The sequence below is a fragment of the Bidens hawaiensis genome, unplaced genomic scaffold (assembly GCF_021521415.1).
Source record: "Bidens hawaiensis isolate Kalapana, Puna unplaced genomic scaffold, B.hawaiensis_p1.1 tig00014352_1, whole genome shotgun sequence".
Lineage (NCBI taxonomy): Eukaryota > Viridiplantae > Streptophyta > Magnoliopsida > Asterales > Asteraceae > Bidens > Bidens hawaiensis.
The window spans coordinates 318,610-462,788 of NW_027492240.1; the positions used below are offsets into that span (position 1 = coordinate 318,610).

General features: G+C 36.3%; 8 protein-coding genes, 1 non-coding gene and 1 pseudogene across 14 annotated transcripts; 6 read left to right on the forward strand and 4 right to left on the reverse strand.

Moving 5' to 3' along the window:
* Positions 1 to 20,755: 20,755 nt before the first annotated feature.
* TRNAQ-UUG (transfer RNA glutamine (anticodon UUG)) lies at positions 20,756 to 20,827 on the reverse strand. The gene has a single exon. It is a non-coding gene; the product is annotated as a tRNA-Gln (tRNA).
* A 676-nt stretch (positions 20,828 to 21,503) lies between these two features.
* On the reverse strand, positions 21,504 to 27,196 carry LOC143546453 (uncharacterized). 2 transcript variants are annotated; one of them, XM_077038117.1, is made up of 9 exons: positions 27,014 to 27,196; positions 24,338 to 24,421; positions 23,955 to 24,257; positions 23,751 to 23,886; positions 23,473 to 23,638; positions 23,271 to 23,399; positions 22,993 to 23,187; positions 22,229 to 22,351; positions 21,504 to 21,696 (listed from the first exon to the last, which is right to left on the reverse strand). In XM_077038117.1, exons 1-9 carry the CDS (start codon positions 27,144 to 27,146, stop codon positions 21,592 to 21,594), a joined length of 1,374 nt encoding a protein of 457 aa, XP_076894232.1. In that variant the 5' UTR covers positions 27,147 to 27,196; the 3' UTR covers positions 21,504 to 21,591. The 2 variants fall into 2 exon arrangements, with proteins under 2 accessions (XP_076894232.1, XP_076894231.1); XM_077038116.1 differs by having other exon boundaries at positions 24,338 to 24,424.
* Positions 27,197 to 28,329: 1,133 nt separating this feature from the next.
* On the forward strand, positions 28,330 to 33,933 carry LOC143546472 (aluminum-activated malate transporter 4-like; annotated as a pseudogene).
* Positions 33,934 to 48,603: 14,670 nt separating this feature from the next.
* LOC143546484 (phospholipid-transporting ATPase 3-like) lies at positions 48,604 to 58,583 on the forward strand. The gene is made up of 26 exons (XM_077038147.1): positions 48,604 to 48,856; positions 50,818 to 50,883; positions 51,459 to 51,520; positions 52,102 to 52,183; positions 52,263 to 52,373; positions 52,668 to 52,745; positions 52,867 to 52,963; positions 53,052 to 53,158; positions 53,239 to 53,304; positions 53,370 to 53,491; positions 53,560 to 53,797; positions 53,871 to 53,987; positions 54,060 to 54,194; positions 54,274 to 54,378; positions 54,468 to 54,610; positions 54,692 to 54,793; positions 54,882 to 54,945; positions 55,026 to 55,238; positions 55,351 to 55,516; positions 55,600 to 55,679; positions 55,757 to 55,996; positions 56,073 to 56,294; positions 56,377 to 56,544; positions 56,720 to 57,073; positions 57,170 to 57,273; positions 58,036 to 58,583. Exons 1-26 carry the CDS (start codon positions 48,677 to 48,679, stop codon positions 58,343 to 58,345), a joined length of 3,732 nt encoding a protein of 1,243 aa, XP_076894262.1. The 5' UTR covers positions 48,604 to 48,676; the 3' UTR covers positions 58,346 to 58,583.
* A 1,577-nt stretch (positions 58,584 to 60,160) lies between these two features.
* Positions 60,161 to 67,005, forward strand: LOC143546486 (serine/threonine-protein phosphatase PP2A-2 catalytic subunit-like). Its single transcript, XM_077038149.1, has 6 exons — positions 60,161 to 60,586; positions 61,980 to 62,094; positions 64,257 to 64,365; positions 65,030 to 65,107; positions 65,274 to 65,465; positions 66,682 to 67,005. The coding sequence occupies exons 1-6, from the start codon at positions 60,340 to 60,342 to the stop codon at positions 66,853 to 66,855; spliced, it is 915 nt and encodes a 304-aa protein (XP_076894264.1). The 5' UTR covers positions 60,161 to 60,339; the 3' UTR covers positions 66,856 to 67,005.
* A 2,051-nt stretch (positions 67,006 to 69,056) lies between these two features.
* On the forward strand, positions 69,057 to 72,466 carry LOC143546485 (putative inactive receptor kinase At1g27190). Its single transcript, XM_077038148.1, has 2 exons — positions 69,057 to 69,306; positions 70,708 to 72,466. The coding sequence occupies exons 1-2, from the start codon at positions 69,117 to 69,119 to the stop codon at positions 72,300 to 72,302; spliced, it is 1,785 nt and encodes a 594-aa protein (XP_076894263.1). The 5' UTR covers positions 69,057 to 69,116; the 3' UTR covers positions 72,303 to 72,466.
* Positions 72,467 to 84,909: 12,443 nt separating this feature from the next.
* Positions 84,910 to 86,621, reverse strand: LOC143546473 (putative serine/threonine-protein kinase PBL7). Its single transcript, XM_077038140.1, has 4 exons — positions 85,674 to 86,621; positions 85,438 to 85,557; positions 85,223 to 85,306; positions 84,910 to 85,098 (listed from the first exon to the last, which is right to left on the reverse strand). The coding sequence occupies exons 1-4, from the start codon at positions 86,571 to 86,573 to the stop codon at positions 84,910 to 84,912; spliced, it is 1,293 nt and encodes a 430-aa protein (XP_076894255.1). The 5' UTR covers positions 86,574 to 86,621.
* Positions 86,622 to 94,079: 7,458 nt separating this feature from the next.
* Positions 94,080 to 95,227, forward strand: LOC143546454 (uncharacterized). Its single transcript, XM_077038118.1, has 4 exons — positions 94,080 to 94,343; positions 94,436 to 94,753; positions 94,845 to 94,914; positions 94,997 to 95,227. The coding sequence occupies exons 1-3, from the start codon at positions 94,120 to 94,122 to the stop codon at positions 94,885 to 94,887; spliced, it is 585 nt and encodes a 194-aa protein (XP_076894233.1). The 5' UTR covers positions 94,080 to 94,119; the 3' UTR covers positions 94,888 to 94,914; positions 94,997 to 95,227.
* Positions 95,228 to 97,675: 2,448 nt separating this feature from the next.
* LOC143546455 (putative serine/threonine-protein kinase PBL23) lies at positions 97,676 to 100,219 on the reverse strand. Its single transcript, XM_077038119.1, has 5 exons — positions 98,654 to 100,219; positions 98,490 to 98,575; positions 98,274 to 98,421; positions 98,071 to 98,184; positions 97,676 to 97,910 (listed from the first exon to the last, which is right to left on the reverse strand). Exons 1-5 carry the CDS (start codon positions 99,557 to 99,559, stop codon positions 97,722 to 97,724), a joined length of 1,443 nt encoding a protein of 480 aa, XP_076894234.1. The 5' UTR covers positions 99,560 to 100,219; the 3' UTR covers positions 97,676 to 97,721.
* A 38,035-nt stretch (positions 100,220 to 138,254) lies between these two features.
* LOC143546457 (SWR1 complex subunit 6-like) lies at positions 138,255 to 142,215 on the forward strand. Of its 5 annotated transcripts, XM_077038120.1 has the most exons (6): positions 138,271 to 138,313; positions 138,360 to 138,375; positions 139,589 to 139,750; positions 139,836 to 139,941; positions 141,826 to 141,932; positions 142,012 to 142,215. In XM_077038120.1, the coding sequence occupies exons 3-6, from the start codon at positions 139,655 to 139,657 to the stop codon at positions 142,213 to 142,215; spliced, it is 513 nt and encodes a 170-aa protein (XP_076894235.1). In that variant the 5' UTR covers positions 138,271 to 138,313; positions 138,360 to 138,375; positions 139,589 to 139,654. The 5 variants fall into 5 exon arrangements, with proteins under 5 accessions (XP_076894237.1, XP_076894236.1, XP_076894235.1 ...); XM_077038122.1 differs by having other exon boundaries at positions 138,255 to 138,377; positions 139,591 to 139,750; XM_077038121.1 differs by having other exon boundaries at positions 138,262 to 138,403; positions 139,591 to 139,750.
* The last annotated feature ends 1,964 nt before the right edge of the window (positions 142,216 to 144,179 follow it).

The window sequence follows — 144,179 nt, forward strand, 5'->3', positions numbered from 1 at the left end:
ATCTTAAAGAAATACAATTTTGAGATTGTTGTGACACTCTCTGTTTAATGCACTTAATACAGACATTATATCTCATTAGTATCACATTCATTATAGAGTCGATTTCTGTTGGAATATCGTATGCCCGAGACACATAATTAGGTTAATGTGGCTAGTCATGTTTGATCCAAGTCGGGTCATACCCAATAACGAGTTAGACACACACCAATTATGTATTTGTTAAGATAAGATCTATAAGACAAATACAGAACACGATACATTCAGAAAATCGGGTTTCTGAATACTTACTTGAAAGTGTTAAATAAATTAATTGGTTAATTTATTTATTCAAATAATTATTATTGGAATGATTATTTAACTATATTTTCTTTTGTAAAATGGTTTATAAAAGATGGGGTGTTTATATATTTATTTTATACTTTATAAAATAAATAAAATAAAAATAAAAATAAAAAATAAAAAAATTATGATAATTGGGGCCGGTTTTGGGTGGGCCCCACACCCCATGTCTTGGTCAATGTCTTGTCATGAAAAGGTTGAGTGTGGTTCACTTAACCAAATACCTAACACATTATATGTATGGGTTTGTGAAAGACTTCATGATAACATTATTAAAACACTTTCAAGAAAACAAAAAACAAACAACTCTTTCCTTTCTTCTTGTTTTCGGCCAAGACAAAAGGAAGAGATCGGGTCTCGGTTTTTTTTGGTGTTCAAGCTCCCTAACATAGCTCGGTGTGTGTTGGAGGCTCGGGGTACATTCCGTTTGAGGATTTTCCTTTGAAAATCTAGCATCATCATCATCATCTTCTTCAACCATCTACTAAACTCTTAAAGGGTTAAGAATGTAAGTGTTTATAGCTTTGATAGTTTAGCTTTTCCGTATCATTTGATCCTTGCTTCGGGTTTCTAATAAATAGATTATTGGTAATCTTATAACATGAATAAATTAGGTTGTTCATGTACACATTTTATATAAACTTGTAACATATATAAACACATGGATACATATGTTTAGTTTGTAAATATCACGCTTCCGCCTTTATTGTGACTAGTTAAATGGTTAACTAAGTTTATAAATTCCATAGAATCCCAACAAATGGTATCAGAGCCGGGATACGGGAAACTAAGCTTCGGGTTTTCGGTTTTATATTTTCCCCTTGAAAGATTTTATACAAAAAAAAAATTAACATGCATAATTTTTTTTTTGTATTTAATCTTGTTATATTTTGGCTTTTTTTTTCAAAAAAAAAAAAATATATAAAACCGATTATATGGGCCAAAGCCCAAATCGGGTGATTTTGGGCCGAAGCCCACTTGGATATGGTTATTGGGCTAACCGGAAATAAAAGGGAAAAAGCTATATGGGCCGAAGCCCATTTTTGGTTAAATGGGCCGAAGCCCGTGAGTTTTTTAATTGGGCCGAAGCCCATAATCATGTTATTGGGTCAAGCCCAAATTGGGTTGGGCTAGGCCCGATAAAGTCAAGGGGTTTTTGGAACGGGTTCCTAAAACATAACGGGTTATGTTTGTTAAAACTAGACCGAGCCGTAGACCAAAGTGGATGTTTGTTTGTGGTTGATGTTGTGATTGTAGTTAATTATTCAAGTTTCGGTTTGTAATAATTAATTAGGGGCAATTTTGTAATTTTGTAATTATTTATTCATATGGGTATGTAATAAATAGGTTATTTGTAATATCTTTATTTTATAGAAAAAATGTATTAGGACATTTGATTTTGTAAAATTAAAGAAGATTGCAAAATTGGAAGTTTGGGCCTAATTGGGCCGGGTATGGTGATAATGGGTCTCACAAGCCCATTAAATGGATTCAAGCCCAAAAGGACCTAAGCCCACCAATTGAGCCCAAATGGAAGCTTATGGAAGCTAAGGCCCAAGTTCAAGCCCAATCGATCACAACGGGGTTGAATAAGATGCTCGAAGCATTTGGATGCGGGATCGAGTGGGAGCTACAACATCCATGTGTCATGTGTCCCTTAGGATTGGACCTAAGACACACACTTGTTTCGGCTAACAAGTGTGGTCTAACTTAGTGGCTCGTGTCTAGTATAATTGTGTATGCTTGTTAATTGATTATTTGATTATGTGGTTGCTAGATATTAGGATATCAACTTCGTCACATAGAATTAATTAACAAAGCATAAAACGGGTTCTAATAATTATCGGTAATTACGTGACACATAGTTTAATAAAATGGATTTATTAACTAGCCGTCTCACGCCCATAATAAAATGGTTTTATTATAAATTAGATTTTTGAAAATGGTTTCAAAATATCATGTTACTAAATGCATGTTAGTACATGATTTAAAGTTTTACAACAAGAATTATTAAAACTAAAAATTCCCTTTTAAAATTAAGGATAATAAGTTAAACACCATCCTTTTGTATAACGCTTAACATATTAGTAAGCTCTTAGTGGGAAAAAGGTCACCTAACCGCGTAGAGTAAATTAATATGTTGAGGTAATATTGGCATATAAATGGGAAAAAGGTCACCTAACCGTTTGTATGTTAATATTACAAGTTGATACAAGTAGGACGACTTAAATTAGAACCATGTGAAGAGGGTCACCCAAGCATGGGGTCTAACAGGTGTTGATGGGATAAACATGCCGACACGAAATATGATTTCGAACCGGTCCCATAAACTCTAGAAGTTGTAAAAGGGTTTGCAATTGTTATGAATAACTACCTTGATAAACCGACAATGGGAAAAAGGTCACCTAACCGGAGTCGGGTTTATCGTTGGATTCTAGATTTTAATTATTAATTATATTTGGTATATATATAAAAGGGTATTAATAATTAAAAGGTAAAACACTAAAATGAACTTAATTAAAATTCTGCAGATGGCCGCACACGTCGACGACAACATAATCCCTAACGTCCAAAACGTATCTCTCCGATCTATTCTCGCTAAAGACCGTCTTAACCACAATAACTTTTCGGATTGGTTCCGAAATTTAAGGATTGTTCTAAAACAAGAAAAATTATATCATGTTTTGGAAACACCTATCCCCGAAGAACCGGAAGAGGGAAGTGAGGTCGAATATATGAATTGGGTCAAACTTACGGAAGATTCCATTCAAGTGTCATGCCTCATGTTGGCGACTATGGTTCCCGAAATCCAAAAAGATTTCGAAAACCATAATGCGTACGACATGATTACTCAACTTAAGGAAATGTTCCTTAAGCAATCAAGAGTTGAAAGGTTCGAAACGGTTCGAGCCTTGCATGCATGTAGAATGGATGATAATCAACCAGTTTCAACTTATGTACTTAAGATGAAAAGTTACATTGATCGACTCGCCAAGCTCAATTGTCCCATCTCAAAAGAGTTAGCAACGGATTTGATCCTTAACTCTTTGTCGAAAAGGTTCGACACTTTTGTGTTAAATTATAACATGAACGGGTGGGACAAAAACATTGGAGAACTTCACTCAATGCTTAAAACAGCCGAGGCGAGCATGGGTAAAAGGGTTTTACCCGTGTTTGCGATCAATGAAGGTAAATCCAAGAATCGATCTCAACCCAATTCTAAGGCTAAGGTAGCAAAAAGAAAGGGTCCTCCTGTGCATCTTAAGGGTAAGGGCAAATCACCGGTTATGGCAAAGAAACAAAAGGTTGTGGAACCAAGGGGTCATAAGGATGATCCTTGTTTTGGTTGTGGGGAGACCGGACATTGGAAACGCAATTGCCCGGTCTACCTAAAAGAGCTAAGAGACAAGAGGAATGCGGCGCATACCTCGGGTAATGTCTTTATGATTAATATTGAGCTAAATCTTATTTCTTCTAACACATGGGTATTGGATACCGGATGTGGAACTCACATTTGCAATTGGTTGCAGGGGTTCAAAAGGAATGAAGACTTAAAGAAGGGCGAAGTGAGTCTTTTCATGGGCAACGGTGCAAGGGTGCACGTGGTCGCTAGAGGAGACTTCACTTTATCGCTTCCAAGTGGTTTGGAAGTTGTTTTGAAAAACGTTTTGTATGCTCCTAGTTTGACTAGGAACATTATTTCTGTGCACCTTCTTAGACAATGTAACTTTGACTTTAAATTTGTAAGATCAGAAGTGCATGTATCATCTAATGGTATCTTTTATTTTAAAGCTGTACCAAACAACGGTATTTATGAATTGGTTCATGATAATACCTCAAATAGCTCATTATATCAAACTTCTACTAAAAGACTCAAAAAGGGTTTGAGTGATTCCTACATTTGGCATTGTCGCCTTGGACACATAAACAAGAATCGTATAAATACTCTCCAAAAGAATGGTCTTTTGAAAACAAACGAGTTAGGTTCGTTTGATGAGTGTGAATCTTGTATTCAAGGCAAGATGACCAAAGAGCCTTTCAAAGGTACAAATGAAAGGGCTAAGGACTTGTTAGGTATCATACATACGGATGTATGCGGACCTTTCAAGCCAACTAGTAGGAATAGTGAAAGGTACTTCATTACCTTTACCGACGATTTTAGTCGATATGGGTATGTATATCTAATGAAACACAAACATGAAGCCTTTGAAATGTTCAAGGAATTTCAAAATGAAGTACAAAATCAGCTCGACCGAACAATCAAGGTACTCCGCTCCGATAGAGGAGGCGAATACCTAAGTGATGCTTTTCAATGTCATCTTAGAGATTGTGGAATTATTTCACAGCTCACTCCTCCTGGAACTCCTCAACATAACGGAGTGTCCGAGAGGAGAAATAGAACACTGTTGGACATGGTTCGATCAATGATGGCACGAAGCTCACTACCGCCATCATTTTGGGGATATGCGCTACTTACAGCGGCTCGTATTTTGAATATGGCCCCGACCAAAAAGGTGGATCGAATACCCTATGAAGTGTGGCATGGAAAGGTTCCATCCTTTTCATATTTAAGGGTATGGGGATGCATAGTTTATGTTAAACGTGACACCCCAAATAAGCTTGAGGCTCGATCCATCAGGTGTATCTTCATAGGATACCCAAAGGATGATATAGGATATATATTCTATGATCCTAGTGAACAAAAAGTGTTTGTTTCACGCAAAGGATACTTCTTAGAAACTAGGTTCCTTATGGAAGGACCTAGTGAAAAGAGAGTGGAACTTGAAGAGGTTCAAGAATCACTGGATGATACACAGTTGGTCGATACTAGCTTTCAACACGAGGATGTTGAAGATGATCAAATGGTTGATCATACACACGTTGCTCGCAGATCTAATAGGATTAGTCGACCTCCCAAGAAATATGGATTTCTTGTGGATGATTGTTACTTGGTCGATTCGGATGAACCGATCTCCTACAAAGATGCTATGTCACAACCTGATTGTGACAAGTGGCTTGAAGCCATGAGCGCCGAGATGCAATCCATGCACGATAACCAAGTTTGGGAATTGGTTGATCGTCCACTTAACTCCAAACTGGTTGGATGTAAGTGGGTCTTCAAAAGGAAGACCGACATGCATGGAAATTTAGATACTTACAAAGCACGACTTGTAGCAAAAGGTTTCACGCAAACTCAAGGGATTGATTATGATGAAACCTTCTCGCCGGTCGCGATGCTTAAGTCGATCAGGATATTATTTGCCATTGCAGCTCATTTTGATTATGAGATATGGCAAATGGATGTCAAGACCGCTTTTCTTAATGGATATCTTGAGGAAGATGTCCATATGGTTCAGCCTGAAGGTTTTGTCGATCCATCTAATCCTGATAAAGTTTGTAAGTTAAGGAAATCAATCTACGGGTTGAAACAAGCATCACGGATGTGGAATCATCGTTTTAATGAAGAAATCAAAGCGTTTGGTTTCGTCCAAAACGGTGATGAGGCGTGTGTGTATAAATGGGCTAGTGGGAATATTATCATGTTTCTTATTTTGTATGTCGATGATATACTTTTATTTGGAAATGATATACCAAGTATGGAAAACGTTAAAGCGTGGTTAAGTAGTCGTTTCTCAATTAAGGATCTTGGAGAAGCGACATATATCTTGGGAATAAAGGTCTATAGGGATAGACAAAGGAAATTGATCGGACTCAATCAAAGTGCGTACATTGATAAAATCCTGAAAAGGTTCAGGATGGAAAACTCTAAGAAAGGTTTGGTACCTATTCCTAGAGGAACCGTGTTAAGCTCATCCCAAAGTCCTAGCTCTAAGGAAGAGCAGGATAGGATGAAGCATGTTCCTTATGCTTCGGCAATAGGATCTATTATGTATGCAATGATGTGCACCAGACCGGACGTCTCGTATGCTTTAAGCATAACGAGTAGATACCAGCACAACCCAGGTGACAGTCATTGGATGGCTGTCAAGAATATATTAAAATACCTTAGAAGGACTAAGGATATGTTTTTAATATATGGGTCTGGTGAGGAGGAACTCGTCGTAAAGGGTTACGTGGATGCGAGTTTCCAAACTGATCGAGATGATTCTCGGTCACAGTCGGGATATGTCTTCATTTTGAATGGAGGCGCTGTCTCTTGGAAGAGTTCGAAGCAGGATGTTGTCGCGTTATCCACTACAGAATCTGAGTACATCGCCGCTTCAATGGCAGCCCAAGAGGCTGCATGGATGAAAAAGTTCATCATGGATCTAGGGATTATCTCTACCATTCAGGAGCCCCTAGAAATATTCTGTGACAATGAAGGTGCTATTGCACAGATCAAGGAGCCTCGTGCTCATCAGAAAACGAGGCACATTGAGCGCAGATTCAACTACATAAGGGATGAAGTTGAAAAGAGAAAGATATGTATTCATAAAGTTCATACCGATCAAAATATTGCGGACCCACTCACGAAGCTCCTCGATAGGCCAAAGCATGAGGGTCATGTTTGTGCATTAGGACTTCGGTATTCTAGTGAGTGGATTTAATCTGTGTTTAGTGTTTGTATAAGAACAAATGTAATGGGTATCTCATGATAATTAATTATGTTTTAATTTTTCAATAAGTTATGTTCTATATTTGCATGTTTAATCCATGAATGACTTATGTTGTTCTAAACGTCCGTAGTCGATCATGCTTGTGGGAACAAGTATGAAGGTAAGACTATTATGAACCCGGATTGGTTGATATTCATGTGATGAATATAGGGCATAGGTTTGCCACCAAGGTTCATAGATATTTGTGGGATACAAATATTGGACATGATCCGCTCTCAAGGATCACTGCATGGAGTTAGTGCAACTGATCATAAGTAATCCTTGAGTAAAGGCGAGTATCATTGTGTCCTTTGACCTGAGATGCATATTGGATCTGGTTTTTCATCAAGTCTGATAACTTGACTCTCTTCTTTGTTATTTCGGTAACACGATGACGTAAAAGAAAGAGCTCAGATATCATACGAGATGTCAACAAGGATGTATGCAGTCAAGATGGGATTTGTTCCTCTTATGTGTTGAGAGTTTAGATGTCTAAGGCCTGTTAAGTTAAATCGTTGAGAGAATGATCACTCTGTGTCTCTTCGTTTTGACAGGACATCTAGTGACAAAGGGATGTAGTGATAAGACTTACCTATATCATATCAAGTATGGACTTGAAGGGGATGATGTTATTGAATGGCACTTAGTCAAACACACTAGGGATGGTGAACTGTTGTTAGGCGGTATTCACCATTAGCGTTAACTACCTATGAGTCTCGTGCAAGTGGGAGATTGTTGGAATATCGTATGCCCGAGACACATAATTAGGTTAATGTGGCTAGTCATGTTTGATCCAAGTCGGGTCATACCCAATAACGAGTTAGACACACACCAATTATGTATTTGTTAAGATAAGATCTATAAGACAAATACAGAACACGATACATTCAGAAAATCGGGTTTCTGAATACTTACTTGAAAGTGTTAAATAAATTAATTGGTTAATTTATTTATTCAAATAATTATTATTGGAATGATTATTTAACTATATTTTCTTTTGTAAAATGGTTTATAAAAGATGGGGTGTTTATATATTTATTTTATACTTTATAAAATAAATAAAATAAAAATAAAAAAATAAAAAATAAAAAAATTATGATAATTGGGGCCGGTTTTGGGTGGGCCCCACACCCCATGTCTTGGTCAATGTCTTGTCATGAAAAGGTTGAGTGTGGTTCACTTAACCAAATACCTAACACATTATATGTATGGGTTTGTGAAAGACTTCATGATAACATTATTAAAACACTTTCAAGAAAACAAAAAACAAGCAACTCTTTCCTTTCTTCTTGTTTTCGGCCAAGACAAAAGGAAGAGATCGGGTCTCGGTTTTTTTTGGTGTTCAAGCTCCCTAACATAGCTCGGTGTGTGTTGGAGGCTCGGGGTACATTCCGTTTGAGGATTTTCCTTTGAAAATCTAGCATCATCATCATCATCTTCTTCAACCATCTACTAAACTCTTAAAGGGTTAAGAATGTAAGTGTTTATAGCTTTGATAGTTTAGCTTTTCCGTATCATTTGATCCTTGCTTCGGGTTTCTAATAAATAGATTATTGGTAATCTTATAACATGAATAAATTAGGTTGTTCATGTACACATTTTATATAAACTTGTAACATATATAAACACATGGATACATATGTTTAGTTTGTAAATATCACGCTTCCGCCTTTATTGTGACTAGTTAAATGGTTAACTAAGTTTATAAATTCCATAGAATCCCAACAATTTCAATCTCTATGTCTACTATGTACATGTATCTTGTAATGGTTATATGTACACATGAATAACATGTCTTTCACCTATCTAATATCCCTAGATTATAACACGTTATCAACGCGTTTGCTCTACAAAGAGCATTCAAATTTCTATCAACTCATATATATATATATATATTGGTAAAAGGGTATACCCTGGTGATTGTATTACTATCAAACATAAACACAAGTAGAGGGCTCAGTACCACTCTAGTTCATTGGTGTGCATACCACAACCAATGCAAAAACAAGCTAAAAAGCAAAGCACAAACATAGAACACGACACCCTGAAATCTATACCAAAACGAAAACAGTCATAACATCAAGCTATTATGAATCCACCAAAACATCATCTGATATATGTAATCTTCCAATCTTCCAAAATTCTTCTAACCCAGACAGTTTTCAGCTGAATAGTATTATCAATCATTTCTTCAATTATTTCAGGCGGCCTTAGTTGATTATCGAAAAATCTAGCATTCCTCTCTTGCCAAATGTAATAAGCAATAGCAGCAATTAGCAATTTCCCAGTGACCACAATTGTTGATTTCGACTTAGCTCTAGGAGTCATCCAATTAACAACGTCAATCCATTTACCTTGAATATTATCCTCGCCACCTTTCTTTTAAGAGAACACAAAATCTGATCAGAATAAGAACACTCAAAGAAAAGATGGTTATGAGTTTCAAGATCCTTCTTGCAAAGGAGTCAACTTATATTGTTTGGTTAACAATGGCCTCCTTGTTTTCTCTTGTGATGAAGGACCCTTGGTGCCAACAAAAACCATTTAATCTTCATCTTTAGTTTCTTTATCGAGGGAGAACAACATAATACAAGACGGCAACAAGAACATGCCTCTTGGAACCAATCACTGTTATTCACAAAGGCTAGGTTCATATCCCAAGGCGCCATCGAGTTATAATCATCGTTAAATGTCGTTCAAAATCCATAGGTAAGCTTATAACCTTTTGCATGTTTCTTTTCTATACACTATCGAAATCGCAAACCAAGTTCCAAATGAAAATAAAATCAACCACGAAAATGCGGACAGCCGATGGCGTAACCGTTGTTGCGTTATCAGGTATCTATAAACATTTTCACACATGTGGATTAGACCAATTAACTAATTGTTTTAAAATGCCTTTAAGGTAAAACATTTTCATTCAAATACGTTTACATAGTGCTACTAGATTTATATGACTTTAAAGCTAGTCTAGTAGATTAATAAGAGTTTCAATAATTAGGCAATTATCTTTTGTGTTTAAAATTAAGCCTTCAGTTTTATATAATAAAAGAGAGAATGCCGGCTTTCTTACTCAGTGCTTTCATGTATGCATTTTATCCCTCTATTTATGCAATTTAATAACCATTCATGCATTTTGACATCCCTTTATGCGTTTTAGTCTCTATTTATGCGTTTCGGACTCCGTTTATGCGTTTTGACCTCCATTTATGCATTTTGACATCTGCTAATACGTTTTGACTTCCATTTATGCGGTTCGCCTCTATTTGTGCGTTTGGGCCACTGGTTATGTATTATGACATCTACTTATGTGTTTTAGCCACCATTTATGTTCTTTGACATCCATTTGTGTGTTTTGGCCTCCATTTATGCATTTTTATATCCATTCGTTAAACAATCCGTTCGATAAAATGTTGGGGTAAGCCATTAGCTCGATTACTTAAAACAGAAAATTACAGGTAAGGACACGATATGATACAATGCGATGCGATGTGATATGATATGATCATATGCTATCATATCTTATCGTATCGTATCTTATCATAACATAAATTAACACAATATAACATAAAATAACATAACATAACATGTTAAATAAAAGTCATCAAGTCGATTTATGTGATATCTATAAATACAAGAATATATTTTACAAACACTCATGTTCCTATTTGGCCTATCTTATATTTATATTTTGTTGCGGTATAATGAAGTTTTTTGGCTTCCTAGTTATCATCGTTGCAATGATGACGCTTTTAACAATCAGAGTGCGACCAGTACATGGTTGCGATCAAGGTAGGTTCATTCAGACTTGTCCGGTTGATGATAGTACGGCAAATCCATCCCCACAATGTTGTGCGAGAGACTTGCTAGAAAACTGTTATTGCTACTTCAGGAAATTTTATCCTTTTGACATAATGAAGAACATTTATAACAAATGTAAAATCGAAATACCCGGTTGTCCTGCCATCGTGTAATAGCATATATTACTTCAAAACCATATCCAAGTAATTTCCATCTATCATATTGTTGCCGTAGCATAATGCTAAGTATTTAAATCCAAAAGATGTAAATAGCATTAAAACGTTATATAATTTAATTTAACTTAATATAATGTGTTGTAAAAGATCGAGTTATTCCGCTTATTCAACTGGAAAATGTATAATTATCGAACCAATGCTCAATCGATTGACGTAGGATAAAGTCTGGTTTCAAGTCTTTTTGGGTCGGTCTTCGGATTTTGTATGGCGGACTAAGATTATGCTCAACTTTAAAATATCCAACACATACATCATATATCAATGTAAAAATGTACGAAGCCATGACGCTAGACGGGTCCTTGAGAGAGGGTTAAACTCGTATATAAGTACCATAATTACGCACGAAAGTTACATCATTATTCGTATATTGCTTACCCTATAAATAATCACACAACAATATATAACTAATACACAATGTATGTAAATAATTGCACAAATATTATATATATATATATATATATATATATATATATATATATTTAAATTTAAGTTCAAGAAAGAAATGAGATTATTGCAAGAAGTGCGAGAAATGCTATAATAAAATCTGGACCATTAGATCTTTTCATCAATGGCTCAAATCAATTGTGGCATTCTAGTAATTACTCAGAATATTAAGGAAATTAAATTACCATGGTTTGGGCATTATGGGTAATTTGTTGTTGATCTTCATCTCTCTCTCCCTAATTATTTCCTTAAATTCGGTTTTTTAATAACGAAAAGTATTAGAGGGGAAGGGGCACTAGTGTGGGTGAGATTTATGGGTTGTTTACCACATGGCAAACCCACCCCTAACTATGTGGGTAGTTTGCCAAATTACAATTTGTGGCAAAAGTTTACCACATGGCAAACCCATTGGAGGTTTTTGAAAAATTAAACACCCATTAATATTTCAATGAAATTTTAATTTTAGTTACATTTAACTATTTTTTATTTTTAAAATTAAACAAAAAAAGTTTTAAGGTACTTGTGGGTATGTGTTTCCAGTTATTTTATGGTTTGTGGGTACTTAAGGGTATAAATGAAATAATTGTGTATGATTGGTCGGTGCATGGGTACTAACCATGAATGCCCCTTCCCCTCTTAGATTGACAAAATTTTTTTACCAAAACACTACATCCTAATGTATGAAACTGACTGTTTGATATTTGCATTAGTTAGAATTCATTAAATTCATATGTGGATACAGCTTCATATTCTTGATTTGATGATTCCTTTTAGAAAGAATGATTTTACTACATTTGTTGTTTTTATAAAGTTTATTAACATTCTTACCACTGTGAACGTATTAATTATTAATATTATAGTACTACAATTTAATTGATGGGCGTAACAATGAGTTTAAAACTAAATGAGACCATTTTTTCAGCTGTATTTTTAAATATAATATTCCATATAAAAATAGGGTGTAACATGTATGTATGTATTCTTTGTGTTTTGTCCCGTGCACATGTGTATATGTTGTTGTGTAGGAACAAATTCAAGGTGATTGTGTATTTCGTTTCATATTATTTTTCTACTTATATGTATTGTACACATTTAAAATAATTATTGTTGTAATTTAACGAGATTTATGCATTTCAAGAATCTTGTTGGTCTTGTGTATGCATGAATATATTTTGTGTTTTGTATCGTGTACATGTGTAAATTCAATTGTGTAGGAAGAAATGACGGTTGTGTAGGAAGAATTTGAAGACGTGTAGCATGAATTTATGATAGTGTAGGAAGAAACTGATATCATGTAGAAAGAAGCTTAAGACGTGTAAGAAAAAATTATGAATACGTTGGAAGAAATGTGTAAAGTGTAGGAAGATATTAGATATATAAAAAGAAATCGAAATATATAGAAATAGTATAAGTGTAGGAAAAATTATAGTTGTGTAGGTTGAAATCAAGAGACATGATGAAAAATTAAAAACATTAATTATTTTTTTTTTTTACTTTTTAACCTTTTAATTATCATGATTTGATTAATTATATTAGTTGAAAAAATTAATTGCATTGATTGGAGAGAGAAACAATTTAGGTTACTTTAACAACCTTTTCATATATTTTTAAAATTCAAGATTAACAATGAAATGAGTGGTTTAGATTGATTTCTTACACTTCTTGCAATAATTTGAATTCTCTTTTATATATGGGAAGGTTAACGTACAAATAAAATTAACGTGCTAAACGTGAGAATCAAGTAGAGTAATTATGTAATTACATCATAGAGTAATTATCATAGAGTAATTACATAATTACTCTACTTGTATATATAATTACTCTACTTGATTCTCACGTTTAACACGTTAATTTCATTTGTATTTGATCCAAACCCTATATATATATATATATATATATATATATATATATATATATATATATATATATATATATATATATATATATGTTAAGTATACAATAACTATGCAATTTGTGTTTATAAATATTACAATATCCATGTATATAATGCATAATTACGGATGACAACATCGACGTCTTTTTAAGTCAATTACTTTTTACTCGAATCAAAGAGAATAAAATGCATGATTTTATGGTGTAACTACTTTTGAAGAAGAACTTGTATAAATAAAAAAAAGTAAAGCCACACAATTAAACTTATACTTATACTTATCGAATTAAACCACGCAAAATTCTTTTCATATGTAAACTTCACAAGAAGTATTTCAATGCCCGCATGCCACCTTCTACATATATAATCACAATTATCTTTATTAACAACAGTTAATCATAAACTCATAAAGAAAGATCATAAGTTAAAAGAGCCCTGAAAACGCTATATGAATGAACATAGCTATATATTAATGCCCGTATGATATTAGTGACTTTGACTTTGAATGTCAAAAGGGTTAAGTCTTTTGTTTCAGAATAAAATTTATCACGTCCTATAAGTATGTGGGTTTAGCATGAATAAATAAATAAATAAATATATAATAATAATAATAAACCCTAAAAATCAAGAAACCAGTCAAATGGGTAGATCGATAAACTGGGTTTTTCGATTCAACCTTTTTCTGTTGTCGATGGTTGAAACGAACAGTAGCAAGTCTTGGAGAAGGTCGTAGAGGTGGAATACGTAAATACGAAATTTAAGTCCCACTCCACCGTATTTAAACATTTATAGTTCGTAAAGTAATCAAACATGGATAAGATGTGATTAAAGGAGTCTATGTGACAATCGACAATGATATTTAGCACAAACATAACATAACAAAGTTAATGGAAAGCAAAACTTAATGATGAAAGCAGGTCATTAAGTTGGTCATGAGTAAGATGTTATGGGTGTAAAAGATCACATGCTTATTAACAGACCCATCAAATATTGGATAAAGTAAATTTATGCAAAATTGATTGAGAAGTACAAAATGAAAAAAAGTACATGTGAGAGAAAAGAAATGCAAAATTGATTGAGAAGTACAAAATGAAAAAAGTACATGTGAGAGAAAAGAAAAGAAAAGAAAAGAAAAGAGAGAGACCCATATTTGAAAGATGGTCATGACTCATGAGTGGTTTGGTAACATTTAATAATGCAAGACCGTTAGACCAAACAACATATACACACAATAAGACGTATTTTTGGAGTATTTAACTAGGAGTATTATAAGTTATATACTTTTTTTTTGTAGTTTGATTGAACTTCATTTGTATTGTACATTATTTGTACTCAAGACTACACAGATTAGTATTACAGACAGATAATTAGATAATAATTCTGATAGATGTTATTTATCGATAGTTGTCTGCGGGTTCTAGTGGAAAGAGAAAATGATAGGAAAAAAGGTAAATAAAGAAACCATCAATAACCCGTTGCAGAATACCCATACGTAACATGCCAGTGTTGTAAATAAGCCTAGCTCACTAGAAAGTAAATCGATCATAGAAAGAATAATTCTTAACTCCATAAATTGGTTAAATAACAAAAATACTAAAAGAAAACATAAAAAAGGGAAAACCGGGTTATTTAAATGAACACAAATGACTGTTATATTTATGAATTTGAGAGTGTCCACCTTGTTATTTGTCAGGTTAAATCAGAAAGGAAAATTCCTATAAACTTTATGAGTAGATTCTTAGTCATGTTGTGAAGAATGTGAACTGTGTAGCTCTAATTGTTGTTAGATTCATTGCTCGGTGTAGACTTCGAATTGCTTTGGTCACCACGTGAAACAGTTATCGAGTAGTTAAACCAAACAGGAGAATTCATTTATGGGTTCAAACCGAGGCAAACACCGGGTCGATGTAGGATAAATCTGTTGATTGGTTAAGTTCAAAGCTTGAATTATTATACTTTGATGTTAAAGACGAAATTTAGGTCGGACGAGAAAATTCTAATTTTTCAGAGCATACATCAATTTTATGACAAAAACATCATCGAAAAGTTTAATTAACCTTTGAGTTTCAACTTGAGAGTGTAACCGGTGATCATAGAAACAACGAAATGGTCTATTAATATTTTGAAAAATCGATCACAATTTCCCATATGATCGACATCGAGTAACCATCTTCAATAAAACCATGTTTGATATAACGACACGTAGCAAACGGACCACTGGATGTCATTAAAGTAGTTATCAAGCATGTCATCACTCTTTTACATCTTCACATGCATTAATTGATTATTTTGACATCACTTGGTCTATTTAAAGCATTGGTTTGACTTTGACATATCTTTTGGTCAGGTGAAACTTAATTGTTTTAAAAGTGGAAATGGACCACCACAAATCTATTTGTAAGACCAAAAACCACTCACAAGTGTAATATATTTTTATGGATCAAATTAAATAATAATTTTTTAAATAATCCATCTTTTTTTTCATGTGTTTATATATAATTTATAATTAATTATAATAAATCAACTGAATTTGTGAAATTTTTTTACTTTTTTTGGATTATGTCAATAAAGATTTAAATTATGTTTTATGAGGTTGTAAGTTCAAATCCTGAGCTCACCCAGGTTTTAGTCCATCGTGTGGTATGTTAGAGAGTTCTGTTTTTGTGGTAGCACAACGCTGTCAGGTGACAACCGACAGTATAGAACGCCCAAGCCAAATTCTGAAGCCAACGTAGGCCTAATTAAGACATTCTCTCATTGCACACCACTATTTTTATTTATTTTTTCAACTTTTGTCACAACACACTTTATCAAAAACCGTACCACACACGTTCCTAATTTACAATGGTAAATTGAGTAGGTAACCTACAATTAATACTTTAAACATAGCGAAAATTTAAACTTGTTTACTAACATATACAACTTCATTGAAACCACACGTCACTTCCAAAACCACGGCACCACTTTGAATATCAATTATACATTCACTCACTAACATTATTTTTCATGCTTTTACCACAACACACCATAAATATCATCACCAACCACTACAACAGGACCATATAATCATATATCTAAAACACCTAAAACTCTTTCTCTCTAAAAGATAGTGGTTTGTTATCTCTATAATCATCCATGGTCACTATATGAGTATATTCTACGATCTAGATGAATCTGGTTTGTTTATTTGTTTGTTTGTTATCTTTTTACTTTACTTGTTCATGAAATGATCATAATTATCTTAACACTTGGTTTGTTCATAAAATGCAGATTTACTTTGCATACAAAGACAGAGAGACAAAGTAAGATATATTCTTTAAGACATCAAGTAAACAATAAACAAACTGACACGTATCCAAACAGGTGACTTCTAACACTTGTAACTTATTAATTAGGCTTTAAAAACATTTTATCGGTAGAAGAATTATGTGTTTCGAGTTGAGCTCGACTAGGCTTGTTTCGAGCTCTATTTTCAAAACTCGAGCTTGGATAGGGCTTGACTCGTTTAGTATTTATTAAATAAATTTTTATAGATTTATAATTATATTTATAGACCTTTTTCAGTTGATATGATGTATAAAATAATATATATTATTTACTTATTTTTTTTATAACAATAACAATATATATTTATTAATTAATAATTATTAAATATATATTAAAAGATTATATAAATGAAAGTCTTGTTTAGGCTCGCCAGCCCAGCTCGCTCTTGATGAGTGAAGTTAGAGTTTCGCGCTCGTATATTAAACGAGCTTACGTTTAGGCTCGGGCTCGAATGCTCAATCGAGCTCAACTAGATCGAGCTTGGCTCATATATTAATAATTGATTAATGATTAATATTAATTAATTATTATTAAAAATATATTACAAAAATTATGTAAATGATAGCCAGCTCGAGCTTGATAAATGAAGTTCGGACTCATATATTAACTAGCTTACTTTTGAAAGCGGGCTCAATCAAGCTTTTTCACGAGCCGATCTTGAGTAGCTCGTGACGGCTCGGCTCATTGTTACTTAGTGACAACATCACAATATAATATGTTAATAATACCAGCACTTACTTGGTAGAGTTGTTCTAACATATATAAGGAAATATTGCTGATTTGATTAGACCCTGTTAACGCATATTTACTTTTGGGCTGACTGTCAAACTTTTGTGGGCTATACCCTTATGAAGCCCACTATAAGTACTTAACTACCCATCTCTAGCCCAATAAGTTGATGTCAAGCTTCTAGGCCCTGTTAAGTGTTAACTAGACTTTCAATGGGTGCACAAATCGGTTTTTTCAAATACCGGTTTCGGGTATGGAACCGGGTTCGGGTTTGACTAGGTATTGAAAAATCAGGTATTGGCAATACCCGGGCCGGGTTCAGGTCTGGGTATTGTCACCAAAAACCATACTCTATGCATCAGGTTCGGGTCTGGGTATTGTCACCAAAAACCATACCCTATGCATCAGGTTCGGGTCGGGTATAGAACCGGGTATTCTAATACCGGTATTTGAATACCCTATTTTCGGGTATTGCAAACACCCTATTTTCGGGTTTTTTTAGCTTTTTTCGAGCATTTTTCGGGTATAGATTGAATTATTTAAGGAATTGCACTTTTTCGGAGTACTTTCGGGTATTTTTCAGTTTTTGTTGGAGAAATTTCGGGTATTTGAAAAACCTCGGTTTCGGGTATTGGAAAAACTCGGTTCCGGGTATTGAACCGGTTTTGGTTTTCAGGTTTTACCGGGTATAAATCGGGTCCGGTTCCGGGTACGGGTTTTGGTTCGAAATGCATACATTATCCGTACCCTACCGGTAGGGTCGGGTACGGGTTCAGGTATTAAAACACGAGTATAAAATAAAACCTAACATTAACACATGTTTTTTGGGTTCGGGTATTTTGTGCACCCCTACACATGTTTTCTAACATTAACACATAGTTTGTTTATTGTTTTAAGGATTATTTTAAAATAAAACCTAATCAGTCATTGAACTACTAACCACAAAAACTTCATCCCACCTTAAGAAGTAGTTTACCAACAATTCTTCTATTGGTATCACTTGCTCTCATGGTTAAAATCCATTGAGCGCAACCATTAATAGAATATAACGAAGGGCCATTATTCACTGTAGCATTCACTGTGAGAATTTCTTTCTCATTGCATGAAACACTCCAATTGCGATTGGGTCTTGAGTAAGCTCGACTGGATTTTGGTAACTTATTGAAATTGATATAATATGAACTAGATCGTCAATGGCCCGATAAATAGACAAAATATCAATGCGATTGATGATGGAGTCTATATTAACCAATTTCAATGTTTCACAACCATCCGTTAGAGCCTACTCTTGATCTCATCGTGTTTGGGGCATTTCATGCAATGGAGAGAGGAATTCTCACAGTGAATTCGACAGGGAATGATGCTCCTTGTTTATATTCTATTAAAATTCATGCCCCATGGATCTCAACTATGGCAACGAATGATTCTAACCGAATAATTGTTGATAAGCTACTTCTTGGGACATGTTAAATTCTTGTGGTGCATGCTTTTAATCCTTTCCGATTGAGTGATGAACCATTGCCTCTTATTTATGGAAAAGAGGGAGCAAGTAACCGCTCTGCTTTGAAACAGAGGCGAGGTAATACTTCTTAAAAGTTATTTATATAACAAACAAACGTACCTAGATATGAATGGCTAATCTTATTTTTGTTTATATGGATTGTATGTTAGATGGATTGTATGTTAGAATATTTGAGTGGCTTTTGACCATTTAACATGTATGTGGAGTGTGGACTAAGGGTGTGTTTAGGATTGCTTATTTAAGTAAAAAATGACTTTTTGTTAAAAGGATTTGTTAACTTATGAATTTTTTAAAAGAAGTTTTAAATAAAATGTTTGGATTAGCTTATGTGTTAGGGAAAACCAAAATTACTAAAAAGGACATTCTTTTTTAAAGTGTGTGTAATGACTTTTGAGGGTTAGAGGGGTGTAATAGGTAAATTAAACTCATTAAGTTAATAAGTTAGAGATTCCTAACTTTTCAAAACCCCCTTTTTTTGTCCTTCTTCATAAGTTAAAATCCATAAGGCCTTATGGTTTGCCAAACATCTTATACACCTTATTAACTTTACAAAAAGTTTATAAGTTATAAGTTGATGAAAATAAGAAATCCCAAACACCCCCTAAATGTGTGCAAGTTCTGTGCTACAAAAGTTAGTTATTCTGGTACTAAGTTTAGCATGTAGTGCTACCGGTTGGGAGAGAAACTCGGAGCGTCTTCAAACAAGTAAATTCTCTACATTTATTTTAATAGTCTTATTTCTTAAATTCGTTATATAATTTTTATTTTATTATCTTAATAGATTCATACATGGAATAGAAATCGATCGGCATAAACACGATTAAATGGCATGGTCTTTGTTAAGTTTAATCGCGCATTGAAACGTCGGTATCAAAGAATGGACACCACTTATCCTATGCTTTTAACCAAGATTGATGAAAGTAATGAGTAGGTGATAGGTTACATGGAAAATGAAAACGAAGGTGAAGATGATACTCGGGTGAGTGACAATGGCAAGGAAGATTTGGAGCTCGGTATTGATCTTGATGACGACGAGGATGGCGAGGACTTCTAGTTGCAGTTGCATGTTGCTTCCAAATATCATCTTTTGAGTTGTTTATTTCTGTTTACTTCTTGAAACGTTGAAACTTGAAACCATTTTAGTATCTTTTTTTGTTTATGGAAATGTCATCTTTTAAGTTTGATGCTCTCTTATATATTAATGTTGATGTTATATTGCTAATTTGCTATGTTATTTTTCATTTCTATCTACTTTCCCACTATATATTATTGAAAGTTTAGATTAGAGTTGCACAAACTGGTTTCAAACCCTAAACCGGTTCGGGTTGGTCAACAAAAGTTAACTTGTTTATGATAGGTTTCGGTCCGGGTTGAAATCGGTTTCTTCACTGGTTTACGATCGATTTTGGTTGGTTTTGGTTTAGTTAACTAGTTTCGGTAGTGAAAAGTACAAACTGGTTCCAAACCTATGGTTTCAATCGGTTACAAACTAATTTCTAATTAATCGGTTTCAACCCAGTTTGGTTTCGGTTCAGTTAACTGGTTTGTTTGTCCACCTCTATTTTAGATGTTTATAAATAATTTATAAGTTTTTCTAAAATGATGTGCGATTCGGCTCCGTAGCTTGTCGCCTCGTTGTGCCTCACGCTTCTTAAAACCAAGAAAACGACACAACCAGTCTTTACAAAATTTACTTTTGTCTCTTATGAATAGTTAAACATGCATCTCCGTTTCAGTTTTGTTCTACATAATGTTATAGTTAATTAATATACAAGAAGTGACCAACACTAGGAAAAGGAAAGGTCATCTGATTATTAGTAAACATCATGAAATGCAATGAGTTCTCACATTAATATTGCTAACTAAAAAAAGGTCCTACCGGGAGTCGAACCCAGGTCGCTGGATTCAAAGTCCAGAGTGCTAACCACTACACCATAGAACCAATACTGTCAACTATTTCAATCCAATATAATTTAAAACCTATGTAAAGCTTGTTCAATTTGTGATCATTTCACAGGAAAAAGGTTGTACCATCAAGGCCAACTATGAGGAAGGACTGGGTGGTCGCCCGACACCCTGATAGGCCTCGTTTTTTTTAATTATATATATTTTTTTGAAAAGAAATTTCATATTCTTAATGTTTAATCTCAATTGCTCAACTAATTTAAAACCCAAACTTTTTTTTCACCTTTGACCCAAATTTTTTTTACGATTCTCGGAGACGCCCTCGTACCATTTTAATATTTTCATACATGCTTTCATAATATAAGTCGTAAGATTTAACCTCTATATAAATTGGCCTAGTGTGGATATATAGATACTTGAGCCATGTTATTAAACTTATCTGTGTAAATAACTGAACATGTTTAGACAAAAATAAAGGGGTACGTGACGTTCAAGGCGGTCGAGTTTTTATGTAAAAGAAAATGCAGTGAATGTAATTTTCTTGTAGTTTTGACCCTCTAACTGTCGTTAATAAGACGCATAAAAAGTACATAGCCAAAAGTAACTCGAAGGAGACCACCAAAGTTTTCAATTACCATCATTTACACCAAATATACGCAAAACTACATGATGTGTCTCGTACTTGTTCGTCTGAAAATGTGAGAAGTTTACAAGATTTTTCAATTCCCATAGTAATATGAACTTGCAAGGTTTACACTATTGGTTAAGCCTATCATTATCATCATCACATGGGTTCATACTTCATAGTTCATGGTTCAACATTAACATTTGATAGTTGATATAATCGATACCGTTTAAGCGTACACAACATAAGATCTGCTCTGGCAACTCCTCTTGTTTGTTCCCCTGTTCAAAACAGCTTACCATAAAGTTTATACTTACAATAAATAGAATTATGTACGGCTGTAAACAAACCGAACGTTTAGCGAACAGTTCGTAAACCATTCGGCAGGAAGTTCGTTTATGTTCGTTCAATTGTGTTCGTGAACGTTCGGTAATGTGTTTATGATCATTCTTCCATGTTTGTTTGTATATGTTGTTCATGAAAGTTATTTTTTGTACATTTATTTATCTTATCTAAACATTTTATATTCTTTAATTTATTACCCCTAACATAAAATATGAGACCATATTCTAACATTGTTTACGCATTCTTTCCATTTCCTTTCTCACTATTCGCATTGATGTATACATCGATCTCAATCTCTAGGCTTCGTCGATTTTATTTGTGTTCGTTTGTGTTCGCGAACCGCTCGTGAACACATTATTTTTCTCAATGAACGAACACGAACATAAAATCCCGTTCGGTAAGTGTTCGTGAATCGTTCGCTTGGTACGTTTGCAGCCCTAGAATTATGTTTAAAAACATTGAACTTGCCTGAATTGTGAGACCGAAATCTAAGATGCAGTGCTCTAGTCGGTGTTGGAATGCTTCAAATCCTTTTCTTGAAATGTAACTGAATCGGTGCATGTCTAAATCAATCTCAAAGTAGTTTACTCCCTGAAAGATTAGACACTAGTGTAAGTATAACATAATTGCATTAATAATACTCTTTTAGTTAAGTGGTTAACCGGTTTAGTTTGAATACCTAACTTAAGGGACTGTAAGAAATTGTTATTTACAAACACAAATTTCACATGCTACATATTTTTTATCTTTACTTCCTTTTGATATATTAGTTTAGCTTAGATTTTGGTTTTACACAAAAGTTAATACGTGAATCGTAATTAACTTTGTAAAGTTGATTCACAGTTTTATCTTAAGCTTAGTGGGTAAGCAGAAAAACCAAATAACTGAATCATAACCGAAATAACCAAACTGGTTGAGAAACCGATGGTCTGGTTATGATTTTTGAGATAGCCGGCTTTTATGACTTTTGTGATAACCAGTTTAAAACCTTATATGCTTTATTATTTTTTACATAATATGTAATATTTCAAAATTTTCTGTTATTAACATTTTTATAAATAACATATTAGTGGTATCACATATCCAATACTTACTTTTGAATGTAAAAATGTTATATATCAACTTCAGAAAATGTTGAAATTTACCATCTATGGGTTAAATTAATTAATAAGAAACATGCAAGAACTAAGAATACACAAGTATCATAATAGTAACATTGCTAAGAAACTTACTTGGTAGAATTCATGCTGGGGACGTGAAAGCACGGGTTTTTCATTGTAAGCATTCATAATCCTCCTTTCGGGTGCACTCAACTGAAGATCATCTACATTTACAACACGACCCAGTATCTTCAACCGTTCTCGAAATGGTGTTAGGGTATCTAGCGGAAAACCTTTCACTTTCTCTATTTCATCATCAAGTATCCTCTGTTTCAATTTTCAAACCAAATATATAAATAAGTTGACTCTAATTTTAAGTATGTAATAAGATGTAATGTTAGTTTTTTTACCCTCATATTTTCTTGAAATTTGGATGATAGTTCCTTCGAGTAATTATCAGAAAGTTTGAAGTATAAAACGAAACTCATTCCTTCACCATCTATTTCACCTTGAAATAAGCCAGCAGGATACAACGGAATCTGTCAAACCAAAAAAAAAAGAAGTTAACTTTCTTTGACCCAAAATGTTGACATGTTGAATGATAACAAGTACCTGAATATTTACAACAAGAATCGGAGGAAGTTCTCCCGAAGAAGGACCAACTTCCGGGAGTTGTACAAACCGAGCAATATGATCAATTTTCCTCTTGGATAAAAACACGTCAACACCAAACGGATAATATGCTCCACAATTAGATGCATGTTCCTTCTTTTTATCCCTGTTAATCCAGAATGACACAAGAAAAAAAAGTCGATATGTTGCGATAAACATTTATAAGATGTTTGCACATAATATAGTCCATGTGTAATGTGTAATTAATATTAATTTACCTAAAGTAATTTCTCCCACGTACTCTGAAAACTTGTGGTTCGACATGTGACCAAGAATCAAGCACTTTTTTCTCTGCCGGGCAAAAAGGTACTTGTGAACCAGCTATCGGTCTTTCTAGACGTTTCTTTGAAGAAACTGAAAAAATATCAGATATAATGTCAAGTTTAAAAACAGAAAAACATATGTGTTCGTTAAATACTCACAGATAGTGGTGTTAGGATTTCCATCTTTTAATTTGAATGAAAGTTTATGTGAAATCTTCTTTTTTGTATGTGTCGAGCTAGAGCTTGAGGATCTTCTTTTTTCAACTGTATTGGCAAGACATGGTAAACAATGGCCAGGAATCATTCCACAGTCTAACAAACCACTATTCATTCCAGCATTTTCATCAATAGAAGGTGATGATATTTCATCAAGGTAAACAGCTTTTGATTCGTTATCTGATTTTGGCCTCAAGTCAATGCTTGGCCTAGAGGCTACTGCAGAACCGTTTGGTGGCGACATATCTGCAGGTATATGGAATTGATTTTAGATGTTATGATAGATTGATAGTAAATAAATGTGTTTTTTTAGAGATGAATCAAACCATCGGGAAGACTATGGAAATCTTCATCACTGCATTCGGACTCAAGAACTTCAACTGTATCATACCATAACTCATCTGTGCTTCCTGCTAATTCCAAATGTGATGAAACGAATTTAATATGTGTACTCATGTTTGTTTAACCTTTTTTGTAGAAGAATACAGACTATAGAGATAGCTACTTTGATCTTCAGTTTATGTTATTCAATTTCAATTAATATGTGGATTTGATGATTTATAACATTTTCAAAATACTCACAATCGAGTTATGTGCTTCTGCTAATTCCAAATGTGATGAAACGGATTTAATATTTGTACACATGCTTGCTTAACCTTCTTTGTAAAAGAATATAGACTATAGAGATAGCTACTTTGAACTTCAGTTTATGTTTTTCAATTCCAATTAATATGTGGATTTGATGAGATCACATGTGCAAATACCGGATATCTGGTTTCTAGAATATCGGTTACAAACCGAAACCAGTTTTTGGTCAAACGGTCAAAATAGGTTATTGACAATAACCGGTTACGGTTTATAACCGTATTTGGAGGGGGAAATCCCTAACCTATCTAATAACCTGTTGAAGCTATCCATAACCTATTGAAAGTAACCATATTAACACTAACCTTATTAACCTATGTTCGGTTAACTGGTTCCTATGTGAAAATCCCTAACCGGTCCCCAACCATCGGTTTTAACCGGTTAGGATTTGCACCTCTACTACTATTTCAGACTTTATAACCATTACAACAAGTAATTAAATGAATATCAGTTCAACTTCAAATTATAGTTCTTCAATTAAAGCATCTTCAATTCAATCAACAGAATCAACAAACACTAATTCAAACTACTGATTCTATCACGCACAACTAAATACTTCATTAAATAGTCAAATAACTTGAGCTAACCGCTTCAATCAACACCGAAACATGTAATCTGTACAATCACTATTCTAGGTCATAAATCTAGTTAACAGTGCTGCAACTATCAATTCAATCATGCACGACTAAATACTTCATTAATTAATCAAATCATTCGAGCTAACCACTTCAATGAAACACTTAAACATATAATTAACTTCTACAATCACAATTCTAGGTCATGAATCTAAGTTAACAGTACTGAAACAACTACATGCATATATAGTTCTTCAGTTGAAGCATCTTCAATTCAATCAACAGAACCAGCACACATTAACTCAAAACTACCGATTCAATCATGCACAACTAAATGCTACATTAATTAATTAAATAATTTGATCTATGAACCTTCAATGATTGAATCAAACACCTAAACATATACTTAAATTCTACAATCACAATTCTAGGTCATTTATCTAAGCTAATAGTACTGAAACTATTAATTCGAGATAATCACATCAATCAAACACGGAAACATGTAATAATTTACAACAATCACAATTCTAGGTCATTAATATAAGTTTAATAGCTTCAATTAAACACCGAAACATGTAAATTGTAATTAACATCAACAATCACAAATTCACAATTCTAGGTCATGAATCTAAGTTAACAGTGCTGATACTAATCAACTACTGATTCGATCATTAAATAGTCAAACAATTCGAGCTAATCGCTTCAATCAAACACCTAAATATGCAATTAAATTCTAACAATCACTATTCTAGCCTTCTAGGTCATGAATCTAAGTTAACAGTGCTGAAACTACTGATTCGATCACACGCAACTAAATACTTAATTAACTAACCAAATCATTCGAGCTAACCGCCGAAACATGTAATTATCTTCTACAATCACAATTAACTCCAAAACGATTAATTAGCTTCAACAATCACAGTTCCATATCATGAATCTAAGTTAACAGATCAATTCAATCACACAGAACTAAATACTTCATCAATTAATCAAATAACTCGAGCTAAAAACTTCAGTCAAACACCTAAACATATAATTAACTTCTACAATCACATTTAACACCGAAACGAGTAATTTTACTTCAATCACAGTTCTAGGTCATGAATCTAAGTTAATAGTGCTGAAACTATTGATTCTATCACAGACAACTAAACACTTAATTAACTAATCAAGTAACTCGAGCTAATCGCTTCAATTAAACACCGAAACAAGTAATTAACTTCTACAATCACAATTCTAGTTCGTGAATCTAGTTTAACAGTCTTGAAACTATCAATTCAATCACACAGAACTAAATACTTCATTAATTAATCAAATAACTCGAGCTAATCGCTTCAATCAAGCACCTAAACATATAATCAACTTCTCTAGGTCATGAATCTAAGTTAGCAGTACTGAAACTATCAGTTCGATCACGCACAACTAAATACTTAATTAACTAATCAAATCATTCGAGCTAACCGCCGAAACATGTAATTAACTTCTACAATCACAATTAACACCGAAACGAGTAATTAGCTTCAACAATCACAGTTCTAGGTCATGATTCTAGGTTAACAGAGCTTAAACTCATCAACTATTGATTCGATCATTAATTAATCAAATAACTCGAGCTAAAAGCTTCAATCAAACACCGAAACATATAATTAATTTCTTCAATAACAGCTCTAGGTAATGAAACTAAGGTAACAGTACTGAAACAACTACATGCATAATATAATATATATATATATCATATATAAAACCGTGATTAACGATTAACTAAACAGAGGCGTTAATTACCAGACGGTTTGAACTTCGAATGATCGGACGGAATATGCTGCTGCTGCTTCGGAATATTCTTCTTCCGTTTCCGGAACAACTTCTTCACCGTCGATTGAATGCGAGGCTCCGGTGAAGACACGCAACCTCCCATTGCCGGTTAACTGATCATCTAACCAGATTCTGTTGCTTTTATAATAATCTGTATTATTATTATTATTATTTATTTTTTTTATAAAAGTTTGTGTGAATAGTTGAATACGTGTAGATACAAATACACGTATATGACTTTATTTAAGATAAAGTTAGTTTTAATTTGAACTATATATTTAGTAAGAGAGATGAAGATTCGGTTCAACCAATGAGCAACTAAAGCATTCATTATTATTATTATTATTATTATTATTATTATTAGGATAATTGGATTTTAATAGTTGGCTGATAATAATCCCAACTTTGGAAGTAGCTGTCACTGGTTCCAACTTTCACACTATTTATTTTCATTGGACCTCCGTTAAAAAAAACTTAACGACGTTATGTTTTTTTCCAAATTTCAAACTGATATTTTAGGGCTTTTGATCGGAATGAGAATACGATTCGATTGATGTAAAGCTTACTTACAAACGGTGGTCCAAACAACTAAAGGAAGCTTCAATTTCGGTGTTTAAACTTTTAATTAACAAAAATCAAGCTGTTTGAAGCGTCGTTTCGAGTTAAGTTTTATCAATCGACTCGTATTCTCATTCCGATCAAAAGCCCTAAAATATCAGTTTGAAATTTGGAAAAAAAAACATAACGTCGTTAAGTTTTTTTAACGGGGGTCCAATGAAAATAAATAGTGTGAAAGTTGTAATCAGTGACAGCTACTTTCAAAGTTGGGATTATTATCAGCCAACTGCATTAAGTTAGGATTATTAAAATCCAATTTTCCTTATTATTATTAAATTTTTAATTACGAACACATGCAAAACCTCTAGTTTGATTGAGAGTGAGATTCTAACCCGCAATGTTAAATAGAATAAATTCTTAGAGATCCGAAGGTAAAACTCTTTAATAAAATGGGAATAACAACTCACATGATCTCTAATTTTACTTTCTAAAATTACATTTTTTTAACACGTGATTTGAACACTTATGATTTATGATTTAAAATAAAATAAAATAAATTTTATTCAACACTTTATTGTCTAATTTCAAAGACTTTTTAGTTGGCTGATATAAATAAAATATTATTTAATCATTTATTTTATATTGTTAACTCTTACTTTTTTTACGATGATTTTTTTTGTTTTTTAGGCCATTACATCCTCTAATTTGTAGTGTTTCGTTGCCTCACTATGGTCACACGAATAGACGATGTTGTTTTAATCGGACTCACGTTGGCTTTAGAGTTTGACTTGGGCGTTCCCCAGGAAACCAAGCTACCACTTGACATTCGGCGTGCCTCTACAAGAGCAGAAATCTCTAGCGTAACACAAGGTAAGACGAAAGTTCTAGTGAGCTCGGGATCCAAATTGGCAACCTTGCAAAGCTTAGCTTAAATTCTTCCTTGTTAGTATTCACCCAAAGTAAAACAAGTGGGATCAAAAATTTGATTCTTTACTGAAGAATTCAAGCCTTCCTATCACTATGCCACAATTGAGGGTACATAAAATATTACTTAATCCTTATTTATATTTATAATCATTTCATATTCAAAACAATATAAGATCAAGAATTTTAGCTTTGAAAAAATGGTGATGATCAGAGGGTTTGTAGCTAGCACTATCAAGATGTTATCAAGATATATAATGAAGGTGTATTTTGCCAAATGTTTGAGGATTATAGTCGCATACTTTTATAATAAACATTTGAGTGTTAGCGAGTGTGTGAGTTGGTCAATCTTAAAAGAAATTGATAACGTATTTGGCCTCAAAGCCGGCTATGAGGTAGGGGACCGACCTTGGCCTGACACCTCGATAGGCACGACTTTTTTAAAAATAAAATTATATATATATATATATATATATAAATATGTATTCTTAACTTCAATTAGTCAACTAATTTAAGACTCGTATTTTTTTCGTCTTCGGCTAAATGTTTTTTTTTATGATTCTCGAAAATGCCCGTGATTGGCCTCTCCATGCTACTCAGCCTCCACATGGTCATTTGTGAGGGCAAAATTACCGTCAATATCATCTTGTTTAAAATACTTTTAACTCCCAACTTTTGTACACAAATTTAGTTTACATTTAAAGTTGAGTTAATTACATTTTATTGGTTTATGGTTTTTATTTTCTAGTTACAAGATCTTTAAGGAATTATTAAATGTTTTGCAAGTAAAACAACAACATTATAAGATGATTAAAAATACCAAACTAAATCATTTACAAACATTACAATTATAGTAGGTGAGAAGTCGAATAATGAAAGCAAGTCAAAACCACCATGTAACTACCGAATTTGGTTTTGGTATGACTTGAGAGTGATGCAAAACAACTAAACAAGAAAGGAGTAGTTATATTTTGTTTGTTTAGTACAATATCAACTAATACTTGTTTTGCGAAGGAAAAAAATGTTTATTTTTTATTCTAGTATAGTAGTTATACTTTATACATCAGTGTTGAAGCAATGTGAGAGAGTGACTCCTCTGGTTTAGATTCATCTTGTTGGTGATGACTTATGCGAGTTTGTTCTCTTCTCAAATTAATGAGTTGCAAAACAAATAACTTTGTGAGCCTCGTCACGGGGTTAACTGGAGATGGGTTTCCTTTTGTAAGTCAATAACAATCCTCTAGTGTGAGAGTAAGTATGTGTATTTGAAGAATAAGAGTAAGGGATTGATATTAAGTCTGAGAGTAGAGAAAAAAGAATAAACGTGACGATCTTTACCTGGAAAGGAGGGAGGATGAAATTTATAGGGTTATTTGGTTAGGATGTTTTATCCTATTAGTTCCACTTTCGAAATCATGTAGTCATTATTCTAGGAATGAGCATGTTTTTGTATGATGTTATATAGTTTGTTTCGGCGTGACGCTTGTACAAACACCATAAATGACATTTGTCTCAATAGTTGACGTTTCTCTCTAAACATATACTTTATAACTTTAGGGTTTGAATCAAATACAAATGAAATTAACGTGTTAATGGTAAGAATCAAGCAGAGTAATTATATAATTACATCATAGTGTAATTACATAATTACTCTACTTATATATATATTATTACTTTACTTGATTCTCACAATTAACACGCTAATTCCATTTATACGTTAACTTTCCCCTATAACTTTATATATCAGAAATATTCGTATAATAAATTTTTAGCATTTGATATCTATATTTTGTGTTCCTATCCAAATGCCATTACTACATTAAATAAAAAAAACGTTACTAACAAAAATTAACATTTTATTACATGTGCTATTCTTTGTAATCTAGAGAAACTACCACAACCACAAGCAAATTCACTCTTTGATCGGATCACCAAAATGAAAACTAAGTAACAATGGCTGATCAATGCATGTCCGAATTCAAAGTGTAATGGCAACTAAACAAAGGCTGTTGTTATCTCGAAAGGGAAAGAACATATTCGAGTCATGCGTCCATTCTAGACCGACTCACTAGAGCATGGGAAGATCTTCAAGCCTTCCTCATCAAAGTTTACGAAAGCGGTCTGTCTGATCCCAGACAGTTTATCTTTGCGGGTAAATCCGGGTTGGCACTAGCTTTTGTTTCTATTCTCATCTTCTTTAAGGAACCATTTAGTTACATCAGAGAGCACTCCATCTGGGCAGTCCTCACTGTCATTGTCGTATTCGAATTCAGCATAGGTATTATTGTTATTATTATTATTATTATTTTTAATCTTGTTAATATTAATTTAAAGGGAAAATTTCTAAAATAGTCATCTTGATCCAATGAATATCCAAAATGGCCATAGAATTTTTTATTTTCACTAGATATTATCAAAATAAGTCGGTCACATACAGTGGCGTCCATGAGAATTTACGTGCCCCGGCTGAGCCATAAAAAATATGTCCTTAAGCCTTAACGAACTAAATAATGTAAACTATTTTTTTTAAATGACGACTAAAGTTATAGCAATAAACATAAAACTAGCAAAATTATGGTATTAGAACGAGTTTATGACATACCGAATAGGCTAATAGTTAACTGAGAATTTGTGAAGCTCTCCCAGCAATGAGCCTTATTCAGTAATTTATGGGCCTATAAGTCTTTAAACAATTTAAAACGTTGGTCTATAAAGTGTTTGGGTATGATAAATAGTGGACTTATACGAGTTCATGTATTCTAACTATATATATAATATCAAGATTTTTTTTAAAAAAAATTGTGCCCTAGAAAAATACGTGCCTCAGCTAGGCGTTCACATTGCCCACCCTTAAAGCCACTCGTAGTCACATATGAACTGGCTAGGTATATTAGGCACCGTTTTGGGCCTACAAGCAAAAAAAAACATGAAAGAGACTCAAGTAGTAGACTATTTTATGACAAATCTTCTAAACAAGCTACGGATGAACTAAGAGAGAAATGATTAGGCTGGGAAGGTGTTGAATTGTGTTTGGCTAAATGGAGTTATTCCTTCAATGTTTAGGCTACATTGGTTTAGAAAGGGAGAATTGCACGCCTATTATGAATATTTTTTTGGGTCAAAATGACTATTTTAGAAATTTTCCCTAATTTAAATTCGTGAAATTAAAGAACGGAAGATTTATTTAACAGGAGCAACTCTCGTAAAAGGATTTTTGCGTGGTTTGGGGACAGCCACTGCGGCAATACTCGCATTAGGATGTGCTCAACTATCTGTGTGGGCTGGCAAATGGCAAGAATGTATCGTTCTAATCAGCATCTTTATAACAGGTCAACTAATTAATCATATCATTTGAGATTTTACGCAAATTATATAATATTTGTTATTATTTAATATAACAGGTTCGATTACCAGCTTCTTAAAACTATATCCATAAATGAGGGTGTATGAATACGGATTCAGGGTGTTTATGTTAACATTTGCTATAGTAATGGTATCGGGGACTTCAGAATTTTTTGACACAGCTGTTTCCCGAATGCTTTTAGTTTTCGTCGGCGCAGGCATATGTTTGATTGTAAGTCTATGTGTTTATCCAATATGGTCCGGAGAAGATTTGCACAAACTAGTTGTTGATAACTTTAGAGGTGTTGCTACATCCTTGGAAGGTATTACTAATATTAATATTATTACATACAATTTTAGTGAATTAATGAATATACCAATCTTTTCTTGTTTAGAATGTGTTAGGAGTTACTTGCAAAATGTGGAATATCAGAGGATACCATCAAAGATCCTTGTATACCAAGCGAGATGACCCCCTCTATACCGGATATCGAGCAGCAGTACAATCTACAAGTCAATAAGAGGCTCTCGTAATTAATTAACTCGACCGTTTAATTTGTTTTCCTATTTCTTGTCCCTGAGAATTAATTAATTAAAGGGAAAAGTACCAAAATAAGCATGTTTGATCAAAAAATTTACAAAAAAAATTAAAAAATATATAAAAAATTCTGAGCCATTATAGCCATAACAAATTTGATTTTAACACATAACCTCTTGGGCATCAAGGTAGCCCCGACGTCATTTCATGCAAAGGTGTGTTGGCAACACTATAGCATGACATTTGTTTCACTTAGGTTAAGGTGGTGCCTAAACATCAATAATAGTGTGTCTTGTCTGCCAAGGCGTCCAAGGTGCCCAACAGGTTATGCCACGATGCCTCCCTAGCCTTGTCTGCCTAGGCAAGAAAGGTCTAGACCTTGACAGACAAGGCATTTATGCAACATGTCTATTCACGTTTATGCACCACCTTAGCCCAAGCTAAGACATATGACAATCAATAGTGCTGCCAGCTCATTTTTGCATGAAAATCCATCCGGACTACATTGGTGCCCAAAGGCGTAAGGTGTCATTGTTTTATTGGTCTTGGCAATATTATTTTTGGTTAGTTTTTACTTCCATGCATGTTTTGAGATTTTTTAGCTAAACATGAGTATTTTGACAATTTTCTTTAATTAAAAAAGAATTTGATTTATGCATGCATGCATGCAGTTGGGGTTTGCAAACTGGGAGCCACCACATGGGCCTTATAGAATGTGGAGATATCCATGGAGTCATTTTTTGAAAGTTAGTGGTGCATTAAGGCATTGTGCTTTTATGGTTATGGCAATGCATGGGTGCATACTTTCAGAGATACAAGCAGCACCCGAGCTGCGAATGATGTTTCGAAACGAGATTCAACAAATTGGGATAGAAGGTGCCAAAGTATTACACGAGCTAGGAAACAAGCTTCAGAAGCTAGAAAAGCTAAGCCCGGGGTTTGACATGCTTGACAAGGTGCACGAGGCCGCAGAGGATTTGCAAATGTTGATTGATAAGAAGTCATACCATCTTGTGAAATCCGAGAAATGGGCAGCTTCTAGACGACCCAAAGATTTTGAAGACGTCGATCATCTTCATGAAATACAAGAGGAGGAAACCTCGTGCTTAGATGAACTTTCGTCGCATTTTAAGTTACCATCTCATCATGCTGGCTTGAATCAACACATGGCCAAAACTATGTCCATCAACAATACTAGCGCGTCTTGTTTTGGAATGAACTGTGAAGAGCAAATGCAATGGCCTTCGCGTCTGTCAGTTCTTGGAGACGTTCTTAACAAACGAGAGATCAGGACGTATGAGAGTGCATCTGCTTTGTCTTTGACCAATTTCACATCTTCATTGATAGAGTTTGTTGCAAGGCTTCAGAATTTATTGGACTCCTACAAAGAGCTTAGTGAAAAGGCAAAATTTTCAGAACCAACTTAATCCTTGGCTTTTATTCTTTTATTTGTGTTAGGAAGAAAAAAAGGTTGTGTTTTGATTGAACCTAAAATTTTGTATCTTGTTGAGTTGTTATCTCTCTTCTATAATATGGAGGATAATTTGAGCTAGAAAATAATTACTATAAAACCAACATTGATTTTTTTTCTCCAAACTATATATGATTGAAACAATATGCATACTGTAATGTCATAAATTATACTAAGTCTTTAATATTTAACAATCTGGATTAAGGTAACATTATTATCATTTAAATAATTATATATACTAGTTTTACTAAAGGATTAGCCCAAAAGGCACAAACGAAGCTTAGAAGGCACAAACGGAGCCAAAAGGTACAAACAGAGCTTAAAACGCACAAACGGAGCCAAAAGGCACAAACGGAGCTTAAAAGGCACTAATGGAGCCCATAAGACACAAAGGGAGATTAAAATGCACAAACAGAGCTCACAATGCACAAAGGTATCTCAAAAGATACAAATAGAGCTTAAAGGCTCAAACGGAGCCCAAAATACAAAAATGGAGCTTAAAAGGCACAAAGGGGGTCTAAAAGGTACAAAGAAAACTTAAAATGCACAAAGAGAGCCCAAAAGGCACAAACGGAGCCAAGCATGCATAAAAGAGCCAAAAGGCACAAAGAAAGCCTAAAATGCACAAAGAGAGTCCGACATGTACAAATGGAACCTAAAATGCACAAAGGAAGCCTAAAAAGCACAAAGAGAGTCTAAAATGCACTAAAGAAGCCCAAAAGACACAGAGGGGCCAATTCATGTCTTCACGGGTATCTGAACCATTTTGGAGGCCTTAGACGAAGTAAAAAACCGGTCTTTACACCTCTAATTCAAACTATAACGAATAACAGAAACTGGGCCTATAACAAACGTAATATTAGGGCTGTCCAAACCGCTCGTGGCTCGAACTCGCTAGCCACTCGCTCGGAAAATGCTTGCTCGTTTTTTCGCTCGATTGTAAACGAGCCGCTTTGCTAGGTTCGGTTTGCAAACGAGCTAAGCAACGAGCAAAGGTCTACTCGGTTCGGTTCGGCTCGAATATTCTTAATTTATTTTATATATAATTATATATGAACAAATATATAAATATATAGACAAATTTTCTATTCCGTCAATTTTATAGTTTTATTTGTTCTCTTCAAGTTTTTAAAATACTAAAAGTTTGTTTACATGATCATTTTATCTCACTTCAAACTTATTTTTAATAAAAATTTGCAATTTATTACACGTTTGTCTAAACACTACTAATTTATTTATAAAATATATAATTTACAACCTTTAAACTTGTTTTTATTGAAAATTTTAAAGTGAAAAAGAAATAAATAATGCTCGAAATTGCTCGATGTTCGATTGAAAAATGCTCGATTCGATTTTGGCTCGTTACGGTTTTCGCTCGGTTTGAATTTTAGCCGTTCGGTTCGGTTATAAATGAGCCAAGCAAAGAGCGAGCCTTTGCTCAGTTTGGCTCGGCTCGTGAACAACCTTGCGTAATATTAAACAGACGGAGTCACCGAGACAAACAGAAAGAAATGGGCCTATAACCAATAGGCGTCTTGTAAATAAACAGGGCCCAAATGTTTTGAACCCAAAGCTATTGCCTTTTAGGCTCTTTGTATTTACGTTTCCATTCTTCTATATTTCTATAACCCTCAAGAAGAAAAGAGTTCAAATAAAAAATAATTGTGTTGTGAGAAATATGAGAAGAACTTTAAAATAAAACAAACCACCTAAATATGACATTATACTATGTTAATAGGAAACACTACAATTATTTAGAAACTACCAATCTCAACCACTAGATCATAGATCCAAGGACCTAAATCTATTTTTATTCTTCTCACAAAAATATTGTTTTTTACATTAACCCTACTCACCATCCAAAGCAACACATAGAAGTATAGAACTATAGTTTTTAACAACTTCATCGACGACAAATCAATTTTAAGTAAAGAACTATAATGATTTAGAGCGTGTTCCAAGTTTAGTGAATGAAAGAAAAGAAAAGTGAAATAAGAAGATGAGAAACGGAGATGAAATAAAATATATATGTAATTTCTTTTTCCAAAGTTTAAATGAAATGTTAAGAAATTCACATGAAAAACATTTCTTTTGAAATGTTGCAAGCATTTCGTGTTAAAAACATTTCTTTTGTCACATATTTGTTGCAAACATTTCATTTTACGTATTCCTGAATTAACAGAAAGATCTCGTTTTATAAGGTGGAAGAGGATATCATTAAAAAAAATTTCTTTTATTTTCACTTCAAACACAACATTTTCTTTCCATTTCCTTTCAACCCCTTTAAAAAATGATTTAGGAATACAACATTATAAACACTTATATATTATATATATATACCAAAAACCAAGTTTTGATATACTCTCAACAAACACTATTCATGAAATAGGTTAATTTCGTCCACACACGTATCAGTATTGTAGAAACATGAAATGAATCTGACCTGATTCAAGACGATGTTCCTCGGTGTTCGAGATAAACGAACCACGTCTTCGATCTTCCTCTCCGATAGCTTGAGATTTGCAATGGCTTTTTTGGGGGTGTGGAGGTGACTGCTAAGAAATCTAGAGGATCTCTTGTTTACAGACACAAAAATGGTTATGGTGGTGGCTCTTATTGAGAGCATCCAACGAACCTTAATAAGGAGGTGGAGACCTCCTTATATAGGGAGCCTCATGGCCACCATCATGGTACCCTAATGGGCCTAGCACAGTTAGGGTTACCTCCACAAAACCCCCTCAGCCCAATAATATTGTATTAGTCCATATAATAAAATAAGCCAAACATAATAAATTAAGGTCGTAAGCCGGGTTTAGTACCATACCCTGCCCTGCAAGTATATCTCACTCTCTCTGCTCCTCTTTTGCCAACAACCGTGGCCACTGATAAGATCTCTCTCTCTAGCTAAATCTCTTCACTTGCATTTTTCAATGGTTTGCCTTCTCCATCTACTCAGGTAACCGTTGATACACAGTTCTTTGCTTTCGTTTATTTTGGGAGGTTTTGTTTCCCTGTGCTCTAATTCTTCATTTGTTTTGTGACCAGGCTCCGAATTAATCAACGATACTGAAACTTCGGTTTTGCTGACAGGTATGATTTTACCAATAGATCAGATTATGGTTTTTGTTGGTTTGTTTCATTTTGTTTTATATAACTAAAAATTAACATTGTGTATTACACTATGGTTTGCTTTAGTTTTTTTTTTTTATCTAAGAGGATGAAATCAAACAAAACTGTGTTTCTCATCGTTTAGCCACCCCTTTGAGCAATCCGAATTCAAACCAGTATGAAGAGGTAGGTCCCAGCAGAGCCCAGTTGGACCCGCAAGACTCACCTTAAACAGGGACGTCTGCGCAGAGACCAACTGGATCCGCAGGACCAACCATGCTCAGAGACGTGACGTCCTTACGCGCAGTATGCAAGCTGGTCCCGCAGGAAATGCCTCCCATGGTGAAGGACTCCGCCTGTTCCCGCAGCCTCGGATACAAGCCATGAGGGAAGGCCACCCGCGCAGCATGGCTACACGCACTAGGTACTTAGCTCTCGATCATTCAGTGTCACCTGAAGGAATGAGCAAAGCCGGGAGCAATCCCGCACAGAGGCGGGAGGGGGAATACTCCCGCCCAAATAAGCCAGTCTGTATACTGAAGGACCTTTTACTGTACCTGACGAGGTATGGGCGAAAGATCTGATCAGGGATACGACAGCTCACTGATACAGTATGGCGAGCAGCATGCTCCTGTACTGAATCACTAATTAAGCCGCTGCCTACTCACCAACTACTGTCATACCACGTGCGTAGCCGGCAGTTGGTGGAAAGGGAATAGTATACAGCAGGCCTGGTCACTATCAGCCGCTGCCTACCCACCAACTACCAGCAGGGCACGTGCGTAGGCTACTGTTGATGAACAGGAACACTGTTGCAGCCGGCCATACCTCCTTGGAAACCTACCTTCGGCTATAAATACCCCAAATGGTATGACCATCTCATCACAACATATCTTACTACATTATTATTGTATTATACCTGATATCTGCTCTAGCAATCTCTTAATATACTTTCATATTTAAAGAGCAATCTAGTCTGATTCTCACGCCGGAGGGTGGTCACAAGGAGGAACCCCCCCTTCTCAGTGACAAGCTCACGGTGTCTGTTTTGCAGGTTATCAGAAGAACCATCTTCTAAGGGTCTAACCCCTCGTGGGAAACAGCTATCCAACCCCCAGGTTACCAGTAGTCTTCCCGGGGTCGGTTAGTGTTTCTTCATTGGCGCCATCCGTGCATACAGCTAGAACTTTATTTTTCTCCAGTTTTTTCAAACTTCTACAAAGATGGTTAGAGAAATTCCGGTAACCATAACCCCTGCTACTAGGGGGAATACCGGCAACACAGTTTTTACGAACACTACCCCGGCTACCGAAGCCGGGGCAAGTGAAGTAAATTTTACGAACACTACCCCACTTACCAAAGCTGGGGCAAGTGCAGTAAATGATCGCCTACTGGGATCCACTGATACCCAGGTTGAGAAACGAAGACTCCCCCGCCAAACTCTCGATGAAGTCAAGGCATGGGCGGAGGCACGACAAAAGGAATTCCAGGCTGAATTGGACGAACGCTTGCGTTCCGTACAACAGGCCGACGAATTCGAATACTGGGAGGATGACTCGAAGGAATCCGACTCCGACGCGAACCCTCGCCATAGGGCAAAAGGGAAGCGTAAGGAAACGGAATCCCAACCGAAAAGGCATTTTGGACAAGCCTTCAAACCAAAAAGCACAGGTGGAAGTCCACGAGACTTCTCTAAAACGTTCAGACCAAACGTTGCAAATGCAGGAACGTCCAAATTTGCAAGGGACATTGCTGAAGCAATCGCCCCAAAGAGTGCCAAACAAATGCCCAACATAGGCACATATGACGGTATATCTGATCCAGACGATCATTTGAACAGGTTCATAGCAGGGGCAACTGTCAGCAATTGGACGGAACCCACGTGGTGTTACATGTTCCAAATGACGCTGGTTGGGGCTGCTAGAGCATGGTTCGATCGTCTGCCGGTCAACCACATCTACGACTGGGCAGACTTCCAACAGAAGTTTAGCCAACACTTCAGCCAGCAACGGAAGTATACAGAGGAGCAATGGACAATCCTCAAATGCATACGAGAGGAAGACGAATCTTTGCCAAACTTCATCACTCGCTTCAACTCAAAGAAGCTAAGTTTGGGCAATATCAGCGAAGATCTTGTTCGCGCTGCCTTCATCCAGGGCGCACATGACCCAGAGCTCATCCGCACCCTAACGGGTAAAGATGGCATGCCATCCACATGGGATGGCATCATGACAGCAGCAAAACGCTATGCGGAAACAGAGAAGCAACTGGGTAGAGATCTCCCACAGAGCACAAACCTCTACACCCAGAGGACGAGAGAAGACAACGTCCTCACCGCCCGACTAAATAAAAAACGAAAGCTAGGCATTTGGCAGTCAAGGGTAAACTTTGACACCTCATCCGGCTTGCAACATCGGTTGGGCGGAAGGGATAATGTACAGTCGCACCGGAACTCCAGATGGACGCCACTCACCAAAAGCGTCACTGAGATATTCGCCACTGAAGAGCTCCCATGGCCAAAGCCTCCAATAATCCGACATCGTCACGATGCTGATCGGAGCAAATACTGTGACTTTCACAAGACAAAGGGCCACAACACTGAAGAATGCATAGATGTAAAAGATATGGTCGAAGCATTTGTCAGAGATGGGACGCTCGCGCACCTCGTGGCGTAATAAAGGCTGAGCAGGCGAGTGCGTATAGAACCCCAGCTGGGGAAAACACGAATCAATTCCAGCTTCAAAATCGAGACTACATGCTGCGTAAAGAACGAGATCCCGAACCAGGTGCGTATCGGCTCGATGGCACTCCCATCCCAACAAGGGAGCTCATTTACACAGCTTGCATGTAAATCAATTCCAATTTGTAAAGAAAAGGCCAAGAGCCACTTCTAATGGAAATGATTCTCTTTAAGAATATCGAAGCTGATGATTTTACATTTATACTTTTCTGAACACTAATATGCCGGTTTTCACCGCATAATTACGTGAAGTCATTGCATGGGAAGGCGGTCCTACCCGCACGAACCCAATAACGTGACAAACCTTCACGCAGGTCAGTTGAAGGGGAAAAAGTTCAGCACCCAAAAATGAAAGTGCCGGTCTATCCGCATGAATCATTAAGGAAACTGACCTATCAACAACCGCGCGTCGAACGGTTAAAACTATCCAACACTGGTGACGGCATTCACATTACGTGAAGTCGTTGCGTAGGAAGGCGGTCTTACCCGCACGAACCCAATAACGTGGCAAACCTTCACGCAGGTCAGTTGAAGGAGAAGAGTTCAATTATCCCATTAAATGAAAGTGCCGGTCTATCCGCATGAATCATGAAAGGAAAATGAACACTAACCTATCGACAACCGCGCGTCGAACGGTTCAAAAAATTCTTAAAAAGGGTAAGAAAAACCTACACGCAGGTCAGATAAGGGTAAAGTTTTGCCATCCTACTAAGTGCAAGTGACGGTTCTACCCGCACAATCACGAAAGAGGAAGCAAAACTTCACACCTATTATCAACCACGTTCAAAGGTTAACTTATCCTCAAAAGGTAAGAAAAACCTACACGCAGGTTAGATAAAAGTTAAGTTTAGCCATCTTACCAAGTGCAAGTGACGGTTCTACCCGCACAATCACGAAGGAGGAAGCGAAACTTTAACCCACTATCAACCACGTTCAAAGGTTCTTATTCTAAACACTTGGAAAATTGCTAATTTAAACTAAGTATGCAAGTCATAAGTTTATAAAGCAAGGAACCCAAAGAAGGAAATAACAATCTTATACGCAAAAAGATCAATATTTCAAGAATATATTACAAGAATGGCCGGGTAACTACCCGCCTAAAAGAAAAAAAATATATATATACAAGTCTATCTTAGCAATGGGAAGGGATCTTCAGGATCAAGCTTCAGGGCCGCTTCCACTTGGACCCGCTCCGTCAGAAGAACGGGGTGGTTCGAGGAACGCTTTGAGGACAGCTAACCCATCATCAGCAGCAGCTACTTCGTCCACCTTCTCCACCACTGGATGCGGGAAGGCGGCGTATTGGTTCAATGCTTGGTCATAAATGGCTTCGGTATCCACATTGAACAAAGGGAAGTTGGAAGGCGGGACGCCTTTCTCAACAAACCCTAGACCAAGCAAGAAGCCGGCCTTTTCCCCATCCTCATGAGAAGCGTTGAGGGCTGCGGTCATAGCATCATCGTAAGAGGTCTCTGAAAAGACCCGACACACAACCTACAAAGAAAACACAAGTATTAGAACCTTTTCTTACAAAAGAAAAGCGGGAAGATAAATATAAACATACCTGAGGCAACGCTTCTCGAAGAAGCCATTGGAGGGCAGCTTGAGCTTCGTTATGGGCGCGTTCGGCTTCGCTCTTGTTAAGGTTGGCAAGTAAAACTTCCTTTGCGGCAGCCTCTTCGACGCCCTTAAGCTTCCGCTGGGTCTGGTCAAGCACCCCCCTTTGGTCCAGGATTTCCTGGAGTTTCTTGGCATCTTCCATTGCCAAGGCATCATGAGCGCGTTGGAGAGCCTCTAATTTGGCCTTGAGCTCCTCATTCTCCACACGCAAAGGCTCAGCAACGGCTTCAGCCTTGGCAGCCCTCTCGGTTGCGTTTCGCGCAGTCTCCCTGGCCAGCCGAAGCTGTTCATTCACAGCTTGGGCAGCCTTGGAGCGGGCCTCGAGTCGCGCTTGAACTTCAACCTCGAGGGCCTTGAAGGCCTTCTCCTTGTCGGCGGCAGCTGCCGCCAGCTGTTGGTTCTCCTCCCGAAGAGCACGCGCCTCAGATATGTCCTTGGCGTGAGCTGCTTTAAACTTGTCGTTTTCACGACAAAGCAGCTCGACGCGCGGCTGCATCCGGGCCTGGAGAACCCGAAGCTCATTAGTTAGCCTACCCTCCTGGTAGCTAACCATGGCTTCCCCCAACGCACCCGGAGGAGCAGCGTGGCGAGCCCAGTCCACGCACTCCACAGGTGTGCGAAGGGTTGTTCCTCGGCGTATGTTCCATCGAGGAACATACACTTCATTGGAATCCGACACTGCAAAAGAAACAAAAGCAGTAAGGAAAAAATGATACAAAACATAAGGGAAAAAGAAAGGAACCCTACGCACCTGTAGGGTCAATGACAGGCCGATAGCCGCCAAACCCATCACCTGAACCTAAAGGAAATCCATCCAACAGGTCAGGCAGACGGGAAGGTGGCAAAGATCGGCGTGAAGCCCTGCGCGTACCTGATGGTCCGGCCATCGGTGCCGGTGGCGCGGGCATGGTGGCAGCCGCAGCGGTCGCCGTTGTGGTCGCCGCCGTGGTCGCTGCCTTATAAGCAGCAGCAGTAACCGCCGGCTCTGTGAAGGATGCTGTAAAAATCGCACTCACAGCCGGCGGTGACGTCATCACTGCCGGAACAGTTGGCTCAAAGGAATGAGCAACTGGACCAGCGGATGCAGGCGCAGGCGCCTGGGTCGACGCCTCAGGAAGGCTGGCCGAGCCTACCGTCATTGGCGGGGGGATACTCCCCTGCGCTTCACCCCGGAATGCGTCAACACCCACGCCTGCACAAAGAAGAAAGTGTTAGATAAATTTATAGTGATAAATCTGCAAAGACATTATGATTGTACTTACGGGTTTTCTTGACCCTGAACGTACGGACGGGCGGGGAGGAACCCGATGGAGCCGGCCTCTTGGTACCGGTCACCGTCGTCTTCGTTGGATCTCCGGAGGTAACGGTCGTAGCCTCCGGAGCAGTGGTCTCCTCACCACCGGGCTTCCCCGCCACCTCTTCACTATCTGACTCCGAGTCAGAGAGAACCACTGGATCAGCTGTGGAGGCCTTCTCCTTCCCCTTCACGCCGGCAGCAGCTTTCTTCTTCCGCACAAGGGGAGGACCATCTGCGGATTCCTCAGAAGAAGACAGGATGTAAGGATTTCCAGCAACGGGTACAGCATTGAGGGGTTCAGGATAGAATATCTCCTTACCTGGCCGCCGGTGGCTCAGGATCTCTTGGCCCGGCGGATAGACCTCCACAAACCTATCCGCCGTTTGCTCCAGGATGGGCAACTCATTGTCGTCCAGAGCACGAGTGCCCACCCGGACGGGACTGTCAGCTTCCCGCGGGAACAGGAGCGACTCCAAATTATTCCCCTCTGAAAGAAAAAGAAACAGTTAGAAAATTAACCAATATCAGCAAGAAAGACAAGACATACCATAAGGAATAGAGTTCAAACCGTATTCAAGAAGGATGGGAAACCGGGACGCATCCTTCCATACCCGGCTCATCCCCAGCAGCACCATCCCGGACTCCGCAAACCGGTAAACCGGAGATTGGACCCGGGATATCTTCGCGAACCATTCCGCCTCCTGGTAGCTGGAAGCGTGAAGGCTCGGAAGCGCTTGACCCTTCTTGAACTTCATAGCAATGGGGATGGCGCGGGCAGAGATGTAGAAGAACTCCCGCTTCCACGATCGGAGACTGCGCTCGGTCACGCAGATCTTCAAACCCTTGATACGGGTTGTCAGGGTGTACCACCCCTGGACGCACCTCCAAGTATAGAAGGTCATCAGGCGGTCCACGTAGGGCTCAATACCCAGAATCCGACACACCCACTCGAAGTGCCGGACCTTGGCAATCGCCATCGGATGCACCTCGGTCAGGTGCACCCCGTGCCTCTCCAGGACACGGTACACAAACTTTGTCAATGGGAACCTAAGGTTCCCATAAACAAAGAATGCAGCATATACCCCGATCTTGCCACTGGGGGCATCGTACACAGTCTGGTGGGATTCAGGAAACTCAGGCTCGAGAGACTCGAGCATGAACTTCCGGACGATGTACTGGTACTGATCGACAGGTAGAGCACACTGGCACTCGCCAGCAGTACTCCTATCATCGGCTACAGCTTCAGCATCATGAGAAGACATTTTTGCAGAAAGAAGAGTGATTTCGGGAAAATGCTTGCCTGAAAAAGGGGAGTATTTGCCGGAAATCACTAAGAAGAAGAAGAAGAGGTGAAAGTGTGGATTACAAAGAGGCCTCTACCCCTTTATATACTAATCGCAATTAATGCGGTGAATTTAATGCGGAGGAGAGAGAAATCGAAGGTGCAATGAAACTATGACACGTGGCAAAAATCAGGCTGGCAACAGCCGTTGACAGGACGTGTGCCAGTAATTTCGCGGCCACGCGCCCGAAAAATCGTGCCCACGCGCCGGGAAAAGCGTCTGGAATGACCATGTTCTGTCACGTCACCATAACTTCCTGCACGTCCTGACACAGTCAGAAGAAACCGTCGCACGACGTTTCAGAGGTTTGGACTGTTCTGGTCTTTTCACCAACTCTTCGAATTTCAAAATTCAAAATTCGAAAATATTAAAAAGTAAGCGGGAAAATACCCCTTACCCCTTGGCAAACAAGTAACCGTTAGACGGATGCGGGTACAGTGTAAAGGCAAAACCCTTCACATACCTAGCACCCGCAGGGAATTGAAGCCAAGTAAACCTTGGCGAACAAGTAACCGTTAGACGGATGCGGGTACAGTGTAAAGGCAAAACCCTTCACATACCTAGCACCCGCAGGGAATTGAAGCCAAGTAAACCTTGGCGAACAAGTAACCGTTAGACGGATGCGGGTACAGTGTAAAGGCAAAACCCTTCACATACCTAGCACCCGCAGGGAATTGAAGCCAAATATTCCTCGGCAACCAACTATAAGACAGGTGCGGGTACAGTGTAAAGGCAAAACCCTTCACATACCTAGCACCTGCAGGGAATTGACGCTAGGAATACCTTGGAAGTAAAGTAACCGTAAGACGAGCGTAGGTACAGTGTCAAGGCAAAACCCTTCACATACCTAGCGCTCCGCTGGGAATTGAAACCAAGAAGGATCTTCTGGGCAATGCTTGCGGAAACAGAAATAACATCCCCGCATAGCGGGAACGTCGAGAACTACGTTGTTTGAAACTCCAGGATGGAATTGGTGGTCTTAACATAATTGATCACTATGTTCAAAACTACCAAAACCTCATGGAAAATCCATACAACTGGGACTCAATGCTCCTGACTTGCGAGGAGGTTACAGACCTACCCGCATCATACCCAAAGACCAAGCAGGAAACTCGGGCATTTCTGCAAGTGACAAGGACTTCCGCGGAAAGAATCCCCATGGAAAACCTTACAAAACCCTTTTCAAAACCCTTTGCTTAAGTCCAAAAGTTCACCTCACTTTATTAAACACGCATGAGAAGAACATTGGACTGGGGGGACTTGAAGAGGTAGGTCCCAGCAGAGCCCAGTTGGACCCGCAAGACTCACCTTAAACAGGGACGTCTGCGCAGAGACCAACTGGATCCGTAGGACCAACCATGCTCAGAGACGTGACGTCCTTACGCGCAGTATGCAAGCTGGTCCCGCAGGAAATGCCTCCCATGGTGAAGGACTCCGCCTGTTCCCGCAGCCTCGGATACAAGCCATGAGGGAAGGCCACCCGCGCAGCATGGCTACACGCACTAGGTACTTAGCTCTCGATCATTCAGTGTCACCTGAAGGAATGAGCAAAGCCGGGAGCAATCCCGCACAGAGGCGGGAGGGGGAATACTCCCGCCCAAATAAGCCAGTCTGTATACTGAAGGACCTTTTACTGTACCTGACGAGGTATGGGCGAAAGATCTGATCAGGGATACGACAGCTCACTGATACAGTATGGCGAGCAGCATGCTCCTGTACTGAATCACTAATTAAGCCGCTGCCTACTCACCAACTACTGTCATACCACGTGCGTAGCCGGCAGTTGGTGGAAAGGGAATAGTATACAGCAGGCCTGGTCACTATCAGCCGCTGCCTACCCACCAACTACCAGCAGGGCACGTGCGTAGGCTACTGTTGATGAACAGGAACACTGTTGCAGCCGGCCATACCTCCTTGGAAACCTACCTTCGGCTATAAATACCCCAAATGGTATGACCATCTCATCACAACATATCTTACTACATTATTATTGTATTATACCTGATATCTGCTCTAGCAATCTCTTAATATACTTTCATATTTAAAGAGCAATCTAGTCTGATTCTCACGCCGGAGGGTGGTCACAAGGAGGAACCCCCCCTTCTCAGTGACAAGCTCACGGTGTCTGTTTTGCAGGTTATCAGAAGAACCATCTTCTAAGGGTCTAACCCCTCGTGGGAAACAGCTATCCAACCCCCAGGTTACCAGTAGTCTTCCCGGGGTCGGTTAGTGTTTCTTCACAGTAGATGGCGATAGCCACGCCACGTCGTCCGCCATCTCCGCTCTAGGTATACTCCAATCTCTCTTATCCGAATTCTATCTTCTCATGATCTGGCAAATTTATTACTTTCTTATTATAACTTTTTTTTTTTTTTTTTCTTCTCAATCATCAATTTTATATAATTTACTATAAAACGATTACAATAAAGTGGCAGGCAAACGGGCAACAAGCTGCGCCGCAACCCCCTTTTGAACAGCAAAGCCAATCCTGCTAAAAACGAAGCTTTGAGACCTAGAAGCTGAAGAGGTTCCGTGTACGACGCGCTGAACTCTCTTTTTTTTTTTTTCTTCTCAATCATCAATTTTATTATAATTGAATTTTACTTTGTGATTATATTAGTTTTTTTTAAGCATTGAATTTCAAGCTTATGGCTGAAACCTTTTGTCAATTCGTTGACTGGGCCACGATGCATCGACGATTTTCCGGGATTTTAAACCTGATTCCGGGTCCATTTGCTTGCTAACGGCTATGATGATTATCTATGTGAGCCGACGATATTGAGCGTATGTCATTGCCAGGTTCCGATGCGAACCCTTGGTTGGGGAGCGTCGTGGTGGCTGTTTTCGATATATTTATAATCTGTTCTTGAACAGTTTAACCCCTCATTTGTTGTTTGTTGGGCTGTCATGCTTTCTCCTAAAACTTTTTTAGATGCGACTTCAAGTCGGTTTTTTTAAAAGGCGATGATGATAATGGATCTGAGCCTATGATATTATCGTATCGGTTCATTACCAAATAGCCGACCAGTTTCTGTTAAGTTGGTTATCGGTTTTCAAAGGCATGTCAATTAATTTTGTTTAGTTAAATGTTAACCCAATTATTGAATAAAACACAATATGGCTTCTCTATATATGCGTTTTGCTTATGGTTTCTTCCTTTTCAGGTCTTCACATCTCCACATTAGGATGCTTGGAAATCATTATATGTTGCATGTTCATCTAGATCACTCCAATATCTCATGTGTTCTGTTTGGTTTAGCTGTAACCAGAAAATTTGGTTTTGTAAATGTGTGCAATCGAATTTGAAGTATAAAAAATGAGGTTAATTTTGCTAACCTATGTTTCCTTTATATAATTAATTCAACCTAATACCAGCTGCCGCCTATCATTTACTAGCCCCTGCAACACGAGGTCATAATACTTGTTTTGTTTTAACTATGATAAATAAAACAATTATGTGAGTACGTAACCATTTACGTTTTCCTTTTTGAAAGAATACGGTAGAAATAATGTTAACCTCTTTCATTCCAATAATCAATTATTATAAATAGGTACAGACTATTTTTCGTTTTGATATAACCTTAATTACAACATCTTTTATGCATAGAGAACGATCTCATTCCTTAAATGCCTATCATTCCTATTACTCTTTCAATCTTCTACTATACGAACTTGTACAATGTATTGCACTTGCACACTCTTAGTATATTTATATTAAACGCGACATGTACGTATATTCTATGCAGTCTATGTTGATAATCAGTCCCTTGGTAAAATACAGGTCATAATATTGATATTAATCGATATATCACCGATATTTCCGATAACAATGTTTTAAGTCTTAATTCTCAATTTTTAATGTTTAATGTTAGTATAGAAGTCATGATAAGTTCCTACTTGCTATAACTATTAGTGATTTGCGAGTTGTAAAATGTTAATTTGTTAATGGTAGCAAAGTATATTAATTGTTTAAATTGCCACATATATAAATTCGCATGATATTAAAACTACCGACATCCGATATTTTTCCGCATTAACTACATAACGTATATTTCTCTTCCTCTGTTCGGTTTATTTCAATTTTATTTCCTTATTATTTTAAACCCGGGGGATGAGAACAACAGATATGGATACTGATTCGGTACCAAATCGATACCATGTTTTGAGTTTTCTGTATTGGTACTTGTATTTCCTGAATTTTGTATGAAACTGGTACCATACTTGTACCGAACCAAACATTTCATCACCGGTACCAAATATTTTTAAATTTTAGAACAAGTACCGTTCCAAGCTCATCCTATTAAATGCGACATGACGACATCTACACACATTCCTCGGTCCGGTTCAGTTAATTACGATTTTATTTCCCCATTCTTTTAACTTGTGTCACGAAACACGTGCCGAAAATTCTTGTTGTCACTCAATTCCGTAACAACCAAATAATAATAAAACAAACCTCTTTCATTCAAGCGCGTGCACCACCTCTCTTTCCCCACGCGCTGCTCATATTCTTCTTCATTTCCGTTCAATACCAAAACCGTTATAGCGTAAAGTCGTTACGTTTCTTCACCAATTCAACTGCATTCATTCATCCATTTCCAAATCCACACCGTGTAATTCATCTCATTCGTAATCGTAAGCCTTCCGTACGATTTTCCGGCTGATTGAACCGTTCGGAATCGGAGAAACGCGATGTCGGAACGTAAAACGACGACGTCTAGGTCACGGAGCACCGGCGTATCGCATACGGTTGTGGAGAGTGGTGGCTCGTCGTCAGGCGTGACGCAAATCGGACGTGTTCAGCCGCAAGCGCCACGTCATCGCACCGTGTTTTGTAACGATCAGGAGTCTAACTATTTAGCCAAATATCTGGTGTGTTTATGTATATTATTATATTATTAATAAATATTTACTGAATTCTAGAGTTTATGTTATACTATTGCTTGATATTTACTGAAATTTATAGTTTATGTTATCATGTTATAATATTAGCGCTTGGATAATGACTAATGATGTGACCTTAAGCTAGTTCTTAACATGAAGCTTATGATGTTCGATTAATTGATATTAGTCATTAGATATTATTATAACTGTTTATATTGCTTGATATTTACTGAACTCTATAGTTTATGTTATCATGTTATAATATTAGCGCTTGAATTGTGATATATGAACATGAAGCTAATGAAATAGAAGCTTATGATTCTCGATAAACTGATATTATAATTTATATCTGTTTATATTGCTTGCTTGTGATTGTGAGTGTGTGACATATTTTCTAGTAGATATTCGATGCATTGTTATACTAGTTAGCCTAATATCAGGTGTGTTTACAGTTTATTTTACGTACTGAACATATGTTTATGTGCTCAGTCTCAGTTGTGAAATTATTATGAATAACTGAGTTATACAGTTTAGGTTATCATGTTGTTATGGAATTGGCACTTGAGTTATGAATTATGAATAGGATTCGTCTCTAATACGTGACCTTGACCTAGCTCTTAGCATGAAACTAATAAAATGTGGCGTCTAAAGTATAAGCTGATATTATAAGTGTTTATATTGCTTGTTTATATACATTATGTACTAAATAACGAATGTTTATGTGCTCAGTTGTGCTATTGATTTTAAATAGCTGATTTATATAGTTTACGTTATCGTGTTGTTATAGAATATATAGAATTGGCGCTTGAATTTGAATTTATGTACATGGTTCGTCTTCGATACGTGACCTTAATCTAGTTCTTAACATGCAGCTAATGATATGTGGTATTTACAGTATAAGCTGATGTTATAAGTGTTTGTTTAGCTTGTTTATTTGATGCATTGTTACAAATGTTTATGTGCTCAATTGTGCAATTAATCAGAAATAACCGATTCTACAGTTTATGTTATAATTATAATGTTGTTATAGAATATATAGAATGGGCGCTTGAATTATGATTTATGTACAGGATTCGTCTCCGATACGTGACCTTAAACTAGCTCTTAATATGAAGCTAATCAAATAGAAGCTTATGATGTTCGATAAACCTATATTATAATTTATAACTGTTTATATTGCTTGCTTATGACTGTGAGTGTGTGACATATTTTCTAGTAGATATTTGATGCATTTTTATACTGTTAGCCAAATATCTACAGTTTTTATTACATAATGAACATATGTTTATATGCTCAGCTGAATTATACAGTTTAGGTTATGATGTTGTTGTAGAATTGACACTTAAATTGCGATTTATGTGCAGGATTTATCTCCGATATGTGACCTTAGCCTAGTTAAGCTTATAATCATTGATAAGATGATATTATAAGTGTTTATATTGCTTGTTTATATACATTATGTACTAATTAACACATGTTTATGTGCTCAATTGTGCAATTGATCTGAAATAACTGAATTCTACAGTTTCTATTATCATGTTATAGCATTCACGCTTGAGTTATGATTTATGAACATGATTTATCTCCGATACGTGACCTTAAGCTAGTTCTTTTAACATGAAGCTAATGAAATGTGTCATTTACAGTATAAACTGACATTATAAGTATTTATATTGATTGTCACATATTTTGTAGCGATATTTGATGCATTGTTATACTAGTTAGCCAAATATCTGTTGTGTTTAAAGTTTATATTACGTACTGACTACTGAACATACTTTTATGTGCTCAGATCATGTTAAGCTAGTAATTAACATGAAGCTAATGAAATGTGTCATATTACAGTATAAGCTGACATAGTGATATTATAAGTGCTTATATTGCTTTATATTGCTTTACGTAATATTTGAAAGCTGTACAGTGATGGTTTTTTTGTTTGGTGTGATCAGGGAAATTCGGTATCAACAACGAAGTACAACCTTTTTACCTTTTTGCCAAAGGGGCTTTATGAACAGGTAAATCACACGATAGTAACCGTTTTCAGCACTCTTTTCTTAATGATTTAATGCCATCTGCATTTTTGCTGCAAGCTGGTAATGTCTAAAACCCGACCCCTCATCCTATCCAATATCCATATTCATTTTGTTTATGCAAATGTGTAACAATATACAACATGTTTCGGAGGATAAAAAAGCTTGGTGTTGGTTGAAATTGTCAACTGAGAGACAACTTTTTAACATTCAAAATGATATGATTTGTTTATTTTCATTTTTTGTGTAAATAACTAATTTTATTGTGATACAAATTCAAAGGTGAAAGCTCACACTTAAAGTGGGATGCCTTGAGTAACATTTAGTTTGGCTTACGAAGGTGATATTAGTTATGTTCAAAATAGTACTTTGTCAACCTTTAACTTACTATTTAGAATTTGATAAAACTACACATATGAAGAGCATTAAGGTTCATTCATGTTCACTTTATGTCTTTATGATAATCTGATATCATTGAAGCTAATTGATCATCCAATTATCTCAACCTTGTATCTTGGATACAGGATACTGACATATTATTCTTGTTTTTGACTTGACAGTTCAGGCGGGTGGCTAACCTTTACTTTCTTACCATCTCGTGCTTATCGTTTACTCCTGTCAGGTTTGATTTCTCAAGATTAAGATACCCTTTTGTATTATTCAAATATAATATATTTGATGATTAAACGAGGAATACAAACTTTCTTTTGCAACTATCATTTAATGTCCATTAGAAAAATATGACATCGTGACTAAACAACTAATGTGCTATTTTGTGGTATATGATTTTATATAATCTGGATTATGAGTATGGCATCATTATATACATACATACTGCATATATATAGATTTCAAAGATATCAGCTGAATTGATTTTATGAGAAAATCAATCTCCCCGAGATTTTAAGCACCAAACTAGATCATCAAAAAATACATATATTATAATTAATATTGATTGTACAGTTTGTACTCCTAGATTAGTGTCAGGAATAGCTGTAAAGGGTTGTATACAAAATAATTACTTAAAAGATTTCATAGTTTGGCTCTACCTTGTATAAATCTCTTGTAAATTATTCAATGGACACTTCTTTTTCCCAACGATTCTTTAAGTTTGTCATGCATGTATGCATGTGTGTGTGTGTTTATATATGCATGTAAAATGATGTTATTATTGACTCTTGACATAGTTCTTTTCTTGTGCAGCCCTGTTAGTCCAATTACAAATGTAGTCCCACTAAGTATTGTGCTTTTCGTCTCTCTTGTCAAGGAGGCATTTGAAGATTGGGTAAGCATTATTTTACTTTTTTACATTTGCTGCTATAGAATGTGTTTTATCGACTTTAGTTAATCTATATTAATAACAGAAACGCCTTCAAAATGATATGACGATAAATAATTCTCCTGTTGACTTGCTACAAAACCAAAGGTGGGAATCTGTACCCTGGAAAACACTGCAGGTTGGGGATATTATTAGAGTAAGTACCATGCAAATCCTTTTTCATTTTTATGATTATCTTAAACCATTAAGAGTGAACTCTATGCCTCTATGGTTTGGATATCTCATTCTGACTTCATTTTAGGAAAATATTCACTGTTCAAAATTCTGTGACTTTATGTGCATCTTTGAATACTATAAAATTTTCTGCACAACTCATGATCTACTAACAAATATGACTATATGACATATTACAAAACATCAAATAACTTATTACTAGATTAATATTGAGTTCATTGAAGTCATGCAATTCTTGATGTTCATCTGGTTGTAGGTGAAGCAAGATGGATTCTTTCCAGCAGATCTCGTATTCCTTGCAACTACAAACCCGGATGGTGTTTGCTACACTGAGGTTTGTTTTACTTAAAAGTTTGGCCTAATGCATCCTGTAAAAACTAAAAAGAAATCCCAGTTCATCTTTATTCGATTTATATTATTGTTTTGCATTTTTTGTTCTGCTTTATGGTTTACAGACTGCAAACCTGGATGGTGAAACAAATCTTAAAATCAGGAAAGCTTTGGAGAAGACGTGCGACTATATAACCCCTGAGAGAGCCTCAGAATTTAAAGGTTAAATTGTAAAGGATGATAAAGTATTATTTACAATACAGTAAATAAGTAGAAGTTTACATCCTAATTTTTTTTTATACATTTTTAGGAGAAATACAGTGTGAACAACCAAATAATTCACTTTATACCTTCACTGGTAATTTGATAACTCAAAACCAAACGTTACCTCTTGGTCCAAATCAGATTCTCTTACGAGTAAGATATGATACTTCCCTTTTGATTATTATATCTTGTTTTAACATTTGATCACTAGTACTGATGTACATGCTTTTCAGGGATGCAATCTACGTAATACAAACTATATCGTTGGGGCAGTAGTGTTTACAGGACATGAAACTAAGGTATTTTGTACCAACAATATTGTACATGAAGTTATTCTTTTTACAATTACACGTATTGAATACAGGTAATGATGAATGCCATGAATGTCCCTTCAAAAAGGAGTACACTTGAGAAGAAACTCGACAAAGTAATAGCTACTCTTTTTGGCGTGCTTCTTTTATTGTGTCTCATTGGGGCTATAGGCAGGTACAAGATCATCATGCTCATAATTGCATATATCCATTTGTCATATGATAATTTTGAAACTTTTACAGTGCCGTATTTGTGAATGAGAGGTATTACTACTTACAGCTTGGGGATAATGAGGAGTCTGAACAGTTTAATCCAGGAAACAGACCTTTGGTATCTTTTCACTTGCAAATTTCTCTTTTCTTTTTGCCATTAATGTTACTGATTATCTTCGTTTGTTTTCAGGTCTTTGTTCTAAGCATCTTTACACTGATTACTCTGTATTCACCAATTATTCCAATTTCTCTTTATGTTTCTATTGAGGTAGGTTAATGAGTTTTTCAAGTTAGTTAATCTTTCAGTTGAACTAATTCTTGTTAAGGTTTTCGTCTTTTAGATGATCAAGTTTATTCAGTCAGCTCAGTTCATTAATAATGACTTGCGTATGTACCATTCTGAAACTAACACTCCTGCATTGGCACGGACATCAAATCTAAATGAAGAACTTGGGCAGGTACTTTTTACATTCTAAAGTATACCAAAAAAATACCGTGGGACTGATTCATGAGATGGTTTTGTGTGGTAGGTGGAGTACATATTTTCTGATAAAACGGGCACTTTAACCAGAAACTTAATGGAGTTCTTTAAATGCTCTATCGGTGGAGAGACATATGGAACTGGTGTTACTGAAATAGAATTAGGAGTAGCAAACATGGAGGAGGTACATCAATTTCCTAACTTGGATTCTTTGTAAAAAAGTCATGAAAAAATTAAGGTTTGTTTTGTAAAAAAAGTCTCAGGTACAGAAACCGTCATCCAAATCACGCGATAAGGGTTTCAATTTTGATGATGTTAGGCTTATGTTTGGTGCTTGGCGGAATGAACCTAATGCCGACATGTGCAAGGTAAATTACGTTCATAAGCAAGTTTAGTTTATAATATTTAATTTGGAAAAATTTCCATTCATTAAGATCATTTTTCTTGCTTATATTAGGAATTTTTCAGATGCCTTGCTATATGTCATACTGTACTCCCTGAAGGTGAAGAGACACCAGATAAAATTAAATATCAAGCTGCATCACCTGATGAGGCTGCTTTAGTTACTGCAGCAAAGAACTTCGGCTTCTTTTTCTATAGGTACTTATAAAAATGGGTGCATATTTTTTTGTTCATTAATGTATAATTTGCTGATATAATGTATAAATTCAACTATATCAGACGTACGCCTACAATGGTATATGTCCGTGAATCACATGCTGAGAAAATGGGGAAAGTTCAAGATGTTACGTATGAAATCCTTAATGTCCTTGAATTTAACAGGTATATGTACTATTGTGGCAACTTTTTATACTTTAAATTTTGATTCTGTGTACTAATAATAATATTTTTTTTTGGTGGTCTTTTATAGTACTAGAAAACGACAGTCTGTTGTATGTCGTTACAATGATGGAAGACTTGTATTGTACTGCAAAGTAAGATGTAATCCGGCCATAACTATTTCTGCAGCTTGAACACTAAACTGACACTAATGCAGATTAACTGTTGATTCCAGGGGGCTGATACTGTAATTTATGAAAGGTTAGGTGCTGGGAATGATGAAATAAAGAAAATTACTAGGGTTCATATGGAACAATATGGAGAATCAGGATTGAGAACTCTTTGTTTGGCTTATAAAGATTTAAGTCCTGACTTTTATGAAGGCTGGAATGATAAATTCATTCAGGCAAAATCTAGTTTACGAGACCGTGAGAAGAAATTAGATGAGGTAATTAGTTTTAATAAATGAATGGATGGATCAATTTGGGCTGTGTTTTCTTTCAATCGGGTTAAAAGCATTCGACTACAATCCATTATTTCACATGTTAAACTCGTGACAGGTGGCAGAACTAATCGAAACAGATCTAAATTTGATTGGATGTACGGCTATAGAAGATAAGCTTCAAGAAGGCGTACCAGCCTGCATTGAAACTCTTTCTAAAGCTGGATTAAAGATATGGGTGCTTACAGGAGACAAACTGGAAACAGCAATAAATATAGCTTACGGTATGTTATTTTCAATATACCTTATGATTTTATATACATTACAAAAATCTTATTAGTGTATGTATTTTCAAATTGTCCTGTAGCTTGCAAGTTGATCAATAATGACATGAAGCAGTTTATCATAAGTTCAGAAACTCAGGAGATCAGGGAAGTTGAAAGCCGAGTAAGCAGTCTTTCTTACCTATAATACCAAAGTTTTATTATGTTGACTATCGAGCTGAAGTCAAACTTTTCATTTAGGATGACCAAGTGGAGATAGCTCAGTTTATAAAAGAGACGGTTAAAACCGAGTTACAGAAGTGCCAAAAAGAAGCACAAGCTATCCTTAACAGCTCATCGGGCCAAAAGTTGGCTTTTCTTATAGACGGGAAATGCTTGATGTATGCATTAGACCCGAGTTTGAGGTCCATGTTGCTTAGTTTTTGCTTGAATTGTAGCTCGGTTGTTTGCTGTCGTGTTTCTCCTTTACAAAAGGCACAGGTAATAATATTATAATAATCCTCTTCCGGTTTTTATTTTTATTCCTTAATATGTTTATTAAATTTGATATTTTTAGGTGACAAGATTGGTGAGAAAAGGGGCAAACAAGATAACACTAAGTATCGGAGATGGTGCAAATGATGTTGGAATGATTCAAGCAGCAAATATTGGTGTTGGGATAAGCGGTTTGGAAGGAATGCAGGCTGTGATGGCAAGTGATTTTGCAATTGCTCAGTTTCGGTTTTTAACAGATTTACTCCTTGTGCACGGAAGATGGTCTTATCTTAGATTATGCAAGGTTTATTACTCATAACCCTTACTTTGAAAATAAACTGTTTTGTCATGTCTATTTGTTTGCTTATGAAGATTTTTCCATGTAGGTTGTTTCATACTTCTTTTACAAGAATCTTACATTCACGTTGACTCAATTTTGGTATACTTTTCGAACGGGTTACTCGGGTCAAAGATTCTATGATGATTGGTGCCAGTCTCTATACAATGTCATTTTCACTGCCTTGCCAGTTGTCATCGTTGGACTGCTCGACAAGGTAACCGTTTTAATACTGAAAACTTCAAATACAATGATTATAGATACAACACTATTATATTAAAATTAATAGCTTAAATTGTCAAATACAAGTAGAATTTTGGTATTTTAAATTTGCTACAAATGTGTAGGTTTGACCAAAATTGTCAAAATGTATGCTTTGACCATATTTGCAGGATGTAAGTGTGGCGCTCTCAAAAAAATACCCTCAATTATACAAAGAGGGAGCAAATAATACTTTCTTCAATTGGAAAATTGTTGGTACTTTGGCATTGCTTTCACTTTACCAATCGATAGTCGTGTACAATTTTGCGGTTGCTTCTAGCACATCAGGTTTAACCTCATCAGGACGAATGTTGGGCCACTGGGATGTTAGCACAATGGCATTCACATGTCTTGTGATTATAGTCAATTTGCGTCTTCTGATGTGTTGTAGCACAGTAACAAGGTGGCACATTCTTAGCATTGGTGGCAGTGTGCTATTATGGTTCGTGTTCATCTTTATATATGCTATCGTTTTTGTAAATAAGGTATGTCCCTTTTCAATTTTTTTAGTTTCTGGTATATTTTTTTTAACAATATTTGTTACGTCTTAATCTGTCTGTATTTTATGTTTTTAATTTCAGGGGACGTTTTTTAGCATTTATGTGCTAATGAGTACCATCTACTTCTATCTGATGATCATTCTTGTTCCCATTTGTGCACTCTTATTGGATTTCATATACCAAGGGTAAGCTCGCCTTTTCTATAACTGAAAATTGGGCGGGTCGGGCAGCGGGGCAGGCTAGTAATAATGAGTCAAACGAGCCAAAATGCGTTGACCGGGTAACATATATTCTTTCTTCATTCTAATATGCTTTTCACCACTTTTGGCTCGTTTTCATGTTTGACCTTCATCAATAAGCATTGTTGTAGGCCTGTAAACAAACCGAACGAACACGAACAAGGGCATGTTTGTGTCCGTTCATTTAACTTCAAACGAACACGAACACTTAATCGAACAAATATATTGCGTAACTTGCGTTCATGTTCGTTTATTTAAAAAATGAACATTTTCGTGTTCGTTTATGTTCGTTTGTTTAAAATCTAAACGAACAGTTCACGAACATAAACGAACAGAGATAAATGAACATGTATCATATATGAACAAATGTAAATGAACATAAACAAACTTCCCGCTGAACGGTTCACGAACAGTTCACCGAATGTTCGGTTCGTTTACAGGCCTAAGCATTAGTTGGGTTGACCCGTCAACATTTTTGTTTCCTCCATTTTCATATGTTTTTGCCGCCTTTTGACCCATTTGAGCCGTTTTCATGTTTGACCTTCATCAATAAGCATTAGTGGGTCGGGCAGGTCAGTAGTAATGGGTCAAACGGGCCAAGCCGGGCTGACCCGCCAGCATTTGTTTTTATCCATTTCACTTTTTAATGACTTTTGAGTTTTGACCCGTATGACCTGTTTTTATCTAATTCTTTTTATATGCATTCAGTTTTCAGAGATGGTTATTCCCGAACGATTATCAGATCGTTCAGGAAGTCCACAGGCACGAATCAGACGCAGTTGGTGTAGGATTACTTGACATAGGCACGCAGTTAAGCCCGGAAGACGAAGTAAGGTACGCATTTGCTATGCTCCCGAAAGAAAACTCAAAGCACACGGGTTTTGCATTTGACTCACCGGGATACGAGTCCTTTTTCGCTACACAACAAGGAGTGGTTGCACCCCACAAGGCTTGGGATGTTGTTAGAAGAGCTAGCATGAAACCGAAAGACAAGAAACCTCAAAATAGCCGACAGTAGTAACTCGCACACAAACACAAAATACATACATGTAGTTTTAAGAAAACCAGTTTTCGTCTTTGAGGAGTTTAATTCTATCTTTTGACCCATGATTTTGTTAGTGATTTCGTATCGTTTCGATTCAACCGTTTTAAGTATTTGAATTTGCTGCATTATCACATGAAGAGATATATTTTGATTCATAAATGACCATAAGTAGCTTATGACTTTTATGAACAACATATTATCAGCATTTATGGTGTATTCAACTTTGAATTGCTATCATTATCAAATTAGGTTTAAGAGTTTGAAATATTTAATACTCATCTTTCATATTTATCATAATATAAGCTTACAATAGTCCAAGTGAAAGTATTGCTATAGGTTGGCTATATCTAACAAATAAAATAAACACCATGTTCAATATTGTACAAAAGCTTACATGTCAGTCATATGATGTCAAATCAAGTTTGCATACTAGAGCCTTCGATATGATGAAAAATGGTTATATTTATATATGACATATGTCTTTGCTAGTGGTCAAATAAGTAATTTATTTGTCACTCAAAAACATCAATTGAGTTGTATGATTTGCCACTCATATGACTCATATGGGCTTTTTCCTCGACATATTTATACTGCGTGTGACAGTGATACGTCTGTAGTGTTAGAATCACACGTTAGTAGTGTTTGTTTAGCTCTTGCAATTTATAATTCACCTTAATCACTATGTTTAGCCTTTTTTATGTGTAGTGGGAATTATGTTCAAATGGTTTGAGTTATTCAATGGCTTAGAACCAAGTGGTTCTAGCCGAAAGCCCGGTTATCTCAAGAGCTTCACAAGGTATTCAAAATTTAATACAAAAACAAACTCTATTCAATCACCCAAAATAGACTCGAAAATCAAATTTATATCGTGAAAAATAGAATAACAAAAAGCAAATGAATTGAGTTATACAAATCAAACAACCAACCAATTCAACTAATCACCACTGTTTCCATCTTTTATAATTTATGTATCTCAAAATACACTCACTTAAGTAGGAAACTAAGTTATAAAATTCATAATCCAAAAAAAGAAAAAAAAACATCAATATCGCTGTTCTTCGTCTAGCTCTGGTGATCAGGATTTTCTTAGAAAGACCTTGAGTTAATGAGTCAAACTAATAATGAATGCTTAAAATTCCGTCTCTCTCTCATTCTATCAAGGCTCAAACTCGGGTATTGGTGATTACCAGAGCAAATCAAAACGCGACTTTAAAATAAACAATAAAATCTCCATCACTATGCTACGCCGGCAAGGCGCACGTTACCAACTTACAAAAACAATTGCCATGTGGCGACACTACACAATAATAATAATAATAATAATAATAATAATAATCTTGACCGGAAATAATCGGTGAGAGACTTGTGATTGAGTTTCAGTTTCATTTCTCTTTTTCATTTCATTTCTTCTTCACGCACCTCTATATACAAACACATAATATTATATACATACACACACATATATCATACACACACACAATAACTAATTCCGTTATCTTTCACAAAACTCTTTGTTTCCGTGAACAATGATGACGTCACATCACATAATCAAACCCTAGCTCTTTATTTTCCATTAAATTCATTACAAATTCAGTTTTATAATCCGATCTATTATCGCCGGAGTTTTATAATAATATTACGAATTTGTAATATTTTGATTTTTGAATGATGATGACGTCACATCACATAATCAAACCCTAGCTCTTTAATTCGGTTTCAATTCAGTAATTTAATAGTTTTTTTATTATTAATCCGATCCACGAGTTTTGTGATATGTTTTGAATGATGACGTCATACCAAACCCTAGCTCTACGTTTCGGTTAGTCGGAGATTTGACTGGAGCTTCGCGGAGACGAATTTGTGATAATTTGATTTTTGAATGATGATGACGTCATATTAAATAATCAAACACTAGCTAGTGTTTATTTGTTTTGGTTGAATTTGTTGTTATTGGAGATTTGTCGGAAATGGCGACGGATATAGATAAGTGGATAGAGCAGTTGATGGAGTGTAAGGCGTTGAGTGAAGCGGAGGTGAAGGCGCTTTGTGATCAGGCGAGGGGGATACTTGTGGAGGAGTCTAATGTTCAGCCGGTGAAGTGTCCGGTGACGGTTTGTGGGGATATTCATGGCCAGTTTTATGATCTTATTGAGCTGTTTCGGATTGGTGGAAGTACTCCGGATACGGATTATCTGTTTATGGGAGATTATGTTGGTGAGTTGGTTGCTTATTGTGAAATTTTGTAATTGTGAAATGTTCATATGTTTGTTAATTGTTTAATTGAATATGCATGCAAATTGTGGATATTGATGGAATTTTAAGGTATAAACTTAAATTGGACTTTGAATGAGTTATTAATAGGCTCGGGAGCCAGCTTGAGCTCGATAAGTCAAGCTTGGTTTTAGGCTTGAGCTTGGTTAAGTGCAGCTTGATTCGAGCTTTTAGATAGCTTAGGGGTGTAAACGAGCCGAGCCTGAGCTTGACTAGGCTTGAGCTCGGCTCGTTTTGACTTATGAGAGCTCGAGCTTGGCTCGTTTTGAGCTCTTTTGAGCTCTTTTTCTAAAGCTTGGCTGGTGAGTCGTTTTTTCAAGCTCGAGCTCAACTTATTTATTGTTTAATTCAATTTTAATTATTTTATGTATTTTTCGTATGCATGTTAATTGTTCGATTGAATATGTGGTTGGTGTTGAAAGTATGGATATATGTATGCACATTGTAAATAGTGATGGAACCTTGAAGGCGCTAACTAAATTGGAAGTTAGAGCTGCAAATGAGTTGTTAGTTTAATAATACTTGAATAGGCTAGCAAGTGAGCTCGAGCTCAATAAGTGTAGCTCGGGCTCGGTTAAGCGTGGCTCGATTCGAGCTTTTAGCGAGCATAGGGATGTAAACGAGCCGAGCCAAGCTTGACTAGGCTAGAGCCCTGCTCATATTGATTTATGAGAGCTCGAGCTCTTTTCTCTAAAGCTCAAGCTCGGCTCGTTTCAAGCTCTTTTTCTAAAGCTCGAGATCGGCTCATTTAGAGGTCTTTTTCCAAGCTCGAGCTCAACTTGTTTGTAATTTAATAATTAATTTATTTACAATTTTGATTATTTTTTATATGATTGTTAATTAGTCAAGTGAGTTTATGGTTGGTGCTGAAAATTTGGATATATGTATGCAAATTGTAAATATTGATGGAATTTTGAAGGTGTAAACTAAATTGGAAGTTGGAACTCCAAATGAGTTGTTAATATCTTTGAAGATTGCCATGTCACCTGCTTGTAGCTCTCACTTTACTCAAATTAAGGATGTGATTGATTACTTTAAGTATATTTGACCACTTATAAGCACTTTTGAATTAGAAGTAGAAATCTAGGTGATAGAAGAAGATTTCAGCAGTATCATCAGTTAGGAATGATTACTTGTGAAAATCAGTAATTTGATTTCTTTTCTGGATGGTGATCCTGGACTTGCATTGGTAATTGTTTATTCATTTTTCAGTAGTTAACTGGTATTTAATGCATACGTGACACATCAAATTGCCTCATTTCTTTCTGTAAAGTGTGAATGGTTGAATTGTTTGTGTAGTATTGTTCTAATGATCTAACCGTTATTGTTACTACAGATCGCGGGTATTATTCAGTGGAGACCGTCTCACTCTTAGTGGCTCTTAAAGTTCGCTATAGAGACAGACTTACAATTCTTAGGGGAAATCATGAGAGCAGACAAATTACTCAAGTGTAAGACCTTTTGTCCATTAGAGTTACATAGATTTAGTTTGATATCGCCAATAGAGCATGATACATTGGCCTAAATGATAGACCTGAAGATATGACTATGACTGACGCCACTTGGCATCCATCCATGATATTTAGAAGAGGACCGACCTCACAGTATCATGGATGAATGGAAGTTGGCATTACACATTTAGGCCTATATATTATTTCGTTTCCTACTTAACCATAGTTTTGAAAGCTGTTTTGACATTGATGTAGAGAAAGAAAACGTAAAGTGAAAATTAGATAATCCATCACTTGTGATAGAACGTTTCCATTACCATATTGATTTTACTTTTCTATATGTTTCAAAAAATTGCCAACCAAGAAAATTTAGGAATTTGCACTAGTTTTGTTGTATGTGGAACAGTGGATATGACTCTTATATTTTGTGAAGGAAGTCCGACAGTTGTAAAAATAGTATAGCGGTACATAATAAGTGCCAAACGACCGCACTAATTGCTTTCCGAGTTTCTGATATGGTTGGAATAGTAGTTGTGAGATGACGTGTGTGTCTATGTCTATGAGTTTTTGCATAATTAGAGAAGTGTACGTTTTGTTAGTGTCAAACGACCGCACAAATTGCTGATATGGAATCCCATTCTAATCCTTAGTTAGAATTAGAATGGGATTCCAACTCAGCACCTTTTGAACCTTTTGAGTGAGATTTTGAGAAGAGTTGCTCTTTGGAGAGCACAGTACGATGAAAGTTGTAAGCTGTGTTCGGGGGGAGTTATTGTCTATCGTTGGCCTCTATGAATCAGTCGGGGGACCTGAGAGGCGGTGGTTTACCCCGCGGCGGATGTCAGCGGTTCGAGTCCGCTTATCTCCAACTCGTGAACTTAGCCGATACAAGGCTATATGATAGCACCCAATTTTTCCGATTCAGCGGTTCGATCTATGATTTATCATTCATGGACGTTGATAAGATCCATCCATTTAGCAGCACCTTAGGATGGCATAGCCTTAAAATGAAGGGCGAGGTTCAAACGAGGAAAGGCTTACGGTGGATACCTAGGCACCCAGAGACGAGGAAGGGCATAGTAAGCGACGAAATGCTTCGGAGAGTTGAAAATAAGCATAGATCCGGAGATTCTCGAATAGGTTAACCTTTCAAACTGCTGCTGAATCCATGGGCAGGCAAGAGACAACCTGGCGAACTGAAACATCTTAGTAGCTAGAGGAAAAGAAAGCAAAAGCGATTCCCGTAGTAGTGGCGAGCGAAATGGGAGCAGCCTAAACCGTGAAAACGGGGTTGTGGGAGAGCAATACAAGCGTCGTGCTGCTAGGCGAAGCAGTAGAATGCTGCACCCTAGATGGCGAAAGTTCAGTAGCCGAAAGCATCACTAGCTTACGCTCTGACCCGAGTAGCATGGGGCACGTGGAATCCCGTGTGAATCAGCAAGGACCACCTTGCAAGGCTAAATACTCCTGGGTGACCGATAGCGAAGTAGTACCGTGAGGGAAGGGTGAAAAGAACCCCCATTGGGGAGTGAAATAGAACATGAAACCGTAAGCTCCCAAGCAGTGGGAGGAGCCCGGGGCACTGACCGCGTTTCTGGTTCACCCCAACATTCCCCACTTGTCCGACTGTTGCTGAGCAGTTTTTGGATATCAAACGGACCTTCCCAGCAGGTAATTTTAATGTGGCCGATTTCCCTTCTTTTGCAATCAGTTTCGCTACAGCACCCGCTGCTCTAGCTAATTGTCCACCCTTTCCAAGTGTGATTTCTATGTTATGTATGGCCTTTCCGATATGGTTGGAATAGTAGTTGTGAGATGACGTGTGTGTCTATGTCTACGAGTTTTTGCATAATAAGAAAAGTGTACGTTTTGTTAGTGTCAAACGACCGCACTAATTGCTTTTCGATATGGTTGGAATAATAGTTGTGAGAGTGAGATGACGTGTTTGTGTGTGTGTCTGCGACTTTTTGCATAATAAATGAGTAAGAAAGGTGTACGGTTTTATTATATAACGTCACGGAACCTGGAATAAACAAAAGAAGGCCGCCTTTTAGTCTAGAGTTGACTTGATACTCATTTTTTATGTTTTTTTTTGAGGATTCACGTGTTTATACCTCTTTTCTCATTTTCTTTTTATCGACAACTTTCTATCTTTAATTCAGGTACGGTTTCTATGATGAATGTTTGAGAAAGTACGGCAATGCAAACGTTTGGAAGTATTTCACTGATTTTTTTGATTACCTTCCTCTTACAGCACTTATTGAGAGTCAGGTTAGATCCATGCATAAATCACAAATCAATGCCATACACACATAATATTGTAATTAACCATTGGAAAATTGGTTTTTATTGGTCCCAACTATTGCCTTTTGGTCATTGCCGGTCCCAACTAACGAATTGGTCATTGATGGTTCCAACTTTTAATGTATTTGTTCCTAACGGTCCGAGGCTAACAGAATCCTAACGCCGTTAGTTTCAGGTCGCCGGAAAAACGTTTTTGGCCGGGAAAGTCAATTTTTTTCCCGAAAAACACCACCTGAACACCGCCACCACCACCACCACCAATTGGCTCACCGCCAACCAACCACCATCACTTAAGCACAAACAACTGATTCCGACGATGGTTCTAGGGTTCCAGCGACCTCAATAATTGGGGCTTTTACTAGAAAAAGGTTCCTAAATACAAAGTTACCATGATATTTAGGACAAAATTGTTGAGTTTTCGGGAAAAAATTGTGTTTTCCGGCCAAAAACGTTTTTCCGGTGACCTGAAACTAACGACGTTAGAATTCTGTTAGTCGCGGACCGTTATGAACAAATACGTTAAAAGTTGGGACCGTCAATAGCCAATTCGTTAATTGGGACCGGTGTGACCAAAAGACGATACTTGGGACCAATAAAAACCAAATTTCCTTAACCATTTGATATGTCATAGATCTTTTGCTTGCATGGAGGACTTTCACCTTCTTTGGACACACTAGACAATATTCGTTCCTTGGACCGCATTCAGGAGGTACTTGAATATATACATTTTGTTAAAATTATAATATAACTATTTTAGTAAGGTGATTTAAGAGTAGAGTTTGAATGCATTAAAATACACTTCGGATGACTTCCAACCTCAATACTGCACAAAGTGCTATCTGATTTAGCAACGGTTTTGGTCCGTGATTTTGTAGGTCCCACATGAAGGACCTATGTGTGACCTGTTATGGTCCGACCCAGATGACAGGTGCGGGTGGGGAATTTCCCCTCGTGGGGCCGGCTATACGTTTGGCCAAGATATTGCAAGCCAGTTCAACCACACTAACGGGCTCACGCTCATCTCAAGGGCTCACCAACTTGTCATGGAAGGTTTCAATTGGTGTCAGGTTTGTGATCCTCTATTATAATGATAATAATTTTTTTTTAAATCATTCTGTAATCAAACTTAATATATATCTATAATCACTTTCCATATTGTATCGTTCGCATTATGTGACTACCTTTTTTGTTAAATGTAGCACATATGTGGATTAGGTAAAGGATCAACATGTTCAGGTTGGAACCTTTAATAGGTTGTCTAAACGGGCTGGGTTGTGATTGGATTCATTGACCCGCAAACTACTTTTAACTGCATTGGTTATCAAATCAATACAGGCTTAGGTTGAAACTAGGGGTGTAAACGAGCCTAGCCCGAGCTTCATTTGGCTTGAGTTCGAGTTTGGATCAAGCTCGAGTTCGGCTTGTTTCGAGCTCTGTTTCTAAAGCTCGATCTCGGGCTGTTTCAAGCTCTATTTCTAAAGCTTGAGCTCGGCTCGTCTCGAGCTGTATTTTTAAAGCTCTAGCTCATTCATCTGTATATGTAAAGTTCAAGCTCGTTTCGGCTCGTCTCGAGCTGTATTTTTAAAGCCCTAGCTCATTTCATTTGTATTTCTAATTTCTAAAGCTCAAGCTCGTTTCATTTTGAGCTCAGCTTAGGCTCGACTCATTTATTATTTATTACTTAGTTTATATAATTTTATCTGTTTTTTATATTTATTTTAATTATAGTGTTTGGATATAACATAATATATATTATTTACTTATTTTAATTATAGTGTTTAGATATAACATAATATATATTATTTACTTATTTTTGCATAATTTCCTACACAGTAATAATCATTACATATTAAATGAAAATCGTATAAATAATAGTATACACGTGAAGGCTCGCAAACTAGCTTGATCTCGATATGTGAAGCTCGGGCTCCTTTATTAAACAAGCTTGTTTTTAACTTTTTCGACTCAAGCTCAATTAAGTTCTGTTTGATTTGAGTTTTAGCGAGCTGGTCTCAAGTACCTCACGAGCGGCTTGGCTCGTTTGCACCCCTAATTGAAGAGGCTAGTTTTTTAGTAGGGCCAAAACTGCACAGACTGTATTGGATTACTTGGCACACTTTTTTCTCCATTTTTTTAATATAAGTAATGCAATAATTATGACTTTAAAAACAGCTGTATGTACAAAGTTCAACCTTTTCAGCTGCCTTTTATTTTTGACCTATATAGAAATAATTTTAATCCACATTTATCCATTAATAGCTAAATGAGTTGATAAATTATCAGGATAAGAACGTGGTGACGGTATTTAGCGCTCCGAACTACTGTTATCGGTGTGGAAATATGGCTGCGATTCTAGAAGTCGGTGAAAACATGGAGCAAAACTTTCTTCAATTCGACCCGGCGCCGAAGCAGATCGAGGCGGATGCCACCCGCAAGACCCCAGATTATTTTCTATAAATATAATAAATACATAATTAAATTAATTGGTGGGATTTGAAATTTGTAACTCTCTTCACTGGTGATAGCAGGGAGGGTGCTATAAGAGGTTTTTTTTTGTTTGCTTGTTTTTTTTCATGTTTTGGTACTTTGTATATGTTGTTCTTTGGAGGAAAATGCAGGCAGTAATAATGTGTTACTTTTATATATGAAGTCATTATTCTTTTTTTATTTGTTTTAAATTTTTTGGCTTTTTTGAATGTTTTTTGTGGTTTATATGATAAAGTGAAAGCTTTCTTTTCCTTGGTATCTGGCTTTTTTTGTTGGCAAATTGTAAAAGGTTTCAATCTCATGTCAAAATATAATTGCTTTGGGGGGTTTTTGATTGATTAAATGTCACATGTAACTAGGATTTATTTTACCTTTTTATGATTTTAATTTGATTTGATTTATACACTATATATTCATTATTTCTTTTGAGTATTATTTTTGAAAAGAATAAAATCAGAAATTTAATGCTTCTAAGTAACTAGAAGACAAATTTATAAAAGTTATTAATGTGTGAAGATCATTAAATATCATGTTTATAATGATTTTAATAAAAAAATATAAAGAAGTTCTAAAATAATTAATGCCTTTAAATATCATGTTTTCACATATAAAATTGCCTATAACTAAACTCTTTTTTTAGGATCGCCTATGAGTCATGACTCCTCATATAATCAATTATAGACAAACCTTAAAAACATGTCTAAAAATAACCTGGTAGAAATTGGCACACAACACCAGATTGATACTTGTGTTGCTCTATAAAATTTGTTGTATAAACTTTTAAAATTTTTTATATTAGACCATTTAAAGTAGAAAATTGAATGACTATTCAAAATACGGAAAACTTTGATTCTCAATCTGGTTTGCATATGTACCCATATCTTCATCTTTTCTTTTTTTCGTTGAAACTTCATCTTTTAAGCAAATTACTAACTTTGATCACGTAAATTTTATGAGTTCGGTTTATACAGTGCCATTACAGTTATTCAACTGAATATTCTTAAACACTTACTCTTAATGAATCTACATTTTGTTTTTAGTCCGGTTATGAATTGTTGTAGTCCTAGTATCAAATTAAAAAACCTATCTAAGTATGCCTCTGATTCTTATTTGTAACCAGTGGTATTCAATCCGTGCGTTACGGTGGGGCACGTGCCAAAAATTTGGTCGGTAATAATTCAATTCATTACAAGATCTATACATTATCAACACTAGTAGTCGTAGCACCTGAGAAAAAAACAAATAAAAATAAACTCATGATATTCTCAAAACAATGTCAAAACATGTTCGGTTTGTTATTTTCTTTATTATTTAACTTTAAAGACTTTTACTAACTTTTTCTGTTATCAAGTAATTAAAACTATTATCTAAAATTTAATTGATTAAAGTACCATTATTAAAAATAAAAATTTTAAATTAGAAAAACATTCAATTAAAAAAACTCAACAAATAAGAAATCCGACTAAATGGGACTTTTTCATAGTTGTGACTGACTAGTAACTTTCCTACGTGTTTTTTTGTGAGCCAGACTTAAAACATCAAAATCAGTATTATTATTGAACTCGGATTACAGTTTGATTTGCTGACGGTGATTGGAGGATGACTAACCTGGTCGGGGCATTGTTTTCCGACAGTGGTTGGCAAGTGACATCATGTTTGTATAAATTCAATGGCGGCTAGAGCTTTACGGATCTACATATAATGATTATACTAGATTTACGGGTGCAAAGACAAAAAGCCAATTTTACAAACGATCAAACTAACGGAAAACACAATTGCAAAAAAATAACCACCACCAGTCTTATTTGCTAAAATATCACAACGGGATTAAAACTTACGTTTTGGGTTCTACTACATAAACCACATTAAAAAAAATACTAAAATGAAAAAAAATGCAGCAAATAAGGAAAAACTAGAGAAAAAAAACCTCCATTTTCAACTTGATTTGGTCTTAAAAAGAGGAAAAATCTTTGACTAATAATAATAATAATAATAATAATAATAACAAACAAACTCACTCTAGTATCTAGTCAAACAGCGACGTAACTATTCAGTCAAACAAAACAAACAAACCAACCTGCAACCATCTCATCTCATCTTCATCCCCTGTAATCTCCCAAATCCCATCAAACCCTAACACCTACACCATGAACTCCAAATTATTATTATTATTATTCTCCTTCATCTTCATAGTAATAATAATAATAACCACCACCACCTTGACATCTGCCATGGAAGACGACATGCGTTGTCTCCAAGGCCTCAAATCCTCACTCACTGACCCCCAAAACAAACTCTCTTCATGGTCATTCTCCAACAACAACTCCGCCACGTCACTCTGCAAATTAGTAGGCGTGTCTTGCTGGAACGAGAAAGAAAACAGATTAATATCAATCCAGTTACCAGACTTTCAGTTATCAGGTAACCTTAGATCTCTCGAACAAAAAAAAACATGTTTTTCAGTAACCTTAGATCTATCGAACAAATACCCTTTATTATTATTATTGTTATTATTTGAATTTACTAAACTTTATAATACTGATGTTAGATCTATATGTTATAATTCACTTTTAATTTACGAATTTTTTAATTTTTTTATATTAATTTATCATGTAACTTACTGGACTCGTTACAGTATTGTTGTTAACTTGTTTGTTACAGTCCTTAGATCTGTCGAAAAACATATACCGATGATGACAGTCATATGTAGTCTAACCCAGTTTGTTTTATGTTATAATTCACTTTTAATTGAAGAATTTTTTTAAAATTTTTTTTATATTATCAAACTTATACGATGATTGTGACATTTATATATCTAACCCCGTTTGTTTTATGTTATAATCCGCTTTTAATTCACTATTTTTTAATTATTTTTTTGATATTATCAAATAACTTACCGGACTCGTTACAGTACTGTCATTCATTAGATCTATCGAACAGCATATACATATACGATGATGACAGTCATATGTAACCCCATTTGTGTTATGATACAATTCGCTTTTAGTTAACGAATTTTTTATTTAAAAATTTTGATATTATCAGATAACTTACGGGACTCATTACTGTACTGTCGTTTGTTAGATCTATTGAAAAACATATACGAGTGATATATCTAACCCCATTTGTTTTATTTTTGTAATTCCCAAACAAACAAATAACGTTAGATCTATCAAATCCTGTACTTTTATTTCATTTTAATTTATATTACAATTACAGTGGCACAGCTAGAAAATTTTTTCCTACAGTTTCGGAAAGTTTCGAGGGGCGAACGACCGATTGTCTGTCACTTAAGTTTGAGTTTTCTACGGGTTCGATGTTGAAATTTATACGGATGTGATCTCAAAATACACGAATATGTAACACTAAATTTTTTTTTGTACGAATGAACCCGTTCCCCAAAAGCTGCCTATGCCCATGGTTACAATTTGCTTTTAAATTTTAATTAATTTCCAAATTTTACAATTCTGATATTAATTATCAGGGACTCGTTATTTACAGTACTGTTGTTCGTTACAATCGTTAGATCTGTTGGAAAACATGTTGTCCGGCAACATATACAAACAAACAAAGTTAGATCTAACGAAAATGTATACGATGACGACGTCATATAACAAACCCATAGCTCTTTATTTCCGTTTCATTTATGTTAAAATTCACCTTTTAATTTACGAATTATTTAATATTGAACGGACTCATTACAGTATTTTCGTTCGTTAGATCTATCGAAAAATGTATACGAGTCATATGTCTAACCCCGTTTATTTTATGTTACATTTCGCTTTTAATTTACGCTTTTTTTATATTTTGATATTAATTCAGGTAGCTTACCGGACTCGTTACAGTACTGTCGTTCCTTACAATCGTTGGATCTTTCCAAAAACTCGTTGTCGGGATCCATTCCTTCGGAGATCTGCACGTGGCTGCCGTACTTAGTCACGTTAGATCTGTCCGGTAACGAGTTAACCGGAGACATTCCGCCGGAGATTCAGAACTGCAAGTTTTTAAACAATTTGATATTATCCGATAACAGCTTTTCCGGTGCCATTCCGTACCAGATCGGACAACTCGACCGCCTTAAGAAGCTCGATCTGTCAAACAACGGGCTCTCCGGTTCGATCCCGGACGATTTATCGCGGTTTGACGCGGACTCGTTTACCGGAAACGGTAACTTATGCGGTCCGCCGGTAAGTTCGAAATGCAACCGTTTAAATAACAAAAATCTAGCCGTTATTATCGCCGCGGGCGTTGTCGGTGCCACGGTGTCGTTGATGTTAGGGTTTGCGATCTGGTGGTGGTTTTTTCTCCGGTCTGGTAAAACCGGTAAAAGCTACGGCGGTGAGAGTGGACCAGGCGGTGACGACCGGAGTAACTGGGTCGATAAGTTACGAGCGTATCGGTTAGTTCAAGTTTCGTTGTTTCAAAAACCGATTGTTAAGATTAAGTTGAGTGATATATTAGCTGCTACGAATAGTTTTAATCATAATAATATCGAGATTACTACAAGAACCGGTGTGTGTTATAAAGCTATGTTGCAGGACGGTTCGGTGCTCGCTGTTAAACGGTTAAGCGCGTGTAAGATTAATGAGAAGCAGTTTCGGTCCGAGATTAATCGATTAGGGCAGCTTAGGCACCCGAATTTAGTCCCGTTGTTGGGTTTTTGTGTCGTCGAAGATGAGAAGCTTTTGGTTTATAAACATATGCCGAACGGAAGCTTAAGTTCACATCTACATAAGAGTAGCGGTAACGTTAACGGTAACGCTAATGTTGATTTGGACTGGCCGCTTCGGCTAAAGATAGGTATCGGTGCGGCGGGTGGGTTAGCGTGGCTGCACCACGTTTGCGAACCGCTGTACCTTCACCAAAACATAAGCTCGAACGTGGTTCTGATAGACGACGATCTCGAGGCTCGGATAATCGATTTCGGGATCGCTAGGCTCGTGGGCACTCGTGACTCGAACAATAGCTCGTTCGAGAATGGGAATTTGGGTGAGTTCGGGTATGTGGCTCCCGAGTATTCGAGCACCATGGTTGCGTCGATGAAAGGCGACGTTTATGGGTTCGGGGTCGTGTTATTGGAACTGGTGACGGGACAAAAGCCGCTTGAAGTTAATAACGGGGAGGAAGGAGGGTATAAAGGTCATTTGGTGGAGTGGGTTAATCGGCTCGTCGGTTCGGGAAGAAGTAAAGACGCGATTGATAAATCTTTACGAGGAAAAGGATACGACGATGAAATCTTGCAGTTTTTGCGGGTTGCGTGTAGTTGTGTGATTTCTCGGCCTAAAGAACGACCGTCAATGTATAACGTGTACCAATCTTTGAAGACTTTGGCGGGCCCACACGGGTTTGCCGAACAGTTTGACGACATTCCTGCGAAATACGCGAAACAAGATAATCAACATCATCAAAAAGATTAGGTTTTCGAGACGGTATGCGAGTCATGTTATTTGTTGTTTAAGTGTTTTGGTGGTTCTTGATGATGGTTGTGTATTGTTTGTTATCTCATTGATTTAGCTTAGAGAACTATCTTACTTAAAAGGTTATATTGGTATTAATTTTATTGCAATTTTTGATTTTTAAATTATTTGTCATATTATTAATACATATAGCTTTTGAACCCGTGTATTACACGGGATTTTCCAAATAATAAAAATAAAAAGATCCATTATTTGATAGAAATGAACAAAATCAAAGGTAAAAATAAAATATATTGTACAAACAATAATAAGTCTAGAATCTCAAATTTACAAAATCGATTTTTTATACAATAATTGCATAAATTGTTTTGATCAATTACCCGTGGATAACTATGATGAATGAGATTAGAGAATTAGAATGAAAATTATAACCCATTTTTCAAAATTGTTTTGTCCCAGGACCCATGGATTGTTAGAATAAATAAGATGAGAAATTAAATAATTAGAAATAAAATTATAACCCATTTGCCAAAATTATCTTGACCCATGACCCATTGATTGTTAGGATGAATTAAATGAGAGATTATAGAATTAGAAAGAAAATTATAACCCATTTATTAATATGGTTTTGCTCTATAACCCATGAATAAGTAGGATGAATGAGAAGAGAGATTAGGCCAAGAATAAATGTGAAATTGTCACATCATCCTTATTATTTTCTTTTATTAGTATAGTTAGATTTTGATTTTTGAACAATTGTGGTATCATTATCTATTTGGATTGGGATATATGATAAATGATACGTGGTTTCATATTTGGTACAAAAGCATATGGATGTCTAGAGGTGACAAAATAGGTGGGTCGGGTGTGTCGGGTAACATGTTTGGGTTAGAGAGCGTATGTTTTTATACGAGTCAAAACAGAATGGGTTGGGTTGGGTTGACGCGCGTATGTATTTTTATTTCTATTTTATGATCATTTGAATTTTGTAAGTAATTTATGTATTAAATATGATTACGAAAATCGCGTGTTAATTACGAATTTATTATTATTTTTATTTAAAATAAAATGAATAGCATTAACTATTAACTTTTGATGTCCGGATTAGTTTATGGTTCAGGTTATATTATTAGTGTGTTTAAAGTTTATAGTTAGGCTGGTTTTGATGAAAATTATGGGTCGAATCACTAACTAAGATTACAAGCAACAACAAATTAACCGGCTGGGTTGGGTGGGCTGGCTGGATCCGCTAGTTTGATAGTTCAAAAGTTTTATTTTTTATTTTTTATAATCAAATTATTGGTTTGTATCTAAGTTTTAAAGTGATAAAGATGATTCATTATTATAATACATACTAATAACTACTTAACTACATATTCTAAAAATATATATAAATATTATAGATTTAAAAGGTTAAACAGCCCTATGGTTTACATTGCCAATTCCAAGTTTCAAATTGGACCGGATTGTTAAATCATCAAAACCTGATCGCGAATTAAATTTTTTGGATCTTAGACTACCGGAACTTACTTGCTTCGATTTGAACCGTTTGATAAGTTTCAATAGTTATTAAATACCCCTTAAATATTACTTAGTTATATTTTTATAATAATTGTATACAATTATACTTTTATACAAATAATTTAAGAGCAGCTTATATTTGTTAAGTACCATATTTATATCATAGAATAAACAATTAAATACTAAATTAGGAATTTTTACTAATTATTACCAAAGCTACCATTTCTCTTTTAATGTGACCAAAATGATTTGAATCTCTAAACAAAGGCTTTATTTATTCAAAAAAAGGAAATATTCCCTAAAGAAAAAGAAAGAAGAAAAGGTTTTTACCTTTTCATGCTCCAATCAATTAATCCTTACCATTGACAACTTCCAACCAAATGATATCCTCCACATAATAATTTCCCCTTTATTTAGACTTCTTTTTGAATATAACTTTCCAAACATAAAATACATAAATACCCATGTGGGCTTTCATTTATATTACTAAACATGATTTTAGTCAAATGAAGAGATCTTCACCATGTGAGAAATTTATGCAAATGATGAGAAAAATCCTCAAGTACTCATCATTAGTTCATTACCCTTGCTGGGAACTAGTGTTAGATCAAGTAGTTCCCACTCTCCGCCACATACGCATCGTCTGGCGATTTAAACAATCCAAAACGCCGAGAAAACCATGCCAATATAGCACATGATCATATGCAAACGACCCGGTCACAAAAACAAATAGAGTTGTCAACTGTAAATGGTATCTAACTATCTATATTACTACATCATGACACGAATAAACAACCATAGACTAATATAACAATTCGTGCTGCTTTTCTCATAGACAAAATACTAACATCTGATGTAAAAACGTATAATGGTACGACAACTGGTTTTTTTTTTTTGTTCTTTTTTATGTTGAAAATCATATCCAAAATTAAACAATGAACTTAAAATACTTGAACAAAGTTTTTTCGACTCTTTAGTGTCATGATAAAACCGAAAATATAAACCACAATTATTTGACCCACCAAAACAACTAATCAAGACTAGGTATTTAAACCTAACTTATCCTATACCTATTATGATTCAATCTATTTAAAACATAAAACTAAACCTAAAGTCCCAAACTAGATAATCTTATGTAAACAAACCATAGACCCAAAACAATAAACCAACCAATTAATCTAAACTCTAAGCTTTATCTTCTTTTTTTTTCTTTTTTAATCTTCAAACTCTTTAAAGCTTCACACCTTACACTTCTAGGTTAGTAGGTTGAGCATACAAAACCACTTTTCACATGTGAAATCAAGATTATATTCCTCATTTTATTCCGATTATTACCAAATAACATGATGATAAGGAAGCCTCAATGTTCGTTTTGAGCAAAATGTATGATTCTAGAACATATGAGAGAAAACAAAATAATGTTGATTGTTACTCGGTGAGAGAAGAAAAGTTTGTTTAATTATTTCTCCTATGACGTTTTCGTTTCACAAAATTTGTGAGAATTTAAAGAAATTGGAATTAAAATCTCATGACATGTAGTGTTCGTTTTGTTGGAATTGGAATCTTAATTTCATTTTGGGGTGTTCGTTTCAAAGAATTGGAACTCAATTCTTTCAAATTATTTTAAATAAAGGAATTCCAAATCCTTCAAAAATGTGGAGGAATTTAAGAAAATTCATTGGAATATTTTCTCGAGTTTTTTTTAAACGAGGACAACAAATAAAACATTTTAGCTTTTTTACTTTTTTTTGTTTTTAATTTATATTTTGAGTTATGAATTTTTTTATTATTACTTTTGAATATTTTTATGAGGGGTTTTTTTTATCTTAATAGAAAACCCATAAAAAAATTCAAAAAAAAACAATAAAAAAATCATCACGCAAAATATAAATAGAAAACAAAAATCTAAAAAAACTAAAATGTTTTCGTTGTTATCCTCATTGAAAAAATTATCTTTATTCATTTGTGGTGATAGATTACAATTCATTTGTCAAACGAACACATTAAGAATGTAGCTGGATTTCAATTCCATCAAATTTCAATTTTTATTGAAATGTTCAGATTCCAAATCCAATGCTTAAAAATTTCAAATCCATTTTATTATATGAAACGAACGTGCCCTTAATCTTATTAGATAGAACTAAATAGATAGTATATATAGACACATGTTTGTCCATGATTCCTTCTTACCTTTTTATTTTCTCAAAAGTTGATATTCTTGAGCAAGACAAGTTGTGTAACCGGGCTAGATGAGTTCAGATCAGAGCATGTAAGCTAGCTACTTAACTTTCATGTGTCAAATCGGGTCATTGTTACTTCACTTACCGTTATCTTTCTTTTCCAAATCGTCTAAATGAAAGCAACACCCAAACGGTTACGACTTTGGTTACAAATCGGGTAATACGTAAAGCATATTATTATGATAAAGTTTAGTTATTCCGATAAAATTTTGCCTTGATTTGCCAATGTGAAAGCACATTAATCACTATCACACCATAGAACATGGTTAGAATCAAAGTACTTTAAAAATAGCTTTCCTCATGCATAATTGAACACACATTATTTTATGTTTTTCAAATAAATAATATACCACACATAATAATTCCCACTCTCTTATGACTTCTTATCATATACCAAGTTTCCCATTATTCCCAACACAAGTTATATAAATACCCATGTGGGGTTTCTATTTATATAACTCAAATTACTTCAAACATGACAAAGAAGAAATCTCAATGTGAGAAGTTAATGCAAAAGATGAAAAACATCCTTAAGCTTTCATCATTTCCCCTACAAGAAAATGAAGTTATATCAAGTAGTTCTCATCTTCGCATAGACATCACCCCGCGATAGAACAACCCATAAACCAGACTCCAGAAGGTTTAGATGAAGGAGGAAGCTCGTCTTTCATAAAGATTTGTGACAATGATCACCATGACATTGGGAGAGCACATGATCATAAGCAAATGGATGTTCTAGAAAAATCAATCACAAATCTCATGTTTTCGGATTATATTAGAAGGGTCAAGGAGAGGAACAAACACGACTCTCTTTCGTTGGCGCTACCTCCACCACACACACCACCACCACCACACCTTCGTCATTATGGTTGCTCTTCAAGTGATTATTATTAGTCGTCTGGAGAGTTTTCGTGTTCTACAAATATTATTGTTAATATTATTAATCATCAAGATATTGAAATAGTGGTTATGTAGTTTAATATTACCATGTATAGTTTGTAGTTAATTACCATGTTGTAAGCTATGTAAAAAGGGGTGTTGTTTACGTTATTAGAGCATTTAAACACTCTTGATGACCATGTCATGTTTCGCTATAGCCTATATGTCTCAAGCTTAACATCACTACGACGTTAAGTTTAAGAAGAAATGTTAAGCATATTAATAATCAACCTATCAAAAAAGTCGTTATTAGTTTATTATCTAATACCATGTAATGGTAATTAGTTACCTTGTACCCTTGTAGATGGTAATGCCAAAAGGTTTGTACTATGTAGTTCACATTTACTTATGTTTCTATATACGAGATTGTAAGCACCTTATGAAGTTTAACACAGACACAACATATTTCAGAAATGTAAACTCTCCCTCTAAAGTTTAGTCTAGATTTTGTATATTTCAATATTAATTCGACTCATTTTTATAAAAGAATCGTAAAATACACAACTTTGAACGCAAATTAACCAGTAAAAGTTAAAAAGTACAAAATAGCATATACAAGTCATATTTAAGCATAATGTAATTTGTTGCTAAAAGAAAACCGAAATAACCGTTTGATACAATGTATCCGTTTAGAAATACATTGTCAAGAATCATCGAATCGAATAAATATCATCATGTGTTTAAAAACTAGGAACCATTAATAATTTATATTTCTGGATGAGATGCTTATGGCAATATGGCATCTGTAACATAAAGTAAGCGTTTTATGGCAATACTTATATATAGCTATTAAAAATGTGATATTATGTCAACCGTTCATTACCGGCCAACATGTATTGGAAACTAGGCTTGGGCCTTGGTCAAAACTATGGGCCTATTTATTTAAAATAAGTGAGACTTGAGTCTTGAATCTTACCATGTATAGGTAATATGTGCACAAACCGGGTATTTTTAGGAACCGGAAGTTCGGAACTGGAAGTGGTTCCGAGTATGGTTAATAAAAGTCAAAACCGGGGCGGGTAGGAGCCAGTTCAGCGTATAGTCTAGTATTTGACCTGGTTTTCCGGGTTTTTTTATGATAGGGTTGGGTTGTGTTTTGACAGGGTAAAGGTGGAACTGGTTCCGGCGCGTCTGGGCCGGGTCGGGTTCTGGGTACATATCTGGAGAGAAACTCAATACCAAGTCGTACACACGGGCCGGGTACGATATGAACGGGCCGGGCCCAGAACCGGGTTTTGTGCACCTCTATTACCATGAATCTAGATTTCTTGTGTCTCACTCTTTATTTTTTGAAAACTATTGAACAATTGAGACCTTGAATAGTAGGGACCAAGAGTTTAATTCAAGGATTAAAACATACCATATACTCGTGTAATTCTTCCATGTTATAACATAATGGCCGGTGTGGTAAGTTCTTATTGTGCTTTTACACACAATTTTTTTGGTAATTTCATCCACGATTATGCTTATTATTCTGTTGTAATACGTTTAGTTCTTGTAGTGGATGGCCGTTTTTGTTAGTTTTTTATAATGTCCATTTTAGCCTCTTGCTTAAAATGGATAAAAACAAAAAGTATAGATGAAAACAATACGGTAGTACCAATAAGTAACCTATTGGACTAAGTTGTACTATGAAAGTCGTAATATATCATAGGTTACGACTTTCATAGTCCAAGTTAGTAAAGTTTTATTTTATTCTTATAACGTTTTAACTATTCGAATAAAGTTTCAATCATTTAGTTTGCCTTAATTTGTCAATGTGACAGCTCAATAACCAATATCCCACCATACTCTATGGTTGGAATCAGGTACTTTATAATCAAGAAAAACTTTCCTTACTCAAAATTGATAACACAACATCTTATATCATTAATTTTCAAACAAATGCTACACCCCACAGAATAATTTCCATTTTGTTTAGATTTCTTTACATATACCAAAATTTCCCAACACAATTTATATAAATACTGATGCGGGTTTCGATTTATGTACTCAAATCCACTTCGAACATGACAAAGAAGAAATCTCCATGTGAGAAGTTTATGCAAATGATGAGAAACATCCTCAAGCTATCATCAACCCCCCTACAAGGACCCGACGCTAGATCAAGTCATAGGCATCACCCCGTGATGAAACAACCCACAAACGTGCCCCCAAGAGAACCACATAGTCGCCACTTGGCCGTTTTAGATGAAGGAGGAAGCTCGCCTTTCATAAAGATTCATGGAAACAATAACCATGATGTTGGGAGAGGGCATGATCATATGCAAGTTGATGAGCTAAACAATGCAGTCACAAACCTTAAGGTTTCGGATTATCACTACAACAATCAGGGGCTTTAGCGAAGACAAAAGTCGTCGAGATAGGCCCAGTTTGTCCTCGATATAGCCTTTCTCGACGACTTGTCGTCGATATATCTGTCGTCGTTGCATAATTTTCGTAATAGCTGAAAGTTGTCGTCGAGATAGAGTCGTCGATATAGAGTCACCTATATCGACGACATGTCCTCGAGATAGGGTGCTTAACAAAATGATTAATTATTTTTTAATCACCTTATTTCGACGAAAAGTCGTCGAGATAAAGTTTAACTATTTTTCTAATTAATCCTATATCGAGGACTTGTTGTCGAGATAGCCTTACAATAAAAATATTAAATTAACCCTATATCGACGACATGTCCTCGATATAGGTTGACCAAAATTAAAATATATATGTATATATATATATATATTTTAATTACCAGGCTTTTTCAACCAAATTATCAAAACTGCCAAAACTAATAAAAGCACAATAAATATCAAAAATAATAAAAAGACAACAAGAACATACATCTTATACAAGCGTTCTCGAAATAGCAAAAAGTATAGAGTTTTATACATACATGAAGTTGATGCAATCCTCTCTTGATCACGAGTATCGACCATCCATCTAATACGATAAAATGAATAAAGTTATATATGTTATGAAGAAGCATACATATCTAATCATATATATGAAATGGTTTAGAGTTAAAACGCTTACTTGATTTTTGATGGCGAGAAATTTAATGGATTGGCCATGTTTAGACATAGAGATGATTAGAACATAAGTTGTAGGTCCTCTTTGGATGGATCTAACAATACCAAAATTATGTACGTCAATGTCTTGAACACATACAAAGATATACATATAAATCAATACCAAAATCCAAAAAATCAAGTACCAAAATCTTGATTTCAGTTTAAGCATGGAATGATATAGGCATTAATGTAAACTATTAATGAGGATGGGTTGATTATCTATCATGATCCACATAATGCATCAAAAAGTTAGATGTACGTTTTATCAACAATTAAAACAAAAAAATGTGTGAAACCTAATTGATCTCTAGCCAAGAATAAATCTCAATGAAAAGGTTACATTTCAGAATGATAAAATGTGACAATTACCAGTTGATGATTTCTTATGTACTTGGCCATGTACTTGGCCATGCTTCCACTATCATTAGTCATAGAAGACCGAGTATCTGTATAATAAGATGATAAGTTACAATAAAACTAAATGAGATGAAGTCAAACTAAAATGTTCCATTAAAAAGTAAAATGTTCAACAACTAATGGACCATAATAGGCCTGAAACCAACAAGGAACACAACTTGTTTAAACTTGACCCGCTTTATCTGAAACCGAACAATCCATTCATAAACGGTTCTGTCTTTAGGTCAGCTTCCGTGAAGCGCTAAATCGATAACCCGACCCAAACATTATACCCGGACAACATCACAAACACATATACCAAAATAAGTAATTGAAAAATATAAAAAAATAATAAACGAGTCAAGACCAATTTTTTATAGTTCCATACCCTTGTGGTTATCCTCGATGCACAACCGCATAGCGCCAGCCCCATTTCCTCTTTTTCAGCTGCTCGACATATCCATAAGCAAATTGTCACCTCTAGAAAATGAGTATTAAGTTGTAATTAATGGCAGTGTTAAGTTGATTAATCTCTCATGTCGTCCTCACTTATAGCCTACTCCAAGTAAAGTGACACTAAAACTTGTTAAAAACCGGTTGCAATGTAACAAACAATCAATTTGACCTCAAAATCAAAATTGCATCTTCTATGTCTCTATTAAAATTGTACTAATTTTCTTTTTTCTATTTTTGGTTATCCAACCTAACTCAAAGATACATACATACTAATTAACAAACACATTTCTAATTTTCGAACAAAGTTTGGGCCAAATCACCTCCTAAATCTCGAGTTTTTCAAGGTACTGAACAAACCTATTTTCCGAAAAAATTTAGGGCAAAATTACATCCTAAATCTCTATTTTCAAACATACTAGTCAAACATATAATTAAAACTAAATTGGGTCTATTGTTCAAACAAAGATACACAAATAAAACAACTGTGTGGTACCAAGGGACTTACATCGGTAATAGAGATGGGAAACGTCAAAGAGTAGCTGCGCCGGGAGAGGTGAAACGGGTGGTCGTGAAGGTTTTCAACTATGGCGGAGGTGGGACGAGCGATGGTGAAAGGTAACATCGGTTGCGGACGTGAGCTTGGCAGTGGCACAAACTAAGTTTGGAAGAAAGAATGTGAGAATTTGAAACAAACTGGGAAAGAAAGTAGAATATATAGCTGGACCCTATAGCGAGGACTTTTCGTCGATATAGGCCAATATAAAAATATTGAAATTTTCATTAACGCGGCTAAATTTCCCTCCACACAACCAATATATAGCTGGACCCTATAGCGAGGACTTTTCATCGCTATAGGTCAATTTCATTATTTTTATTTATCTACTTATCACTCAGTATTATAAAATAAAAATAAATGAAAAAAAAAATTCTTTTACCTATAGGGAGGACATTTCGTCACTATAGGCTATTTTTCAATAATTTGATTTTATTATATACATTAATTATATTAATGATAATGACAATTATATTAATAATAGTTGTTCTTATATTAAAAATAAAATAAAAATTATATGTATAAATATACATACACACACATATATACATAGAGACATAGGCACATACATACATAGACACATAGACATATGCATACACAGACGCATAGACCCATACATACATACATACATACACACACACACATACGTGCATAGACCCGTGTATACATACACACATGCATACATGCATACATACATACATACATACATACATACATAGACGCATAGACCCGTATAAACATACATACATACATAGACGCATAGACCCGTACATACATACATACATACATACATACGTACATAGACGCATAGACCCGTATATACATACATACATAGACACTTAGACGCATACATGATACATACATACATACATAGCTACGTGGACATATACATACATACGAGACACATTCATACGTAGATACATGGACATATACATACATACGCACGAGCCACATACAATACCAAAAGAAAATAATTAGTAATAAAAATTAATACATACACATATAATAAAAGTAGAAAGTAAAAATGATTAAGTTTTTTTTAAGAGTAAAGTGTCATTTTTATCCTTTTTGTTTGACAAATAATGCGAATTTAGTCCAAAAAAATTATTTTTTGCATATGGACCCTCCACGTGTCCCAGTTTCTGCCAATTACATCCAAATCACTAACCCTGTTAAATTTTATCGTTAAGTAAGGGGTAGACATGTTTTTTCACTCCTTCCTTATTATAATATATATTTCAGTGAACTGCGGTTTTCGTCCCTCTGGTTTGTTCAAAAATGCAGTTTTAGTCCAGTAGTTTCAAATTTGTAATTTTCTTCCCTATGGTTTTATTTCACTTGCAGTTAAACCCGAATCCTCTAATCTTGTTAAGTCTGTTCGTTAAACCTATCATTGTGCCATTTACGTGAGGGGCAATTTTGTTCCTTCTTTTTTTTTTTCCTTTTTCCCCAAATGCATCCTAACCCCTCACGTGAGGGGAGCTACGAATTAGGACTGAGGTTTATTTGGGGAGAAAAATGACAAAACTAATAGTCCCATGAGGGGCACGCAAATGCGTTTAACGACCATACTTAACGAGATTAGAGAATTCGGGTTGAACTGCAAGTGAAATAAAACTATAGGAAAGAAAATTGCAAATTTGAAACTACTGGAATAAAACTACAGATTTGGACAAACCAGAAGAACGAAAACCGCAATTCACTGAAATAAGTATTATAATAAACAAAGAATGAAAAGATATGTCTACACCATACTTAACGATAAAATTTAACGGGGTTAGTGATTTGGATGTAAGTGGCAGGAACTGGGAAACGTGGAGGGTCCACATGCAAAAAATAAACTTTTTGGATTAAATTCGCATTATTTGTCAAACCACAAGGACGAAAATGACACTTTACTCTTTTTTTTAATTACTCTATCTCGAGGACATGTCGTCGATATTGATTAACTAAAAAAATTGCATTAACCTTATATCGACGATTTGTCCTCGATATAGGGTTGGTAATTTTCTTTTTTTAAATTTTTTTTGTTTTATACGTTTTGTTATTTTTCCATCATTAATAAAAAAATAAATACACAAGTTAATTTAACCTATTGCGAGGAGATATTGTCGCAATAGTGTGTTTATTTTATTTTATTAATTTCTTTTCATTTATATATCTAACCGGGATAAAAATAAATAAAAATAAAAATCAATTTAGACTATAACGACATGTCGTCGAAATAGGGTTTCAACTTGGCGCGCATATTTTTGGAATCCCTCCAAAAGTTTGCTACAACATATATCGACGATATGTCGTCGAGATAGGGTCCAAAAATGAAAAAAGTTTGACCAACCCTATATCGACGAAATGTCCTCGACATAAGGCTGGCAATAGCGTGGATTTTGTCCTCGATATAGCGTTGGTCGCTACAGGGTTATTTTCTTGTAGTGTATATTAGGAGGTTCCATGAAAGGAACAAACGCACATGACTCTTTTAGTAGTGCTTCCTCCATCGTTGCCGTTGCCACCACCACCATCACCACAGCTTCGTCATGATTAGTTGCTCTTCAAGTGATTATTATTGATTGTCTTTGTTTTGTACAAATATTATCAAATCGAGTGTTGGTTGCTCTTTAGTCTTTTAATTTTTTTTATATTAAAGAAAATCATGAGAAAACAATCTTTTATCACAAAAATAACACATAATATATGCTAATAAATTTTCATTTTTAAGTATAATGTAATGTAAATTTGTTGGTAATTAATAGAAAAGGGAAATCATCTTATGCTACACATTAATTTTTATGCCTTTTACATTTCCATTGTCATGGAACCACAATATCGGGCTAATCAACGACATCCGCACTTTTTGATGTTTTAATCAATAACTCGTGTTACACTGAGTCTATGAAAAGCTAGAGACAAGATTTTCGACAACGTCAACACATGTCCAAACAAGATAGCGGAAGAAGTTAAGATTTTAAGCTACCTATGGACGGTAACCAGATCAAAGACATTAAGGGTAAATTAGAGAAAGTACTTGTGTAATAGTGTCATTCAAAAAAAAGTTTCGGAACTTGTTACTATGCCTTTGTAGTTTAGGATTATGGCAAGAAAATAAAAAAAAAATTCATACAATATAAATATATTAAATACTTAATCATAGTAAAATAATTATTGTATATTACGTTATTTTGTGATTAAACTTAACTAAAATGTTAAAAGTTTACATTTTTATATTTCGACCAATAAACAAATATAAATAATCTATTTTTTCAATATTTATACACCTTAAAAGTTCAATTCAATTCAACTCGGTTCAGTCACAAAAATTAATTAGTCACAAGTCACAACTCCTTTTGAGCGACAAAAATACATAATCTTTTTTAAAAAGATTTATATAAAGTAATAAACAGTAAATAATCATTAGAGTTTTAGTCGCCAATTTCGACAACTACTCAGCACTTAAATTGAAAAATGAAGTCACGAATTGCAATAATTTTGGCATCCTTTTTGTTTCCCATAACCAATTTTGCAGGCTCCCATTGCAACTCGACGTGAATTCGACCAGTCCCAACATTGTATATATAGTTCATATGTTTTTCTTTTACCACATCCGCAACACTTATATTCAAATCACTCACATCCTGATAGAAAAAATGAAAACCATAGTCTATTAGTTATGCACATCAACTAAAATCCATAAATAAAACTAAGTGAAGAATGAATAGCGCGCACAGTTTTTTTTCTCCATGAGTCAGAACAAACTACCAAATGCAATATTGCTTGTGCGGGCTTCTCTAACGTAAACTTAAACGTTTCTTTCCATACCGGATTATGATTGTGTTTCACGGTCTGCAAATTCCAAATCCACATAAATTAAAACATATATATAGCTTTCTTTACTTTATAAGGCTTTTGAAACATATATAACATGTATGTACAAACCTTGGTTTTTCTCATGTCATGTTCTACACGCAAGTGACGTACGAATGTTTTTCTTTTAGATCATTTCCTTCATGGATTGTAACAACAAGCGATCCTCCACGATCCGACTCCATCACATCTAAGGGTTTTGGCATAAGAAAGTGATCATTTCTGTGCTCCTGGAGCGGAAAAAAAAGTTAAAATGTTAGCAAGGAATTAATATTCATACTATATATAGCTAACATTTGTAGTCATGATTAATATTTTAAAACCTGAATAAAAACATATGGCTTACTTGATAATAAAGTGCACTTTCAAGTGCCATCACAATGTCACTCATTAAGGGGCGTTTTTCACGGTCTAAGTCCAAACACTGACTAGCAATGGTTGCAAACACAAGCAAAGAGTTGGGATTTATTTCATCCTTCATATTACCAAAAACGATTTCATTTATTGTGTTTTGTTCACAGGACTGTCGTGCCAATGATATTAAAGATTGACTGCCGTTTTTGTAGTCTGTGGCCACCCTCCCACACAATACTTCAAACAACACAACACCAAAAGAGTACACATCCGACTCTTTTGTTAATAACCCAGTCTCTGCGTAAAGTGGGTCGACATACCCAGGAGTTCCTGCGGGGTAGGAGTAAAGAAACGTGTATTTTTGATTGGCGGGGCCAAATTTAGAGAGACCAAAATCTGAGATCTTAGCTTTCCAATCTTCATCTAAAAGAATATTGCAACTTTTTATATCACGATGCAATACCCTTTGATGGGTCCCTTCTGCATTGTGAAGATACGCCAATCCCCGAGCCGCCCCGATGCATATCTTAAGACGTCCGATCCACGTTAGTTTATCGTTGTTGAGATATAATTCAAGACTTCTGTTAGGTAAATACGGGTACACGAGGATCTTCTCATCATGATCATCACAAAACCCTAAGAGAGAGACAATATTTTCATGTTTGTAAAGAGAAAGCGTTATGATCTCTTTCCAAAACTCGGGATCTCCTTGCCCAAACCGACGATCTAAACGCTTCAAAGCAACGGTCATTTGCCCATGAAAACCGCCCAACTTTCCCTTATACACTTTCCCGAATCCGCCTTTACCAATGCAATCAGCAAAGTTGTTGGTTGCTGATATTATAGCTTCTAATTGTATTTTGAAGTTTTCAAATGGTTTCAAATGAGACATTATCTTGATGGTTTGGTAAGCAAAAGTGACAACTTTAAAGTCATATTTATATAGACTTGAAAGGTTGAAAGTAGGGTTGCTTTTAAAAGACAGGCATGCCTCCCAACCGCTAAAAGTGTCCAAGTGACAACTTGACATAGGTTGACTTTTCACAAATTTTAATAAACATTTTTGAATGTTTGCCTCAGTAATTATAGTCGGTAGCTAGTGTGTAAGAAGACTGAATGTTCGTTGACCACGCCGAAGTTTGAATATTTCAACCTATGAACTTGGTAAAACTGTTTTATTTATTTTTATATTTTTCAAATGACTAATTTAGATCATTGACGGATAACTGGTGTTGGACGTAACTTCGAACTTCAAGTCACAAGTCAGTAAATTTGAGAGACCAATATTGAAAAGCAGGTCATAATTGGTTATGCTTCATAATTATTTTATTATTATAATTTGCGGAGTCTTGCAGCGGCGGACCTAGCTTGTAACTAGGGGTAGCCTCCGCTACCCCTCAACTCATAAACTGCAATAACTTAGGCTTTGTTTTAAGTGGCAATGTTGAACTTCCCCATTGCAACTCCACATGAATCCGACCATTTCCAATGTTGTATATATTGTTCATTTGTTTTTCTTTTACCACATCATCAAGACTTATATCTACGTCACACAAATGTCCTAATAAAAATATTCAAAAAACATTTGTCACATTATTTAAAAGCTATCCACATTGAATAGCTATCGAATATTTATTTGTGTCAAACACATCAGCTTAACCTAAATACGCTTAAATTTGTGTCGTGTTCATGTCTAGAAACTAATGTTAAGAATTCGTTGTACCTTTTTACTCCAAGAGTCCGAACAAACTACCAAATGCAATATTGTTTTTACAGGCTTCTCTAAAGTAAACTTAAACGTTTCTTTCCATATATACCGGGCTTATTTGCTCTTCATAGTCTGCAAAATTTAAACCCACGAAAAAAGGAGACAATTCTATAAAACAAATCGAGAATCCACAAAACGAAAATTCCTAGTTTCCGGAACCCGTACCACCATCTCCATCGTCATGCAAATCCGGATATGGGGGGGGGGGGGGGCTCTGGTCCCTTGGTACCATGAGGATCCAAACTGTATGCCTCATGAATCTTCACAATCCATCCTCCCCCAAACATCTTCATATGCCATTGAATTTTGCACGTTTTTCTAAAATTAGATAGCACAAAAGGATTTTGTTTGTATTATTTTTCTTGTATTTTTCATCAATACATTGGGTCAAGTATATATATGCTAAAAGTAAAGCCAAAAGGAAACAAGAAGAAATTATGGAGCATATCATGAAGCAGATCGTGGGGTCAAAAGAGATAAATCAGGGTCAAAATATTATCCTAAAATAGCATCTCAATACTCCCCCTCAAGTTGGAGCATGTAAGTTTCGAATGCCCAACTTGTCGAGGAGAAATCGAAGTTGTTGAGCTCCTAATCCCTTTGTAAAAAGATCAACAATTTGCATCTTTGTATCAATATTTTGTGGTTCTATTTCTTGGCTATCGACTCGTTCCCGAACAAAATGACAATCCATCTCTACGTGTTTGGTGCGTTCATGAAAAACCGGGTTGTTGGCAATATGGCGGGCCGCTTGACTGTCACAAAATAGAGGGGTTGGTTTGGTTAAGACCACATCGAGGTCTTTTAACAACCAGCGAACCCATAAAATCTCACTAACTGTGGAGGCCATTGAGCGGTATTCAACCTCAGCGGAAGAACGAGAAACAACAGACTGTTTTTTTGTTTTCCAAGAAATTGGTGCACCTCCTAGGAGAAGTAAGTAACCGGTTCGAGATCTTCGTGTGTACGGACATCCAAGCCAATCGGAATCACAATAAGCTGTGAGGTTGAATCCTCCCTCACGTGGAAGAAGAACTCCTTGTCCGGGTGTGGCCTTAAGGTAACGTAAGACTCGATGGGCCGCGTCTAAATGTGATTGTCTTGGGTCGGCAACGAACTGACTAAGAATATTAACCGAGTAGGCCATATCGGGTCGAGTAACTTGTAAGTAAAGAAGTCCTCCTACCAATCGACGGTATTGTCCGGCATCAACTTTCGGTTCATCTTCTCTCTTATCAAGTTTAAGGTTTTGTTCAAATGGAAAAGAGCTTGGTCGACATCCTTGTAAACCACTATCTTCAAGAATATCAAGGACGTATTTTCATTGACTTAATATAAGTCCTTCCGTGGTAAGAGCCACTTAAATGCCAAGGAAGTATTTGAGATTTCCAAGATCTTTGATGCTAAAGCGTTGGTCAAGCTTGTCTTTCGTGTCTTGTATTTTGGTACCATCGTTTCCAACTATCACGACATCATCAACATAGATAAGGGCTGCAACGAATGTGTTCCCGTTTCGATAGATGAAGAGAGAGTGGTCAGCCTTTAATTGCGTGTAGCCGAGACTAAGGAGAGCATTGGTAATTTTTATGTACCAATTTCGAGAGGCTTGTTTAAGCCCATAAAGTGATTTCTTTAGCCGACAAACGCGTGTTTCACCCTCTTTAGAAAATACCTGAGGAATCTTCATGTAGACCTCTTCGTTTAGATCACCATGCAAAAATGCATTATTCACATTAAGTTGGTGTATGAACCGATCACCATGCAAAAATGCATTATTCACATCAAGTTGGTGTATGAACCAATTCCTTTTCACCGCGATGGCTAAAATAGTTCGAACCGTGACAATTTGGCGACCGGAGCGAACGTGTCATGATAGTCAACCCCTTCCATTTGAGTGAAACCCTTGGCAACGAGGCGTGCTTTGTAGCGTTCAACATCGCCATTTGGTTTGTACTTCACTTTATATACCCATTTAGATCAATGGCTCGTTTTCCCTCGGGTAATTTTTCAAGGGTCCACGTTCCATTTTCTTCAAGGGCATGAATTTCATTTTGCATAGCTTCCTTCCATTTATCGTTTTTCATAGCCTGATGAAAAAATTTGGGCTCATCGATCGAGTCGATGACAGCTAAGAAAGCCTTATGAGCATTAGAGAAATTATTATATGAGACAAAATTGATTAAGGGGTGTACCGTGGAGGATGCTTGAGTTGGTGCGGATCGAGCATGGTCTACCGAAGAGGGAAGATGCACAACAAAATCTTTAAAACGGTTTGGTTGAGTCTTGGTGCGTTTTTCACGAATGGGGTGTTCTCAATTGTTTCTTCAATAGGTGAATCATGGCTATCGGGTTCTGGGCTGATGTTTTCAAGATTTGGGGCCTGGTCTTGCCCGAATGCATCCAAAAGGGGTGCTTCAGTGGCTTGTTCAGGCCTGCCAAATATGGGTCCTTGATCATGTTCAGATTGATTTTCTTGGTCAATGGGGATTTCATGTTCATGACTATTTTCAACAAAAGGGTTTTCTTGATCAGGACCAAGAGCATTCTCTTGGTCAATGGGACCGACATCTGTAGGTTCAAAATTAATTTTATTTGGGTTCTTTTCATCAATAATTGGTTCAAAAAGATTATCATCTTGTTGCCCACTGTTTATTTTGTCAAAAGGGAAATCATTTTCATGGAATGTGACATGCCTAAAGATGGTAATTTTCTTGTTTTGGATATCATATATTTTATAACCTTTGGTCCCTGGCGGATATCCTAAGAAAATACCAGGTCTCCCCTTTTCCACAAATTTGTCGCCTTTGGTCTCGTTGTTGCTATAATAAAGCAAGCAACCAAAGGTTTTCATGAGATCGTAATCCGGTATTTGGTTGAAAAGAATTTCGTAAGGGATTTTGTTACCGATGGCCGTGGATGGTAATCGGTTAATGATATAGGTGGCGGTCAAGACACATTCTCCCCAAAAAATTTTAGGCAATTTGGCTTCAAATCTTAGGGCACGAGCGGTTTCAATGATGTGCCGATGTTTTCGTTCCACCACCCCATTTTGTTGTGGGGTGTGCGGACAAGTGGTTTCAAGGAGAATTCCTTGTTCGCCATAAAACTTTAGCATGCCATTAGATGTAAATTCTCCACCATTATCACACCTAACCCTCTTTATCAACTTTCCAAATTGGGTGTGAACCATTTTATGAAAATAAATGATCAATTTGCTTGCCTGATGCTTAGACTTTAATAAAAACACCCAAACGAATCTATTAAAATCATCAATGATCGTCAAAAAATACCTTGCCCCCGAGTAGGAAGGAAAACGGTATTTTCCCCAAATATCACAATGTATGAGTTCAAAACAACTTTTAGTTTTAATGCCACCAATAGGAAATGGTTTTTTGTGTGTTTAGCTCTAGAATAAGAGTCACACATTTTATTAAAATGAAAATTACTAAGGAAATCAATTTGTGAGAGTTTTTCACCGGAAGCGTGTCCTAATCTTTTGTGCCAAACATCAATGCTTGCCGCCATGGCTTTTCTTTCTTTGTCAACCATTCCCATCCGGTATAGACCATCCCGAAGTTCACCCGCACCAATCAAGTTCCTCGTGCGGAGTTTCTGCATAACACAAAAATCGGGAAAAAAGGTTATGGCAGTTTGAAGGTCGTTACTTAAACGACTAACCGATACAAGGTTACAAGTAAATTTAGGAATATGGAAAACATTTTTTATTTTTGTTCCTCCTGGCAAGGTGCATTCGCCTCTTCCTTAAACGGGTATAGCATTCCCGTTGGGAATTATAACAGGGCTTTCAAACCGATTTTTGGTTTTGTTTTGGAGGATATCGTCTTTGTAGGTGATATGTTCGGTCGAGCCCGAATCAATCACCCAATCATCATTATTATTACCTTTTGTAGCCATGCAAGCTGTAGGTGTGGCTTTACCCTCCTTCAAGTCACTACCTTCTGAAAAGTGGTCCAAAAAAAGTTTGTATTGTTCATTTGTCAAACCTGGAATTGGGCTCGAAGCGGTGTCAATACATGCTGCTTTGGGCTTGCTCTCTTGTTGTTTTCGGTTTCCCGGCCACCATTCAGGATATCCTACTATTTTGAAACAGCCTTCTCGAGAGTGTCCGTCCCGGTTACAGTGAGTACAATGTTTAACTACATCACTACGTTTGGAATCTTTCTGTCCCAGTCTGTCATGCCTTTGGCTTGCGAGACCATCTCGTTTGGGAACAAAGGCTTTAAACGCCGCTGCATCAGTGGCTGGCTTCTTCTTAGAAGTGATGGCTCGTTGTTGTTCGTCCTAGAACACGAGGTGATACGCTGAATTCAAGCTCGGTACTGGTGTCATGGCCAAAATCTGTGTTTTTATCACGTTGAACTCACTATCGAGACCCATTAAGAACTCGTACAATCTTTCTTTTGCTTGGTGTTCAACGAGTCTTTTTCCAATACTACAAGTGCACTTGTTGCAGGTGCATTGAGGGGTAGGGAGAACAGATTGGATCTCATCCCATAAACCTCGCAACTTTGTGAAATAAGCCGAGACAGTGGCTCCATCTTGCTGCGTAACAGCTAATTGATTCTTCAATTCGTAGGCTCTAGGAGCACTTTCGTTTCCAAATCTTTCATGAATGTCTTGCCAAATTTGCGATGAGGTATTGGCGTATTTCACACTAAGTCTGATCTCTTTCTCCATGGCTGTGGTGAGCCATCCTTTGATCATAGCATCACATCGCACCCACGCCATGTAATCCCCATGGGTTTCTTCTGGTTGCTTGATGGTTCCGTCAACGAAACCTATTTTGTTTTTGGCGGAAAGAAAATTTTGCATTTCTTGTACCCAATCGGCATAGTTCTTGTCAGACAGAACGTCGTTGACGTGCAATTGTCTTGGGTAATATGAGGGGTGAAGATAATAGGGTGAGTTGTGACTATCGGAATGGTTAGGATCGGCTTTGTCGCCTGCCATGACTATGATGAGCAAGAACAAGGCGGCTATTAGGGTTTTATGTGAAAGAGCGGCGCGTGAACGCGCTCTAATACCATCTAAAATTAGATAGCACAAAAGGATTTTGTTTGTATTATTTTTCTTGTATTTTTCATCAATACATAGGGTCAAATATATATATATGCTAAAAGTAAAGCCAAAATGAAACAAGAAGAAATTAGGGAGCAGATCGTGGGGTCAAAAGAGATAAATCATGGTCAAAATATTATCCTAAAATAGCATCTCAATAGTTTTCCCCACATCTTACATAACATGTAGATGATGTTACAGTTTCCCCCCGTTTTCATGCGATAGAGGGCCCACGAATCCCTAAGGCTAATGACCCATGTGCTCTCACCGCGGGGGTGTCATGGTTTGGCTAAGGATACGAAGAATATACCTAAACAATGGGCCCCTCAACTCGGTACTCTTAGAAACACTCGGTTTATTGGATCTCCCGGGTATATTGGATTTTCCTGATACACCCTCCTGGGCCTAAAGGTTACCATGCCTTCCTCAAAATAATCTCCCTGGTATATTGGATTTTCCTCCCATTATTGATGGTTTCTCTAGGTGCTGTGAATAGAAATATAAAAGGTAAAAAATGTAAATCATACTTGTTATCTAATTCCAAATAGAAGGATCCAATTACAATAAAGAGGCAGGTAAGCGAGCAACAAGCTGCGCCGCCACTCCTTTTTGAATGGCAAAACTGATCGTACTGAAAACAAAATTATCGTTCTTCGGAGTCGATGTAGTTAGTCCAGTCAATTAGAATAAAAAAGCATACATGTAATGTAGTTAGTCAAGACTCAAACCACCAGTTAGTTACAAATGTTTGTTTATTATGTGACTTTAGTGAATTTGATGAAAGCGAAACTTGAAACTTCAAAAGCAGCCAGGCCAGGCCAGGCCAGCCCAGCCATCATGTTATTATTATTCTTAATATTTTCCTTTCTCCCATCCTGGCATCTGAAAACCGGTGGTTAAGTTAGGGTTTATCTGCATGGCGTTCAGAGGGTTTCTCAAGCTGCACAATAGCAATCTGTACCTCCTTTTCTTAAACTTAAATTTCATTATTAATTAATCAATTCGAACGTTAAGTTTTATTTGATTTTATAGCTTTGATTTGTTGTTTCAGTAAAAAGAGGGCATCATCATCATCATCATCATCATCATCATCTTGTAAAAAGGTAAGAGCGAATGCTAACTAGTTTTAATCAACACGTGTTTATCCCCTTCGCCTTTGACACTTTTGGTTTCTTAGCTCCGGATGCCGTGGACCTTTTGAATAGGGTTCAGAAAGTTGTGTATAGTAACGTATCAGCCCATAAGAATCAAAACTTTGTTTTTAGTCGGATTGGGTTTGCTATCCAAAAGGGGGGTTGCGGCGCAGCTTGTTGCCCGCTTACCTGCCACTTCATTGTAAATCGTTTGAATGTTTCTATGAAATATAAAAGGAGCCAATAAAAAAAAAATTAAATGAACCAAAAAAAAAAAGAAGTTTTAATCCCAAGTGTTAATTTTTTACTGATATAATAATAATAATAATAATAATAATAATAAGGGGAAAGTTAACGTACAAATGATGAAATTAACATGTTAAACAAGAGAATCAAGTAGAGTTATAATAATAATAATAATAATAATAATAATAATAAATATTTGCTATGTTTAGTTTATGCATAGGCCGTGGGCTATTGGCAAGCCGATTAGGTTTACCAGACCATTCAAAATCGGCGTTTATCTTCCTGGGACCAAGCCTCGTCGGATTCCATATCATTTATATCTGTTGATTAAGGAAACAGTTTATCTCATGGAACGGGGCTTAGATACATCACTAGTTGACAAAAAGATTCGTTTTCGCGACTTCTTCTATTCGCATCTGCCACCTGGCTGGAATTAGTATGTTTCTTTTCTTTCTAAATTAAACTCATCTTATGTTTATGTTGATGCTAATGTTTATGTTTCTTTATTTATTTAATGTCTTGTTGCAGCAATCGGAAGAATGCCGCCTCTCTTATTGCCGGCTATGACACCTCTCTGCCTAAATACGACGTGTCAGGCTTCTCACCTTTCAGATACCCGGTTCATAATGAGTTTGATATCGAAACCGGACTGTCTGTCAACCTGGTCTATGAATTTATGAGCCTTGTTCACTCACGCAAAACGCCTACTCCAGAGGAGTTTATGCATTGGGATGAGGTGTTTTTGTCGTTCTATTGCAAGTTATGTTCCTGTTTTGGCATCGATTATCAGAATCTAGAGGCTGCTTCCGAGGATGATGTGATTTTGATGAATATGGGCACTCGCAGGTACACTTATTATTATTATTATTATTATTATTATTATTAGTTTTCTATTCACTAGCTACTGACTAATTATAGTGTTATGCTCACTCAACAGCCGATCAACGATGGCATTTTTATCTACGCCTAGTTTGAACTAGGTTGAAAAGATCTCATCGAACAAGCCTGTAAGGAACATTTTTATTTTATATATATCGGTGCATCAAGAAGCTAAGTTTTTTTTTTTTTTTTAATTTGCCTTGCCTACAGAATTTCTTGTTAGACAGCATGAAGAAGCTTAGCAGCAGCGACGAGGCTTTTGAACTCACGAGGAAAGAGATGTTAAAGATCCTCCGTGCTGTTATTTGCTCACCGCGGTTGCCTCATCAGACCACGGTTTTTCAATGGAATGACTATCAGAAGTCATTCTATTGTAAAATGTGTTCCTGCTTTGGCGTTGATTATCAGCATTTGGAGGCCACGGAATGATGATCCGCAGATGGTTTTTATCGTTTTGTTTAAAGTGTGAAATTTAACTGTTTGGTGGTATTTCTTAATTTAATCAGTTGATTTTTGAAAACGAGTTGTGTAAAATTTAGTGTCTGTCTGTCGACGACTATCGACCTAATGCCATCAGGTGTTTATACGGGACTGCGGGTTCGGGCCCCACAAAGAAAATCGTAGTGTTTACTTGTAAATTACGACAAGTATTGAACTTGGTTTATGTATGCGTCGTTTTGTGTATATTAATTTTTGCATTTGCAGGCCGACTTATAATTTTAATAGAAAGAAAGGAAATCACATCTAGTTGGGCTATAGTTGTACCCGGCCAGTTAGACCGATACTAAGTTAGATGAATTTGAAAAGATGCAGACTATGGCAACTCGATTGGATATGGAACTATGCAAGACACGGCTAAAGGATACTCGTGTGTCGTTAATTTCACATTGACCTTCCAACCTCCATCTACAACTAAAAATCTTTTAATCTCATATAAAACATGAAACAATTTGAACCTCTAAAAATACCACTAGAAGTTATAAAGTCATCAACCAACAACTTTGCTAATGAAAATTGAATTTGGCGAGTGTATAAGGGAGATATTGATTGTTTTGAAGCGTTTAGATCGTGCATTTGGGCAAGGAGATCCTGAATTTAGGAAGGAGATCATGATGCTCTTTTTACGATCATGAAAAAATTTATCTCTCTGTTAGAGTATTGTGACGATGGTGGTGAGAAGGTCCTTGTTTACGAGTATATAGATAAGGGTAGTCTTGACTTGCATCTAAACAACAATGAGCTAACGTGAATTAAACGCAAAAGTTTTGTCCCGTCAATAAAAATATTCATTTCTTTACTCCTTCGTTGTAGGCACTTTTGGGTACTGTGATCCACTATACATAGAGACAGGGTTATTAACAAAAGAGTCCGCTTTTTATTCTTTCGGTGTCAAGTTGTTTGAAGTATTATGTGGGAGGTTGGGCATGGACACCAAAAACGATAAGCATCGGTCTTTGATAGGATTAGCACAAAAGTCCTATGAACAAAATACATACATGATATCATTTTTGATGGAATTAAGGATAAAATAGATCCTGATTCTTATTTGCACGTGTTTACGACAATCTCTTATCAGTGCTTGAACATATATCGTGAAGAACAACTAAAACTACTAGGACATGTTTAAAATGTTCCTCATGTAGCTTTGGGTTGTGGGTTGTATGTGTTGTTGCAGTTAAACAACTTTAACTTGGAGGTTGCTTTCAATCTTGTCAAACAAGGAAATCTAGAGGGTGCAAAGAATGTGGTCATGATGTTTGACTGCTTGTCTATTGTTTTGAGTCTTAACTCCTAATATAATTTAATAATTATACTTAAATTTATTTTCATAATTAAACATTTCAAAAGAAACAATCTATTAAAGATAAAATTCCTAAAATAACAATTTTTCAGAGAGAGAAGCCTAAAATAGCTCAAATTTTTTTTAAAAATTCAGAAAAAAAAACCCTCCAAATCTCATCTGGGGCGTCATATCGGGAATCAGTCCGACAAGATTCAAAATGATTTGAATCTCGTCAGCTCCGTTTAAATTTTAAGTAATCTCATATTCCCCGGCCAAATTTTAGGATATTCCGTCAGTTTCGTCCATTTTTAAGGAATTTTTTTTGTCATTTCTTTAACACTGTTTCTCTCTTCCCAATTTATTTTCACCATCTTCCTTAAAAAAAACCTCCAACCATGTAAACTGGATTGGGCTCCGGCGACGTTGGAACCGTTTCTGACGAGCACAAATCAAAGCAAATGGACGGATTTATTGGGCTTTGATTTGTGCTCGCCGGAAACGGTTCAAACGTCACCCGAGTCCAATCTGGTTTACAATGTTTCATTCGCATAGCAAACTAAATACATATTCTCATGATGTTTATTATACGCGTGTAGGCTGTGGATGATGATCTTGCATTAAAAGTATACACTAAAGCACCATTGAAGAGAATTTGACAAACTACTTGAGTTGATATCGAGCAGACGAACACGCATAGTTCCACAAACAATATATTTTGCTAGACTTATTTGAAGTGCAAGAATATAAAGACATCAATTATGTGGTTTACTCAATCGATATGAACGCGTGAATTGGTAGTTGATCAAGGATTTAGTGGTGTTTTGGTCATTTTACGTCATTTTGGCATGTTTTCGCAAAAACTAATGCTCATCTACTCTTAAGTATCATCCCGTTTTAGAAACAGTTTGGGAGCGTAGGTGTAATTAATTTTAGAAAAGTGAGACCAAGATGTGCAATATGGATTTTACCATGTGAAGCATCCGAGTAATTGTCTACTATTTAATTTATTGTCTAATTGAGTATTTAATAAGCTATATACATTTTTTGAATATACATATACAAGTTAATAGTTTAATCTAATTCATTCCATCTAAAAAAGGGATGATATTTAAGAATGTAAAAGGCCCAAATTCATTTTCAAAATATTAGGCCCTATGAAACAGTTAAATTGTAAACTGAACTCATAAACTGCAATAATTTAGGCTTTGTTTTAAGTGGCAACGTTGAACTTTCCCATTGCAACTCCACATGAATCCGACCATTTCCAATGTTGTATATATTGCTCATCTGTTTTTCTTTTATCACGTCAGCAAGACTTATATCCACGTCACCCAAAATATCCTAAGAAAATTTGAAAACCATTGTCACATTAATTAAAAACCATTCTCACATTGAATAGCTACCGTATATTTATTTGTATCAAATGTATCAACTTAACCCAAATTCACTTAAAATTATGTCATGTTCATGTCCAGAGTTTAATGTTAAGAATTTGTTGTACCTTTTTGCTCCATGAGTCCGAACAAACTACCAAATGCAATATTGTTTTTGCAGGTTTCTCTAAAGTAAACTTAAACGTTTCTTTCCATACCGGATTTTGATTGTTCTTCATAGTCTACAAACCCACATCCAAAAAAAATGTAAAGCGTTAGTAACAATAATAATGCCACCAAAAGTACTATATTAACAGTTCGTAAGGCATACCGTGGTTCGTCTAATGTCATGTCCAACACGCAAAATGACGAATGGATGCTTTCCTTTTAGATCATTTCCTTCATGAATCGTAACCACAAGCAACCCTCCACCCTCCGAGCCTGAGGCATACTCTTCGACATCTATGAGTCGCGTAGCCCTAATAGTGTATAGTTAGTTAAAATATAATTATGCAATAAAAGTAAATATATGTGAATCAATACTTACTTCCCATGAACCGATTCCGATACCTCTAACTCGGAGGGTAAAATTGGCAGTAAATAACTTTTTGCATCTTGATCATCTATGTGTTCCTGAAAGTGTTAACAATGAATCAATCATACTAATAGTTGTGTCAAAAACCAATTTGTTTTGGTAAAAAAGTAACATACTTGATAGAGAAGCGCACTTTCAAGTGCCCCCACAATGTCACTCATTAACGGGCGTTCTTTACGCTCCATCTTCAAACATTGGTAAGCGATTTTCACAAACTCCTGCAAAGATTTGGGATTTATTTCATCCTTTATCTTGTCATAAACTATTTCATTTATTGTGTTTTCTTCGTAAGATTGTCGCACCAATCTTATTAAAGATGGATGTTTAGTGTTTTCCTTGTCTATGCACAACCTCCCACACAATACTTCAAACAAGACAACACCAAAAGAGTAAACATCTGACTCTTTTGTTAATAATCCGGTCTCCGCATAAAGAGGGTCAAAATACCCTTGCGTTCCTACAGGGTGGGAGTATTGAAAAGTGTATATTTGATTGGCAGGACCAAATTTGGAGAGACCAAAATCTGAGATCTTCGCATTCCAAACTTCATCTAGTAGAATATTGGAACTCTTGATGTCGCGATGTAATAGTCTTTGGCTCCCAACCGCAGTATGAAGGTACGCCAATCCTCGAGCCGCCCCTATGCATATCTTAAGGCGCCCAATCCATCTTATATTATCATTGTTTAAATAACGGTCAAGGCTTTTGTTGGGTACATACTCGTATACAAGGATCTTCTCATCAGAATCATCACAAAACCCTAAGAGAGAGACAATATTCTCATGCTTATAAAGCGAAAGCATCATGATCTCCTTCCAAAACTCAGGATCTCCTTGCCCGAATCTACGATCTAAACACTTCAAAGCAACCATCGGGTGCCCGTCAAAACTAGCAAGCTTTCCCATGTACACTTTCCCAAAACCTCCTCTCCCAATGTAACTTTCTTCCGCAAAGTCATTGGTTGCTAGTTTTATAGCCTCTAATTGTATTTTGAGGTGTTCAAACTGTTTCATGTCAGCCATTATTTTGATGATTTGAAGCAAAAGTGAGAACTCCAAATTAAGTGTTGTAGACTTGTAGATGAAGATGTGGTGGTTGAAACTTGAAAGAAAGTGGGATGAGTTTAACAATAGACAAGCATCCCTACCAGCCCACTAGAGTCAATTGTCAATGGTATTTAATTGCATAATAATCCAAAATTGTACATCAACTTGCATAAATTGTTTTGTTTTTGTTTTCTTTTTTTAAAAAATTATATATTTGCCTCAATATATTATTATAAGTATATTTGGTAGCTAGTGGTGTAGGAAGAAGCCATGTATGTTCGTGGTCACACCAACTTTTAATATAAGCAAAACGTGTATGTTGAGAGGAAGAAACCTTGAATATGCAAAGAAACACAACGCAACTTACTGAGTTACTGTTAAATCATTCTCTTTGTAATAAAACTTATTCCAAGTCCCATTACACTCGTTAATTGATCTAACATAACTAAGCTCGTTAATTGATATATAACGATCCTAGCTTGGACCTTTGGCAACCCTTGCTTGATTGAAAACATCCCAACTACCACGATGAATAGCTCGAATATTCAACTAATCCACAAGGGCCGCCCTGATCCTTTTGGAGACCTACAACGAAACGAGCGAGACCTTTTTTTGAATTTTATTGTTACAAACCAAAACAACTAACCATAGATATGTTTGCCTTTTCGGATAACTTAAGGGTTATTTTCATCATTTAGTATGGTTTTGGTTTAACTTTGGTATAACTTTATTATTTAGTATGTTTTTGGTCTAACCTAAGTCTAAATTGGAGGCCTTAGCAGAGTGGAATCTAAAGCCCTAGCTTGAGTATACCCCACTAGAGACGGCCCTAATCTGTTCCAATGTACTTTTAATCTTTACCGGCACATGAAATTAAGATAAATAATAAACTCCAACCCAACCAAGAATTAAAGTGATAATACTGGATCTACCCGATGGAGAGCATGCTAGCTAGTTTTCCGTTTTGACAATCTTTTCTTGATTTTTTTGCATGTTCGGTTTACACCCCACGACAGAAGCAAGCGTATATATAGAGCTTCATCTCAAAATTTGGACGGCGATCATGGTGCCGGGCTCAAGAAGCAACTTGCTCGGAGGGTGTGCGAGTTGCACCATCGGCCGGAGCACATAAGTTTTGGGGGCACAAACTTTTTTATACATATTACATATATATGTTTTTTGGTGTTAAAAATAAGGTTATTTGCAATGGTTTATGAGATAATTACATGTTCAGAATGGTTTATGCTTATAATAAATGGTCAGTAAAAGTTTTATCCATGTACATTATCAAATAAAAAAATTTTCGTTAACGTATACGGGCCTTTTTATTTTGGCTCGGCCGAGGTATTTAAATTTTCGAAGACAGCCCTAGAAGCAAGCATAGCATTTAAAAGATTCGGTTTACAAAAACTTTTTTCTGGTTCGCTTTTGTGGGGTGTAATATGTTGTTTAAATGAATGACTTAGTTTACATTTTATTACGTTGAAACACTCGACCAACGGACGGGTATAAAAATATTCCAATGTTGTAATTAATGGTAATGCAGAGGCATATTATACTAAACTCTCCCCCAAGGACACACCTTGTATTCTGATGGCTTTGTACCCTTTGTACGTTGATATGTTATGATATATATGTGCTAGATGTCTCAAAGGTTGAGCATGATCCCATTCCACCCTATAAAAACCGAAGAACAACCCGAAAAACTCGAAACCAAACTTTACCCTACTTAATCTGGTTGAGCATCAGTTTCATAATTATACAATTTTCGATTGAATGAGTAGAATACATCTTCTACTACAAATTAGATTAAATTAAATTAGATATTGTTTTAAAGCTACTTGAAACTTTTGATATTTAACCCCGCTAAATTTCAATAAACCCTATTTACATAAACTTCTTGTTATCATAATTTATATTCAAACTGACAAACCTGGCTTTCATATTTTTATTCGTCCATTTCTTCGTGATATTCTAATGAGTGAAATTAAATACTAATGTGTGAAACTGTTGATGCCAATTGCCTAATGGCGGAATACTTACCACTATGCTACGACAACAATTTGGTAGACAAAAGTATGGCTTCCAAGTAACTTATGTAGAAACTAATCAACTATTATACAACTTTAGGACAGACGTCTAACGTATTGGCATAACAATTTTTTGTTGTAGATATTGGTTAGACGCTCATGACCAAAAACTTTCTCGTAGTGACGATAACATTTCGCTTGTAATTTACAACATTTTTGAGGAAGGTAGTGTACTTGTTAGACAAAAGAAAGATTTTTTGGTGTACAAATTATAAGTATAAGGATCACTATTTTACATCATATTATTTTGAAGAAGATTGACTTTCAAGTAGCTTGACTATTCTTGCAATGAAAGAGCTATAGTTTATCTATGTTTACTTCTAGACTTTGCACTTAAAAGACATCGGAATCCCCTTTCGTAAAATAATTAAACAAATCAATCTATCAATACGATTATTTTTCTTCTCTTGTTCATATCAAAAAATCATATACCCTTAATCTTCTGTTTTTTTTTCCATATCAACGCCACCATGTTCGAAGACTGTAGGCAAAAAAGAAAAAAAAAAGGAACCGGCCATGAAGATTTAATAACTCAACGTGCACACAAATCCCCTCAAAATTCAGATTTTTTTCACAAATAATAGAAATAAATAAAACTATGGGAGAGTCCGAAACCCCAAATTCTTAACTCTATGGGACATGTGAATATGGCTAAAAACCATGAATATTTTGGTCAAGTTAATATGTCTAAAAACGGTGAATTATTGAATATACTTTTGAAATCTAAAACCAAGATTAATCACATAAAAACCGCAGATGAGGGAATAGTTCCAGATGCGGGGGTGGGGGGTGTTATAACCGCAACTAATGTAACTATCATCACCACGGGTAGTGTGACAAGAACCAATGTCAAGGGTGTGGAAAAATGGGTCATGCTGCGAAGGACTACATATGCTAACTTTAAGGCGAGCAACAACAACAGTAGCGGGGCTATGTTAAGGGATGTTTCCAATGTAGTAAAGAAGGTCACTTCAAAAAGGATTGCTCTCATATGAATGACAACAATAATGGAAATGGTTTTATGGGAAGAGCATTTGTGATTGGCGGGCGAAGCTAGAAATGATTCCAACGTTGTAACCGGTAAGTTTCCTTTGAATGGCTGCTTCACCTTTGTTATTTTCAATACCTGTGCTTACTGGAGTTTCGTGTCTATAAGTTTTAGTATATCGCTTAATTATATTCCAACCCTTTTAGAGACCATACACACCGTAGATCTTCATGATGTTAAGTTAACTGAAACCACTCACATCCTTAAAGGATGTAAACTTGATCTTTATGGCCACATATTTGATACCGATAACATGACAATCCCACTCGGCAGCTTTGATGTCGTAGTCGGGATGGACTGCCAAAGAATCGAGCTGACATTCGTTTATAGGAGAAAGTCGTCTGTATTCCTCTCCTGGATGGAGAAATCCTACCGGTTTAAGGCGATAAAGGTGGTGCTACCATAGGCATCATCTCATATATGAAAACCTAGAAATGTCTACAAAAGGGTTATCCCACTATTTTAGCTATCGTCACTGACAAATAAGTCGATGAAAGAAAGATTGAAGATATCCCTATCATCTGTGACTTTCTCCAGGTGTTTCCTCCTGAAGAATTTCTTAGTCTTCCACCGCATAGGCAAGTCGAGTGGCAAATCGATCTAACTCCTGGAGCGGCCCTCATTGCCTGGGCATTGTATTGACTTGCACCAAACGAACTACAAGAGTTATCCACCCACCTTCAAGAGCTTTTGGATAATTTCATCCGACCTAGAGCATCATCATGCATGGGGAGCCCCAATCCTATTAGTCAAGAAGAAAGACGGGAGTTTTTTCATATGTGTATTGACTACCGTGAATTAAACAAGGTCGCTGTCAAGAAACCGTTATCCGTGTTCATGCATCGATGATCTGTTTGACCAGCTTCAATGGTGTAGTTTATCTTCCATAATCGATATGATCTTGGGCTATCACCAGTTGAAAGTCCGAGACGAAGACATCTCTAAGATCGCTTTCCAAACCCAATACGACCATTACGAATTTTTGGTCATACCACTCAGGTTAACCAATGAACCCATGGATCTCATGAACAGAGTGTGCAAACCCTCTCTTGATAAATTTTCATTGTTTTTATTGATTATATTCTCACCTACTCTAAGATCATTGAAGAACACTTGTGTCTTCACTTAGAGCTCGTGAAAAGAGAACAACTTTATGCTAAGTTCCCTATATATGACTTCTGGATTCATGAAGTCCATTTCCTTGGACATGCAGCAACGAGGCTGGCATACATGTTGATCCCTCCAAGATTGATTCCATAAAAAAATGTGCGACAACGAAAAATCCCACTGCGGTACGTTAATTCCTTGGTCTTGTGGGTTAATATATTGTAGATTTACCGAGGGATTAAGAGTCTCGGTTGTGTCCTTTTACAACACAAAAGGGTTATCGCTTATACTTCTCGTCAGCTCAAAATCCATGAGAATAACTACACGGCACACGATTTAGAATTGGGTGCTATGGTTTTCACTCTTAAAATCTGGAGACAAATTATTTGCACAATACCAAATGCATGATTTAAGGAGACGTGGGAAGACTGGGGGTTCTAAACCCCAAATAGTTGGACATAATGTATTTTGAATAAATAATGTACTATAATACTTAAAACATGTCTTTTTATGTAATAAATGTCGAACTTGTACATTAATTTGTTGTTTTTATTTTGTTGGCCGAAAGGTGTTTGTCGCCATCGAATTAGGCTAATTAAGTCTTCCCGCCGCTAAATTAACGTTTTTGGGGTGTGACATGTATAAGCACTGTTGTACGAAGTATTGCATGGGCAAAAATGTCGATCACGCATCTATTGGTCAAAAGCAGGCAAGCCTTAAATTATGGATTCTGAAATCATGTACGAAACTACGAAGAAGATCGTGCAAATCCGGAACCGAATGGCGCTAGCTCGTAACCGTTAAAATGAATTGACGTGACATCCCCCTTTCCTATTGGTGAGGATTTTCTCACGTTTATTTTCCACTAACCATGTTACAAGGTGGCCCCTTCTTACAATGGTTTGCCTCTAGAAGGGGTTTGGTGAGATACAATATAATGCCTCTTGTAATTGTGTGCCTCTAGAAGGAGTTTGGTGAGATGCCACAAAATGACTTCCATTATAAACTTTCATGTCTTCACATAGCAAGAAATTATGTCTATGGCCGCTCTGAGACTTCACGAGGCCCGGCTGAGCCGGAAAAAATATGCCTTCAAGCCTTAACGTGCTAAATAATGTAAACACATATTTTTATACGCCGATTGAGTTTGTGGAAATAAACATGACAATTAGCAAGATCATGGTATTAGATTGAGTTTATGATATACTGAATATGCTAATAGCTAATCGATTATTTGTGAAGCTTTCCTAACATTTTTGATAACAAATTGGTGAATCAACTCTTCGCAGTTTATCCTCTCTAGTATTCCGTTCTCGATAGCTATCATCGCCAACCCGCTAAGTCTTTCTTGGGACATTGTGGATCGTAAATAGAATTTCAATAACTATAATTTCAAATAACTACTTTTTTTTAAATGCTATCGTGGCTGCTGGCGTTCAAAGTTGACTTTGTTATCCCACTTATTTGTTTCTTATTTTATTTAGTTAAATTTTATTGATAAATTAAAAGTAATAGGCCTTTTTAATTTATAATTGGCCTTTAATCTTTGGGTAATTTAAAAAGAGTGGGTCTAAAAGGTGTATGAGTATTATAAAAATAGCGGTATTCAAGCATTCGAGTATTATAATATATATAATCAGAAATTTTAAAAACATTTTGTGCCAAAATAAAAAATCATGCCTGACCAGGTGCTCATATGGCACCCCTTAAAGTCGGCCATGCTTATGACATTCTTTACCTAATTATACAAGTATCTTTCCACTTATCTCATGCCAATAGTTTATTTATGTTTTTATTTAAGGGAAACGCTTTAGTAAGATAACATTTAAGTTAGTGGTGGGATACAACCTTGTAGCGTTTATGGTGAACTATATTACTTTATCTTTCACTATATAATATTACAATGTAAATTGGTTTTGTATCATATTACATTGTCATGTTTATTACATTATGTTATATTGTGTCTTGCATGCGATGTGTTATTTGACGTTACTTTTATTATTGTGTATCGTATCGTATCATATCTTAACATAACGTATCGTAACGTATCATATCATATCATCGCAACGTAACATAATGTATCATATCATTTGAAATCATATCATATCATATCATATCACATCATATAGGTTTAGGGAAATTCCAAAAAGATATTTGAGATAAAATATAACCGAAATTATGTATAAGTACTTTTAAGTAATATTATAGTAATATTGAAAATGAAAAGACAGTCATAAGTCATAACTTTGATTTATGTATATCTATAAGTACTAGAATATACTCTCCGAAAACTCATATTCTGAATTTTGTTTTCTTAACATTGATCCCTTTTTGCGGTAAAATGAAGTTTTATAGTTTTGTATTTATTACAATGGTAATGATGACACTTATGACGATCAATGGGGATGGTAGCGATTGCTCTATTAAAAACACTATTGTTCATTGTCCTATTGATGATAGCACACCACCATCTCAAGAATGTTGTGCTGAATTACTAGAAAACAGGACTTTGATGTTTGTAGAGTCGATATTCATCATATTGGTTGTCCTTCACTTGTGTAATATTTCTACTGAAATTACTTGAAATCAATATATAAGTAATTCATGTTAGTCAATATTGTGGTAGTTTCCCCATTAAAAGACAATGGGCATCAAATGTTGTAACTTTCCCATGTTGACTAAAAAAGAAAGAATGTATCCGACTTCCCATGTAACTTCCAATGCATACGATTCTATTATGAATAAATCGTCAGATACATAAACCATTTAGCCAAACAATATAATGCTCTCTAGAATTATGGTGGCTCTCAAAGTACTCAACAACATCTAACCCTAAAATGATTAAACATTAACTATATATATGATTACAAGAGGCCCAATGACCAAGCCCAAATAGAAATCAACATGATTTTTATATTGCTATCCCTTCCCAACCGAAATCTATATGCATTTCTGTATTATATGCTCCAAGCCATAAATTCCAACTTGTATAATACTTCGACTCTTCTAGATTATTTCGTTTTTGTCTTGATCATGTCATGGTCTTTTGATATGCGTCAGTCTAACTAAATCGTGACCCAACAGGGTTCGAACACACATCTTTATTTAGTTTATAAACTTCCTTTTTTTTATTCGACCCACATAAAATTTGAATTAGTTCAACATACTCAAAGAGTAGACATAGTAGACTCGAATGGCTTTCCAACCCAAGCAAAATCACTTAATCGGGTCTACGGTTGATTTTATATGAAGTTTATTTCCAATCAGCTTGCGGAACTTTCCGTGTAGGTGTATTAGTCGACCATAATGACCAAGAGACAAAACGTAGTACACTAAAAGAGATTTTCATTCGTATATAAATACGCCTTAACGGAAGCTATGATTGATTTTATATAACATTTATAATAACAGATAAGCATTATTATTGCCAATCTAGCTCTTTTATTCTCTTTTAGTAGAGATATTTTCACAGATACTGTGTGCATGCTATACTTTAAAGATTATAAATCAATTTGTTATCTTACAAACTCATCCTTACTAGTTTAATCCCATGGTAATAGAATCATTTTAACTTCATTTGCATATTTGAAAGTATTAATATCATGACTCACCCATGGTTAAAGCAAACCATCAAATTGATGTTTTCTATTCACATGCAAACAACACCATATCAAAATAAACCCACATGTAAGCTTCAAGATGCATCTATGGTGGTTTAAGGAAGAAGATACGTACATGGGTTTTGAGATGATACTTATTATTATTCCCTGGTTCATTCCACCTAATTTATACTTTTATCTAAATTGCAACTTAGTCCCTAGAGTTCCATAATTCAAATAAGCACTAAACCATAATATAGTTCTTTGTTTTCCCATTTACCACACAAGTTATTATCATCCTCCCATATTTTTATAATCATGTCAACTATTATTTATATAGTATTATCCTTATATAAATATGTAGCGTACATTTTATATGGAACATACTATGATATTTAAATAAGTTCTTCCCAGACACATTTAATAAACGTTATAAAAATTGGGATGCTATAAATCTGAAAACAAATTAATAAATAGAAAAACTGAGATATATGTCACTGATCGACCACCGAATGAATTGTTGCGGGTACGGTCAATAAAAATAACCTCGTTGATACTTGTTAACTTTCACATTTGGGACACCCACTCTCACGAAACATTCTTCAATGCCTTTGTGATTTAATGTGTTTTCAATTCTTTGCTTAACGATCATTAACGTTAATGATGAAAGTAGATCATAAAGTAAAAGACAACAAGTACTTACATCCACTCATTCGACTCATCAAATGGATAAAGTACGTAAAACTACACAAATTGATTGAAAAGTACAAAATAAAACAACTAATTGGTTATTTTTCAATCAAGCCTATATATTAACCCCATGAATTACATAGATACATGTCATTATACTTATTTCTAAAAGTGGGAAATACCTATATGGTCAAGTTGGTGGTAATACGACAATTGTAACTTTAACTAAATTGTTGACATGTACTGTTGAACTTACAAAATTTATTGAAATTGCATGTATCTAACCACTTAATGGAAGATAAAACAAAAAAAACATCACATTAACAAAAAGAAAAGGGCAAGCTAAAATCTAGAGGTAGCAATAAAGATTAAAAAAATGAACATGAAAAAACATACTATACTTTATAAAGAGACTTATGATTTGTGACCATGTATTGGATGGGTGCAGAAAGTATATAGGTCTCATTCTCAAAATGAGTGATCTATGTAACCAGGCTTTTTAGGCGGGCACAGTTTAACTCATGTCATGAGTTGACTGTGTGTTGACTGTTAAATAAAGTATGATTGACCATTTTACCTTAGTTCAGTTTAAAAATATGTAAAAAAAAATATAGAGGCTGGGAATCGAACCCCATGTCCTCACATACTTGACCAGCAACCACAAAAGCTAATACCATACCATCATTTTATAAACAAAATTCCAGTGGCGATAGGTGACATTGGGTTAACGGTTACGGTGGACGGTTGATGTGGAGAGGCTTAATGCCGGCATATTATTTCATTTAATTAGATGCTTCCTTGTTGTGAAAAAGAACCAAGCTTTAACCTTAAACATTGGCATTGTGTTGTTTTTAATTTCTGATTTTAGTTATAAATTAAATGCATACTGAAAAGGATATATGAAGTAGACATTAGTTTTTTTCTGGGAACTGAAATAGTAGAAAAGAACCGTTTTTGAAGCATGTCATAATTATTATTTATGTATGTTATTGGTGATAAATGATAATGAGATGATGGATATGGACATATAGTAATTGATCATGAATATGGATAAATGATAAATGAAATGTACTAGTTTAATGGAATTGTTCTTGTCATTAGGCAAACTCCGTCATTTAATGTGTATCTATCTAAGCCAATGTTCTACCAATCTTGAGACTGGTAGGTGATAGGTTTTGTTTTAATTAAATTTTTGAATTTTAATTAAAAAATTTTGAATTCTAGTTAGTTTTTTTTTTTTTTTTTTTTAATTTGGTTGATGCATAAAGTAACAAGCTCGTTTGTGTCATTAAACATTAATTGATTGTCTTCAACTAAATCTCCATAAAAGGAACCAAATAAACATTAATGTGTTTTTGAACAACATATAAACACTAAATTGGTTAACTCAAAAATCATAACATGAACACGGCACAATTTTTAAACGTGTTTGGGTTAGAGTTGGTGCCTTTGAGCCATGTTCACCTATTCATTGTGTCAACCTAACACGATTGATGTCCCTAAATTAGTAAATGCATGAAGATTACCAACCCAAATAAAGTTTGCAAAGTCACTAACTCATCAAGTATTCTGCTATATGCATATTATGTACACTGCTAGGAGCTAGCTCTTTAGCGTCTAGTCGTGGACCATATGACAATAACAAAACAATTACAAGAGTCAACATTTGACTTTTAAATCTTGAAATTGGATACAGACTACATTAAACCAGCAGGAATAGGAGTTGATTCTAGAAAATAGCATACTAGTTCCATGACAAAAAAAGTTTTTAAGGGTAAAACACAAAAATAAATTTTGCCTTTTCAGTTTGAAACCAAATTGTTTTTTGAATTTTTAGTCAAAGCAGTGTACCATGGTTGACACTGTACGATTGTTGATTGGGGTAAGGTAACCGGGCTTCGGGTTATACGGGTTGGGTTATTCTAGTATGTAGTTTTGGAAATGATAAGCGAGTGTCAACACAAATAAGGTTAACTTTAATCGGTGTTCGGGTTTTGGTTAACGGGTTGGTTAGGGCAGGCTTATTCGGGTATCGGGTTGGACAATGGGTTACTGAAATTGGGCTGCAACTAAATTCATGAGACTGTTTTAACCTTCTGTAAGTTTGTTGGGCTACTGAAAAATCCAACTAAGATGAATTTGGGCTGCCACCAACTGTCTTGGGCTAATTAGCAATTGAGATTTGAGCACACCAAAAATACCTAATATTTTTAATTGTGAAGGAAAAAATTGGCATATAAGCTATAATATATAACAAGATAACCCAATATTTATAAATTGACATAAAACTGAAATTGGGTAAAACCAAAAAAATACCTAAAAGAAGACTAACAAAATTGTAAGTCAACAACTGAAAGTTTTAGATCATGCACCGCCACACATTCGGTATATTATGTAAAGAGTTCAACGGGTTAACCTGAAATTAGAAAAGTATAACCATAAATCGTGTGATTAACATAAAAATAAAGAACCATATATGCACTTGTACTTGTACATAGACGACAAACCTTTTTCTTATGGCAGAGGACAAACTTTAATTATTAGATCAATCCGTACTTATTCCTTATTTTAGTAGCAAGTCTTCCTTTATCAAAAGTACATATGAATAACCAGGTATATATAGGAAAAGCAAAACTAGGTCACATGGGATGTTTAAAAGAAGAGTACACAAAATAGGAAATCTAATGTGTAAATAAAAAAGGTTTTTTTAAATATGTATATATAAAATAAATTTTAAACATTTCTATTTCTTACAATGTGAAGAGGTAGGTCCCAGCAGAGCCCAGTTAGACCCGCAAGACTCACCTTGAAGAGGGACGTCTGCGCAAAGACCAACTGGTTCCGCAGGACCCACCATGCTCAGAGAGATGAAGACCTTACGCGCAGTACGCCAGCTGTTCCCGCAGGAAAAGCCTCCCAATGGTGAAGTACCCCGCCTGTTCCCGCAGCTGCGGATACAAGCCATCAGGGAAGGCTACCCGCACTAATAGTAAGGCTACACGCACAAGGCACTAACTCTCAATAATTCAGTAATGCCACCTGAAGAAGGAATGAGCAAGGCGGGAATACTCCCGCCCAAATGAGCCAGTCCGTACGCTTCTAGAAGATCTTTTGTACTATATCTGCCAAGGTATGGACAAAATAGACAAGATCTGACCAAAGCAGCCCATGAACCAATCACAGGGTGACAGCTCACCGACAACAGTACGAGGAGGAACACGCTCTAGTACAAAATGTCACTATCAGCCGCTGCCTACCCACCAACCCTCATCGTGGCACGTACATAGCCTGTAGTTGGTGGAAAAGGAATAGTACACAGCCGGCCATGTCACTATCAGTCGCTGCCTACCCACCAACCACCAGCATGGCACGTACGTAGCCCACAGTTGGTGGAAAATGAATATTATACAGCTGGCTGTACCTGCTTGAAAACTTACCTTCGGCTATAAATACTCCAACACCTTGGAACGGTATCATTATCTGGTATTATCACATATCATCTGATATTATCTTATCTTCTCTAGCTATTTCTCTTAATATACACTTATATTCAGAGCAATCTAGTCTGATTCTCACGCCGGAGGGTGGTCACAATGAGGTACCCCCCCTTCTCAGTGACGAGCTCACGGTGTCTGTTTTGCAGGTCATCAGAAGAATAACCATCTTTGCCGGACCTAACCCTCGTGGGAAACATCTACTTAGCCCTAAGATTATCCGTAATCTGCCGGGGTCACTTAGTGTTTCTTCATTGGCGCAATCCGTGCATAAAAGCTAGAACTAATTTTCTCAGTTTTTTCAAAACCTCTGGAAAGATGGTTAAGGTTACTCCGGTGCCAAGGCCAGCGAGTGCCCAAGAAACCCCGGTAACCACAACCCCAGCTACTGGGGGGAACACCGGCGAGTACACAATTTTTACGAACACTACCCCGGTTACCCAAGCCGGGGCAAGTGCAGTAAACAATCATTCACTGGGATTCACCGATACCCAGTTGGAGAGACAACAGACGAGGCTCCCTCGCCAAACACTTGATCAAGTTAAAGCGTGGGCGGAAGCACGTCAGAAGGAATTCCAAGCTGAGTTGGATGAACGCTTACGTTCACTCCAACATGCTGACAAATTCGGAAGCACTCGACAACAGCTCAACATGAGCAATGAGTGCGAGTACTTGGACGATGATTGGGAGGAGTCCGACAGTGACGCAAACCCTCGTCATAGGGCGAAAGAGAAGCGCAAGGAAACGGACTTCCAACCGAGAAGGAATTTTGGAGAAACCTTCAAACCAAGGAACGCGGGGGGAAACCCACGTGACTTCTCCAAAACCTTTAGACCAACTGTTGCAAATGCGGGAACATCCAAGTTTGCAAGGGACATTGCGGAAGCAATCGCCCCGAAGAGTGCCAAACAGATGTCCAACATCGGCACTTATGATGGTATATCCGACCCAGACGATCACTTGAACAGATTCATAGCGGGGGCAACCGTCAGCAACTGGACGGAACCCACGTGGTGTTATATGTTCCAGATGACGTTGGTTGGAGCGGCCAGGGCGTGGTTTGATCGTTTACCGGTCCACCACATCTATGATTGGGCGGACTTCCAACACAAGTTCAGCCAGCACTTCAGTCAACAGAGGAAATATACTGAAGAGCAGTGGACGATCCTCAACTGCGTTAGAGAGGAGGATGAATATTTACTAGACTTCATCACTCGCTTTAACTCGAAAAAGCTGAGTCTGGGCACCATAAGAGAAGATATTGTTCGCGCCGCTTTCATACAGGGCGCCGAATACCCAGAGCTTATCCGCACGTTGACGGGTAAAGACGACATGCCATCCACATGGGATGCCATCATGACGGCGGCCAAGCGCTTTGCCGAAACGGAGAAGCAACTGGGTAGGGATCTTCCCCAGAGTACAAACCTCTACACACAGAGGACTAGAGAAAACAACGTCCGGACCGCCCGGCAAAACAAAAAGAGGAAACTAGGTATTTGGCAGTCAAGGGTAAACTTTGACACCTCATCCAGCTCTCGCCCTCTAGTAGGCGGAAGGGATAACACGCACCTATCAAGCCGAAACCCCCGGTGGACGTCACTCACCAAAAGCGTCACGGAGATATTTGCCACCGAAAAACTCCCATGGCCAAAAGCTCCAATGGTCCGACAGCGACATAACGCGGATCAGAGCAAATCCTGTGACTACCACCAGACAAAGGGTCACATCACTGAGGAGTGTATATCCTTGAGGGATATTGTTGAAACATTCGTCAAGGATGGAAAACTTACACACCTTGTGGCATCAATCAAGAATGGAGGGAAGAATGATAACCGATACAAAAGCAACGGACGAAAGCCCGTTGACATCAGCATCCACATGGTTCATAGTAACGTCAGAGGAAGAAAAAGACGAACGACAGAACCATGCGCGTGGAAGGAAGCTGAGGTGCGCTTCCCGCGAGTGCCAGGAGGACCCAGCAAAGAAGGCCCTATCGTCATCAAAAGCCAGCCGGGGCACTACATCACTTCCCGCACTCTTGCTGACAACGGCGCCTCGTCAACGGTTATGTACAGGCAGTTCTTCGACAAGCTAGACAACGAAGACAAGGAACGCCTGGAAACGGTCTACGCCTCGATGGAAGGGTTCGACGGCAGCACAAACATCCCCCTGGGTATCCTATCTTTCCCCGTCATTCTCACAGACGGGAAACGCTCCCGCACAGAAGACGTGGACTTTGTCGTAATGAGGAAGCCACACCACACATACGACATTCTCTTCGGGAGAGACGGGATGGCAAGATTCAATGCCGTGGTATCTTCAGTCCACGGCATGATGGGATGGCCAACAGCTGAGGGTGTAGCGATGATCACCGGTATTCCCCAGGTATGCATCGCATCTGTCTCATCAAAACCCAAACCAAAGATGGCTAAACCAACCATCACCGAACCAGAAGAATGGGCCTTCAATGGCAAATACCCTGACCAGGCTGTTACCATTGGCCCAACAGTCACTGATCCTACGCGCACCTTACTCAAACGCTTACTACAGAAAAATGCTGACATCCTCGCGTGGACACCAGCTGACATGACTGGTGTACCTCGAAGTAAGGCAGAGCATAAGCACAAGTGTGACCCGGCTTTTACGCCAGTCATACAAAAGCGCAGAGTAATGGGGGCGGAACAAGCTAACGCGTGTAGAACCCAAGTCAAGGAACTCCTTGACGCGGGCATCGTACGCGTTAGCAGATATCAAACATGGGTTGCAAATCCCGTCATGGTACCGAAGTCTAACAAACAATGGCGCATGTGCATAGATTTCAAAGACTTAAACAAAGCATGCCCAAAGATTGTTACTCGTTACCCGAAATTGATCTTAAGGTAGATTCGTTAGCACCGTTTCGCCTTAAATGCTTCCTTGATGCGTATAAGGGGTACCATCAAATCCACATAGCCGTTGACGATCAGGACAAAACCGCATTTCGGACGCCCGATGGCACATTTTGTTATCAAATGATGTCATTCGGACTTAAGAATGCCGGGTCCACATACCAACGCCTGATGGACAAAGAGTTTCATGCCCAAATTGGGAGGAACTTGGAAGTCTACATGGATGACTTGGTCATCAAAAGCCCTGACCCAGAAACGATGTTGAAAGATATCGAAGAAACTTTCAACACGCTCAGAAAGATAAACATGAAGCTCAACCCGAGCAAGTGTTCCTTTGGGATGGAAGAAGGGAAGTTCTTAGGAGTCATTATTACTAAAGATGGCTTCAGAGCGAACCCTGAAAAGGTCGAAGCCATTATCAAAATGGAATCACCTACTACCATCAAGCAAGCTCAGACACTGAATGGACGCCTAGTCGCACTTAACCGCTTTTTGGCAAACCATGCGGATAGGTCGTTCCAATTCGTGTCAACATTGAGAAACTGTTTAAAGAAAACGCACTTCCGCTGGACACCAGAAGCGGAAGCAGCTTTTCAGGAAATTCGGTCACGCTTGATCGAACTCCCAACGCTCACAGCACCAGAAGCGGGGGAGGAATTAATCCTATACCTTTCCGCCACAGATAGAGCAACCGGGGCCGTCCTGCTAGTAGAGCGAAAAGGCATCCAGATGCCAATCACATGCTCTCCGTCGGGGGTGCCATCATGATGACGGGTCGGTCTGGTACAAGTGTGTCACGGGAGATGTGGAGGAATATATAGTGGGGATTGCGAAGCCACATGTTGGGAGGGAAGTTGTCGCGGTGGGAAGGGTGGAGGTGGATGTAGCTCTCCTTGAGCGTGTCTTCACTCTTCCTATTACGACTGTTAAAAACATTCCTCATAGTTGTCGTATGGCTTTTTCCCAAGCCTTAGTGGGTGCTCTGGGTAAGGTGGCGGCTATGCCAGAGTCTGTTGAGGCGTGGGTGAAACTGTTGTTGTTACCACGTTGCACCTTACGAGTTTTCAGACCTTCTAATCGTCAGCAACGCAGGTCTGGCAATAGAAAGTCTGAGCAATGCCGAATTATTCAACGGTCGCTATCCGCTTGGGGTGACCGTGACGGTTTCTTTGAGCTCCTTATATCGCTTTTTAACCAACCCCTAGGAGATGCCCCGGGTGGTGATGCGTTTGTACCCGAGTCTGACAACGCCGGGTTGGGCGCCAATGTTAAACAATGTTTGCGAAAATTTGCGGACGGGCATTTCACTGCTGTGGTCAAGGTATTATGCTCTTCAGGGGTTGCACCTTTCGGTAAGGATACTTTGAACGCTTTGTTGTCTAAGCATCCCATCATGGCACCTCCGATTATGCCTGCTTCCTTGCTTTCTGAGTCTCCCCTTGTCGTGGACGTTGATAGTGTGCTTGGGTGCATTAAGTCTTTCCCTAAAGGGACTTCGTGTGGGCGGGACGGTTTGCGAGCCCAACACATTTTAGATGCGTTGTGCGGAGAGGGGTCTCCGATTGCGGATGGTTTGCTCAAGGCTATCTCTGCGGTGGTTAATTTATTTTTGGGGGGAAGGTGTCCTAAGGTGTTGGCAGAGTTTGTTGCGTCTGCCCCACTTACGCCGTTGCTTAAACCGGACAATGGGATTAGACCTATTGCCGTTGGGGCCATTTGGAGGCGGTTGGTCTCTAAGGTGGCTATGAGGGGTGTCGGGAAGGAGATGGTTAAATACCTCGGTGACTTTCAATTTGGGGTGGGAGTCCCCAGTGGGGCAGAGGCCGTGCTTCATAGCGCGAACAGGTTTCTAAATCAGTTTCATTCGGATGGGTCATTGGCTATGCTTACTGTTGATTTCTCCAATGCCTTAAACTTTGTAGATAGGACGACCCTTCTACATGAGGTTCGGAGTCGATGTCCTTCCATTTCTCTTTGGGTGGATTTTTTATATGGGCAGTCGGCTAGGTTATATGTGGGTGATACTTTCATTAAATCTACCACTGGGGTTCAACAGGGGGACCCTCTTGGGCCTCTTCTTTTTGCCTTAGCTTTGCACCCACTTGTTCACCAAATCAGAGATCGGTGCAAGCTTCTCTTTCATGCTTGGTACTTGGATGATGGCACGATTATCGGGGATACTAGAGAGGTAGCCAAAGCATTAGATATTATCAGGTCTGAGGGGCCTCGTTTGGGTCTTGAATTAAAGGTTAAGAAAACAGAGTTATTTTGGCCAACATGCAATGGGGTGAAGACACAGGAGGGGTTGTTCCCTTGCGGGATTGGAAGGCCGGTGCTTGGCGTGAAACTCCTTGGTGGTGCTATAAGCCAGGATGCGGGGTTTATCAGCAGTTTGGCTATGAAAAGGGCATCTAGCGCTGTGGAACTGATGAGCTGTCTCCCAAGACTTCGGGATCCTTAATGCGAGCTTCTTTTGCTTCGCTCATGTATGGGAGTCGCCAAGCTTTTGTTCGGTTTGAGAACATGCCAACCTATGTATGTGGGGGAAGCTGTTTCTATATTTGACAATGGTCTTCGAAGGGCGATTGAGGACATCGTGGTTTGTGGAGGTCCGTTCTTTGGGGATCTCCAATGGAGGTTGGCGTCACTTCCGATCCGTTATGGGGGTTGGGTCTCTGTTCGGCCGAGGATGTATCTACATATGCTTTTGTGGCTTCGAGAGCACAGTCGTGGTGTTTGCAAGACCATATTCTTCGGGGTTGTGATATTCATAGGTTGGACTCTGATTATGGGTGTGCGATGGATCGTTTACGTACTTCACTTCCAGATTTTGATCTTAGCGGGTTCTCTAATAAGGACACCGCCCCCCCCTAAAGCCCAACATGTTGTGGCGAGTGCCTTATTTAGTGGAATCGTCAAGAGTTTAGAAGTGAAGTTTGATCTATCCCCTCGCCAAAAGGCGGTGTTTGAATGCCTTCGAGCTCCTCGGGTTCAGGATTTTCTAACGGCTATCCCCATTGAAGGATTAGGCCAACGTATGTCGGGTTTGGAGTATCGGGCTATCCTTAAGTACCGGTTAATGATCCCTATGTTCCCGACGGATGAACCTTGCCCAATTTGTCGCAAGGTCTGTTTGGATTCTTTTGGTGACCATGCGGTGCATTGCAAAGAATTGCCTGGCTTTAAATACAGACATGATCTGGTTAGGGATGTTCTGTGTGATGTTCTTAAACGGGCAGGGATTTCTGCTAAAAAGGAGGCCCCTGTTAACTTTCTCACGGATCCTATTGAAGGGAGGTCTACTTTACGACCAGCTGATATTCTTGTGTTCGGGTGGGCAGGGGGGAAACACGCTTGTGTGGATCTTACAGGAGTGTCTCCTCTTGTTGGGGTCAGGGACCGTGGGTTTGTTGTGGGTCAGGCTGCGTTGAAGGCTGAATCGGGCAAAGTTGTTAAACACGAGAAAGCTTGTTTAGATAATCAACATGTCTTTCTACCATTTGCCTTTGATACATTTGGTTTTCTGGCTCCAGAGGCTGTGAAATTTTTGAGTAGGGTTCAGCGCGTCGTACACGGAACCTCTTCAGCTTCTAGGTCTCAAAGCTTCGTTTTTAGCAGGATTGGCTTTGCTGTTCAAAAGGGGGTTGCGGCGCAGCTTGTTGCCCGTTTGCCTGCCACTTTATTGTAATCGTTTTATAGTAAATTATATAAAACTTCAATTATTTATCTACTATGTTAGCCGTGTCCTAACAGACGTAGAAACCCGGTACTCTACCCTGGAAAAATTAGTCTTAGCACTTGTACAGGCTTCACGCAGGCTAAGACGATATTTCCATGGTCACCAAGTCACCATTCTCACCAACTTCAAACTAGCAAATGTTCTAGGCAAACCTGAATTGTCAAGACGCCTAGCCAAATGGGCAATAGAATTGGGAGAATACGCGATAAAGTACAAGCCGAGGCCAGCCATAAAAGGCCAGGTCTTGGCCGACTTTATTGCAGAAGTCCCCGCTTCGCGGGAGAAAGAGTGCCAGGAGGAGGCTCAACCCTCTCCAGCACAGGACATCGATGATGTCTGGCGACTCTACACTGATGGAGCTGCCAGCAACGAGGGCTCAGGCGCAGGGTTGAAACTAACCAACCCAGCAGGCCAAGAATACACTTACGCTATTCGACTGGATTTTCCAAGTACAAATAACGAAGCGGAGTATGAAGCATTCTTGGTCGGGCTGAGAATTGCGCGAAAGATGGGAGTGATAAACTTGGAAGCCCACGTGGATTCCATGTTAGTAGCCAACCAAATAAACGGGACGTACACGGCCGTGAACGACACAATGGCCCTGTACCTCGCACAAGCAAAAACCCTTATGCACGAATTTAACGATTGTAAGGTCATACACGTCAAGCGTAGCGAAAACAAATATGCGGATGCGTTAAGCAAGCTTGCATCATTAGCCTTCACCCACTTGGGAAAGGACATCCGCATTGAACTCCTTGGAGCACCATCAGTCCCGCACAAGGAAATCTGTGTCATCTAAACCGGCACTGAAACGTGGATGACACCAATAATAAATTACCTTGCGGCGGGTATACTACCAGAGTCAAAAACACAGGCAAGAAAAATATGCTGTAAAGCACTGAACTATCAACTCATCGATGACATCCTTTACAGGCGTAATTTTCTTGGCCCACTCCTAAGATGCGTGGACAACTAAGATGCTGGCTACCTCCTAAGGGAAGTGCACGAGGGCATCTGTGGAGTACACGCAGATCCACGCGCTGTCGTAGCTAAGCTAAATAACGCGGGATACTTTTGGCCGGGGATGCATATGGATGCACTGGCATACATCAGAAAGTGTAGGTCTTGCCAACTCTACGCACCCAACACGCATCTTCCGAAGAATGAACTTGTTCCAGTCACCTCTTCATGGCCATTTCAGAAGTGGGCCATCGATGTGACAGGCCCATTTCCCACAGCAGCAGGGAACGTTCAGTTTCTAGTGGTAGCCATCGACTACTTCACCAAGTGGATAGAAGCAAAACCCTTAGCCCAAACAACCGCAAAACATATAAAAAAATTTATTTGGGAATTTATTATTTGTCGTTTTGGACTTCCCCAGAATTTGGTGAGCGATAACGGCACCAACTTTGCTGACAAGAAGCTACAAAAGTGGCTGGAAGAACTTCAAATCACCCACACCTTTACCTCAGTGGCTCACCCGCAGGGTAATGGTGAGGTGGAAAGAGCAAATAAGAGCATCGTCGATGGCATAAAGAAAAGACTCTTGGAACACAGATCCGGCTGGGTGGACGAAGTTCCACACGTCCTTTGGGCAAACAGAACGCTGAAAAAGGCCAGTACGGGAGAAACCCCGTTCAGCCTCACTTATGGCACTAAAGCCATGGTCCCGGTCGAAATTGGTTTACCCTCACCAAGGGTCTTGATTCAGCCAGAAGACAATGATGCGGAAAGACGGTTAGACCTTATGCTAACCGAAGAACGCAGAGACTTAGCCGCAGTGCGTGAAGAGAACTACAAGCGACAAATGCAAAAGTACTACAACACGCGGGTAAAACTCTGCAACTTCAATGTCGGAGACTACATACTGCGTAACAACGAGGCTTCGAACCAAGAACGCCCAGGAAAGCTGGCCCCGGTCTGGGAAGGGCCATACATTATCAAAGAAGTTTTGGGAAAGGGCGCATACCGGCTCGAAAGGCTCGATGGCACCCCCATCCCAAGAACATGGAATGGAGCTCAATTACGCAAATGTTACATGTAGATCAATTCCAAACTTATAAAGAAAAGGCCTAGAGCCACTTCTAATGGAAATGATTCTCCTTTATCACATTGTGTTGATAACCTTACCTTTATACTTATTCAAAACACTGATATGCCGGTATTCACCGCATAAATAAGTGGGGAAGTAAGTCGTTGCGTGTGGAAGGCGGCAAAACCCGCATAAACACAAGAAACGCCAAAAATTTCTAAGGAAAAGACGAGGAAAACCTTCACGCAGGTCAGTTATAGGTAAAGTTTGGTCATCCCACTAAATGAAAGTGACGGTCCTCCCCGCACAATCATGATAGAGGAAACTGAACAACAACCTATTGACAACCGCGCGTCGAAAGGTTAACTTATTTAAAACACTTAAAAAATTTCTAAGGAAAAGATGAGGAAAACCTTCACGCAGGTCAGATATAGGTAAAGTTTAGCCATCCTACTAAGTGAAAGTGACGGTCTTACCCGCACAATCACGAAAGAGAGCAAAACTTTAACCTATCATCTGCCACATTGAAAGGTTAACTTATCCAAACTACTCAAGAAATTGCTAAGTTAAACTAAAATATGCGTGAAACAAAGATTCAAAAATAAGAGGGAATATACCCCCTTACCTTGGTAACCAAGACACCGTAAGACAAGTGCGGGTACAGTGTCAAGGCGAAACCCTTCACATACTTAGCACCTGCAGGGAATTGAAGCCAAGAATACCTTGGTAACCAAGAAACCGTAAGACAAGTGCGGGTACAGTGTCAAGGCGAAACCCTTCACATACTTAGCACCTGCAGGGAATTGAAGCCAAGAATACCTTGGAAGTCAAGTAACTATAAGACGAGTGCGGGTACAGTGTCAAGGCGAAACCCTTCACATACTTAGCACTTGCAGGGAATTAAAACCAAGAAGGATCTTCTGGGCCATGCTTGTGGAAAGGGAAATAACATCCCCGCATAGCGGGAACGTTGAGAACTAGATTGTTTGAAGCTCCAAGATGGAATTGGTTGTTTAACATAATTGATCACTATGTCTAAAACTACCAAAACCCCGTGGAGAATCTACACAAGTGAAACTCAACGCTCCTGACTTGCGAGGAAGTTACACACCTACCCGCATCATACCCAAAGATCAAGCAGAAAAATCGGGAATTTCTGCACGTGACATTAGGGAAACCGCGGGAAGAATCCCCACGGAAAACCTTAAAACTAAAAACCCTTTTCAAAATCCCTTGATTAAGTCCAAAAGTTCACCTCACTTATTAACAATTCATGAGAAGAACATTGGACTGGGGGGACTTGAAGAGGTAGGTCCCAGCAGAGCCCAGTTGGACCCGCAAGACTCACCTTGAAGAGGGACGTCTGCGCAAAGACCAACTGGTTCCGCAGGACCCACCATGCTCAGAGAGATGAAGACCTTACGCGCAGTACGCCAGCTGTTCCCGCAGGAAAAGCCTCCCAATGGTGAAGTACCCCGCCTGTTCCCGCAGCTGCGGATACAAGCCATCAGGGAAGGCTACCCGCACTAATAGTAAGGCTACACGCACAAGGCACTAACTCTTAATAATTCAGTAATGTCACCTGAAGAAGGAATGAGTAAGGCGGGAATACTCCCGCCCAAATGAGCCAGTCCGTACGCTTCTGGAAGATCTTTTGTACTATACATGCCAAGGTATGGACAAAATAGACAAGATCTGACCAAAGCAGCCCATGAACCAATCACAGGGTGACAGCTCACCGACAACAGTACGAGGAGGAACACGCTCTAGTACAAAATGTCACTATCAGCCGCTGCCTACCCACCAACCCTCATCGTGGCACGTACATAGCCTGTAGTTGGTGGAAAAGGAATAGTACACAGCCGGCCATGTCACTATCAGCCTCTGCCTACCCACCAACCACCAGCATGGCACGTACGTAGCCCACAGTTGGTGGAAAATGAATATTATACAGCTGGCTGTACCTGCTTGGAAACCTACCTTCGGCTATAAATACTCCAACACCTTGGAACGGTATCATTATCTGGTATTATCACATATCATCTGATATTATCTTATCTTCTCTAGCTATTTCTCTTAATATACACTTATATTCAGAGCAATCTAGTCTGATTCTCACGCCGGAGGGTGGTCACAAGGAGGTACCCCCCCTTCTCAGTGACGAGCTCACGGTGTCTGTTTTGCAGGTCATCAGAAGAATAACCATCTTTGCCGGACCTAACCCTCGTGGGAAACATCTACTTAGCCCTAAGATTATCCGTAATCTGCCGGGGTCACTTAGTGTTTCTTCACAATGTTAAAGTCTAATCAACCCTTAACTAGTTAAACGGGGAGGTATTGGGTTTATTTCTATATATGACAAAATAGGGGTTGGTTAAAAGGTTTTCTTATTTATGATGAGTTTTTTTTATAGTGATTTCTGGGTCGGGATTAATGAGACGGATTAATGTATAGGATTGTGTTCATTTTCAAGTATTTACAGCATTCATTTATACCAGCGTCACAGGTTCCCCTCATGTATACCGCATGTACAAATACTTAATTATAGAATCAAACAAATATTAGTGCCAGCAATTATGTGTTTTTGTTTGTTGAGTGTGACCGGACCCCCTCCCCCCAACCTTCATGCGACTTATTGGAGGGCCCACCAAATTCACCTATATCATCCTACAATTCAGAACCTTCTAAAATAAACTCATTAGGGCATCTCCAATGGTGAGTTTTTGTTAGGTTTTTGTTTGTTTTGAATCCTAGGTGGCTCCTAGGTGGAAGAGAGAGAAATGAGAGAGAGTGAAAGAGGTTTGAAATTTCAATACACTTGTTAGAGTATACGTGAGAGGATGAAAGAGAGAGAATGGGAGGAGAGAGAATGAGAGTGGGTGATTTTATGTGGCTTGTATTTCAAAGCTCTCCAAACATTGGAGATGCTCTGATTAACTATTTAAAAGATGTGGAGATGCATAGGATGGATGGATTATCACATTTGCGAAAGGGAATTATTGACGGAGTGGTTATGACTTGTTGGCGGATTTGGAGAGCAAGAAATGAGAAGATTTTTTAAGACAAACGATGCAAGGTGGTAGAGATTATAGTGGATGTGAAAGCACTTAGTTTTTTATGGTTTAGTAATAGACACAAAAGCAAAGATAGAGATTGGAAGTCTTAGTATGATATGTATATGATGTGAGTTTGGCGGCCTCGTTTCTCCGTCTTGGAGATTGGGTGGTTTTCACGTATGTTTAATGAAGTTCGCCTTTCAAAAAAGTAATGATAAATAAATAAAAAGTACTTAGAATAAAAAAAACATCTTGGATTAAGCATGTTTGTGTCCAATGTTTTGGAAACCGGAACGGTCCAACAGGGAATTGTTAGTAGGAGCGGTCCGGTTTACACCCTCTAAACCGTTTATGAAAAAACCAGTCGGTTTATGCGAGTTTGTGATTGAACCGCCGAAACAGAGACACAACAAAGAAAGGAAGCAAGATTTTTATAAAATAACCGGATTTCAAAGAAAGGAAGCAAGATTTTTATAAAATAAAATATATGGTAGGATCGATCAAGTTCCGAACCAGTTACCCTCCCAAAACTTTAGCAAACTAAACCCACAAAACCATTTAGCTAGCACTCAATTGATGCTATAATTGCAAAGTAAAAGCATAATATGAGCACGCATAATAATAAACCTCTAAAACCTTTCATCATATCACCTCCACCTCAAATTCCAAACAAACCCTAAGTTTCATCCACAACGAACATTCGCAAACCTATTAGAAAATTATTAGAATTATATATGTTATTCATTTTCTTTCTTTTTTTAACAATAAGAAGAAATTGTAAGTAGACAATTGGTAGTGTTAGATCCCGTACCGCCACACATTCGTGATTTTATGTAAGAGTTCAACGGGTTAACCTGAAATTAGAAAAGTGTAACCATAAACTGTGTATTTAACATAAACAAAATTAAATTGATTATACCTCCTCAGCTTTAAATCTAAAGAACCATATGAACTTGTACTTGTACATGAACGACAAACTTCTTTTTTAAAGGCATACGGCAATCTTTAATTATTAGATCAATTCGTATAATCTATTCAAATAGTACAAGTACGTCTTCCTTTATCAAAGAGACATATTAGGGATTTATATAGGAAAAGGAAAATTATGTCACATGGGATGTTTAAAAGAAGAAAATACAAAACCAGAAATGTAATTTGCAAAAAAAAAAAAAAAATTGCAGGATTTTTAAATATATAAAAAGTTTTTGAACATTTCTTCTCAAGTTAAGTCTAATCAATACTTAACTAATTAAAAGGGGAGGTATTGGGTTTAATTCCTACCTATGACAAAATAGGGGTCGGTCAGAGGGTTTCCTCACTTGTTATGTTTTTTCCTTTTTTTTTTTTCGATAGTGGTTTCTAAGTCAGGACTAATGTGACGGATTGATGTAAAAGTATTCACAGAGTTGTGTTTATTTAAAAGTATTTTAGTATTCATTTAATAACAGTGCCACTAGTTCCCCTCATGTATACCACACGTATAAATATTTAATTATAGAATCAAACAAATATTCTTAACAACAATTATGATTTTTGTTTGTTAGATTCATAGATTGTGACCGCCCCACCCCACTCCAGTCCCACATACAAAAACCCTCATGTGACTGATCGGAGTGCCCACCAAATTCACCTTATATAATCATACAATTCACAAGCTATTTATATCAAACCACCATTTAATCCATCCTCACTTTCTCTATTCTTTCCAACAACTATCTAATTTCTAGTGACGACCGAGTTCACCACCTCACCGAGCCACCCTATCCTCCCACACAACGCCTGAACCGTCACCACCACCACCGCCTACAATATAATGAAGTTTCTCTGTGTTCTACTTATCACCATGCCAATGTTGACATTCACAACAAGTTGCAATCTAATGGATGTTAACGTGTGTTGTGGCTACTTGCCATCAATCAAAATTTGTTGTGATAGGTTAAAGGAGGATATAAATAATCATCAAGGCAAAGGTTGTTTTGGTTACTATGTAGAGCGTTGTCCTCAAATAGAGAGTGCTATTAGAGATTGTGGCTTGTAACAATGTAGTGTGGAAGAGTGTTCTTGTTTTCTTCATAAATAAATTAAAGGTAATTTTTGCGTATGTCGTGTTTTACCTTAATCGACTCATATTTACATCAATATAGTATATATAATTATGTTTGCGCATGAATCTTTTTGATGGAAACCATCTAAAAGCATTGTATAAGTAAGCTACAAATTTAAAATTTGATAGCATCGTTATAATTTAATAATCATATACATGTATATTGCGTATAAGAAAATAAGTATAGGGTTCTAAATCGGTCAATCATGGGTACTTTATTTTATTTATTTTACTGTTGTTTGTTACTGGATTGTATTAGGCTAAATAATTTGGCTAAAATAATGAATACTGATTTTTAATTTTACGAATGCATGTCATTGTTTATTACATTGTATTTTTCCTTGTTTTTCTTATTTTTAATTTCCTTTCATTTTTAGATATATGGAATACTGATTTAAATTCCTTTTATACAAAGCTTTAATATTTTGCTTAAATCTATACGATTAGATTACCAAAGTCATTAGAAAGTATTGAAAACCTTAAATGAACAAACACTAACAGACATATACATATACGGATGTGAACAAACATATTATCAAACGTTTACGAATACATTTGAATGAACATTGCCTCCTTTTGTTAATTGAACTAAATTCATTCTTCCCACTGAATGTTCAGCTCTTTTACAACCGTAACTACAAGAATAAAAGTGTATGTATCTTTTCTTACTACATACCTAATCTTAACCGAAAAATTGGAATTGTTACTATTAATCAAAACTTAGGCCACACGGAGTGGTCCAACAGTTACAATTTACAATCAAACAAAAAATTATACTTAAAACGTTTAATATTTAAATCTAGATTCAGAAAAGGTGTAAAACCTATAAATAAAGGTCCTACATAGACTTTTATATCATGTTCTTACTCAAAACACTTGTCCTAACAGTTTACACACGATTTTACCCAAATAAGAATAAAAATATGTATACTCGTTCATTTCTGGTTTGCAAAGCCAAGCAAACTTATTTTAAACAACATGTTTCGACCAGTACTCAATTTTGTCAACACTAGTGTGATCTGAACAAAAAAGAAAAAAAAAATATTTTTATGATTTTTCTATAAGGATTTTTCTTGTTTCTTTTTTCTAACGAAAAAAGATTAAAATAAACTAAGCTAACTATATATAAGATAAGTGGTCACCTTCATACTTATTGGTAGTGGACCACATTGCAAGTGAGGTGAAACCTTATGAACATGGTTTGAAAACGCGATCGAACCAGTCATTTCAACCATTCAATCATGGTATTCCGTGACTTATACAAACAAACGGGAGAACATAGTACTAGGGACTAGCAAATGATCCCGAGTGCACATATAGTAGTACACACCAAACCAAACGCAAGCTGTTAAACAGAAACTTGTGACCTTGTATAGTCGTGTCTACCATCCTCTTCTCTTTTTTGTTACTGATCTAGCCATGAGAATTACCTGGACCCAGTTTCGGATCTTGCTTCTAGTGACTTACCACTCACATCTCAGTTTTGGGTCGCAATTGGAAGTTTTAGATTGCTGCCACACATTCGGGATATGTAAAGAGTGTTAGAGGATATATTTGTAACTAGAGTTATACTCCATATGACATATCAGTTACATGTTTAGAAAGACATGGTTAAATATTTGATTTGATCCTTTGTATGCTTTCCCCTATATAATTGTGTCTAGTCTTTCATTAATCAGTAACAAATATTGGGGTATCATAAACACTTTTAAAGAGTTTCTCGCCTTCGAGTAACCGGGAACTAGATAAGTATAACCACAAATCATATCTTTAACGTAAACATTATTTTTTAAATTCCTTTGCAGCAAATCTAAAGACTAAAGAGACATATGCACCTAGTACATGGATGACAAACTCTTTTGATTAGTCATATTCAATCCGTATATATTCAACATTTAAGAAGCAAGTCGTCCTTTTATATTCATTATTGAAGAATCCCTAGTCCCTACCATCATAGTAGTGTCCATGCATGTTACCTTACTCTATTTCAATTTAATAAGTTAACATTTTTTTTACCACGTTAAGTCTAATTGGGGCAGTCCTAGCTCGGTTCTGATTATTACCAATATGGTCATGGCTTGATTTCGGGTCGATTTCTCTCCAAAGCTTATCTGTAAATACTAGTGAATTATTCTACAAACACTGACTCATATTCTTTCGTGAATACCGTTCTCTTTCAAAGCATAATGAAGCTTCTATGTGTATTAATTATTTAGTTATTATCATATCCATGTTAACATTCATAATAAGTGGGATACATCCACAACTAGTTGCATGCAATCTTGATGATAATAGAGAGTGTTGTGATGCCTCTAGCCGTCCAAAAAATGTTGTTTTGATTTAAAGGCTCATAAATTGTGTTGGATAGTTATTCCTTTGGCTTTTGTGTGTGGGTGTGGGTGTTTGGGGGGGAGGGGGGGGGGATATAGGAGACGGAACCATGGTAAATTTATAAATTAAAAACCAGTTACAAACAAAGAAAAGGAGACGGAACCATGGTAAATTTATAAATTAAAAACCAGTTACAAACAAAGAAAATTGCTCCGTTTAATGTTAAAAAAAGCGACACTTTTAAAATGAATAAATGGAAGCCATAAATGTAGAAGTGGAAATCACAACAATCAAAAGGAAACCAGAAAGAGAAACTCACCATCTTAATCATCCAATGAGTCCGTAATAAGATCAATATAAAAAAATATCCAAAAAAACTCTTTAATTTTATTATTATTTTAACAATCATGAGTTACTATAAACATATAAATTACATAAAGTAGAAATTTCTCGAAAATGCGATGATTATTCTATTGTTCAAGATACTGATGATGGAATGAGATAGCCACCTCCTTAATCATCCTACGCGTCATTTATAGCCTCTTTAAGTGAGAACAAAAGTCTACAACTCGCTGCTAGCTCTATTTAGTGATTAAAAAAAGCGACATTACTTTAAGTGAAGAAATGGAAGCCATAAATGAAGAAATGGAAATCACAACGACCAAAAGAAAATTAGAATGAGAGACTTACCATCTTAATCATCCCACGAGTCCCTGCGAGGCCCAATATATAAAAAATACAAAAAAAAATCTTTATTTGTTATTATTGTAACAATCATGAGTTACTATAAACATATGTACTACACAAAGGAGAAATTTCTCGAAAATGCGATGATTGTTCTATTATTCAAGATACTGATGATGCAATGAGATAGCCACCTCCATAATCATCCTATGAGTCGTTGATAGCCTCGTTAAGTGAAAACATAAGTCCACAATTCGCTGCTAGCTCCGTTAAGTGTTAAAAAAAAGCAAAAAATTTAAAATGAATAAATGGAAACCAAAAATGAAGAAATGGAAATCATAAGAACAAAAAGAAAACTAGAATGAAAAACTTACCATCTTAATCATCCCATGAGTCCCTTTTAACATAAAAAAATCCAAAAAAGATTCTTTATTTATTTATTATTATTATTTTAACAATCGTGGGTTACTATAAACATATGTATTACATAAAGTATAAAATTCTCGAAAATGCGATGATTGTTCTATTGTTCAAGATGTTGATGATGGAATGAGATAGCCACCTCCTTAATCATCCTATGCGTCATTTATAGCCTTTTTAAGTAAGAACAAAAGTCTGCAAGTCGCTGCTAACTCTGTTTAGTGATTAAAAAAGCGACACTATTAAAATGAAGAAATGGAAGCCAGAAACGAAGAAATAGAAATCACAGCGACCAAAAGAAAACTAGAATGAGAGACTTACCATCTTAATTATCCCACAAGTCCCTGCGAGACCCAATATAAAAAAAATCCAAAAAACTCTTTATTTATTTAAGTGGATTTTAAGTCGTGGATCGTGTTAGATAGATTTACTCCTTTAACCATATATTTGAAATATTTTATCCAAGTAGAAATATTCTTCGCAGTATGACACTATTTTTACTTTGATTTTTAATTTGATTATAGATGTCATATAAGATATGGTAAAACCATATGTGTTTTTTTTTCGCCGATGCATAATGTAACAAGCTCGCGTGGGGTCATTAAACATGAATTGATTATATTCGACTAGATCCACATTAAAGGAACCAAACTGTAAACTAAAGTCACTATTATCAAAACAATATTATCATAAAGATAATCTACATAATTTTGTTTTTGAACAACAAATAAACATTAAATGGGTTAACCCAAAACATAGCAAAAAGCCATAAACACAACACAATTTTAAATGCAACACAATCTATATACGCTAGCGACGACTCGTGGACCCCCTAACGCCAAACAAAAAGGACTAGTGCTATAACGACGAGTAGACTATATATGTGAGTAAAACTACGTAATAATTTATTTTTATAAAACCGTGTAGATAATAATTCTTTAAACATCTCATCCTTTCTGATGGTTCCAAGCCATAAATGAAACCTTGAAATTAAGTTTTAAAATCGTTACTCCGTAAGTCTGGTTTAGGTGGCTAGATCGATCAGTTTCAACGGATTTTGAAAGTGAGTTGATATATATTGATAATTTTCAATGCTTTTGAATTGATATCGACTACGGTTCTCAAAAGATCAGGGCATCATATTGTGTTTAAAATCTTAGAACATGTGAGAGTGTCCATCAGATTTTGTTAAAACTTCAAATATTTTGAACAATTGCATACTTTCTTTGTACTCATATTTAAGCAATAAATATAGAGATGAGGTACGTTGAGGGAAAGGTAATCAATTCATGACTAACACATACAAACAAGAGTACATAGTACGTACCAAACAAACACAAACTTGTGACCTTGTGTAGTTGTGTCAAAGACAGGATAGGCCAAAATACTTTGTGACCTTGTGTAGTTGTGTCAAAGACAGAAAAGGCCAAAATACCGTCCTCGTTTTTGTGAAAGCCTTTTCGTTTTCTGTTGAGGACAATGAAAAGGCGTTCAAGAAGTTGCAAGAATCGGCAAGAAAAGACGTCGAGAGAGCTTTCGGTGGCTTAAAGGGTAGATGGTGCATACTTAGTCGACCGGTTCGTGGAATGAAAAAACCCACGATCTCTAGCTACGTATATGCATGCATCATATTACACAATATGTTAATAAAAGAAGATGGACGTGCAATTTCTCCATATTGGGTACCGGATCCTCCTACTCAAGTTCCCGTTCCTGAGGATGTGCAATTAGACTTGCGGGATGAGAATATTCACCATCGGTTGAGATGGGATCTAGTTGAAGTTATAGGTTCTTTAGGTTTGGTTTTCGGATTCAAACGAGAAGTAGATTGTTTATTGTAACTTTTATTTTTTTATTATAATTTTTAAGTTGTCAAAACATAAAAATATGTTGTTTATTGTCTTTTGTGTAGGAAAGTTTCTAGAATATTATTAGGCTATAAATATGTTGTTTATTGTCTTTGTGTGTGTGTGTGTTTATAAGATGTAAATCACCACCCAAGGGAGCTCATCTTGGGTGGGTCGGTTCTTGTTTAATATATCCAATCTTTTAACCGACAACGAGATCGTTCATATCTTATCTTTATGTTTTATTTATGTTCGATCGTTTGATTTACAGGGTTGAGATATGTTTTATTTATGTTTGGTCGTTTGATTTAAAGTCTATGTAGGACCTTTATTTATAGGTTTTACACCTTTTCAGAATCTAGATTTAAAAATTAAACGTTTTAAGTATATTTTTTTGTTTGATTGTAATTTGTAAGGTCGGGGCAGCGTGGGGTGGAAAGTATTTGGGATTTGTGCTTGTTGGACTTTGACTGGGCCACTTTGTCTAGACCATATTTTTATTATGGGCCAGCTGGATTATTCTTATGTTTGAAATATTCATGTGGAGCCGGTTCAAGTCGATTATATTATTGTTTTTTGGGGTTGACCAACTGAAAAAGTAAAAAAAATTTGTTTAAAACACACACACATACATACAAAAGTAGTGTATCATTGTTTCAAATAAGCAAACATAAGTAAAAATATGGTGAGAATTACTTACAGGTAGCTACTCCTGCATATTTATCACATGAGATGGCGAGTTGGCATACCCGCTATCCATCTCCTTAATATTAATCCTAGGTACGATCCATACGCCTCCTAATAGTCATATGTACCACTTGTACTTAAGAGACGCTGTGAACTGATCTCACCGTCACGGGTGGTGCACATGTTGTCGGTGCCGCAACAACATGCTCGTAGGACACTCCACGAGAAGCGACACTCAGTGTATCGAATACAAATGAACTTATTCATATAACTCATAGAAAACATATTTTCGTAACATATATCGGAACATGCGATAATGAGTATAATCAAGCATAATAATATCGCATGACATGAAAGCTAAATCCAATGCTTAATCCGAATTTGAAATTCAACAGACACTCAAGTGAATTGATAATTCAAAGACGTGAGGAGTTATAAAAATATATATTACCTCAATGAGTTTATATCAATTAAATATGAAAACAATAAAAAGTGAGGTAAGGATCCGTACCTTTAATGTTTTCAGGTGATACGTTTGCGGAATAAACATACAAGTTACATAGTTTTCCTATTAGAATGCCATAATATTCAAATCTTCGTTTTGAACTATCTTTTAGGACATATATGATAGTTGTAAATCAATAAATTTTCATTATTATATAACATATGCTTTGAAAGATTGAATTAGTTTATTTCTTTTATTTTTGAAATCATAAGTATATATAACTTTTCTAGACTAAAGTAAGTATTTAATTATAAAATAATGAGTTGAGTTATAATAAAAAGATTAGTTTTCCTAAGAAGGATAAGAAATAATCTTGTTCATTCATTTTAATATTGAATGGTTGAGATTAGATTAGAGATATTATCAAGTGTAAAACAAGGGTAAGGGCATAATAGGGATAACACATTTGTTGACTTTCTCTCTCCACATGCAAGACACATGTCAAATACCCCCATCAATTTTAAAACGCCCATAACTTTTTTATACGACATTTTTTTAAGTAATTGAAAAAGCTTTTATAATTATATTTTTATTTGTATTATTTTTCTTTTTCCATTTTCTAAGGATACACTTGTAACTTCTAATACATTTACAAGTTCTTTTAATAATTTAAAAAAAAAGTTCATATCACTCATTTACTCTACCAACTCTAAACTATATCATATTTGTTTTTAATATTTTATATTTTTATGATAAATGGGTTTAACATGTTGTGTTTGGACTGATTAGAATTTATGTGTGTTCGGGTTATCGTAGAAATTTTTGACACAACTAATAATATGGGTCGGGTTCGAGTTGCATATTTCAACTCATCAACCCGTCAATATGCCAATCAAACACGATTGACATCCCTGATTATAATTAGCACGCAATATGAAGTGTTTAAGTTTAGATTTGTTTAAACTTCCCAAAAAATTTACAAGGTTATGTTTTCAAATTTTTTTGTGAATTCAAGGGGGTTAATTGTTAATTTACTTCACCTTATCTCACCACTGATTGAATGATTGAAAAAAAAAATTCATGTGCAATTGAAAGAAGCACTTTATTGGATCAAAGTACCATTGACAAAGAAAAAGGGGGGGGGGGGGGGGTAAATAAAAGTGAAAGAATTAATAACAAAACTTGTGACTTGGTTTTATCTATTAATTATGTGACCCGATCCCAACGTGAACCAACACAAATAAAGACAAAAATATTTTAATTTAGCATACATATCAGACCCTTGAATAATTCCGACCCACGTGAAACTACTTTTTGGATCCGCCACTGCCCTTACTTAAGGTCTGGTCCATCGGCATTTACTTTTTCCCACTCCGTCCAATTCATTTGATCATTTCTTCACCGCTGGAACTAGAGGTGCATAAACCGGTTTAATTTGGTCAACAAAAGTTAAAACCGGTTTATAATCAGTTTTAGTTTGGGTTGAAACCGGTTTTATTGACCAAGTTACGATCGGTTTCGGTTCGGGTTTTGACCGGTTTCGGTTCGGTAACCGGTTTGAAATCGGTTTTGGTGGAGAAAATTACAAACCGAATCTGAACCCACGTTTTCTATCGGTTTGGAAACCGGTTTCTACTTAATCGGTTTCAAACTGGTTCGATTTGATTTTTGAGTTGGTTCGATCAACCTTACATGCCTACCTCTAGCTGGACCCACCTTCGCATAAAAGTTTTCCAGAATTATTTCTTTATTTTTTCTTTTTTTATCGGATGGAGTAAACTAATGCATTAAATAAAGGTAATAAGTAATAGAAGTTTGTCATTATTTGAACACATAATAATGATATTTATTTTTATTATTTATTATTTATTATTTATCCTCATGAGTTGTTAATAAGTTGCCAAAATAATATCGACAATATTTAATGAAGGTATAATTCTATAAAAGGTAACAAAAATGAGAAGTGTGAGAAGTCATAAATAATTGACATGTGTCAAGTATGGACCAAAAGAAAAAAGGTATAGAGGTAATTGTACACATTTTCTCTCTTCACATGCAAGACACATATTAATACCCCCATCATTTAAGAACTTTTATAATTTTTTCGTATGATATTTTTTAAAAAAAAAATTGTTCATCATAATAACAAACGTTTTTTTATCTTTAATATGAGTCTGATTTTTGTTGTATAAAATTCAAGACAAAAATCACGTCATTGTGTCTTTTCGCACACCATTGTGTCTTTTCGCTTATCATTGTGTCTTTTTTCATCATTGTGTCTTTCCGCACACCATTGTGTCTTTTCGCTTATCATTGTGTCTTTTTTTTGTCATTTTGTATATCTGCACACCATTGTGTCCTTTCGCTTATCATTGTGTCTTTTTTCGTCATTGTGTTTTTTCGTCATTGTGTCTTTTCACACACCATTGTGTCTTTTTTCGTCATTGTGTCTTTCAACTCATCATTATGTTTTTTTAAATACTAATAACACCGTTGTGTAATAATAATATGTAAAAATAATGATAAAATAACAACAAATTATCTAATACATAAACACAATGATTAATACATGTTACACAATAACTTGAAACGTAAAACACAATGGTGAATACGTATAACACAATGACCTAAAACGTAAGACACAATGTTGAATACGTATAATACAATGACCTAAAACGTAAGACACAGTGATGAATATATATAACACAATGACTTGAAACGTAAAACACAATGGAAACAATATAGTACATAATGACTTTAACGTAATATACAATGAACGCAATATTGTTTTTCTCAAATTAAATGTATTTGTCATATGTCAATCCGAATAAAAGACAATGAACGTATTACACAATGACTAAAAGTTAATGACGAACAAAACGACACAATGACGTAATCTTTGTTTTGATTTTTTTTCTTTAATATGAGTACCAATTGAAAAATATAATGATCAAAATCTATAATACAATTCGCATGAAAACTCAACTAAAGACACAATGAACAACAAAAAACACAATTAATAAAACCCATTAATTTTTTTTATTTTTATATAACAATAAGATACTCATATTAAAGATAAAAAAACGCTTATTATTATGGTGAATTTTTTTAAAAAAATAATGCCGTGTGAAAAGGTTATGGACATTTTAAAATGATGGGGGAATTGACATGTGTTTTGCATGTGGAGAGAGAAAGTCAACAAATGTGAGTTATTACCTTCATGTCATTTCTATCAATTTTTATTTATTAAATTAATCTCAGTCATTCAAATCTAAGATCAATGGACTTGATTTCTTCTCACCCTTCTCATTTTTGTTGTCATTTGTATTTTAACTTTACCTTTAAGTATCAACCGTGTTAATTTTTAATAATAGTATTTATTAAGATAAGTAATGGAATTAAATACATAAAGAAATATAATAATTTCAAATATTATTTACGGATAAAAATCCACATCACTATGGTGGGTTTCCTTCTGCTGCAATACTCGGGCAATCGATATAGTGGCCCTTCAGTAATCCAAACTAAAATCGTTCAAAAAAAATGGATATATGTAAAACACCCTATTAACCTAATACCAAACCATTATGTCTCTATCTTTTAATATCTAAATTTCTATGAATCCAAACATGAACATGCATAATCAGAGGAACCCGTTGTCGCCTAACCTTCTGTCGGTCGATCCAACTTTTACAACTAACAAACCAACGAGGTTGTGTATCGATCGATAATTAATGCCAACCTCACAAAACCCTAACTAATCACCGACATGCTAATTATATCATCCCAAAACCTAACAATTACCCGAATTGTTTAATCAAACACAACCGACCTCCTTCAAACGTAAACACAAGAAAAACCAAGTGAAGGCCGACCAAAAGAACCTCGACAAGTGGAGAAGTGGACAAGTGAGGAGGAGTATGTGTTGCCACATGTGTGACTTGACGTGTCGGAAGACCCCAATTTCCGGCAATTAATTATTTTTACAAACATTTTTTTTGTGTGCCATGGGTGACTAATGTTACTAATTTTCTAGTGGCTTTGATGACCCATGTTACTATTTTTGTGTCAATATCAATAAGGATGGAATAACCCTACAACAACCACCACACACTCTCCCAATTTCTTTTTTTTGCACGAAAATGTACTTATATGGGATGTCATCATTGTAGTGTGAAGAAGTGGTTTGAGTATCATTTTGCAAGTTAGATCGCCTTTAAGAGCTTACCAGGGCCGGCCCTGAAAATTCATGTACCCCGGGCGAGCCCAAAAATTATGCCATTTAATCCTACTTAAACAAAATAATGTAAATTATCTTTTTTGAACAATGATTAAAGTTATAAGTAATAGTGATAAACATAACAAATAGTAAAATAATGATATTAGAATGAGTTATTGACATATCAAATAGACTATAGAGTGTTCACGTATTATAAAATTATATATATTATCAGAATTTTTAAATTTTCCATGCCTCTGAAAAGAGCGTGCCCTGGCCGGACGCCCACATTGCCCACCCTCAAGGCCTCCCCTCAGCTTACATTACATGTTTACATATGTACCAAAATTGGACTCTATTTATAAGGGTTTTGTACCATGTTGTACGGTTGTTGTTCAAGAACATACATTCGTTTGTGATGGTAACAAAGCCGAGAGATCACACTCGTTTACGATAGTAAAGGCTAGGAAGTTATTAGCAGATTCAGCAAAGTCGGTTATCATATACCAACCCAAAGATTGTTTAAACTTTCTAAACAAAATTGAAGATCTGAACTCTTTTTTATATATATAAAACAAGTCCATTTTAAAGACAATATACTTTGAAATGATTGAATGGTTCCTATATTTTTACTAAGGTCTAAAAGATTCAAGGCCATTTCCTCCTATGGCAAATTTGTGTATGATATTGATGAAGGTGACATGCTACATATAGTCTATATCAAGTACCTATACATGCTCATTTGGAACTACACTACATTAGAGATGATAGATTCAAGTAAAGAGGAAGTAGAGGTGTGCAAGAAACCAAAAAATCTAATCCGAAACCGAAAAACCGAAAAATTCAAACCTAAAAAACCGAACCGAAACAAAAACAGACGGTTTAATTTTTATGTTTTTGTGAAAACCGAACTAACGGTTCGGTTTTGGGTTTGCATATAATAAAAACCGAAAAAACCGAACCGAATTCATAAATTATTGTTATTTTATATTTATAGTAAGTAATTAATAAGAATTTAATAAACATGTAACTCAAATATTTTTGGTAAAATGTTTAATAGTCTATTATTTTACAATTAACAAAACTATATATACCTAAATTAATTATTTTTTGGAAACTTTTCTTTTGACCTAAAATTTTCACGATCAAATGGTAAAAACCGAAAAACCCGAAACCGAACCTAAAACCAAAATGAAAAACAAAAAACAAAACCAAAACCGAACGGTTTCAAATACTCCAAAAACCGAAGTTTGGGTTTTCGATTCGGTTTTAACAAAAAACCGCACCACACACACCCGTAATCATGATCATGAAGGGGTGAGAAAATTTGGGAAGCGAATGAGATTTGATTTTAATGGGGTCGTGAAAGCTATAGAAGAAGCACGTTAATCCTTTGAAAATTGAATCTTCTTGCAATATATCAATAGTTCATCGGTCACTTAGGCTGCTTATATAGCCCAACCTCAGCATGGCTCCTCTCATATGACAACTCAACTACCGTCACACCACAATATTGTTCATTTTGCGGGACGAACCAGCATCACCTCGTTTTGAGGATTTTTATCAATCCAAACTCGAGTAGCTCGTGAGCAACTCAACTCTTTTGCACCCCTAACTTCTATGTATTTATTTCACAATGCACAACCAAACTCAAGTCGAGCTTTGGCTCGTTTAAGGACGACATGAATTCGAGCCGAGTTTAGGCTTGTTACAAAATTATAAAAAATATAAAAAGTAATTAAAAACATATATTACCTAATTAATTAATAACAAGCCGAGCTCAAATTTGAAGATTTTTATCGATCCGAGCTCGAGTAGCTCACGAGCAACTCAACCCTTTTGCACCCCTAACTTCTATGTAGAAATTCCACACTGCACAGCCAAGCTCGAGCTATGATTTCGCTTGTTTAATTTACTACAAAATCTCAACTCAAGCTTAGGCTCGTTAAAATTTTTTTTACAAAAAATATAAAAAAAATAATTAAAAACATATATAAAAATCAATTAATTAATAACGAGGCGAGCCCGACGTTGAAAAAACAACTCACGCCGAACTCAAATTTAAAAAAAAACTCGAAACTATAGTCCAAGCTCTCGTAAATCAAAACAAATCAAGCTCGGGCTCGGTCGAGTTTTTCAAAAGCGAGTGTCAAAACTACAAGGACGACACATGTTTTAAACCTTTAGATCACCGGCCATCACTACTTACTACTACCTACGAACCACCACCGAACACCAAATCCAACCACCGCAAACCACCGCCGGACGCCACTTAATTCCGACGAAAACCGCTGCTGCTTAATTCCGGTCACCTGTAAGTCCAGTTTTTGGGGATTTTAGGTAATAAATGTTTATTTTAGGGGTTTTTGTTATAATACATGTTCATTTTTGTTAATTTAGGTATAATACATATTAGTTATGAGGATTTTAGTTATGATAGATGTTAATTATGAGGATTTTAGGTATAATACATGTTAGTTTTGGGAATTTTAGTTATAATATTGTTCAATCCGAACCACCATCACCTCGTTTTGAGGATTTTTATCAATCCGAACTCTGAGTAGCTCAGCCCTTTTGTACCCTAACTTCTATGTAGTAATTTCACACTGCACAGCCAAGCTCAAGCCGAGCTTTGGCTCGTTTAAGGACTACATGAACTCAAGCTGAGCTTAGGCTCATTAAAAAATTTCAATAAAATATAAAAATTAATTAAAAATATATTACTTAATTAATAACAAGCTGAGACGAGCCAAACCCGAGTTTAAAAAACAACTCATAAGCCAAACTCAGTTTCTAAAATAGAGCACAAAACTAGAGTCCGAGTTCTAGGAAGTACCTACAAACCACCACAGAACACCAAATCCAACCACCACCGGATGCCGCTTAATTCCGACGACAACAGCTGCTGCTTAGTTCCGGTCACCGGTAAGTCCAAATTTTGGGGATTTTAGGTTATAATACATGTTAACTATGAAGATTTTAGGTATAATACATGTTAATTATGAAGATTTTAGGTATAATGCATGTTTATTATGAAGATTTTAGGTATAATAGATATTAATTTTCAGGATTTTAGGTATAATGCATGTTTATTATGAGGATTTTAGCTATAATACATGTTAGTTATGAGGATTTAGGTATTATACATGTTAATTTTGGGGATTTTAGTTATAATTCATGTTAGTTATGAGGATTTTAGTTATAATGCATGTTAATTTTGAGGATTTTAGGTTTTATACATGTTAATTATGAGGATTTTAGGTATAATACATGATACCGAACAAATTTAAAAGAAGTGTTGCCAGTATTGTATTTGTTTTTATATTTTTTAATATGTTGTTTTTTTATTATTAGAGATACGAGCGTCACTACTGTTTTTTGCGTTGAGATATTAAGTTTTTCAATTTAGTGTTGGTATGGTGACTAACTTAACCGATACCAAGCGGATGTACGTTAATGAATCAGATTACAAAACTAGTTTTGTTTTAAAAGAGAGGTTAACATCTAGAATGTGAATTTTGGTACAGAGGTTACAATTTGGGCGAATTGCAATCAGGAACAGATCCAGTGTACGGTGAGATTTGATCGGCAATGGATGACGACTCACTCCGGCGCATGTCTACTCGAGCTCGTAAAGTTGCGCCCAAAATGGCAGCGGCACTTGCCAGCAACGATAATCGAACTCAGGTCATTTGATTTCTTTCTATCTTAATGTCAGTTTGTTTGTTTATTTAAATTAACAGTCAGTCTGTTTATGTTTACATTACAATAGGCCATTCTAGCTCGACTTGAAGCGCTCGAGAATGACAATCCTGGAGCTGAAGTAGTTGAACCTAACGATAATGAGGATGCCTCCCTTGATGAAGACGATGATCAGGGTCCGTCATTTTACTCCCATTTCATTTCATATATGCTTTTATTATATACTAATGGGTTAGGGTTTGCTACTTTTTATTGCTTCATAAATAGGGCAACTTTATAATAAAGAGATTTTGACTTGAAATGCTTCCAATTTTAATAAATTGAATTGACTCTTTCAAAAATGAAATTTGGTGTGTACAAGAAAGGATAAGTATTCATTTTGTAAAATGCACCATAGACACATGCTGTTTTATAAAACTCGAGTATGGATGTGAACTTGTTTGCCATTAGGTTTGTAAACGAGTCGAGCCCAGCTCGTTTTGACTTATGAGATTTCGAGCTCGGCTCGTTTATTTATATACATTTTAAATTATATATATACATTTTTTCGGTGTAAATGAACCGAACTCCGACGTGTTCATGTATGTTCTTTTAACTTTAACCAAAAAACGAAAACGAACATATAATCGAACAAACTTTCGTGTTCATGTTCGTTCACCAAGAAGACAGTGTGTTCGTGTTCATTTCTTTAAAATCTAAATGGATAGTTCACGAACGTAAACAAATACAAGTGAACAAAAACAAATTTTAATGAACATAATAGAACAAACATAAACGAACCCACATGAACATAATTGACCAAATATAAGTACATAACCAAGTATGTATACTGTTTACATGTAGTTTAAAAGCCCTGTTTATGTTTATATTTATATAAGTATAATTACTTACGTACTTAAAACAATTTAAATGAACATAAATGAGCACAACATAAACGAACAAACATAAATGGACGTTCATGAACATAAATGAACGAGGAAAACGTGTGTTTGTTCGTTTAATTAGTTGAACAAAAGTTTTTTGTTCATGTTCGGTCATTTATTAAATAAACGAACATGAATGAACTTTCCAACTGAACAGTTCATGAACGTTTGGTTCGCTTACAAGCCTAATATATTGAGAAAATCCTTAAACGAGCCAAGGCTCTGATCGAGCTCAGTTGTGCAGTGTGAAAGAGTTGAAACTTAAATTTGCATATATAAGACTGGACGAGCCTAAACATACTTTTCATACAAGGCTCGAGTCGGACTCCATAAGTGAATGAGTTTTATTAGATGCTCGGGCTCAGATCAAGCTCGATAAGGCCCGGTTCGTTATGAGATTTTTATCAATACGATCTCGAGTAGTTCGCAAGCGGGTCGTCTTGTTTGCATCCCAATTGCCATCTTTAATCATAGCTGGTTCTTTTCTTAAAACTGAAGTAGTATGATATCTGAGATACTTGTATAGATGGTTTGTGTTTATTCTAGTGATAATTCTATAAACATAATTTCTCTATTTATACCGATGGGTATTAGGGGTGCAAACAATCAGGCTCGGCTACTTTAACTTACACAGAGTTCGAACGCGAGCACGGCTTGTTTCAGTCTCTATTTTTAAAACTCCAGCTCAGCTCGTGAATAGATTTTCAATCTTGAGCTCGGCTTGGGCTCGGTTTGTTTATTGTTTATTAATTAATTTGTATATAAAATAATATATATTATTTAGTTATTTTTATAACATTATATATATTAGTTAATAACTATATAATATATTTATATTTATTTCAAGATAAATATATAGGCTCAAGCTCGATAAGTGAAGCTCGGGCTTGGGTCTGTTTATTTAGCGAGCTTATTTTTAGGCTCGAGCTCTGGCTCATGCTCGGCTTGATCGAGCTTTTTCACTAGCCGATCTCGAGTAGCTTGTGAGCGGCTCGGCTCGTTCGCACTCCAAATGGGTATATACATGATGCTTTATAAATAAAAATCCTAGTAACTTTAAACAGTTATAGCTTACCCCCTTTATAATTCTACTTTCCCAAATTTACATGTTTTACTTGCACCAAAAATGCATTGCAGTGTTTCATAAGAAGCAATCGAAAGGTAGCAAACGTAAAACTCGGCAGGCCAAAGCACTCGAGACAGCAAAGAAAGCCCCGCGAACATTCCTCGAACTCTTGCAAGATGTGAGTGAGATGATTATCTTTGTTGTTTGTTTGGTTTAATTTCAAAAATTTCAAAAACTGATTACAACATATGAAACAGGCAAACCTGGAATCATTGCCGCCACACGTACCATCATATCTGAGAGCAGCAGTTGGGCCTCCAAGCTCCACCTGCCGTCGCCATTTCTGCACTGTTTGCGGTTTCTCTGCAAAATACACGTGCGTAAGGTGTGGGATGCGTTTCTGTGCTGTCCGCTGCCAGACTATTCATAACGACACGCGCTGTCTCAAGTTTGTTGCCTAAAACAAATTTCACAAAATATCAATATCATCTGTGTTGACTTCCCATCTTGTTACTGAACATTTTCATCTATTAATTTCCCAAAATATCAGTACATGATGATGTTGTTAGTTGATGTTTAACTTGATCGTGGAGAGGGGTCAAGAGAGTCATTTTTAGTACGGACCGAGAAAACTCTCCTTTGTGAGACAAATAAAAAACTTCATACTATATGTATGTAGTAGTATATTATTTAATGTATAGTATGATATATTGTATGTATAGTATGGAGTTATTTGGTATTCTCATGAAAAGTTTGTTTCTCATGACTCTGTGACTGTCCCTATATGTGTGTATGTGTGTAGGGAGGGACGGAGGGTAGGGGTGAGCAGTGTACGGGCTCAAACCGTGAACCCGCTCTGCGAAACCTGTATAGGACCGTATGTGCTATAAGAGTTGTTGAACTCTTAATTTTAAGAGAAATGGTCAAAGGAACATTTGTCCTTCGAATATAAGTATAGATGTAGATAAGACTATTTTGACTGGTTCTGTCATGGTTATCACATTCATGATCGTCTTGGTCTGAAAGAGTTTGTAGGTGGTGAACATAATTCATAAAGTGACAGTTATCTTTTGGCATTCGATTGTTTGTGTTTGTAGGTGGTGAACATAATTCATTTGTAATTATACTACACAAATATGTGTGTTAATGTACAGAATCATATGAGAACATTTGTTTGATTGTATAACTTGTGCATGGGCTTGTAAAAAGAAAAATACTAAATAAACATAAAGCCATCAATAAAAAAAAAAGTTAAGTCGAAGCTCTATTAGAAGAGGCTCATATACAAATCGTTGAGAAATAATCTCCAGTAATGCTCATTCAGTTAATCTATTCAGAAGATGAAATTTCGATCTTTACCGATAAAAGGTTTAGCCATTTGTTTTATAACACGACTCAAATATGTGTCACCCACTTGTATATTGAATAATTTGGTAGTTTTATCCCAATTAGACTGTTACAATTTGTTTTGAAAAAAATGGAGATACAAATTTATTCCTACGTTAGACTGTGATTACACTTGATATCGAAAATGAAAGTTAAAAATGCCATTAGTCACATTACTAAGTATAGAATATTATCAACAAATAGATAATAACTTGGATTAGTAAAATTAATTTTCCTAATAATTTATATTGTGTTATGAATTATTGGTGAATGGTGGATGACACAATTGTCAAACACCTTTGTTCACACGAACATGAATTATTGGTGAATGGTGGATGACACAATTGTCAAACATCTTTATTCACACGTTTTATTCACAATTGTCAAACTATTGAAATGTTCATCAATAGTTTAGATTGTCGGTAATTTACTTTTTGCACAGTAGTTTTTGCCTTATAAATAGAATGTATTTGTAACGAAGTGAACTACCCCCCGGTAGAATTAACAATTCACATATATTTCTTCACTCTCTTGTCTCTTAGATATAATAAAGATCAATTATCATTTCAATAATCTTGTTATAATTAGAGCTAATATTATAACACGTTATCAGCACGAGCCGCTTGTATCCTAACCAAGAAAGGTAATAGACACAAAGGTATCTACATAAGCATCATAAACACTTCTTTAATTATGTACATTAGATATATATCTATGCATATACATATACTAACTAATATACTGAGTAATAGCAATAATGTGTATAAACATTGTTATTAAAATTTGATAACTATTTTAGAAGTTAGATTTATTTACACTAACAATTCTATTCTTATTATTGTGCATACTAATTATATACATTTTATAAAATAAACTGTATTTAATATCTTATTTATTATCTTACTTTAAAATAATTAATATTATATATTATATATATACACACACACAAACAGTAATATTACCGTTATAAACGGTAATATAACCGTTATAAATGGGTTATAAACTTCCACTATAAATAACCAATCATTAACCCCATTTC

What these genes read in the sequence shown, in the direction of transcription:
- LOC143546453 (XM_077038116.1), bottom strand. Translation starts at nt 27,146, where the DNA reads ATGGGAGGTTGCGTGTCTTCACCGGAGCCTCGCATTCAATCGACGGTG. An exon ending in CGTGGGAGAAATTACTTTAG is followed by an intron (nt 23,639 to 23,750) that starts GTAAATTAATAT and finishes CTGGATTAACAG; the next exon opens with GGATAAAAAGAAGGAACATG. An exon ending in CCCAGCATGAATTCTACCAA is followed by an intron (nt 22,352 to 22,992) that starts GTAAGTTTCTTA and finishes CTAATCTTTCAG; the next exon opens with GGAGTAAACTACTTTGAGAT.
- LOC143546484 (XM_077038147.1), top strand. Translation starts at nt 48,677, where the DNA reads ATGTCGGAACGTAAAACGACGACGTCTAGGTCACGGAGCACCGGCGTA. An exon ending in AATGTCCTTGAATTTAACAG is followed by an intron (nt 54,794 to 54,881) that starts GTATATGTACTA and finishes GGTCTTTTATAG; the next exon opens with TACTAGAAAACGACAGTCTG. An exon ending in TCAGGGAAGTTGAAAGCCGA is followed by an intron (nt 55,680 to 55,756) that starts GTAAGCAGTCTT and finishes CTTTTCATTTAG; the next exon opens with GATGACCAAGTGGAGATAGC.
- LOC143546486 (XM_077038149.1), top strand. Translation starts at nt 60,340, where the DNA reads ATGGCGACGGATATAGATAAGTGGATAGAGCAGTTGATGGAGTGTAAG. An exon ending in GTTTATGGGAGATTATGTTG is followed by an intron (nt 60,587 to 61,979) that starts GTGAGTTGGTTG and finishes TTGTTACTACAG; the next exon opens with ATCGCGGGTATTATTCAGTG. An exon ending in CCTTGGACCGCATTCAGGAG is followed by an intron (nt 65,108 to 65,273) that starts GTACTTGAATAT and finishes GTGATTTTGTAG; the next exon opens with GTCCCACATGAAGGACCTAT.
- LOC143546485 (XM_077038148.1), top strand. Translation starts at nt 69,117, where the DNA reads ATGGAAGACGACATGCGTTGTCTCCAAGGCCTCAAATCCTCACTCACT. An exon ending in ACCAGACTTTCAGTTATCAG is followed by an intron (nt 69,307 to 70,707) that starts GTAACCTTAGAT and finishes ATATTAATTCAG; the next exon opens with GTAGCTTACCGGACTCGTTA.
- LOC143546473 (XM_077038140.1), bottom strand. Translation starts at nt 86,573, where the DNA reads ATGTCTCATTTGAAACCATTTGAAAACTTCAAAATACAATTAGAAGCT. An exon ending in AAAGTGCACTTTATTATCAA is followed by an intron (nt 85,558 to 85,673) that starts GTAAGCCATATG and finishes TTTCCGCTCCAG; the next exon opens with GAGCACAGAAATGATCACTT. An exon ending in TAAAAGAAAAACATTCGTAC is followed by an intron (nt 85,307 to 85,437) that starts GTCACTTGCGTG and finishes TGGAATTTGCAG; the next exon opens with ACCGTGAAACACAATCATAA.
- LOC143546454 (XM_077038118.1), top strand. Translation starts at nt 94,120, where the DNA reads ATGCATAGGCCGTGGGCTATTGGCAAGCCGATTAGGTTTACCAGACCA. An exon ending in CTGCCACCTGGCTGGAATTA is followed by an intron (nt 94,344 to 94,435) that starts GTATGTTTCTTT and finishes GTCTTGTTGCAG; the next exon opens with CAATCGGAAGAATGCCGCCT. An exon ending in ATGAATATGGGCACTCGCAG is followed by an intron (nt 94,754 to 94,844) that starts GTACACTTATTA and finishes CTCACTCAACAG; the next exon opens with CCGATCAACGATGGCATTTT.
- LOC143546455 (XM_077038119.1), bottom strand. Translation starts at nt 99,559, where the DNA reads ATGGCTGACATGAAACAGTTTGAACACCTCAAAATACAATTAGAGGCT. An exon ending in TCGGAATCGGTTCATGGGAA is followed by an intron (nt 98,422 to 98,489) that starts GTAAGTATTGAT and finishes ATACACTATTAG; the next exon opens with GGCTACGCGACTCATAGATG. An exon ending in ATGACATTAGACGAACCACG is followed by an intron (nt 98,185 to 98,273) that starts GTATGCCTTACG and finishes GTGGGTTTGTAG; the next exon opens with ACTATGAAGAACAATCAAAA.
- LOC143546457 (XM_077038122.1), top strand. Translation starts at nt 139,655, where the DNA reads ATGGATGACGACTCACTCCGGCGCATGTCTACTCGAGCTCGTAAAGTT. An exon ending in GCAACGATAATCGAACTCAG is followed by an intron (nt 139,751 to 139,835) that starts GTCATTTGATTT and finishes ACATTACAATAG; the next exon opens with GCCATTCTAGCTCGACTTGA. An exon ending in TGATGAAGACGATGATCAGG is followed by an intron (nt 139,942 to 141,825) that starts GTCCGTCATTTT and finishes AATGCATTGCAG; the next exon opens with TGTTTCATAAGAAGCAATCG.